This window comes from Dipodomys merriami, unplaced genomic scaffold, assembly GCF_024711535.1.
Source record: "Dipodomys merriami isolate MVZ:Mamm:240054 unplaced genomic scaffold, mDipMer1.0.p SCAF_55, whole genome shotgun sequence".
Classification (NCBI taxonomy): Eukaryota; Metazoa; Chordata; class Mammalia; order Rodentia; family Heteromyidae; genus Dipodomys; species Dipodomys merriami.
The window spans coordinates 6,216,528-6,329,186 of record NW_027206124.1 but is presented as its reverse complement, the minus strand read 5'-3'; the positions used below and the strand labels follow the sequence as shown (position 1 = coordinate 6,329,186).

At 52.1% G+C, this 112,659-nt stretch overlaps 9 protein-coding genes, 1 long non-coding RNA gene and 2 pseudogenes across 21 annotated transcripts; 3 read left to right on the top strand and 9 right to left on the bottom strand.

The window, feature by feature from the left end:
• Positions 1–251: 251 nt before the first annotated feature.
• Positions 252–5,395, bottom strand: Lmf2 (lipase maturation factor 2). 3 transcript variants are annotated; one of them, XM_069999751.1, is made up of 15 exons: positions 5,251–5,394; positions 4,645–4,898; positions 4,542–4,570; positions 4,223–4,422; positions 3,914–4,092; positions 3,538–3,679; positions 3,247–3,381; positions 3,072–3,177; positions 2,904–3,000; positions 2,643–2,825; positions 2,401–2,569; positions 2,212–2,323; positions 2,042–2,138; positions 1,648–1,949; positions 252–452 (listed from the first exon to the last, which is right to left on the bottom strand). In XM_069999751.1, exons 1-14 carry the CDS (start codon positions 5,342–5,344, stop codon positions 1,650–1,652), a joined length of 2,097 nt encoding a protein of 698 aa, XP_069855852.1. In that variant the 5' UTR covers positions 5,345–5,394; the 3' UTR covers positions 252–452; positions 1,648–1,649. The 3 variants fall into 3 exon arrangements, with proteins under 3 accessions (XP_069855852.1, XP_069855851.1, XP_069855853.1); XM_069999750.1 differs by lacking the exon at positions 252–452 and having other exon boundaries at positions 1,167–1,949; positions 5,251–5,393; XM_069999752.1 differs by lacking the exons at positions 252–452; positions 3,247–3,381 and having other exon boundaries at positions 1,167–1,949; positions 5,251–5,395.
• A 321-nt stretch (positions 5,396–5,716) lies between these two features.
• Ncaph2 (non-SMC condensin II complex subunit H2) lies at positions 5,717–16,725 on the top strand. 3 transcript variants are annotated; one of them, XM_069999755.1, is made up of 20 exons: positions 5,717–5,937; positions 9,041–9,142; positions 10,875–10,930; positions 11,036–11,120; positions 11,197–11,265; positions 11,378–11,457; positions 11,534–11,679; positions 11,987–12,070; positions 12,888–13,012; positions 14,432–14,503; positions 14,819–14,885; positions 14,997–15,104; positions 15,224–15,277; positions 15,404–15,474; positions 15,570–15,663; positions 15,735–15,803; positions 15,904–15,959; positions 16,046–16,147; positions 16,302–16,388; positions 16,456–16,725. In XM_069999755.1, the coding sequence occupies exons 1-20, from the start codon at positions 5,830–5,832 to the stop codon at positions 16,594–16,596; spliced, it is 1,776 nt and encodes a 591-aa protein (XP_069855856.1). In that variant the 5' UTR covers positions 5,717–5,829; the 3' UTR covers positions 16,597–16,725. The 3 variants fall into 3 exon arrangements, with proteins under 3 accessions (XP_069855856.1, XP_069855857.1, XP_069855855.1); XM_069999754.1 differs by having other exon boundaries at positions 5,718–5,937; positions 16,239–16,388; XM_069999756.1 differs by lacking the exon at positions 11,987–12,070 and having other exon boundaries at positions 16,239–16,388.
• A 152-nt stretch (positions 16,726–16,877) lies between these two features.
• Positions 16,878–17,303, bottom strand: Sco2 (synthesis of cytochrome C oxidase 2). The gene has a single exon (XM_069999862.1). The coding sequence runs from the start codon at positions 17,301–17,303 to the stop codon at positions 16,878–16,880; it is 426 nt and encodes a 141-aa protein (XP_069855963.1).
• A 178-nt stretch (positions 17,304–17,481) lies between these two features.
• Tymp (thymidine phosphorylase) lies at positions 17,482–22,160 on the bottom strand. 4 transcript variants are annotated; one of them, XM_069999758.1, is made up of 11 exons: positions 21,831–22,160; positions 21,494–21,703; positions 20,982–21,184; positions 19,986–20,084; positions 19,506–19,635; positions 19,265–19,383; positions 18,882–19,044; positions 18,576–18,806; positions 18,327–18,467; positions 18,069–18,232; positions 17,482–17,667 (listed from the first exon to the last, which is right to left on the bottom strand). In XM_069999758.1, exons 2-11 carry the CDS (start codon positions 21,693–21,695, stop codon positions 17,584–17,586), a joined length of 1,536 nt encoding a protein of 511 aa, XP_069855859.1. In that variant the 5' UTR covers positions 21,696–21,703; positions 21,831–22,160; the 3' UTR covers positions 17,482–17,583. The 4 variants fall into 4 exon arrangements, with proteins under 4 accessions (XP_069855859.1, XP_069855858.1, XP_069855860.1 ...); XM_069999757.1 differs by lacking the exons at positions 21,494–21,703; positions 21,831–22,160 and having other exon boundaries at positions 20,982–21,475; XM_069999759.1 differs by lacking the exons at positions 21,494–21,703; positions 21,831–22,160 and having other exon boundaries at positions 18,924–19,044; positions 20,982–21,475.
• Positions 22,161–22,295: 135 nt separating this feature from the next.
• Positions 22,296–24,733, bottom strand: Cimap1b (ciliary microtubule associated protein 1B). Its single transcript, XM_069999749.1, has 6 exons — positions 24,371–24,733; positions 24,085–24,288; positions 23,057–23,161; positions 22,843–22,964; positions 22,629–22,769; positions 22,296–22,443 (listed from the first exon to the last, which is right to left on the bottom strand). Exons 1-6 carry the CDS (start codon positions 24,477–24,479, stop codon positions 22,366–22,368), a joined length of 759 nt encoding a protein of 252 aa, XP_069855850.1. The 5' UTR covers positions 24,480–24,733; the 3' UTR covers positions 22,296–22,365.
• Positions 24,734–35,686: 10,953 nt separating this feature from the next.
• Syce3 (synaptonemal complex central element protein 3) lies at positions 35,687–70,496 on the bottom strand. 2 transcript variants are annotated; one of them, XM_069999900.1, is made up of 3 exons: positions 70,413–70,496; positions 57,816–57,924; positions 35,687–35,959 (listed from the first exon to the last, which is right to left on the bottom strand). In XM_069999900.1, exons 2-3 carry the CDS (start codon positions 57,922–57,924, stop codon positions 35,802–35,804), a joined length of 267 nt encoding a protein of 88 aa, XP_069856001.1. In that variant the 5' UTR covers positions 70,413–70,496; the 3' UTR covers positions 35,687–35,801. The 2 variants fall into 2 exon arrangements, with proteins under 2 accessions (XP_069856001.1, XP_069856002.1); XM_069999901.1 differs by lacking the exon at positions 70,413–70,496 and adding an exon at positions 70,284–70,385.
• LOC138811931 (small nuclear ribonucleoprotein G pseudogene) lies at positions 56,909–57,201 on the bottom strand (annotated as a pseudogene).
• Positions 70,497–77,029: 6,533 nt separating the features above from the next.
• Cpt1b (carnitine palmitoyltransferase 1B) lies at positions 77,030–86,808 on the bottom strand. Its single transcript, XM_069999744.1, has 19 exons — positions 86,589–86,808; positions 86,151–86,310; positions 85,702–85,841; positions 85,239–85,416; positions 84,926–85,027; positions 84,377–84,514; positions 84,217–84,294; positions 82,761–82,868; positions 82,603–82,687; positions 81,537–81,732; positions 81,061–81,246; positions 80,389–80,494; positions 80,193–80,309; positions 79,388–79,552; positions 79,174–79,308; positions 78,940–79,092; positions 78,381–78,494; positions 77,705–77,797; positions 77,030–77,580 (listed from the first exon to the last, which is right to left on the bottom strand). The coding sequence occupies exons 2-19, from the start codon at positions 86,289–86,291 to the stop codon at positions 77,497–77,499; spliced, it is 2,319 nt and encodes a 772-aa protein (XP_069855845.1). The 5' UTR covers positions 86,292–86,310; positions 86,589–86,808; the 3' UTR covers positions 77,030–77,496.
• On the top strand, positions 86,279–87,876 carry LOC138811846 (uncharacterized). The gene is made up of 3 exons (XR_011367504.1): positions 86,279–86,579; positions 87,494–87,646; positions 87,788–87,876. It is a non-coding gene; the product is annotated as an uncharacterized lncRNA (long non-coding RNA).
• Chkb (choline kinase beta) lies at positions 87,337–90,377 on the bottom strand. 4 transcript variants are annotated; one of them, XM_069999745.1, is made up of 11 exons: positions 90,073–90,377; positions 89,824–89,932; positions 89,524–89,637; positions 89,208–89,341; positions 88,949–89,044; positions 88,765–88,823; positions 88,592–88,673; positions 88,356–88,464; positions 88,139–88,242; positions 87,768–87,849; positions 87,337–87,670 (listed from the first exon to the last, which is right to left on the bottom strand). In XM_069999745.1, exons 1-11 carry the CDS (start codon positions 90,273–90,275, stop codon positions 87,425–87,427), a joined length of 1,338 nt encoding a protein of 445 aa, XP_069855846.1. In that variant the 5' UTR covers positions 90,276–90,377; the 3' UTR covers positions 87,337–87,424. The 4 variants fall into 4 exon arrangements, with proteins under 4 accessions (XP_069855846.1, XP_069855847.1, XP_069855849.1 ...); XM_069999746.1 differs by having other exon boundaries at positions 87,337–87,618; XM_069999747.1 differs by having other exon boundaries at positions 87,567–87,646; positions 87,788–87,849.
• A 3,068-nt stretch (positions 90,378–93,445) lies between these two features.
• LOC138811930 (large ribosomal subunit protein uL30-like) lies at positions 93,446–94,473 on the bottom strand (annotated as a pseudogene).
• A 6,918-nt stretch (positions 94,474–101,391) lies between these two features.
• Positions 101,392–111,005, top strand: Mapk8ip2 (mitogen-activated protein kinase 8 interacting protein 2). The gene is made up of 12 exons (XM_069999743.1): positions 101,392–101,607; positions 102,350–102,455; positions 103,467–103,745; positions 103,885–103,978; positions 104,082–105,311; positions 105,685–105,760; positions 105,861–106,033; positions 106,118–106,227; positions 106,947–107,054; positions 107,195–107,265; positions 109,976–110,074; positions 110,243–111,005. Exons 1-12 carry the CDS (start codon positions 101,543–101,545, stop codon positions 110,313–110,315), a joined length of 2,484 nt encoding a protein of 827 aa, XP_069855844.1. The 5' UTR covers positions 101,392–101,542; the 3' UTR covers positions 110,316–111,005.
• Positions 111,006–112,659: the final 1,654 nt, after the last annotated feature.

The window sequence follows — 112,659 nt, the reverse complement described above, 5'->3', positions numbered from 1 at the left end:
CCACCACCACCAAAATTATGCTGAGTAAGAGAAACCAGACACAAAAAGTTTAGTGTTTTTTTTTTTTCTTTTTGTAGGTGATAAGGCTGGAACCTAGGTTTCACGCATGCTAGGCTGAATACTCTAAGCCTGAATATGATTCCGTGAACTGGAAATGTCCAGACTGGTGCTGGCATAAGGCTCAGAAGGGGAGGAGTTAATACCTGCTGAGGATTTTTAGGGTGATGCCCTATTCTGTAAATACACTGAATGCCACTGAGTTGTGTGCTTTGTTTTTTCTAGCATTTATTAATTATACAAAAGGACTTCATTATATTTCCACACATGCTTACAATGCACCTTGGTCCAAACACATTCTTCAGTGGACTGTACTTTAAATGAGTAGACTAGAAACTTACCAAGGAAGCAGATACAGAAAACGCAGGAGAGATTTATAAACTGGGCCTAAAAGCCTAAGAGAAACAACAAAATTTTTTTTTAAATTTTTTTTTTTGGTTGTGAGACCAGGACTCAAACTTGGTACCTGATAGTTTGCTCACGGGCTGGTGCTCTATCAACTGAGCCACACATCCAGCCCCAAGAACAAGTTTTTCAATTTTAAAGATTATTGTTTGAAGCCAAAGCCAGCTTCTGGCTCACTGGCTGCCTGCGTAAGAGCCCCTTGACAGCAACTGGATCCTAGGGGAAGTGGGGGCCTCCCAGGGGTCTGCTGAGGAAGGGAACAGGCTTGACCGGAAGCAGACGTGCTGCAAGGTTCTAGGAGGGCAGTGATGACTGACAACCTGACCCCAAGACCCCAGCCAAGACCCACATGGGGGGTTTTCACTCAGGGTTTCTTTCCTGGACAGAGTTGGATGGGCCTGACACACCTTTCTTCTACCCAGGATCCAGGGTTCCTTCTGACCCACTCATTGTCACCCTCCGGCCTATTCTGGGCAGGCTTTCGGCCTTGGGAGGTTCTGGCTCCATCTTTTGGCAGTGGCCTCACAGCCTGATGAGTCCAATCTATCCCTGTGTGGCCCTGGGGCATTTTGTGGTCAGGTCCTCTTGTCCATTTTACAGAGAAGACTGAGGGACAAGGAAGAGGCCCCTTGAGAAGTGAGGTCAGTGGTGAACAGCTGGGCTGTGCCATGCCCGCTGTTCTTAGGAAGGAAGCACAGCACAGGGCCACACAAAGGAAGCCTTTATTGGTATGGGTCTGAAGAACAAGCTTCAAGGACAGGTCTGAAGAAGGGGCAGGTGCATATGGATCCACCATTGCTCATGTCTGCCTTTCCTGCTCCCTTCCCTGGTGAGTTCCACTCCCCCATACTGGGGCTGAGGTGGGGGCTCCAGACTCAGACCTCTACAGTCAGGGGAAGGGCAGGGCTCCCCAGGCAGATTATATCCCAGGAAGGGCCTGAGTTAGGCTGCTGCAGGCCCACCACCTGCGGTGAGGGTGCATGTGTGAGTGGGAGGGAGTCAATGGACAGGGTTCTGATTGGCAGGAGAGGACTGGTGGGTCCTCAAGGTAGCACCCCGTAGTCCCCCGACTCGGACCTGAGTGTGAACCCGTAGGCCTGGCTAAGGCACAGTGGCCGACCTACATCCCTGCTGCAGGGCAGAGGTCTGGGAGCCCTACCCTCTGGCGACCGGTGGTGAAAGCACCTCTATTTTTTCCGCCGGGGGGGCCGGGAACCATTGCCCGGGTTGGAGCTTGGGGCAGCTGGCTCGGAAGCCGCTCTGGAGTCCTTCTTGGAGGCTGGCTTTTGCTTCTCCCCTCTGGCCAGAGGTGAGGACTGGAAGGGCCCAGGGGCCAGCAACGCTTGCACCATTTTGATAGCTCCGACAGCTGCCAGGAGACTCCAGAGCAGTGTGGGAGGCTCCAGCGGAGACAGCTGCGTCCTCACCCAGTGCAAGGCCCGGGCCAGGACTCTGCTGGGGCTGTGTGCCCGAGGTGGGTTCTTGTCCTGTGGGACAGGATTGAGGAAGGCCCACGGGTTTTTCCCCTGTGCCAAGGATTACCCTGCTACCTCCCTGAGCCTGGCTGACATCCTCTAACCTGAAGCCCGAACTGTTTGAGCAGCATCTCCAGCGTTGGGTCCCCCAGGGACACAGAGGGAAAGAATTCCTCCACCCACTGCCGTCGCCACCACCGGCTGCAACACAACTGGATATGAGTGCATGGCTGGATCCTAGGCCCCAGATCTTTCCCTAGTACCTTGGCCTTACCCTTGCTCTCCAGGCCGTGAGAACCAATACTTGTAGCGCTGGGCCCGGATGTAGGTAGGTGGCTGCTTGTGAAAGGGGTAACTGGTGACGTGGCTCTGGATCAGGCGGATTACTGCGGCAGGTGATGAGGCTCAGTATGGTCCTATCCCCCGGGCGGCCCTCCCCAGCCCCCTCTGGCCTACCCCTCACCTGGCTCCTTGCCCTGCAGCAGGCGGAGCACGAGGCTGGTGAACCAGGGACTATGTGTGTGTGGGCCAAGGGCTGCAAACCACATCTGCCAGTCAAGGCGTGGCTGGTGGGGCACCAGGATAGGGGGCTGTCGGCTCACATTCCCAGGCTTGTACATGAACTCGATCTCCTGCCAGATGAATTCACGCTCAGCTAGGGCAGGGAGGCCGAGCCCTTGCGCCCCACCCATTGGGAGGACTCACTGTCCAGTGGTGCCTGTCGAAGCTGCCTTCCAGCACCACCTCAGGCCGCCCACCCAGCCCCGTCATCCGGCGGAAGAGGCCGTATGAATTGGCCAGCTGCAAGTGCTCCACAGCACCAAACAGGTGGTGGGCCCCATTCCAGAGATGTCCGTGGGTCCCAGGCTCCACATAGGAATAGGGTACCTGCAGGACAGGTGGGCAGAGGATTAGTGCTGTCTCCCAGACCCCTTCCCAGACCCCATTTCCTGCACTGCAACCTACCAGGCTGATCAAGAACAAGGCAACTGTGGCAGCGCCCACCACAGAGAGCTGGACCCCCGCACAGAGCTTCCGCAGCCACCCCTGTACCTGGGTCCACCTGGGAAAGAGATGCTGAGCATGAGGTCTGCCCTGGCCTGGAAGCTGTCCCCCCCACACTTGAGCACACACCTCCAGAAGGTCATCAGCAGCTCCCAGGCCAGGGAGACCACCCCCAGCCACATGGTGGGCAGGGTCACTGTCTTCAGCCACTGGGAGAACTGGTGAAAGGTGAAGGCTGCGGAGGACGGGGATGTAAGGGGGTTGGTCCAGCCCTGCCCTTGGGCTCCCCCCAGTGGGCACTCACTGGTTCTGGAGTGGATGGTGCGCTGCTGCCAGTCAACTTCCAGGCCAAAATAGTGTACAGTGCCATAGGCCAGCAGCCCATAGATGGCTAGTTCCAGTAGCAGGGACAGTGTGGCCAAGAGGGCCTTGGGCCAGGCTATGGATAGGGTAGGACAATCACAGGTTGACTGAGGGTCCACAGCCAGGATGCCAGGATGAAGCTTGGTACCTTCAGGGGCTTTTGGTAGGAAGGAGACAGCCTGAGAAGGTAGGGAGCTGGGACAGCCAGCAGTCTTGATGGGCTAGTACTTACAGGTAGGCGTCCTCTTATGGCGGCTACAGCCAGGCTCAGCAGATAGGTGATGATCATCTAGGAGGGCAGTGGTGAGCACCAGCGTTAGCAGGTTGAAGAAGTTATAGTTGCCAGTGATGATAATCAAGACTTGCAGAAGCACCTAGGGTGAGGGTGGGTCTGCAGTCACAACTTGGAAGGGTCGTATCCATTCCGTGCTCCCCTGTTCCCCCAACTGCGGCCCCCACATCTGCAGTGTGGTTGCAGCGCCACTGTGGGACACACTCCAGCAACATATCACTGTGCCTGCCAGGCTTCTGACCCCAGCCACCAGTCCTCCAGGGCGACTCTGTCTCCAGCGGGACCCATTGAACAGCGGTGAAAACTACATCCTTACCTGAGCATAGAAGGCAACCAAACGCAGGCGGCGAATGGGGGCAAAGAACAGAGGGGGCACTGCAATCTCAATGAGGAAGGTGGCGACCACGCTGAGCTTGTGCAGCCAGACTGGCAGGTGGTGGGCGAACCAGGCGGCAGGTGTGGGCAGGCACTGTGTCTCATAGTGGTAGGTGAGGGCTATGAGCAATGAGTGATGGTCAACACGAGGCAGAGTCAAGACCACCCCAGATTCTGACTAGTGAGCCCCCACCACGCGGGGCAGCGGCCGGTCAGCCTGACCACCCCAGATTCTGACCTAGACGCTCACCAGTGAGTCCCCACCACGTGGGGCAGCGGCTGGTCAGCTTGACCACCCCAGAGGCGAACATGAGGCGGAACAGCAGCCAGCGCACAAGCCAGAAGGGGAGGCCTTCGTGGGGTGAGGCCCTGCCCTGCTTGTGACGGGGTGGCTGTGTCAGTGGTGCCACCAGCACAGCCAGGAAGCCAGTCTCCAGCAGCAAGGAATCCCTATGGGGAGAGGAAATAGGACAAAGGGTCCTCCCTACCAAGGGTGCTCCCCTCAGGTCTTCCCAGGAGAAGCAAACACCCTGCCCAGCCTCAGTAACCCTGGCTCAGGAGTCACTCACCACTGGAAATAGAGGAACACCTGGCCCACCTGCGGGAAGAACGGCTGTCAGGGAGCTGGTGTGTGCCCGGGATGGGGGCCGGAGGGACCCGGGTCCTACTTGCCTGGCAGGCTGACAGGTAGGCAGCCCAGAGCAGCAGGTAGACCAGGGGGTGGCGCAGAGGGCGTAGCAGTAGGGCACCCAGGGCCAGCACCGTGCCCGTCAGGGTCAGCAGCTCCAGGCCCTGGGCTGTGTCCAGCCCCAGCCTCGGTGCCTCCCACAGCAGCGTTGGCGTTTCCCACAGCTGCTGCCAGCGCCCCTTACCCTGCGGCCTCAGCGTCCTCCGCGCGGGGAGGATGCCATCGGGGCCGTAGAGGCCTGTGGGAAGGTGTGTCAGGGACGGGCCCGGGGCAGCCCCCCCCCCCCCCGCGAAGCCTGCAGTCACCGCGGACTTCTTGACAAGCACATGGGGTCCCGGAGGCCCCGGGCCTCTCCTTCCCCTACGTGCCCACCAGGTCTGGGAGGAAGTCCGGCTCCCGCTCCCCGCCCGCGTGGGAGCCCAGCCCCGCGGGACGGACCACCGCACGTTCCCTGCTGCTACACCCGTGAGGCCCACGCGTCGAGGCCGGGCCTCCCGCCCTCCCCACACCGCGCGGGCGCAGGCTGGAGGGGCGAGGCCACGCCGGGGCTCGTGTGCGGGCTGGGCGCTGCCCCACGCCGGCGCCCTCACCCGGGATCTGCGTGTAGAGAGAAGCGAAGGCGAACATGAACACCGCGGCCACACCCTGGAGGAAAAGCTGCCGCGGGAGCCGGGAGCCAGCCATGTCCGCTACGAAGCCGGATGGACCAGGGCCGGGAGCGCCCGCCACCACGCCCCGCCCCCTGCATTCCACCCGAGCGGCGGGCCTGCCCCGCCCACAACTGTAGCCGGGCCGTAGGCCCCGCCCCGCGGCGTGGCCCCGCCCCGCGTCCCGCTCCCCTGCCCCCGCCCAGACTCAGCTAGCCCCGCCCTCCTACCGCCCCTGCACTCTATACCATCCCATAACCGAATCCCCGCCCCTCCCCGGGAGGCCCCGCCCCCGGGAGGCCCCGCCCCCCGGCGGCCCCGCACTGCGGCCCGCGGCCGGCGGGCGGCGTGGTGTTCGCGCCTCGCGGCCTCAGTCCGCGTTACGCCGTCGAGCTGCGCGCGGCGCCCTGCGCACGCACTTCCTGGGCGGGAACGGCAAAATGGCGCCAGAACTAGAGTGGCGCTGAGCCCGCGGCCCGCTCCGAAGTTGGCCCCGCTGCCCCGGGCGGCGCGCCCGCGGCCATGGAGGACGCGGAGGCGCGCTTCGCCCACCTCCTGCAGCCCATTCGTGACCTCACCAAGAACTGGGAGGTGGACGTGGCGGCCCAGCTGGGCGAGTATCTGGAGGAGGTAAGGGCGGCGCGGGGCGCCCGGGGCCGGGGCCGGGGCCGGGGCCGGGGCGGCGCGGGCGCCCGGGCCGCCCACATCGGCTCTCGGCCGGGCTCGGCCTCTGGAGCCGGTCCTCCGCCTAGCCTGCCTCTGTCCGCGCCTCCGCCGTCAGGCGTGGCCCTGGCGCTCCCGGCCGGGGCTGGTGTCCACCGCCGCGGCAGGCCGCCCGCCCTGCGTGCTCTTAGCCTGTCATCCTCAGATCGCCGCCGCCTCCCCCCTCCCCCTCCCCCTCCCCTTCCTCCCCCTCCCCCTTTTCTTCCCCCTTCCCCTCCACTTTTTTTCCCCCTCAGTGCCACTTCCGGTTCTCTGGTTAGTTAATTGGAGATGGGTCTCACAGACTTTGCTGCCCGGGCTGGCTTTGAACCGCTATCCTCAGATCTCAGCCTCCTGACTAGGATGACAGGCGTGAGCTACTGACCCACGGCTCTATTTCTTTTAAACCTGTGGCGTCCCAAGCTTACCAAGCTCATTCTTGGTTGGCTCGGGGATTTTTTTTCCTTTATGTACTGGTAATAGGGCTCGAACTCAGGGCCACACTCTCCTGGGCTTTTTCACCCAACTGCTTGGCGCTATTCCACATGAGCCACACCTCAGGTGCCCTTCATTTGCTTTCTACACATTTGCCAGAATTCATTTCACCGCTCATTTACTCATTTGTTGAATGTTAGTTTTGTGCCAAAAGTCTATGTCAGGGCTGGGAAGGTGGCTCAGTGGTAGAGCGCTTGCCTTGCATGCATGAGGCCCTGGGTTCAATTTCTTAGCACCACATATGCAGAAAAAAAAAGCTGGAAGTGGCGCTGTAGCTCAAGTGGTAGAGCGCTAGCCGTGAGGTGAAGAGCTGAGGGACAGCGCCCAGGCCCAGAGTTCAGGCCCCACGACTGGACCCCCCCCCAAAAAAAAAAGTATGTCAACCTCTGAAGGAAATTAACATAGTAAACAGTAATCCATGCTTTGATAGGATTTGCACTTGTGGGAAGATCGGTTCTAAGGCAGTATGGCTACATAGAGTTGTATGTGTCATGTGTTTGGTGCTTATTTTGGCCAAACATTGTTTCGTGTGTGTGTATTTTGTGTTATGAATTAATGTAATTTAGAAAAATAATTTGTAGATACCAGAAAGATAATTGATATTCTTTTTTTTAAATTTACTTTATTTTATTTGTGAACATACGGTACAGAGGGGTTACAATTACATGGGCAGGATAATGCATACATTTCTTATCGAGCATTGCAGCCTCCTCCTTTGTTTATCCTTCACATCCCTGCCCAGCCTCCCCCCTAATTGATACTCTTAAAGTCCTATCTGCTTTCTGTCACTGTGTTTGCCATTGGTGATAGGGCTGGGAATGTGCCCCAGTGGTAGAGTGCTTGCCTAACATGCATGAAGCCCTGGGTTTGATAGCTCAGTACTGCATACACAGAAAAAGGCCAGAAGTGGTGCTGTGGCTAAGTGATAAATGCTAGCCTTGAGCAAAAGAAGCTCAGGGACAGTGTCCAGGTCCTGAGTTCAAGCCCCAGGACTTGCAGAAGAGAAGGACCTCCTGCACATTCCCTTCTTTTAGTCCTGGTCCTCTGGAGCCTTGCTCTTCTATAGACTGTAGTGCTCCTGTCCCCTCTTGTCACTTCCCCCTGATCTGCAGAACCCCTCTGCTCTTCATGAATGAGGGGAAGCAGCTCTCCCTTCTGGCCCCCTCCCCGACGGTTCCCTGACTGGGACTATCACAGTGCCCAGTATCTTCTCCTCCCCCACACTTCAGCCACATTGGTGTAATGCTCATTTTCCTAAATAGTGTTATTGTCTCTGCTGACTGCCTTTTCATGGGGGATTTCTCTTCCCAGAATGCCTTTCTTTTTTTTACTTGCCTAGGGAGTTGCCCATTTTTTAAGCTTAGCTCTGACATCACCACCTCATCAGATATTTATCTGACACTAGCGTCTCACACTGAACTATAGGCTAGAATTACCTTCGTGCATCTCACAGGCCCCTAAGGAAGCAGAGGCTCGGAAGTAGTGCAACTAGAACACACTCATGGGGCAACAAAGAGGTCTAGGTGCTGAGGGAGAGCCTGCGGGTTTGCACTGGAGACAGGGTGGGGGCATCCCAGGCAGAGGGAAAAGCAGAGCCACAGCACTCAGAAAAACGTGTGGGGCTTCAAAGTACTGCTCATGAGAGGAGGACAGAAGGGGGGTCCGGTCTTGGAGGAGATGGTGGATTGTAAGAAGGAAAATGTTTGTGAGCTGGGAGTGTTACTTAGGGGTAAGAGTCTAGCATAGGATTGGGAAGGTGGCTCAGTGGTAGAGCGCTTGCCTTGCATGCAAGAGGCCCTGGGTTCGATTCCTCAGCACCACATAAGAAGAAAAAGCTGGAAGTGTTGCTGTGGCTCCAGTGGTAGAGCGCTAGCCTTGAGCTGAAGAGCTGAGGGACAGCGCCCAGGCCCAGAGTTCAGGCCCCACAAACGACAAAAAAAGAAAAGGCTAGCATATGTGAGGCCTTCGGTTCAATTTCCATTACCTTGAAAAACATTCTTTTTGAGATATGTGAAAATTCTTAGTGGGGAATTATAAATGCAGAGCCTTAGGGTTTATGAGTCGCTCAAACACACCAATACACAGGATGGACCCTGTAGAAGATACACCCTGAGAAGGAGCAGGCTGAGCATAGACTCCCGGGACCACGCTCTAAGGAGTGACATAGAACTGAGGCTCAGAGAGGCTCAAGGAAGATCCCTCAGGACTCTTTCCTGAGTTCTCCCCTCAAGGGTTTAGACCTCAGCATTTTTCTGCCTCCATTCTCTCGGGTTGGGTTCTTCCTGCTGGAGTTTGTCCCAGTTGGCCTCAAGCTGGATGCAGTGGGAAACATCTTCAGCCAGGATCCTTGGGGGGACCTTCCTCCCCCAGTTCACTAGGTTTCAGAGGACCTAAGACATCACAAAGATCTGCCCCTCTCTGGAGACAACCCAGGCAGACTCCAGAGCAAAGCTGGAGTGGTCCGTGCAGCACTACCCAGGAGGAGTTAAGCACAGATGGTTTTTGGCTTCTCCTGCACCGGTGTTCTTTCTTGCAGCTGGACCAGATCTGCATTTCTTTTGATGAAGGCAAAACCACAATGAACTTCATTGAGGCTGCACTGCTTATCCAAGGTTCAGCCTGTGTCTACAGTAAAAAGGTAAGAGCCAGGGGCTGCAGGTCTCAGTACTTCAGGTCAGGGTGACCATGGTTTGCTCTCCTATCGTATGTGCAATACTCATCCACATGACTTATCTTGACAGCATTGAAAGCTGTACCCCTGGTTTCCTTCACATCTCATAAAGCCAGTGGTAAACTTGGACTTAAAGTGATAGGGCTGTTGGGTGCCGGTGGCTCACGCCTGTCATCCCAACTAGGAGACTGTGATCTGAGGATTGTGATTTGAATCCAGCACAGGCAGCAAAGTCCACGAGACTCCTATCTACAATAAACTACTCCGAAAAAGCCACAAGTGGTGCTGTGGCTTAAGTGGTAGAGCACCAACCTTGAGCAAAAGAAGCTCAGGGACAGCACCTAGGCCCTGATTTCAAGCCCTAGCACTAGCAAAAACAAATAAAATGTCCATGCCAAGTGCCAATGGCTCACACTTAAAATCCCAGCTACTTACAAGGTTTAGGTCTGAGGATTGTGGTTCAAAGCCAGTCCCAACCAAGCCAGTCCTGGGGCTTGCACTCTGGGCCTGGGCATGTCCCTGAGCTTCTTTTGCTCAAGGCTAGCACTCTACCACTTGAGCCACAGCACCATTTCTGGCTTTTTCTGTATATGTGGTACTGAGGAATCGAACCCAGGGCTTCATGCATGCGAGGCAAGCACTCTACCACTGAGCCACATTTGTAGTCCTCCAAGAGACTTATCTCCAGTTAATTGGCAGAAAAACAGAAATGGAGGAATGGCTCAAGTAAAAAGCATGAGACACTAAGTTTTGTGTTTTGGTTCACAAAGAAGAAATATAATTAAAGTAAAAGTGAGTTGGAATACATAGTTCAAATGGTAAAGTGTCTGCAAGTGTTAGACCCTGAGTTCCAGTATGGGGTGGGGGTGGGGGCGGGGAGTTGGGCACAGAACCTGAGGGAAAAAGGGTAAAATAGCGCAGCATTGGAGCTCAGTGGATACTGATGAAAATGAACTGTGCATTTGTGGGTGGACATGGGAGGGAGGGACTGGGAGAGGATGCAAGACACTGAAAGGAAATGTAGCCGGGTGCCGGTGGCTCACGCCTGTCATCCTAGCTACTGAGGAGGCTGAGATCTGAGCATCATGGGCAGGAAAGTCCATGAAACTCTTATCTTCAGTAAACCACCAGAAAACCGGAAGTGGTGCTGTGGCTCAAGCGGTAGAGCGCTCGCCTTGAGCTGAAGAGCACAAGGACAGAGCCCAAGCCCAGAGTTCAAGCCCTGTGACTGACAAAAAAGAAAAAAAGAAAGGAAATGTACTCATTATCTGACTCATAATTGTAATCCCTTTGTACATCACCTTTATAATAACAAAGAAAAGCAAACCTCCAGTACTGCTCATGCCTGTAATCCTAGCTATTCAGGAAGCTGATATGAGAAGATCAAGGTTGGAAGCCAGCTGGGGTTTCCAACCAAGAAGTCAGAAAAGGAACTGGCTTAAGTAGCAGGGAAGTAGCCTTGAACACAAAAGCTCAGGTTGTGCCCAGGCCTTGAGTTCAGGCCCCAGGCCCAGCCCAAAAATAACAAATGCAGTACTGATTTAAAAAAAAAAAAAAGCGTTTTTTTTTTTTTTGGTGGCAAAATCATCAGAGTTGATGGAGGTTTGAAAGTCCTGCCAGACTCGGTCCTACCAGCTTCGCGTTGGGCAGGCCTCACCACGGGCCGCCCTGTGTGCTCACACCTGCCTCTGGTTGCCAGGTGGAGTACCTCTACTCGCTGGTCTACCAGGCTCTGGATTTCATCTCTGGGAAGAGGTGAGTGGGGCGGGAGTGAGCCTGCATCTTTGCAGCTGCTTCCCGCTTGGAGCGTGGGAGTGCCTGAAGCTCTCCTCCACGTCCAAGGATGCTTTTCTCTCTCAGGCGAGCCAAGCAGCTCTCCTCAGTACGGGAAGACGGGACCAACAGAGCTGCCAGCTTGGGGACCCCTCAAGAAGCAGACGATGAGGTCAGTTGGGATGTATGCCCTCCGCCTCACATTTTCCTCCTGCTCTGCCTCCATGAGTTCTTGCTGTCTCTTTTAGTTCCTGTCCCTTGATGACTTCCCTGACTGTCAGGCTAATGTGGATCTGAAGAATGGCCAGGTGCCCAGTGTGAGTATCTTGGCATTCAGGGGGCTAGATCATTCCTTGGGGAGAGGAGGGTGCTGCTCTGTGGGTGTCTCTACCCGGAGCTTGCCCAGTTCAACTCCCCACCCATATGCAGGAGCTGCTCATCATCCCGCTCCTGCCCATGGCCCTGCTTGCCCCTGACAAAGTGGAGAAAAATAACAGCCCCCTGTACAGGTATAGGCCCCAGCCCAGCGTGGGGAGGGGAGAGCCTGCCTGGGAGGGGCCTCCACAACAGCCGTGTCTGCCCCAGCCGTCAGGGTGAAGTCCTGGCCAGCCGGAAGGACTTCCGGATGAATACATGCACCCCTAACCCCAGAGGGGCATTCATGCTGGAGCCAGTGGGAATGTATCCTGTGGAGCCTGTGGATGTATGCCCCGTGCCAAGAAACCAGAAAGGTGAGAGGCTGGGTCTGGGGAGGGGCATCTGGCAGGAAAGAAGTAGATCTTTCTGTGGACTACTTTTGGGTACCTCGTGCCTGCTAGCTCTAGTCCTGGGACCTGCCTCTCCCCAGTTGCCCACTTCTCTCTGGAGAGTTAGCTGGAGTTCATCCCTCCTTGCTGACAGTCACAGCTGCTCTTAGTACTGAGTTTTGACACTCTCCCTGGCCCTGGAATTGGGGCCTGCTCTGCTTTGGCTTCCACTGGCCCCCTGGAGAGCTTTGTTGGCGGCCAGGTAGGAACCTTCTTGGAACCTCTCTCCCAGATGCCAGGGGTACTGAAGATCAGCCAGTGGACGTCTCTGGGTATCTGAGTCCTGTGCCTGAACTTGGCTCGTCCCAGGAGCCAGGTGAGAGGATTCCCTGGAGCCTTGCAGGGTTGAGGAGGGGCCCAGGAAGGTAGAGCCAGTGGACATGCTATAAGTGAGGCTGCTCTCAGCGTCCCTGTCCTGCTGTTTGCTGTACAGCTTGTTTGGGCAAGGCACAGTGGGAGCAAATACAGCTTTGGAGCTGGGCCCCCATGCCCGGGCCCTGGCCCTCCTGAGCCTCAGGAGCTGCCCTCTGCCCTCTGGCCTCCCCTGGCGGAAATCAGTGGCAACATGGAAAGAACATTTGGGTTGTGTGTGGCTCAAGTGGTGGACTACTTGCCTAGTAAGTCTGAGGGCCTGACTTTAAACCCTGGTTTAGAAAAAAAAAAAAAAAAAAAGTAAGAAAAGAACATTTGCTAAGAAATAAGATGAATTAAGGGGCTGGGAAGGTGGCTCAGTGGTAGAGCGCTTGCCTTGCATGCATGAGGCCCTGGGTTCAATTCCTCAGCACCACATAAGCAGAAAAATCTGGAAGTGGTGCTATGGCTCAATGGTAGAGCGCTAGCCTTGAGCTGAAGAGCTGAGGGACAGCGCCCAGGCCCAGAGTTCAGGCCTCATGACTGACAAATAAAAAGAAAAAAAAAAAAAGAAATAAGATGAATTAAACAAAGTGTGCTGGTGTGAGGAAGCGAGTGGAGTCTGAGGCCCCAGTAGATCTCCACACACCACAAGTGAAGCTTCCAAGAGTGCTGGCCTGCCAGCTTCCCGGGCCGGGGTTGGACTCCACCTCCCGGACCAGCCTCCAGCTCTCGTCTGGTCCCAGCTCCTCAGGCTGACTGCTCTTTTGGTTCCTGCCCAGCCGCCTTTCCAGAGGGCCCGCCACCCAGCAGCGGGGATGAGGACACAGAGGATGCCGTGGAGCTCCCAGAGGCCGCAGCCCCCACGGCTGCTCTGGAGCCTGCTGACCCAAGGACCCTGCAGCAGGTGGGACGCAGGGGCCTCAACCCAGGCTGTGAGCCAAGAAGCCCTGCCCTGGACAGAGCTGCCCGCCGTGCTGCGCACGTTGGCCTCTGGTCTTTTTACATCGGGCCGTGTGTTCTTCAGGTGCCTGGCTGCCCTCCAGCCAGCCAGTCCTTCGGGGTTCCCTGCTTCTAGTGTCCCCCCTCTGCGCTGAGCAGCTGCTGCTCCTCAGGGGAGTGGGTTCGTGGTTAGGGGTCTGAGCTCTATGGGGCTTGAGGTTCCTGAGTTGCCAGCTTTTCTTCAAGGCTCACTCCTGTCTGAATAGGCTGTCAGGAGAAGTCTGTACTGCTTTTCTTCATGCCCAAAGGTAGAGTCTATGTAGTGTACCACTAAGAAATTCTTAGCTTTTTCAAAAAGAAAACCCTGGGCTGAGGGCATAGCTTAGTGGTAACATGGTTACTTAGTGGGAGAGAGGCCCTGGGTTTAACCCCAGAACTGCCCACACCAGACAGACTTGAGATCCTAATGTTTCTCATGCTCTGTCCCATTTTTTGTATTTAAAATAAGTTTTCTATGGTGGGTATTTTTGTATAAATGTTCCAAAGTTATTGTTATTTTGTTTTGCTTTTTAGTCCCTTTAAATATTTCATCCCTTCTAGGTTTTTATTGTTGTTAATTTTTTTCTTTTTTTTTTTTTTTCGTGTCGGTCATGGGGCTTGAACTCTGGGCCTGGGCACTGCCTGACTCCATTTTTTTTTATTCTTACTATAAAGGTAACATAGAGTGATTAAAGTTACATAGGTCAGGTAAAAAGTACATATCTGCCAAGTGCTGGTGGCTCACGCCTATAATCCTAGCTACTCAAGAGGCTAAGATCTAAGGAATACAGTTCAAAGCCAACCCCAGGCAGGAAAGTCCATGAGACTCTTCAATTAAACACCAGAAAACTGGAAATTGAGCTATAGCTCAAGTGGTAGCGTGCTAGCCTTGTGCTGAAGAGCTCAGAGACAGTGCCCATGCCCAAAGTTCAAGCCCCATGACCAACAACAACAACAAAAAGTATATTTCCTAGCTGGGCTTTGGTGGCTCATGCCTGTAATTCTCAGGAGGCTAAGATCTGAGGATCACAGTTCAAAGCCACCCGGGCAGAAAAGTCCCTGTGAGAATCATCTCCAATTAACTGCTCAAAAACCAGAAGTGGTGCTGTGTCTCCTTGAGCAAAAACATCTCAGGGACAGTACCCAGGCCTGAGTTCAAGCTGACAAAAAAAAAATGAATTTCCCTTTAGACAGTGCCATCCCTTTCCTTGTTCTTTCCCAGTTTTGCCCTCCTATTCCTACCCTTCCAGGGTTTTTGACATGGGTCAAAGTACAGGGATGCTGGGCTACTCAGGGACTAGGTGGACAGAGGCAGGAGAGGGACCTGTGGGCTATTCCCTTGTAGACTGCCACCGGGCCTAGGACCTGTATGCTGCGGGATCAAGGAAGGCCCCCAGACCCCGTGTCCCGGCTGAAGGTGAGAGTGCTCTCAAGCCCTTGAACTTGCATCTGTCATGGCTTTGCTCCTGCCAGACTTTAATACCTAGGTGTCCCATGCTTAGCCTGTGCCCCTTGACATACTTTCTCAAGGATTCTTATTCCTTCCAGAAACTAGAGGACCCTCCCTGCAGCTCCATGCTACCTCTCCCTCTGGTGCCACCCTCTGACCTTGGGTTAAGTGTGGCCAGCAGCTCCCTGGGCTCTCACTGCACTGGGTATCTGCCTTAAGGAATGGCTGTACATGTGTGCAGCCCTTCTCTCCCCTCAGGATCTGCTTATGCTCTGTACTTAGGAGACCCCAGATCCCTGGCAGAGCCTGGACCCCTTTGATTCCCTGGACTCTAAGCCCTTCAAGAAAGGTAACTACTGGGGGGGGGGGGGCTCTGCTGCTTAAGTTTCCTGGGATCGGAGGGAGTAGAGTGGGGTGGGCTCTATATCCTGACCCTGAGACGGTTTGTGGCTGTTCCCAGGTAGGCCCTATTCTGTGCCTCCTTGTGTAGAAGAGGCTCCAGGACAGAAGCGCAAGAGGAAGGGTGCCACCAAACTTCAGGACTTCCACCAGTGGTACCTGGCTGCCTGTGAGTGGTGGTGCTGGGCAGAGGCGGTGCACCCTTTTCCTCCAGTGCTGTGAGTAGCCCCCGACCCTTGCGGAGTCAAGGCCTTGGCATGCTCTCTGCCTGACCCAGTTTCTTCACAGATGCTGACCATGCTGACAGCAGAAGGCGCAGGCGAAAGGGCCCAACCTTTGCAGGTAAGGGGCAGGGTTCCTGTGTACTTGCTAGGGAGTCTCTTCTCTACTTCCCCTGCCGGGGTTACCTGAGGTCATTGGGTGGACCAGGCGGGATGAGGGAACTCCTCACAAGGCCTCTGTCTATAGACATGGAGGTCTTATACTGGAAGCATGTGAACAGTCAGCTGGAAACCCTCCGGAAGCTGCAGAGGAATGAGGCAAGTGCAAGTACCTTTGAGGCCAGAGTCTGGGCAACAATGGGGCCCTGATGGAATGTGACAGTGTCCTCACAGAGGACACTCTTTCTGGACAGATGGCTGAGCGGTGGCTCCCCCGGGCTGAGGAGAGGTTGTGGCCTGCAGAAGGGGATGCCTTGGAGGAGTCCCTGGAGGACCTCGATGTGGCAGGTGGGTAATGGGGGTGGGGGCACCTGAGCACCTGCAGCCAGCTGACTAGCTTCCTTGTCCTGTACCTGTAGATGACTTCCTAGAGCCTGAGGGGTATGCAGAGCCTGAAGGGGCAAAGCCTGGGGAAGCCGCCAACCTGGGTAGGTCTTAGCAGGTGGGGGGAGGGAGGGGGAGAAGGCAGGGGTGCTGAGGGAAGGGCTCTGTGTGGTGCCAGTTCAGAAGCTCAGCTTGCCCTTCCAGATGCAGAGGTCATGCCCAAATCCCCAAGCTACGAGGAACTGGTTCGAAAGAATGTGGTAGGCCTGGGTCAGAGAGGGTGGGAGCTGAGAGAAACATGCTAAGCCCTCATGTGCAAAGTAGAGAGCCCAGTGACCCTCTGCAGGAGCTCTTCATTGCCACCTCCCAGAAGTTTGTCCAGGAGACAGAGCTGAGCCAGCGCATCAGAGACTGGGAAGACACCATCCAGCCTCTGCTCCAGGAGCAGGTAGAGCGGCACTCCTCAGGAATCGCACAGTGGCCTCTTGGGTTTGTCCAGGGCCCCAGCCTTTGCTAATAAGTCAGTGTCCCCTGTTCAGGAGCAGCATGTGCCCTTTGATATCCATACCTATGGGGACCAGGTGGTCTCACGATTTCCCCAGCTCAATGAATGGTGTCCCTTTGCGGAGCTGGTGGCCGGGCAGCCTGCCTTTGAGGTCTGTCGCTCCATGCTGGCCTCCCTGCAACTGGTGAGTGGCCCAGGTCAGGTGGGAGGGGTAGGCAGCCCTGGACTCTGCTGATGCTTTGCTCCCGCAGGCCAATGACTACACGGTGGAGATCTCCCAGAAGCCAGGCCTGGAAGAGGCCATGGATACCATGTCTCTGAGACTGCTCACACACCAGCGGGCCCACATGCGCTTCCAGACCTATGTGGCCCCTTCCATGGCCCAGCCTTGAACAGGAAGCACTGCGGCAGGGCGGTGGGAGGTGTGGGCTTGGAGTCCTGTCTCTGTACTGAGGGCCGCCTGTTCCAGTCCTGCCTCCTAGCCCACCCAGTCTAATAAAGTGGTGTTGCCACCTAACCAACCTACCCTCCCCCAAATCTTTAAAAGTGCCTGCTCTGTGTAGAAAGAAGAGCTGTCCTGCCCATGCACCCCCACCTCCACGGGGTGCTGACAGATCACACAAGCACACCATTAATGTACCGATTTAATAATAGCAGCCCAGGCTTTGGTGGTTCAGGACAGGATGCTGTGGAAGGTACCCATGTGTTGCTTCACGCTGTCAGCAATCTGCTCAGCTGTTCTGCCCCGACCATAGTAGTCAGTGAAGAGGCCATCGGGGTTGAGCAGGTAGATGGCAATGGAATGGTCCACGATGTAGTCCTGGTCTTCATCTTTGGGGCCAGCGCTGTAGTACACACGGTAGCTGCGGCTAACCTGGGCCACCTGTTCGGCAGAGCCAGTCAGGCCCAGCAGCCTCGGGTGGAAGTCCTGCACGTATCTGGCCATGGCTGCCACATCGTCCCGTTCCGGGTCCACGGAGATGAAGATGGGCTGCACCAGGGGCAGCCCAGGCTCTGCCTCCAGGCGCTGCACCACCCGCACGAGCTTCTCCAGTTCGTCGGGGCAGATGTCCGGGCAGTGGGTGAAGCCGAAGTACATGAGCACCCACTGGCCTCTGAAGTCGGCCTTGCACCGAGGCTGGCCTCTGTGGTCCAGCAGGCTGAAGTCGCCCTGGCCCACAGCAGCCTGGCGCAGGGCCTCGGTCCGCTGCCGCCGCCGCCGCTGCTCCTTCTCTGTCTTGGCAGCCAGCCAGGCCCCGCCCAGCCCAGCCCCAAACAGAGCCGTGACCAGCAGCCTGGTGTGCAGCCTCGGGCCTCGGGGGGAGCCCTGCCCGGACGAGGCTCTGGACCGCGTACCCAGGGCCTCGCCTCCCAAGGCCCTAGGAGGAGCCCGGGGTCTGAGCGGCGAGAGCCGGGGCCAAATCTTGGAACCCTGAGCCAGCAGCAACATGGACGTGATGTTCCTGGAGAGGAGGAGAGACATCAACGGAGGTCCCGCGGCGAAGGCGGCGCTGGACTGGCGCGGGCCCGCACCCTGTCGAGCTGCGACAGCGGGCTTGCCACCCCCGGCCCCTCCCGGCCTCCCCGGGGCGCCGCGGCCCTGCGGCCCCCGTCCCGCGGCGGCGGCGGGCGGCGTCCGGGACGCACGGGGCTCCCGGGGCCTGGCCGTCCTCGGGTCGGCTCCCGTCCACACTGACCCCGGTGTCCGCACCTCGGGCCGGGCGCCCAGCGCCCGAGAGGCGCGCGCTCCGTTCGGCTCCGCGCGTCGTCACGCGCACGCGGCAGCCTAGCGCATCGCTTCCGGCCCGTCCCGGAAACGCCTTCCCGCGGCGCGAGCGCCCCGCCCCCGGGGGTCCCGCCTTGCCTGGGCGGCTTCCGGGGCAGGGCCGGGCGGCAAGATGAGCTCGGCGAGGGGCGAGGGCGCCGCGAAGGGCGCGCGGTCGGATAGCACCAGCGCCCCCTGCAGGGCGCGGCGCTGCGAGCCGCTGAGCGCGGCGCCGTCCCGATGCACCCGGAGCCAGGGCGTCCCTGCGGGGCGGGGCACGGCGGCCGTCAGGGCGGCCGGGGGCGGGCAGGGGCGGGGCCGGGGCGTTGGTTCCCCCCCCCCCCCCGCGGCGCTCACCGCGGCGCAGCCTCTGGCCCACGGCCACCAGCAGCTCGGCGCCCACCCCGAGCCGGAGCGGCTCCCCGGCGCGGCTGCGCCCGGCCCCCAGCTCGTGCAGCACCAGCGCCAGCGGCAGCGCCCGGATGCGCTCCACCGTACCTGCGGGTAGAGGCGGGCTAGGGGCGGCGTAGGCAGGACGGGGGGGCAAGGCCGGGAACGGCGAGGGCCGCGGGGGGTGGGGGGGAGGGCCCAGGCTCCCGACCTCACCGTCCGCGGGCGCGCGCAGCTCCTCCTGGTCCCGGGCGCCCGGGAGCAGCTGGCGGCGCCGCGCGGGGCTCCCGGAGCACAGCGCCCGCGCCAGCGCCGGCTCCACGCCCTGCGCCGCCAGCATCTGCTGGAAACGGCCTCGCGCCGAGCCGTCGTCCAGCGCCGCGGCCACTCGAGCGGCGCCCCGGGCCTGGGCCTCCGCCTGCCCGCTGAGCCAGAGCAGGGCGCCGCCTGCGGGAGGGCGAGGCTCAGGTGCGCTGAGGCCGAGGGCGCCCCAGCCCTGAACCCCAGCCCGACCCCCCTCACCGAGCCCGGTGACCAGCTCCCGCAGATCCGGCGGCCCCGCACCATCCAAGCAAAGCAGCGCCTCCTCCACCTCCAAGGAGTGGCCCACGCTCCGGCCCAGGGGGCTGTCCATGGCGGTCAGGGCGGCGGCCACCCGGAGCCCCAGTGACGCTCCGACGCCAACCTGCGGACCGACGGCTCAGCCTGCGGACCCGGGGCCTCACGTCCGCCAACTTCCCCCCTCCCCCCAGCAAGCAGGCGCTGGGCCAGGCGGAGAGGGCTGGAGAGAGGCCCTGAGGCGTCCCCTGGTCCAGCGGTGCGGGGTAAAGGATGGAGGGACCGCCCGGGGAATGCTAGATGAACCAAGGCAGGGACGCCAGGCAGGCCCAGCTGCAGGAGCTCACCAGCGTCCTTGCCAGCTCCCTGGCCTGCTCTTGATCTGGGAAGAGTGCGGCCTCACCAAACTTAACGTCCACGATCAGAGCAGACAGCCCCTCCACGACCTTCTTGCTGAGGATGGAGGCTGGTGGGGGGGCAGAGACATTATCGCAAGGGTGACACCCGGGTGAGGAGGGGTGGCCCTTGTGGTGGAGATGGCCGTTCCCAGAGGCAGGGGTACCCCCGGGTCAGTCGGTGGCTGGACACCTGTGACGAGTGGAAGGCTGTCCACAGTGGCTGTCACATCTCGAGCAGCATAGAGGACTCCATCGGCAGGAACCAGCTTCTCACTCTGACCCACAATGCAACAGCCTACTTGCTCCAGCAGCAGCTTCATCTGGCCAGAGATTTCCCAGTGACTTAAAAATGCCCCAAATCTATTACTGACCAGTGGATGATTTGGGTCTGTACTCAACAACTCTGACCTCTGACCTGTCAGGAACCCTGATCAGTGTTATGTGGCCTGTTAATGATTAGCAGCCCACTGGTGATGTTGACCCAGTCCCTAATAATGATCTGATCACAGTTCTGTTGATTCTAGTTCGGACCCAAGTCTATCTACATCAGTGATCTTTGGATAGTCACTCTTCTCAATGAGTCCAATAACCCATCAGCAGCCCCCCAATGATTCTGGCCAGCACTTCCCTCTCCCTCTAGATCAATGACCAATCAGTGGCCCATCTGTACCTGCTCTGGGCTCTGGACGACATTGAACCCAGGAATAGACTCCAGTTTATCCAAAGTTCCCCCTGTGTGCCCTAGACCACGTCCGCTGATCATTGGCACCTAGTGGGCAGGAGTACTGAGTGCCCCCACATTCTCCCCCTCATACCCCCCCCCCCCCCCCCCCCCCCGCTCTCCGCTTAGTTAGGACTTAAGCTGGAATTAAAAAGTATTTGTAGCTGGGTGCTGGTGGCTCACTCCAGTAATCCTAGCTACTCGGGAGGTTGAGATCTGAGGATTGTGGTTCAAAGCCAGCCTGGGCAGGAAAGTCAGTGAGACTCTTATTTCCAATAAACCACTCGAAAACCGGAAGTGACACTGTGGGTCAAGTGGTCAAGTGGTAGAGCACTCGCCTTGAGCTGAAGAGCTGAGGGACAGTGCCAGGCCCAGAGTTCAAGCCCCATGACCGACCAAAAAAAAAAGTATTTGTAATATTTTACAATTTTAAGATTTTTTGGGGGGGGGGTTGAGTTGTGGGACTTGAACTCAGGCTCTTTTGCTCAAGGCAAGCACTCTACCACTTTGAGCAACAGCACCACTTGCGACTTTTGAGTGGTTAATTGGAGATGAGTCTCATGGGTTTCTGTCCAGACTGGCTTCAAACCATGACCCTCAGATCTCAGCCTCCGAGGATTACAGGCGGGAGGCAGCGCCTGGTGAAGCCATTTTAAGCAAAGTGGGGACCCAGCTGGTAGAAAGGAATAGGAAGGGAGCTAGCACTCTCACTGACAACACAAATCTGGAGAGGACCCAATTCTCGGGATCTTGTCTGGGATGCAGAAGGGCAAGGGAGGCCTGCGGTCCATCAGTGGAACATGTCCTGTTACCAGGGGCCTCACCTAGGGCTGAAGTTTGTACGGGTTTGGTAGGACTGGGTCCTGTCCTGCTGCGCTCTGAGCCAGAGGAGGTTCGGGGCCACCTGTGAGCAGCTCAGGGCTTCTGGAGAAATGGTGGGCTCACCTTGCAGCCACAAGCAGCCAGGGCCGGAGCCAGGACTAGGCTGACCTTGTCGCCCACGCCTCCTGTGGAATGTTTATCCACAAGATGCGGATGCCAGGCCTCTGGCCACTCCAGCTTCTGGCCAGACCTGGCCAGAGCCTGGGTCAGCAGAGCGGTCTCCTCCGGATCCATGCCTCGCAGCCGGATGGCCATCAGCATGGCCCCTAATGGACACATTAGAGGGTTGTCCAGTAGCACAGGCGTCCAGACCTGAGCGCTCATGGCGGAGTGCCCTGAGGCAAGGGTCTTCGGGACAGTCCGGGTCGGAGTCTGGTTAGGAGCGCCCAGCCTCCCCAAGCACTGATCTTTGCACCCTGCGCGCACCCATCCACCACCGCGCGTGTCCGTCCGCCACGGCGTGCGCCCATCCACCCGTGCGCACCCATCCATCCCGCGATGCTGTCCCACCCCGCGCTCCTGTCTTCCGGCGCGCACCCGTCCGCCATGCGTGCGCCGTCAGCTACCACACGCACCGATCTGCGCGCCCTGCGCGCTCCCGTCCACCACCGTGCGCACAAAGCCCCTGATGTCCGCCTCACTCAGGTGGCCTCCGTCCCGCTTCTTGCGGATCAGCTCCGGCAGCTGCCTGGACGGTGGCAGGGGCTCCGGAGGCCGCAGGCCCCTTGGCCCCGAGAGGTTACCAGGCACCACGGGGATGGCAGGTGGAGACGCCATGGCTGCGCCTGCGGAAGAGCCGCACACACCTGGAATCCGCCTCAGAACCGGAGCCGGGCCTCCGCGCGCGTCGGCGCCCTGCTCCCACGCGGGTCTGCCTAGCTCCGGGCCGGCCGGCATCCCCGCCCCCCATACCTGTTAGCTTCAGCCCTGCCGCCTGCGGCCGCGGATTCTGGTCCGGCTCTGTCCCCGGACTACGGGGTGGAGACGACCCGGGCAGCGCGGGCCGGCCGGGGGAGCCCTGCCGGGTCCCGTGGGTGTCGCCAGCCCTCGACGGACCGCGCGAGCAGGGCCACCGGAGCTCCTCCGCCCGGTCGGTCCCCGCGCGGACTGGCGTTTGCGGACCTGCGGGGCCCGCGTGCCCAGGACGCGCACGCGCACGTACCGCCAACGCCCCCGGGGCGGTGGACAAGCAACTTCGTCCAGGTCCGGTCCGGTCCGGTCCGGTCCGGTCCGGTCCGCTGGCCCGCCCTCCCGCCCCGCGCGCCCGCCCCGCCCTCCAGGCCCGAGCCCCGCCTCCCGTCCCGGCCCCCGCCCGCCCGCCCCGCCCTCCAGGCCCGAGCCCCGCCCGGCCTCGCGCGGAAGGAAGGAGGCGGACGCTGTCGGCTCCGAAGCTTTAAGCAAACGACTGTGGGGGCCTCCCCGGCTCCCCCGCCCGCCCCGCGGGTTTTCAGTCCACGTCGGTCACCAAAGGGGCCAGGTAATCCGAGTGCCGAATCCCAAAGCTCCAGCCGTGAGTCCTCCGGTGCTGCGGACCGGGAGACGCGGGTCATCTCGGAGGGACCCGGCCCGCCCCGGCCTCTGACCCCGCCCGGTCCCCCGGCCCCGTCCGGTCCTCACCTCCGACTCCAGACCCCGCCCCGGCCCCGCCCCGCCCGGTCCCCACCTCCGACTCCAGACTCCGTCTCCCCGGCCCCCCCCCTTCTCCCCTACCTGGTCCACGTTGTAGGCGGCGGGCCCCGGCTTCATGGAGCTGTCCCGGGGCAGCGAGGTGCGCGCCAGCATGGAGAACTGGGGGGCGCGGGCCTTGTAGACGGCGGGGCTCACCACGTGGTAGGCGCACGGGCCCGGGGTCTACGGGCGAACGAGGGGCGGTCCAGCCTCCGCTCCGCCGCCCTCCGGCCCCCGCCCCCGGCGCCCGCCCCACCTTGCTGAGGTCCTCGAAGCAGCTGCCCACCGCGCTGCGGCCGTACAGGGAATAGGTGGGCGCCGAGGTCTTGCCGACGACGCGCGCGCCCAGCAGCGGCGGCACGCTGTAGGTCCCGGGGCCTGCGGAGGAGCCGGCGCACGCTCGGTCCCGCGACCGGGCCGGGCGCCCGCCTCGGGGTCCCCGCGGGGTGGGCCGGGACCCCCGCTCTCACCTGGGGTCTGCTGCTTCGTGTGGGCGACCCAGTTCCGGGAAGCGATGGTGTGCCGTGGTGCGCTGGGGTACGTCGCGTTTCCCGCTCGTTCGGGGAAGTACCTGCCTGGAGGAGGGACCAAGAGTGGGGGGGGAGAGTGCTGGGGGGAGGGCAGGGCTGGGGGGGCCCACCTAGCCCTGGACCTGGAGTGGGAAGGGGGACAGGGCTGGGGGAGGGCAGGGCTGGGGGGGCGCAGCTAGCCCAGGACCTGGAGTGGGAAGGGGGGCAGGGCTGGGGGAGGGCAGGGCTGGGGGGGCGCAGCTAGCCCAGGACCTGGAGTGAGAGGGGGCAGGGCTGGGGGAGGGCAGGACTGGGGGGGCGCAGCTAGCCCAGGACCTGGAGTGAGAGGGGGCAGGGCTGGGGGAGGGCAGGGCTGGGGGGGGCGCAGCTAGCCCAGGACCTGGAGTGAGAGGGGGGCAGGGCTGGGGGAGGGCAGGGCTGGGGGGGCGCAGCTAGCCCAGGACCTGGAGTGGGAAGGGGGGCAGGGCTGGGGGGGCACAGCTAACCCTGGACCTGGAGTGGGGGGACAGCTTGGGGGAGGGCAGGGCTGGGGGGGGTGCAGCTAGCCCAGGACCTGGAGTGGGAAGGGGGGCAGGGCTGGGAGAGGGCAAGGCTGGGGAGGCGCAGCTAGCCCAGGACCTGGAGTGAGAGGGGGGCAGGGCTGGGGGAGGGCAGGGCTGGGGGGGTGCAGCTAGCCCAGGACCTGGAGTGGGAAGGGGGGCAGGGCTGGGGGAGGGCAGGGCTGGGGGGGCGCAGCTAGCCCAGGACCTGGAGTGAGAGGGGGGCAGGGCTGGGGGGGCGCAGCTAACCCTGGACCTGGAGTGGGGAGACAGAGCTGGGGGGAGGGCAGGGCTGGGAGGGGGCTCAGCCTGGGCCGGTCGCGGGACTCGGGTCCCGGCCTTTAGACCCCGGCACGGGCATCCCAGGGCGCCGGGCCCCGTGCGTCCCCCGGGGCCTGCTTGGCCCTGGGTCAGGGCCCAGGTGCTGACCCGGTCCCGGAGTGCGGAAGGGCGCCGAGTGCCGCAGGCGGCCGTAGATGGAGTAGGCGGGGGTGCCGTCGGGCCCGCGCACGGTCATGCGCGACGGCACCAGGTGACTGGGGCCGGGGCTGCACGAGGTCGTCTGCGCCGGGAGGCGCGCGCCGAAGGTGAAGGCGGGCGCGCGCCGGCGCGACGGGTCATGCAGGACGTAGCCTGCGGGGGATCCCCGCGTCAGGGCACTGGCCGCGCCCCCTCCCCAGGCCCCGCCGCGCCCCCTCCCCAGGCCCCGCTGTACCGGTGTTGGGCGGCAGCTGGTACTTGGGCCCCGGGCCTCTGTAGAGCGCGGCGATGGGGCCTCGGGGCCGGTGTGGCCGCCACGGGCCCACCCAGGCGTCGGAGCCCATGGCGCGCTCGCGGCCCGTCCGCCTGGGCCCCGCGGGGTCCGCGCCTCCCCGAGCGGCCGAGCGGAGGGGCGGGGCCCATCCGGTATCCCGGGAGCTGCGGAAACAAACAGCGGGTCCTGGGCTGCGGCCGCGCGGCGCCCCCGCCCGCCTCCTCCCGGGCCGCGGGGGCTCAGGGGGCCCTCGTGGGGGCCGGCGGCGAGCGGCCTGGGGAGAGGCCGGGCGGGCGCGCGCCCTCGGAGGGAGGCGGGGGCTGCGCCGACCTGCGGTGCCGCTCCCCGGCTAGCCAGGCCCCGCCGCGCGCGCGCCCGGCGCCCCGGCCCCATTGTGCCTCGGTCTGCTGCCAGGCAACGGAGCCGCCCCGCGACGGGACCCGCCCCGACCCCTGTGACCGGACCCGCACCCCGGGACCCGCGGACCCACCCCGCGACCTGTGACCCGACCTGCACCTCGTGACCTGTGACCCGTCCCGCACCCCGTTACCTGACCGGCAACCCAACCAGTACCCCGTGACTTGACCACACCCCCCACCTGTTCCGCGACCTGTGACCCAACCTGTACCCCGTGACCTGACCCCCGCCCCCCCCCCCCCCCCCCCCGTGACCCGACCAGATCCACCCGGCCCTGGGACCGGGGTCATCCCCACTCCCCGCGACACCACCCAAACCTGCCCCTCCCCAGTGTCATGCCATCTCCCCGAGACCCCTCCCCCACAACCCGACCCGCGACTGCCCCCCCATGCATGCGTGCATGCGTGAGGCCCTGGCTTCGATTCCTCAGCACCCCATAAGCAGAAAAGGCCGGAAGTGGCGCTGTGGCTCAAGTGGTAGAGCGCCAGCCTTGAGCTGAAGAGCTGAGGGACAGTGCCCAGGCCCAGAGTTCAAACCCACAATCGACAACAAGAAATTAAAATTACAAAGCCCTGCAAAAGTAGACCTTATTGAGATCCTACCTGTAGGATGCAGCTAAAGCTGCGTTAAGAGGAAGAGTAACCCCTGATGGAACGGGAAACAGTTCACCTTACAGAAAATGTACAACTACCGAGAGATGCGGCTGGGGATAGACTGCCCAGCAAGTCCCAGGCCTCGGGGTCCACAGAGACAGAGGGAGCGCTGCACCAGACCACCTCATTCCCAGGACGGCAAGGTCGCCGCCAACCGTGGCTACACAGGAACTTGAAGGCCAGCTTGGTCAAAACAAAATAAAACAACAAACAAAAAAGTAGAAAGTGTGGCGCACACCTGTAATCCTAGCTACTCAGGAGGCTGAGATCTGAGGACTGTGGTTCAAAGCCAGCCCTAGTAGAAAGAATAAATAGCTATTTCAGAAAAAGAAGACAAATACTCCAGAGAACTTGATTAAGGAGAAAAAACAGTAAGTGGCTCAAGTGGTAGAGTGCTAGCCTTGAGCTGAGGAGCTCAGGGAGCCCCCAGGTCCAGAGTTCAAGCTCCACAATTGACAAAAAGAAAAAGAAAAACTGAGATACCAATATAGAAGAGAGTGAAATAAAGAATTCTCAAAAACCTACCATTTGGCCAGGTGCTGGTGGCTCACGCCTGTAATCCTAGCTACTCAGCCTACTCAGGAGGCTGAGATCTGAGGATCACAGTTCAAAGCCAGCCCGGGCAAGAAAGTCCATGAGACTCTTATCTCCAATAAACCACCAGAAAACCGTAAATGGCGCTGTGGCTCAAGTGGTAGAGTGCTAGCCTGGAGCAAAAGAAGCTCAGTGACAGTGCCCAGGCCCTGAGTTCAAGCCCCAGGACTGGCAAAAAAAAAAAAAAAAAGACTAATGAGGCCAAAGAAGATTGAATACTGCTAAAAGACTCTTGGTAACTATGAAAATGGAATGAGCATGCTGTTGGGGATGCTGTTTCTTAGACGAAAGGGTGCAGGGAGTGGGACGCAGGGTCAAGTTGATCACACACAGTATGAACATATTTGTGACAGTGGAATCTTGCCACGCCGACTCCAGTGGAGTCTGCTTAGCATGGGAAACCATCTATCAGACCAAGACAGGGGCTTCAGAGACCTATCTGAGTTTTGGGACTTCACCGAAGTCTACCTCAGAGAATGGGGCTTTACAGAAACCTATCTCCCAAGTTTTGGGACTTCACCGAAGTCTACCTTGGAGAATAGGGCTTCTAAGAGGCCTACTCCTGGAAAAAGGCTGGCAAACCCCTGGGAAAGATGTGTTTCTGTCTTTTCTTTTCCTCATAAGAGTGCCTATTAATCTTTTACTGTTTCTGCTGTTCATCGTACTTACTCATTGTCAACGTTCCCTTATTCAAAGCTCTTTCTTAAGAGTGTTGACGACTCCAATATCTGATGAGTGTCTTAAAAATATGACTAACTCACCAGAGTTAAGTGCTACCCTGAAACCCCTCTTATGGAGGCTAGTAGACAAGCCATAAGCAAATATAAAAGTATTGGGGGTTTCACGAAGTCACTCCAGCAGAAGGAATTATTTGTAAGAGAGTTGCAAGAAGCTATAGGCGCAGCTAGAACAGAAGGAATGTATGGCAATTGCGGAGATAACTACTTAGGAGAAAGAACTTCCTGTTACTCTCTTTCACTTACTGAGAGACTTGCTAGATCTAGGCCTCCATGACCTTACTATTAAAGAAGGAACAGGAAAGATCTTATGGGACAATTAAGGCCTCTATAGAAATAAGGTAATGGTTAGATGGTAACAAACGTCGAAACCCATTATATTTCTTAGAGATAAGCCGAAAACAAGTGCCTTTCAGGCGACCAGCTGGTGACCACCCAAGAATGAAGCCCTGCAGCAAGGTTGTGTAAACTTTTGCCCTTTCAGGCGACCAGCTGGTGACCATCCAAGAATGAAGCCCTGTAGCAAGATTGTGTAACCTTTTGCCCTTTTCTTATGAAGACTTCTGTTATAAAAGTTTGTTATCCTCTGCATTAAATCGCACTCAGCACTCAGCATCCACTCCTAATGTGTGTGAGTTGTCTGTTTGCCATCTCCCCATCCTATTCCAGGTTCCTCCCTTAGGTGTCCTCCATCGTCCCGACAGAACCCTGTCCGCGGCAGAATCTACCCCATAGCTGATAGAAGACAATTTTTAAAAACCCAGTTTTTCTCTGTTATTAACAATTTCCATACACATTTGGAAAGAAATTTCACCAAAAACTATGAAACACAAATATATATTTTTTTATTTTTTTATTTTTTTTTTATTTTTATTTTTTTTTTTTGTCGGTCGTGGGGCTTGAACTCTGGGCCTGGGCGCTGTCCCGGGCTGGCTTTGAACCGCGATCCTCAGATCTCAGCCTCCTGAGTAGCTAGGATTACAGGCGTGAGCCACCAGCGCCCGGCTATATTTTTTTATTATATAGTTAAGTAGTATAAAGGTTTCAGTTCAGGGTGTCAATTTATGAGTACATCTTTATTAGTGTCATCAACGTGACCAAAAACACACATTCCGTCACTCTCCCCTCCCATACAAAACCTTTTCTCTCGGTCATGGGGCTTGAATTCAGAACCTACATTCTATCCCTGAGCCTTTTTTGCTCAAGGCACTAGTGCTCTAGGACTTTGAGCCACAGCTCCACTTCTGGTTTTCTTGTGGTTAATTGTAGATAAGAGTCTCACAGACTTTCCTGCCTGGGCTGACTTTGAACCTCAGTCCTCAGATCTCAGCCTCCAGAGTAGCTAGGATTACAGGTGTAAGACACCAGCACCAGGCACAAATGTATTTTCTTAATGTATAGAATATAGCTACTCAGGAGGCTGAGCTCTGAGAATTGCAATTTGAAGCTATCCTGAGTAGGAAAACCGATGAGATTCCTATTTGAAGCTATCCTGAGTAGGAAAACCGATGAGATTCCTATCTCGTTACCCAGCAAAAATCTGAAAATGGAGCTGTGATTCATGTAGTAGCATACTAGCACTGAACAAAAAAGCTCAAGGACAGAGCCCAGGGCAAACACTCTACCACTGAGCCACCTTCCCAGCCCCTCTTTCTTATTATTTTTCTTATGTTTATGTAGTGCTGAGAATCAAACCCAGGGCCTCATGCATGTGAGGTAAACACTACCACTGAGCCACCTTCCCAGCCCCTCATTTACTATTTTCTGTGCCTGCTCTCCTGGCTAGTGCTCTACCACTTGAGCCACAGTGCCACTTCCAACTTTTTCTGTTTATGTGGTGTTGAGGAATTGAACCCAGGGCCTCAATCATGCTAGGCAAGCACTCTACCACTAAGCCACATAACATTGGTTATCTTTCTCAGTAGCAATTCTGAACATTTCAGTAGATTCATGAAATTGGCCTGACTCATTTTCTCAAAAATAAGAAACAGTTAACCAGACAGCCTTCCCCAAACACTGCCCAGCTCACCTTTCTGTGCCATGTCTTCTTGGTTTTCCTTCCACTGCAGTGTTTGTGTCACCAGAGATGGGTTGACAAGATTTTCAATAAAGGGGAAATCTCAACTCATTATCTGTTTCCCATGGTTCTTGAAGAATAAGTTGTAGAAATAATTTTAAGACAACTCAGAGTAGAAGAGGAGCAAAGATTTTTTTTTATTAAGCTAGTAAAACAAAGCAGCAAGCAGTAAGGAAATACAAGCAGGTAGAGTACAGGGGTCAGAGGTGTCTGTGGCTCTTCCATTGGGCTACTTATATTTGTTAAGGTAGGTTTCTCCAGATAAACAACACCTTTATGGTAAGCCCCTAGTAGCTTTTAACCATTTTGCTGTTGCAGTAGGGTTTGTTATTGTTTGCCAGTCCTGGGCCTTGAACTCAGGGCTTGGGAACTCCTTTTGCTCAAAGCTAGTGCTCTACCACTTGGGCCACAGCTCTATAGCTTTTTTGTAGTTTATTGAAGAGTCTCACAGACTTTTCTGCCTGGGCTATCTTTGAACCTTGATCTTCAGAGCTCAGCTTCCTGATTAGCTAGGGTTACAGATGTGAGCCACCAGTGTCCAGTGGTTAAAAAAATTTTTTTTGCCAGTCCTGGGGCTTGAACTCAGAGCCTGGATTACCAGTATGAGCACCTGGCTTATTTTGTATTACAAAGACTTTCTTTAAAAAAAAAATCCAAGCCAGGCACTGGTGGCTCATGCCTGTAATCCTAGCTACTCAGGAGACTGAGATCTGAGGATAACTGTTCAAAGCCAGCCTGGGCAGGAAAGTCTGTGAGACTCTTATCTCCAATTAACCACCAGAAAACTGAAAGTGGTTCTGTGGCTCAAGTGACAGAGTGCTTGCCTTGAGGCAAAGAGCTGAGGGATGGGCTGGGAAGGTGGCTCAGTGGTAGAGTGCTTGCCTTGCATGCCTGAGGCCCTGGGTTCGATTCCTTGGCAAAAAGAAAAAAGCTGGAAGTGGTGCTGTGGCTCAAGTGGTAGAGTGCTAGCCTTGAGCTGAAGAGCTTAGGGACAGCGCCCAGGCCCAGAGTTCAAGCCCATGACCAATGACAAAAATAAATAAATAAAAAGACCCAATAATAAGGAAATCTTGGGTTTTTCTGCCTATTTCTGTGTATAGTGGTGCATCCTTGAATTTGGTTCTCCAGCTGGCGCTGTCAGAGGCCTGCTGTGTGGTGGGGTTGTCTGGAATTCTCCCCACTACGGGTACCCTGTAGCCCTCCCTTGGTGGCACGGACTGAGGAGTACTGTGGGGGGATGGTTAGCCCTGTCCTCTCAAGGTCTAAGGCCCCAAACTTGAGTTTCAAGAGGCACACGGCCTGGACCTGAGTCAGAGAATTAGGGCAAGAAAACGTGTGTAACAGTCCACCTTAAGGAAAGGGCCCATCCCACTCTCCCTGTTATCTAATCACCCTGGGGGAAGGGGGGCGTGGGGGGGGACCAGGCCAGCTGAGAGCTTGAGGCTCAGCAGAACCCCGGCTGGCAGCCAGGGAGGCTTGGCATCTCCTATTGCCTGGCCCAGGTGTGCGGTGGCAGGTGGATTTGGCCTGGCTGCTGCTTCAAGCCTGAACTCACCTGACACCTGTCCGGGGACTCACTTTGGTGATGAGACCATACTGACTAAAGCCTAGTGAAGCGTCCGTGTGTTGGTCTGAGGTCTGAGCCAGCCAGGCAGCTGGGCTGGAGCCAGGTCCCCAGAAGAGGGGAGGCTGGGAGAGGGGCTGGGGTGGGAGGGCCCCTGTGGGGGCCCCGTGCCCGCTGTACCCCCATGTCCCTGTGCCTCCTGTGACCCCCATGCCCTTTGTACCCGTGTCCTCCCTACCCCTGTGCCCTCATGCCCCTGTGACCGCTGTGCCCCCCATGCCCATGCCCCCCACCCCCTGCGCAGCGACCCGCGCCTAGGGACTATTTAACTCGCGTCCTAGGACGGGTTCGCGGAGACCTCAGCGGAGGGCTCCCTCGAGGCCCGGGCCGCGCCGGCACTCTCGTGTTTTCACCCCGCGTTTGGGGTGCTGGCGTCTGGCCCGGGCTCTGCCACCAGCTCCGGACCTCAGCCTTCAGTGGCGGGGAGCGAGGGGTGCGGGGTAGGGAGGAGGAGGGGAGCCCCTAACTGCTGTGCGCCTCCAACCGGCTCGGGCCCCACCCGGGAGCCCCCGGGCTCGTCCTGGTCACCACCCCCGCTCCGGCCCGGTCCCCCTCCCTTCCCCCCCATCCCTCCCCGTCCCGGTCCCCCGCCCTCCCCCCTCGCCCCCCGGCCCCCCTGCCCCCCCCCGCCCGGTGGAAGCGGCCTCTCGGGTTTCTGGAAACTCCATCGGGCTGCTTCGTGTTGCCGAGGCTGCGATAACGTCTCCCCGCGGGTTAGCTGCCCGGCCCGGCCGAGCTCTGAAGAGGGACGAGCGGTGGGTGGGCGCGGACCGGGACCGGGAGACCAGGAGGCCGCGGGCATCGGGAGGCGCGAACCGGGAGAGAGGGAGGCCGTGGGCATCGGGAGGCGCGGACCCGGAGGCCGAGAGCCGCGGGCATCGGGAGGCGCGCGAGCAGGCCTCCTCCCGGTCCCGGCTAGCCCTCGACCCTCCTCCCCGGTCCCGGCTAGCCGGCGGCCCGCCAGGGAACTGACCCCGCCGGCCGCGCGGATCCGGATCAGGGGCAGGAGCGCACGGCCCGGCGCCATGACCCCGGGCGCCCTGGACGGCGCGGACGGCGGGGACCCGGCGGCGCTGGCCCTGCTGGCCCTGGCCGTGGTGGCCGCCACGGCGCTCGCCCTGCGCTGGCTGGGCGCCGCCCCGGGCCGCGAGGGCCCTCCGCAGGCGGGAGCCCAGCCGGGGCGCCCAGGGTCCGGCGGCCCGGGGCGGCGGGGCCCGGGACGAGGGACGCCCGAGGAGGCTGCGGGGAGAGGCCTGCGGGGTCCCGAGCCCCCTCCGGGCCGGGGGGCGGCCCGCACGGCGGGGCCTACGCTCCGGAGCCCGGCCGGGGTGATCCGCGGGGGGCCGGGGCGGCCCGGGGCGGCCCAGGGTTCCGGCCGGGCCGGGCTCGACCCAGAGCTCCCGGCCCCGCTCCTGATCCGCTTCGCCGAGGAGCCCGCCCGGGAGGCCCGGGCGGGGGAGGCCGGGAACGGGGAGGCCCGGGCCTGGAACCCTATCGCCCGCACCTTCGGGGCCCCGCAGCCGCCCTTGGAGCCCTACGGGGCGGGGCGGGGCGGGACCGGAAGGCGGGCCGGCCGCCCAGACCCGGGAACCCCGGACCGAAGGAGCTGCGAGCGGGCGGCCGACGGCGCCGCTGCGGGCCCGAGGCCCGCGGGACCCCCAGAAGCTCCCCTCCGGCCCGCGCCGCCCTCCCCGCCGAGCCCTCCTCCCGCGGACCCGGGCGGACGGCTCCCAGCCCCTCCGGTCCCCCGCGCTGCCCAGGGTTCGGCCCCGGCTGCCCTCGCAGTCCCAGCCTCCCCCCCGGCCTCCCCGCCACCCTCATCCCCAGCCCCAGGTGCTGGTCTCACCGCAGCCTCAACGCCGGCCTCATCCTCGGCCCTGCCGTCGCCTCCTACCGCAGCCTCTTCGGAGCCCGCGGAGCCCCGTCCTCAGCCCGCGGAGCCCCCGGAGCCCCGTCCTCAGCCCCCGGAGCCCGCGGAGCCCCGTCCTCAGCCCGCGGAGCCCGCGGAGCCCCGTCCTCGTCTCTCCAGGAGCTCTGCGAGCTGGGGCAGCCTGGTCGCCATGGTTCTCCGGAGTCACCCCCTTCCCAGGCACGAGCGGCCCCAGGGCCCGGCCCCCCACAGCCCGACCCCCCACAGCCCGGCCCCCCACAGCCCGGCTCCCCACAGCCCGACTCCCCATAGCCCGACCCCCCACAGCCCGGCCCCCCACAGCCCGACCCCCCACAGCCCGGCCCCCCACAGCCCGGCCCCCCACAGCCCGACCCCCCACAGCCCGGCCCCCCACAGCCCGGCCCCCCACGCGGCCCCGGGGCTGAAGAGGAGCAGCGCTGGGGAGCAGTCTGGCTCCCGCCCCGAGGGCGCCACGCTGAGCCCCCGGGACCCGCACAGCCCTTCCCCGGGCGCGGGAGCGAAGGCTGAGGTGGGGTGCCTTGAGACCGACGGGGTTCCCACTTCCGGCTCGCTCCCGGGTGGGAGAGGGGACGGAACCGAGGAGAAAACGCCGGGCCCCGCGGGCGGCGGCGGCGGTGGGGTCGGCGGAGAGCTGCGGGCCGAGGCCGCGGGGCCCCCGCCGGCGGAGCTGAGCGGCTGCGTGGAGGCCGAGGCCGCGGGGCCCCCGCCGGCGGAGCTGAGCGGCTGCGTGGAGGCCCTGGCGGCGGCGCGGCGCGGCGCGGAGCCGGGCGCGGCGCGGGAGCCCCTGGCGCTGCTGAGCGCGCACCTGCTGCGCGTGCTGCGGGAGCCGAGCCTCTACCGGCGGCTGCGCGCGGCCGAGCGCGAGCGCCTCGTGCGCCTGCGGACCTGCCGGGGCCGGGCGGTGCTGGGCGTGCTGGTGCTGCCCGGGCTCTTCCCGCGGGGCCCGGGGCCGGCCGAGCCCGCGCACCTCCACGTGTTCACCCCACAGGAGAACGCCTGGCGACCCCTGACCCCGGTGCCCGCGGAGGTCCCGCTGCGGGGCTGCGGCCTCTGCACCATGCACAACTACCTGTTCCTGGCGGGCGGCGTGCGCGGCTCGGGCCCCGCGGCCGTCTGCTCCGACCGCGTGTTCTGCTACAACCCGCTGACCGACGCCTGGAGCCAGGTGCGGCCCATGCGGCAGGCCCGGGCGCAGCTGCAGCTGGTGGCCCTGGACGGGCTGCTCTACGCCATCGGCGGCGAGTGCCTGTACAGCGTGGAGCGCTACGACCCGCGCGCCGACGCCTGGAGCCCGCGCGCGCCGCTGCCCGAGGGCAGCTTCCCGGTGGCGCACGGCGCCGTGGCCTGCCGCGGGGACATCTACGTCACCGGGGGCCGCCTCCTCCACCGCCTGCTCCGCTACAGCCCCGGCCGGGACCTGTGGGCCGAGTGTCCCCCCGGCGCCGGCCACCGGCGCCCCAGCGACCTGGTGGCCCTGGGCGGGTTCCTGTACCGCTTCGACGCGCTGCGGGGCGTGGGCGCCGCGGTGTCGCGCTTCAACACGGTGACCGGGGCCTGGAGCCGCGCGGCGGCGCTGCCCCTGCCCGACCCCGCCCCGCTGCGCTGCGCCGCGCTCGGCGACACCATCTACTGCCTCAGCCGCCGCGTCACCGCCACGCTCGCCGTCTCCGGGCGCGCCGCCCAGTTCCAGGCCCGCGAGCTGCGGCCCTTCCCCGCGGACGGCGACGGCGTCCTCCGGCCGTTCGCCCTGACTCTGCCCGCCGACGCCGGGCCGCACGCGGCGCCCTGAGCGGGCGGGGCGGCTCTGCGGAGACCCCGCGCCCGGCGGGCCAGCACCCCCGCCTGGCCCCGGGAGCCTGCGATCGCCTTGGGTGGGACCCGGCAGGCCCGCCGCACCCCGGACCTCTCCACACGCCGCTCCCTCTGCCTGCTAGGACGTCCCGGCTGCGTGGTAACCAGCGCGGGGCTCTGTCCCGGAACCCGGGGAGCGAGGACCGGGCCCCCGGCTTACTCCCTATGCTTGGTCCGAAGGAAAACCAAGGATTTTTCCAGAAATAGCCTTACCTCACACTTGTCCCTTCCTGTGGCCTTTGTTTCTTGGGTCTGACCGGTACCGAGAACCCTGGCCCGTGAAGGTGGGGCTAAGAAGGACCGGGACCTGCGGGCGCCGACGCAGCTGCTCTGGATTTGTACCGCACCCAGCGTCGCTCTAGACGAGCCTCACTGGACGCCAGTCATTATTATTCGAGTGTGCTCAGACAGGCGCCTTTGTCTTGTGCCAGTCCTAGGGCTTGAACTCAAGGCCAAGTGCTCGCCCTGAGCTGCTTTGGTTCAAGGTTAGCACTCTCCCACTTGAGCCTCAGCTCTACTTCTGGCTTTTTAGTGGTTAATTCTCCAATAACAAGTCTTGAGGACTTTCCTGCCCAAGCTGGCTTCAAATCTTTTTTTTTTTTTTTTTTTTGGGTCCAGTCGTGGGGCCTGAACTCTGGGCCTGGGCGCTGTCCCTCAGCTCTTCAGCTCAAGGCGAGCGCTCTACCACTTGAGCCACAGCGCCACTTCAAGCTTTTTTCTTTTTGCTTATGTGGTGCTGAGAAATCAAACCCAGGGCCTCAGGCATGCAAGGCAAATTGCTCTACCACTGAGCCACCTTCCCAGCCCCTGGCTTCAAATCTTGACCTTCGGATTTCAGCTTCCTGAGCAGCTGGGATTTCAGGACTGAGCTGTCACCTCCCAGCCCTCACCCACTATGAAACCCACTTTAGATAGATAGATAAAGCTGACTAACTGCTGCGACAGCCCCCAACCTCGTTTATCTAGGCTGCTTTGCTCTTTAATCAATGATTAGCATGATGGGCACAACATAAGTGACGGATGGTTGTTGTTGCTGTTTTTGGTCAGTTGTGGGGCTTGAACTTGGGGCTTGAGCTCTGTCCCTGAATTCTTTTGCTCAGAGCAGTGCTCTATCACCTGAGCTACAGTGCCACTTTTAGTTTTCTGGTGGTTAATTGGAGAGAAGAGTCTCACAGACTTCCTTGTCTGGGCTGACTTCTAACCATGATGCTCAGATCTCAGCCTCCTGAGTAGCTAGGATACAGGCATGAGCTTCGGGCACCTGGATACAGGTGTGAGCCACCGGTGCCTGCCATAATCAGTGTTTGAGGCATTGAAAGCATCTGCATCACATACCTGTCATACATTGTTCACCAAGTTCAGTCTGCAGTTAAGTCCATCAGTGTGAGACAGAAAGGAGGTACTTAGCTTGCTTGAAAATAAGTTTATTGAGAAACAAATACTGTGTGTATGCTATCTATCTGGACTGCTGATTCCACTCCTGCACACAGGCAGGGAGCAGGGAGCAGCTGTGGCATGTGGTGGGGCCTACTGTTTGCGCTTGGTCTCACTGAGTAGCTCTTGCCAGTTCTTCTCCATTTCCTCCTTGCAGTTGAGAAAGGCATCCTCCAGTCGGCGCATGGACTCTGCCAGTGTGGGGTTGGTACGCATGACCACCATGTCATAGGCCATCCAGGTCGCCTGTACTGCAACAGACAGACAGGCATAGTCAGGCCACAGGTGCGGAAGCTCTAGGGCCCCACCTGGGCTGAAGAACCAGGGGGAGGCAACTGGGGAGCATCAGTTACTCCAAAGAGAGAAAGCCAGTGGGATGCACAATGCAGGCTATAAGACCTCTTATTTCCAGCAGTGGCTTATGCCTATACTTCTGGCTCCTAAAGCCAAGATCTTGGGGAGACCTCAGTTCAAAGTCACCTTAGGCAGAAAAGTCTGTGAAACCATCTCACAACCAGCAAAAAATCAGGCTGGAGTTAAGGATACACTGGTTGTGTCCAAGCAAGCAAGTGCAAGGCCCTTGAGTTCAAGCCTGAGCACCAGAGACAAAACAACACAACACCCCCACAGGCTCCTCTCCACAGGCAGCAAAAAATGACACTTCCTAATCTGCAAACCTTAACTTCTGAATATATCAGTCCATGACAGTAAAAAGCTGGGGCCAGTCAGATATGAAGTGGGAGGAAAATTAGAGTAAATCACAGGTCTGGACACTGGGCAGGATAGCCCCCAGTGAGTCATAACGTCTAGCCAAGCTACGTAATCAGATAGGCTGATCATTTCCAGACATCTCACATTTCCTTATGCTCAGTGGGTGGGATTTCTGACTACCAGAATCTGGGCAATTCTATGCTTTAAGTGAGGCTCACATCAGAACTTCTTCTGGGAAGGTTCTGCTGTCTCCCCATCCAGAACCTTTGCACACTCACTACTGCACTGATAGCTTTTCTTCCTCTTTCCCTCTGAGACTAACTTGAGTGAGCACCTTCTGAGCCTCTAGGTGAATATGCTTCTTCTTGCAGAATGGGTGCAGTGTGTGCAGAGCTCTCTTGAGAGTGCCCACCTCCATTACAGCTTTTGACAGAATACTTGTGCCATCTGAGCACAGTAGCTATGGCTCCTGAAAACTCCTTTTTTACCTAAAAAGTGCCAGATACCAGGCTGGGGTGGGTAGCAATGCTCAGGTGGTAGAATGCCTGCCTAGAGAGAGACTGAGTTTAAACCTTCCCCAAAAACAAAACAAAAAACCCAAACCGGACACTTTAGGAAAGTGATACTGTAGGTAGAATGATCAATAACAAATGCACATGAACCGGCAGCATGACAGGCTTGAAGTTTTACGGAGAATAGTATCTGTTTGGTATGGAAACATTGCTAGAAAAGGGCCAGTGGCCAGTGGTTCTATACTTCTACTATAGGTTCAGGAGACTGAAATCTGAGGATAACAGTTCAGAAGAAGCCCAAGCAGACAAATCTGAAAGACTCTTACCACCAATTAACCAGCAGGAGCCAGAAGTGAGATGTGGCTCAAGTGCCAGCCTTGCATGAAAGCTCAAAGAGACCATTAGAGCTCCAGGCCCTAAGTTCAAGCCCTTAAAATGGGCACAAAAAACAAAACAAAAAACTGCCAGAGGGGCTGGGAAGGTGGCTCAGTGGTAGAGCACTTGCCTTGCATGTTCGAGGCCCTGGGTTCGATTCCTCAGCACCACATAAGAAAAAAGCCGGAAGTGGTGCTGTGGCTCAAGTGGTAGAGCGCTAGCCTTGAGCTGAAGAGCTGAGGGACAGTGCCCAGGCCCAGAGTTCAGGCCCCACAACCGGACCCCCCCAAAAAAAAACTGCCAGAGAATGTAGGGTACATGTAGTGTCTGAATAGCATCATAACTCTACTTCTAGTAGGGCCCCTGGGATGCTTCTTGCCATGAGACCACTGACTGCCCTAGCAATACATAGAAGTTTTTTCTATCAGGCTGGGGATTGTGCCTGGGATCTGCATCTTTTTTTCTTTTCTTTTCTTTTCTTTTTTTTTTTTTTTGGTCAGTCATGGGGGTTTGAACTCTGAGCCTGGGCGCTGTCCCTGTACTCTTCAGCTCAAGGTGAGTGCTCTACCACTTGAGCCACAACACCTCTTCCAGTTTTCTGGTGGTTCATTGGAGATAAGAGTTTCTTGGACTTTCCTGCCTGGGCTCGCTTTGAACCACGATCCTCAGATCTCAGCCTTCTGAGTAGCTAGGATGACAGGAATGAGCCACTGGTGCCTGGTGGGATCTGCATTTAATAGAACCAGAATCATTCTAATACAAAAGGTCTCAGACACTCTTTACAGACCCCTGGGTAACAGATGAAGAGCGAACCTGGGCTCCAGAGCAGAGTGCACTTCCTGGTTCTTCACTTGCTAGCTATGTGACCTTCAACAGGGACTGAAATTGGTTGACTCAGGCTTCTCACCTAAAAAATAGAGACTGTACTCATCTTAAAACTTGCTGTGAGGCCTGAATGTAAGCAAACTGCCTAGGACACATTTGGATTGAATGTTTATGTCCTCCTGCTCAAATCTAACCCCAAGGTGGTGATATTAGGAGGTGGAGCCTGAGGGAGATGAGCAGCTATCAGTATACTGTCCTCAAGATTGGAAATGGTGCCTTTATAAGAGACATGAGAGCTTGCTCTTGGCCACATGAGGGTACAGCTGAGAAGGTGGCTATCTGCAGACTAGGAAGATACTTCTGACTGGACATCAGATCTGCTGGTGCCTTGATCTTAGACTTCCTAGATTCTAGGACAGCGAAATAAATGTTTGTTTTTAATCCATCTTGTCTATATACAATTTTTTAATTTATTGTTGTAAAACAATTAAGACAGAAATTGGTCACAGAAGGAGGCATTGCTGTAACAAACACCTGAGAGTGTGGAAAGTTTTGGAGTTGAGTAAAGGGCAGAAGTGCTAGAGTTTTGAAGTGCATGAAAGAAGCTAATACATCATTGCCATGAATGAAGCTTTAAAGGAATTCTGGGACCAGAGGCAGTGACTCATGCTTGTAATATCAGCTTGTAATATTCAGAAGATAGAGATTAGGAAGATCTTAGTTTGAGGCCAGCCTGGGCAAAGAGTGATCAAGACCCTCATTCCAATGATTAAGCTGAGCATGTTGATATACACCTATGATACCAGCGATGTGGAAGTCCATAAGTAGGAGGATTTCTCTATGAGCCTGGCCCCAGACAAACTTTTTGTGGCAAAACTGTATTTGAAAAATAACTGAAGTGGGGCTAGGAAGGTGGCTCAGTGGTAGAGCGCTTGCCTTGCATGCATGAGGCCCTGGGTTCGATTCCTCAGCACCACATAAGAAAAAAGCCGAAAGTGGTGCTGTGGCGCAAGTGGTAGAGTGCTAGCCTTGAGCTGAAGAGCTGAGGGACAGCGCCCAAGCCCAGAGTTCAGGCCCATGAACGGACCCAAAAAACAAAACAAAACAAAACAAAAAACTGAAGCAGGGCTAGGAAGGTGGCTCAGTGGTAGAGTGCTTACCTTGCACACATGAGGCCCTGGGTTCAATTCCAGCACCACATAAGCAGAAAAAGCTGGAAGTGGTGCTTTGGCTCAAGTGGTAGGGCGCTAGCCTTGAGCAGAAGAGCTAAAGGACAGTGCTCAGGCCCAGAGTTCAGGCACCATGACAGACCAAAAAAAAAAAAAGCTGAAGCTAAAAGGACTGGGAGCATAGCACAAGTAGTAGAGTACCTATCTAGCAAACATAAGACCCTGATTTCAAATACTAATATTGTCACAAAATAAAATAAAAGGTAATTCTGTTATTTCTGACGCTGAGAGAAAAGAATTTAGAGAGAAAGCCTCTATCTTCTTAGAGAAAATAGAAATACAAATGATATACCATTCTAGGGCTGGGAAGGTGGCTCAGTGGTAGATCACTTTGCCTTGCATGCATGAGGCCCTGGGTTCGATTCCTCAGCACCACATAAGCAAAAAGAAAAAATCCAGAAGTGGCGCTGTGGCTCAAGTGGTAGAGTGCTAGCCTTGAGCTGAAGAGCTGAGGGACAGTGCCCAGGCCCAGAGTTCAGGCCCCATGACCGGACAAAAAAACAAAATAAACAAAAAAACCCATTCTAATGAACTATCAGATAGAAATGAGGAAATAAGAGGAGAGATGATCCTTATAAAAATGTCAAAAAAAACTTAGTTGAATTGTGTTCATAATCTAGTGTTTTATGGAAGGTAGAACTTGTAAGTAATTAACTTGGACATTTAGTTAGGAAATTTCTCAAAAAAGAAGAAACTTCTTTAAAAGAAATAAAGTACTTAAGACAAAGTTAAAGTAAGAAAAATTAAAATTGGGTTGGGCGCTGGTGGCTCATGCTTGTAATATCCTAGCTACTCAGGAGGCTGAGATCTGAGGATCGCGGTTCAAAGCCAGCCCAGGCAGGAAAGACATGAGACTCTTATCTCCAATAAATCACTCAGGAAACTGGAAGTGGTACTGTGGCTCAAGTGGTACAGTGCTAGCCTTGAGCTGAAGAGCTGAGGGACAGCACCCAGGCCCAGAGTTCAAGCCCCACAACCGGAAAAAAAGAAAAGAAAAGAGAAAATTGGGGGAAAAATCTCAAGAAATGAATCTTTTTTTGTTATCTTTAAGTAGTTGCACAAAGGAGTTGCCATTTAATAAAGCAGTTTATGGATACAATGTATCTTGATCAATGTCACCCTTGCAAAAGAAATGAGTCACTATCCTTCATAGGATACATGTATTATTCATCATGGAATTTTAACTCAGATGAGTTAAAAGGAAACATAATATATTATAGAATAGAATTATCAGAAAAAGAAACAAATCTATTGTTGGAACTAGGGCTGTAGCCCTGTGGTAGAGTGCCTGGCTAATAAAATATGTTCAAAGCCTTGCGTTTAATGAGAAAGAGAGAGTGAGAGCGAGCGAGAGTGTGAGAGCGAGAGATAGAGTAAGAGCAAGGCAGAGTGAGAGAGAGGACAAGATAGAGATGGAGAAGGAGAGAGAGAAGAAAGGAAGAAAGAAAAAGGAAAGAAAAAAGGAAGGAAGGAAAGAAAGAAGAGAAAAAGAAAGAGGGAAAAAAAGAAAGGGAGAAAGAAAGGAAAGGAAAAGGAAGGAAGGAAGGAAAGAAGAAAGGAAGGAAGGAAAGGCTAGGAATGTGGCTCAGTGCTTGCCTAGCATGCATGAAGCCCTGGGTTCAATTCCACAGTACCACATATACAGAAAAAGCCAGAAGTGGTGCTGTGGCAGAGAGCTAGCCTTGAGCCAAAAGAAGCTCAGGAACAGTGCCCAGGCCCTGAGTTGAAGCCCCAGGACTGGCAAGAGAAAGAAGAAAGAAAGAAAGAAAGAAAGAAAGAAAGAAAGAAAGAAAGAAAGAAAGAAAGAAAGAAAGAAAGAAAGAAAGAAAGAAAGAAAGAAAGAAAGAAAGAGAGAGAAAGAAAGAAAGAAAGAAAGAAAGAAAGGAGGGAGGGAGGGAGGGAGGGAGGGAGGGAGGGAAGGAAGGAAGGAGGGAGGGAAGGAAGGAAGGAAAGAAAGAGAAAGAAAGAAAAAGAAAGGGAAGGAAGAAAGAAAGAAAAGAAGGAAGGATTAATTTCTGTTAATAAGTAATATGGTGGCTCCCATTTGTAATCATTCAGGAGGCTGAAACCCAAGGATTGCAGGAAAGACTCTTACCTACAATTAACCACAAAAAATCTGGAGCTGCTGGGTGCTGGTGGCTTATATGTCTATAATCCTAGCTACTCAGGAGGTTGAGATCTGAGAATTATGGTTCAAAGCCAGCCTGGACAAGAAAGTCTATGAGACTCTTATCTTGAATTAACCCCTAGAAAACCGGAAGTGGTGCTGTGGCTCAAAGTGGTAGAGTGCTGGTATTGAGCAAGAAGAGCTCAGAGACAGTGCCCAGACCCTGAGTTCAAGCCCTATGTCTGACAAGTGGATCAAGTGGTAGAATGCCAATTTTGAGTAAAATGAAAAAAACAAGTTTAGGGAGAGCACTGAGGCCCTGAGTTCAAGCCCCAGGACTGGCGCACGCGCGCGCGCGCGCGCACACACACACACACACACACACGAAAAGAAAAAAAAATATCCAAGGAGTCTTCACACACACACACACACACACACACACACACACACACACACACACACACACACACACACACACATGAAAAGAAAAAAAAATCTATCCAAGGAGTCTTCATGTTTGAAAATGATCTGACTACATCCTTACTTTAGATAGAAGAGGATCTTACACATCTGTAGTTAGGACTGTTGCTCAAAGATAACTGGCAGCCTGGCTCTACAGCATGATTCATAAAGGTAGTTCAGTCAGACATCAAAGCTCTCTATTGAATGCATGACCTCCAGTTATCTGATGTGAGGAAAATATTTTAAAACACACAGAATAGGAAAGACTCATCAGAAAACCCTCTAGAAAGTTGGGTGCTCACACCTGTAATCCTAGCTACTCAGGAGGCTGAGATATGAGGATCAAGGTTCAAAGCCAATCCAGAAAGACAAATTTAAATCTAGTATTTTTTTTTTCTGTGGGGGGATTTGACTTTAAATTTTTTATAGTTTTTTTTTTTTTGGGTCCAGTCATGGGGCCTGAACTCTGGGTCTGGGTGCTGTCCCTCAACTCTTCAGCTCAAGGCTAGCACTCTACCACTTGAGCCACAGCGCCACTTCCAGCTTTTTATTTTTCTGCTTATGTGGTGCTGAGGAATCGAACCCAGGGCCTCATGCATGAAAGGCAAGTGCTCTACCACTGAGCTACCTTCCCAGCCCTTTATTGTTATTATAAAGATGATATACAAAGGTTTTTTATTTGTTTGTTTGCCAGTCTTGGGGCTTGAACTAAGGGCCTGGGCACTGTCCCTGAGCTCAAGGATAGCACTCTACCACTTGAGTCAGTGCTACTTCTGGTTTTTTCTATGTATGTGGTACTAAGGAATCGAACCCAGGACTTCATGCATGGTAGGCAAGCACTCTACCACTAAGCCACATTCCTAGCCAAGAGGGGTTTCTAACAGACTCTTTTTTTTTTTTTGTCAGTCATGAGGGCTTGAACTCAGGGCCTGAGTGCTATCCCTGGGCTTTTTTGCTCAAGGCTTACTTTGAACCACAGCTCTACTTCTGGATTCTCAGATCCTCACTATGATCCTCAGATCTCAATCTCCTGAGTAGCTAAGATTACAGATATGAGTCACTGGTGCCCAAGAGACTCTTTCCTTCAACATATAAGCAAAAAGCTGGAAGTAAAGGTGATAGAGCTCCAGCCTTGACAGCTATGCAGGAGTGAAAAAGCTAGCTGGGTGCTGGTAGCTCATGCCTATAATCTTAGCTTTTCAGGAGTCTGAGATCTGAGGACTAAGGTTCAGAGCCAGCCCAGACAGACAAATCTGAGACTATTTCCACTTAACCAGCAAAAATCTTGAAGTGGAAGTGTGGCTCAAGTGGTAAAGTATCAGCCGTGAGTAGAAAAAGCTAAGCTTATGAGGCCCCGAGTTCAATCCCTAGTACTTGTACTCACCCCCACACACAAGAGAGTAAAACAGCTAAGCAAAGGCATGAGGTCCTGAGTTCAAGCCCCAGTACTGGCATAAAAGGAAGGAAGCAAGGAAGGGGGGGGGGTAGGGGGAAGGAGGGAGGAAGGGAAGGAAGGAAGGAAGGAAGGAAGGAAGGAAGGAAGGAAGGAAGGGATTCTCTAGATGTTTTCATTCATTCAGTTAATATTTACTAAATGTCATTCTGTGCTATTTGCTAAGCAATATATACAGGTAAACACAGTTGTGATCCTAAAGTATTCTTGCTTGCTACAAGTGGGAGGAAACAGATAACCAGCATACAAAACAGATGGTGGAAGGTGCTGTAAAGGAAATAACCACTGCATATTGTGGCAAATGAAGTTATAGCCAGTCCTTTGGAGAGGTCACATAAAATCTCCTGCCAACAACTACAAGAATTTGGAAGCAGAATTTTCTGGATCCCACTCAAGCATTCAGAGATAGTATTTTGACATAAATCTGAACAGCCAGGCACCGGTGGCTCACACCTCTAATCCTTGCTACTCAGGAGGCTGAGATCTGAAGATTGCAGCTCAAAGCCAGCCCAGGCAGAAATGTCCAATCTCCAATTAACTACTCAAAAACCTCCAATTAACTCAAAAATCTCCAGTTAACTACTCAAAAACCATAGTGGAGCTGTTTCTTAAAGTGGTAGACCACTAGCCTTGGGTAAAAGAGCTCAGAGACAGCACCCAGGCCCTGAGTGCAAGCCCCACCATCACAAAACAGACAAACAAAAACCAACTATATATCCTAAGAACCATAACCCAAACCATCCAGCTATGTTACTTACAAATTCTGACTTTCAGAAACTGTATCACAATAAATGTTTTTAAAGCCAGGTGCTGATGGCTTACACTTATGATCTAAGCTACCCAAAGGCTGAGATCTGAGAATCACGATTTGAAGCCAGCCAGGGCAGGAAAGTCTGTGAGATTTTTTTTTTTGGGGGGGGGGTCCGGTCATGGGGCCTGAACTCTGGGCCTAGGCTCTGTCCCTCAGCTCTTCAGCTCAAGGATAGCGCTCTACCACTGGAGCCACAGCGCCACTTCTGGCTTTTTTCTTTTTGCTTATGTGGTGCTGAGGAATCGAACCCAGGGCCTCATGCATGCAAGGCAAGCGCTCTACCACTGAGCCACCTTCCCAGCCCCAGTCTGTGAGATTTTTATCTCCAATAAATTACCAAGAAAGCCAGAAGTGGAGCTGTAGCTCAACTGGTAGAGCTCTATCTTTGAGCAAAAGAAGCTCACGATATGTGCCCAGGTCCTGAGTTCAAACCCCAAGATCCGAAAAAAAAAATTTGGGGTTAACTTGCAATAGGTAGAAGATATTGAGTATGGGAATATGATATTGCTGCAGCAAAAATCTAAAATAACAAGCAGCTTTAGAATGGGACAGATGAGAAGAAGCTTAGCAAAGTTGTAAGGATTCTGAAGAGAGAAGTAGCAAAATTTTAAGTGTCTTGATGCACTGTTGAATGAGTTTTGGACTTAAAGGTAACTGCTGATAAACGCTAAAAGAGAAGTAAAATTTTATTGGAAGATGAAGGGGGAGGAGACATGCTAAGTAGAGGCAAAGATTTAGCAACACAGTCACAAGAGGTAATTTGAAAAGATTGAACAACAAGGTCAAAAGAGGTAATTTGAAAAGATTTAGCAACAAGGTCATAAGAGGTAATTTGAAAAGATTTAGCAACAAGGTCACAAGAGGTAATCTGGAAGCTTAAAATGCAACTACTGAGCTATTAAATTTTAATTACTTTTTTCTTATTTTATGTGTTTATTTTGGGAGTGGTTGGTGCTGGTGACTGAAGGTAGGGTCTTGCAAGTGTGCTAAGCATACATTGTATCACCGAACTACATTTCTAGTCCCAATCTGAATTTTTTTTTTTTTTTTTTGGTTGGTCATGGGGCTTGACCTTTGGGTCTGGGCGCTGTCCCTCAGCTCTTCAGCTCAAGGCTAGCACTCTACCACTTGAGCCACAGTGCCACTTCCGGCTTTTTTCTTTTTGCTTATGTGGTGCTGAGGAATGCAGGGCCTCATGCATGTGAGGCAAGCACTCTACCACTGAACTACCTTCCCAGCCCCTCTAATACTTTTTTTCTTCTGAAATCTCCATTAGCTACAAGTTAGTCTTTTAAAAAATCTATATTACAATTTTTTGTTTTTATTTTTTGGGCTTGTGGGGTAGCTCAAGTAGTAGAGTGCTTGCCTAGCAGGCATAAGGCTTTAGGTTCAATCCCCAACACCACAAAAACAAAACAAAACTTTTTAAAAAATTGCTTTATTTTTAGTATATTCTTATCCAGTTGATCTCTTCCAACTGTTGTTAATTCTGTTTTAGTTTACAATTACATTTTTTATTTTAGAAGATCCATTTTCACTGGGTGCTGGTGGCTCATGCCTGTAATCCTAGCTGCTCATGAGGCTGAGGTCTGAGATCCTGGTTCAAAGCCAGCCTGGGCAGCAAAGTCCATGAGACTCTTTTTTTTTTTTTTTTTGGGGGGGGGGGTTCCGGTCATGGGGCCTGAATTCTGGGCCTGGGCGCTGTCTCTCAGCTCTTCAGCTCAAGGCTAGTGTTCTACCACTTGAGCCACAGCGCCACTTCCGGCTTTTTTCTTTTTGCTTATGTGGTGCTGGGGAATTGAACCCAGGGCCTCAGGCATGCAGTGCTCTACCACTGAGCCACCTTCCCAGCCCCGAAGTTTTTGTTTTTTTTAATTGATTCTGTCTATTCATTCTTGAATTTCTTCTTATGTTCATCTTTGTTATTGCATCTATTATTTAGCCATTTTATATGTCCCTATTTGTCTTATGCATCTGACATTATCTTAAGTTCTTGGAAATTTAAACATGCTGATTCTTGTTTCTTTTACTCAAAACTGCTTATGGCATGTATTTGGTAATCTTTATTTGTGAGGTGATTGCTGAGGTAACCCCACGCCAAGATGGCTTCAATAGTCTCCAGGGTTTTGGTTTACAGTCATACAATCCACTTTGCCATTTCTACAATGTTCCAAGATTTAATATCTGCTACAGGCTGTTTTGTTTCTTCTAATGCCTAGAATTGACTGTACTTAGAAACAGAATTTATAGAGAGGTGATTAAGTTAAAATGGGGTCATAACTGGTGTCCATATAAGAAGTTTCAATACAGAAAGCAAGAAGTGTCTGACCATGTGGAGAAACAGGAAGAGAGAAGTCAGGAGAAATCAACCCTGCCAACATTACCTCAGATTGCTAGTCTCTAGTGCTGTAGATAGCATGCTTCTGTTGTTTGAGTTGCCCATTCTGTAGTCTTTTGTACAGGAAACTCTAATAGAATCCAACTACAGAACCATGTATACACTTTGCTCCTCTGACTCTTGGCACCTCGCTGGGTGGTGAGGGCTTTCCACCCAGCTTGGAAAGGCCTAGAGGTGAGATAGGCCATTCTTTGAATTACAGACCTCATGCTCTTTAGCCCCAGGAGAGCAAATCAAACCCCTAAAGGTTTGATTTGCTCAAACCTTACTGATTCCTATATGGAAAGTTTAGCTGGCCCTGAGTACTTCCCTGGATGGTCTACTTTGGTTGGACTTGGGTCTTCACCCCAAACATATGGTTTTTTGTCTTTAAAAGCTTTGTGCAAACTCCATGGGTCCACCTGCATTGCCAGCTTGCTAATAAAGATTCCCAATTTGACCTCTCAAAATGTGGCTTCTCTGTTTCTCGCTGATCAGGCTCCCATACAGCACTATCTTCCTTCCTTCCTTCCTTCCTTCCTTCCTTCCTTCCTTCCTTCCTTCCTTCCTTCCTTCCCTCCCTCCCTCCCTCCCTCCTTCCCTCCCTTCCTTATTTTTTCTATCCTGTGCTGGTACTGGGGTTTAAACTCAGAGCCTTAAGTTTTCACTTGTGTGTGCCTGTCCATACTGGAACTTGAACTCAGGGCCTGAGTGTTGTCCCTGAGTGTTCTACCAGTTGAACCACAGCTCCACTTCTGCCTGGGCTGGCTTCAAACAATGATCCTTACTCAGATCTCAGACTTCTGACTAGCTAGGATTACAGGCATGAGCCACTGGCACTATATTCATTGTCTTTGTTTTACTCACATCAGGTACTCTACCACTGCAGCCTCACCTTCAGTTTGGCATTTTGCTTGTTATTTGGAGATAGAGTCTTCTCCAACTTTTCTGCCCAGGTTGGCTTCAAACTCCAATCCCCAGATTTCAGCCTCCTGAGTAGTAAGGATTACAAGTGTGAGCCACCAGTACCTAGTGATTTTTATGTTTCTAAAAACAAATCAGTCCTCACTTCTTTCTGAAACCTTCTCTTGACTTGGATGATATGACTACTCTTCCTGTTTCTGCCTGTGTTTCCATAACTCTCTTTTTCTTCATGTCCAAACATTTTGGCTGGCTCTGAAAGTAAATGATATGCCTCAGGGTCTTTTCACTATAATCTGATGTCATAGTCAGTATTACACATCAGAAAAAAAGGAAAAAGTAGACCTTCTGAGGATTAATAATGGATACTAGCCCTAAATTGGCAATAATTTCTGGAGACCTCCTAAAACATCTCTGTAGTCCAGCATTCTGAGCAGGGGCCAGAGGTCAAGATGACCAATGGAGCTCTGTCTCAGGTCCATCTCATAGTGAGCTAATGGGTCCCTGAACACACCATTTGTGGGATAAGTACTGTCCTTCTGGGGAAGGCCAAATGAGGTCAGTGAGACACTGCTTTTACTTATGATAGCAGTAAATCAAAAACAGTGCATTCGGGGCTGGGAAGGTAGCTCAGTAGTAGAGCGCTTGCCTTACATGCATGAGGTCCTGGGTTTGATTCCTCAGCACCACATAAGCAAAAAGAAAAAAGCGGGAAGTGGTGCTATGGCTCAAGTGGTAGAGCGCTAGCCTTGGGCTGAAGAGCTGAGGGACAGCACCCAGGCCCAGAGTTCAGGCCCCACGACCGGACCCTCCCCTCCAAAAAAAAAAGAAAGAAACATGGAGGCCATGTTTAAAAACAAAACAAAACAGTGCATTCCTGGAGAAACTGAAGAGATTAGTACCACTATCAACTCTGAAGGATGTGATTCTCACCACAATCTTTCTCAAGTTGTCTATTTGGTCTGTGCAGAAGATAGATCTTGAAGAATGATACCAGGTTATCATAAACTATATCAGAAAGGTGTCTCTGTTTGTGGGAAGTGCTCTAGATATGTTTTTTTTTTTTTGCTTGAACAAAATGAATATATCCCCAGGTGCTTGATTTGTAGTTGTTGTCTTTTTTCTCTATATCTGTGACTTAAGGCCACCAGAAGCAGTTTGCTTTCAGCTAACAAGCCAATAACACATCATCACTATGTAAACTCAGATACATCGGTTCTCCTGCTGTCATAATTTGGATCTGAAATGCTTCCCAGATTGTGTCACTATTAAAAGTGGAGGAAGTTTAAGGATGTGGGGTCTGGTAGAAAAGTGAGGTCACTGGAGAGGTGTGTCCTTAAAGAGGATTTGGGGATTTGGGGATCCTGGGCCTTTCCTCTCTTTCTGTCTGCTTCACAGCTACCATAACATGAACAGCTTTGCTCCCCAATGTGCTCCCTTCCATGATGTTCTGCCTTGTCTCAGACTCAAAATGATAGAACCAACTGACTAGAGATTGAGACCTCTGAAACTATTAGCCCAAATAACCTTTCCTCCTTGCAAGTTTATTTTCCAAGGTATTTTGTCATAATGTCCGAAAGATGACTAACACAACAGCTATTAGATGTATACATAGCATCTTGGAAGAAATTGCACATGTGGTTTTGAATGGAAAAATTAAACAGAATGAGACATATGAATAATACTATTCATAGGAATTTAAAATACATGTTCACAGCCCAGTGCTGATGGCTCATGCCTGTAGTCCTAGCTACTCAGGAGGCTGAGATCTGAGGATTGCAGTTCAAAGCCAGCCCAGGCAGGAAAGTCTGTGAAACTCTTATCTCTAAGTAACCACGAGAAAACTAGAAGTCTGGCACAAAAAGCCCAGGGATAGAACCCAGGCCCTGAGTTCAAGACTCCAGAATGACAAAAGGAAGGAAGGAAGGAAGGAAGGAAGGAAGGAAGGAAGGAAGGAAGGAAGGAAGGAAGGAAGGAAGGAAGGAAGAGATAAAATACATGTACATAAAAGAGCCATATATATTTTACACACAACAGTCTACATTAAGAATATTAGAATTGTTTTCCTTTTTTTTTTGGTCCGGTTGTGGGGCCTGAACTCTGGGCCTGGGCGCTGTCCCTCAGCAATTCAGCTCAAGGCTAGCACTCTACCACTGGAACCACAGTGCCACTTTTGGTTTTCTAGGGGTTTATTGGAGATAATAGTCTCACGGACTTTCCTGCCCGTGCTGGGTTTGAGCCGTGATCCTCAGATCTCAGCCTTCTGAGTAGCTAGTATTACAGGTGTGAGCCACGGGTGCCCAGCTTTTCTTTTTTGGGGGGGAGGGGATGGAGTCTGGTCGTCAGGCCTGAACTCTGGGCCTGGGCGCTGACCCTCAGCTCTTCAGCTCAAGGTTAGCACGCTACCACTTGAGCCACAGCATCACTTTGGCTTTTTTATTTTTTTTTTCTGCTTATGTGGTGCTGAGGAATTGAACCCAAGTCCTCATGCATGCAAGGCAAGCGCTCTATCACTGAGCCACCTTCCCAGCTCCTTAGAATTGTTTTCTATAGGGGAAGTCAAAGGACTACAGAGACTTGAGATGACAAAAAAATAAGCTGATCTTATCATCTTAAAAAGTTAACAAAGGTGGGGAGATGGGAAGGGATGGGAAGGGGAAACAAAGGAGGAGGCAACAATGCTTGATAAGAAATGTACTCATTACCTTGCCCATGTAATTGTAACCCCTCTGTACAGTATTTTCACACATACACAAAAAGTTAACAAAAACCTATACACTACTGGCCAGGCCTCCAGAGACAATGACTGAACTAACGGTCAACTAGGCCTTATCTGTGACTTGGGAGTTTTAACTATGCATTACCTTTTTTACCCTCGGTCCCTAATTTTACCTATTTATCTTTTTTTGGGGGGGGGGTCAGTCATGGGCTTGAACTCTGGGCCTGGGCACTGTCCCTGGGCTCTTCAGGTCAAGGTGAGCGCTTTACAACTTGGGCCACAGAGCCACTTATGGTTTTCTGGTGATTAATTGAAGATAAGAGTCTCAGGGGGGCTGGGAAGGTGGCTCAGTGGTAGAGCGCTTGCCTTGCATGCATGAGGCCCTGGGTCCGATTCATCAGCACCACATAAGCAAAAAGAAAAAAGTCGGAAGTGGTGCTGTGGCTCAAGGGGTAGAGCGCTAGCCTTGAGCTGAAGAGCTGAGGGACAGTGCCCAGGCCCAGAGTTCAGGCCCTACAACTGGACCCCCCCCAAAAAAAAAAAAAAGTGTCTCAGGGACTTTTCTGTATGGGCTGGCTTTGAACTGTGATCCTCAAATTTCAGCCTCCTGAGTGGTTAGGATTACAGGCAGAGCTACCAGCGCCCGCTTCCCTATTTATCTTGAGGCCAGTATTTGTACCTCTGGCTAAAGATATACTGAAGTGCTCTCTTCCCATGGCTACTGTGTAATAAATTTCCCTTTCTCTGTTTTTCATCATGTCTTTTTCATTTGGCATATGGGGAAGGGTGGCTAAACCTAACGTGGGACTTTTGGAGTTAGGGCCTAGGGTCTAAAACTGGTTTCAACATTGTTTCAGAAATTACAAAAGATGGAGCTGGGCCTGGTGGCTCCTGCCTATAATCCTAGCTACTCAGGAGGCTGAGATCTGAGACTCACGGTTCAAAGCCAGCCTGGGCAGGAAAGTCCCTGAGACTCTTATCTCCAATAAATCACTAGAAAACTGGAAATGGTGCTGAGGCTCAAGCAGTAGCAGGCATGCCTTGAGATGAAGAGCGCAGGGACAGCGCCCAAGCCCAGAGTTCAAGCTGCAGGACCAACACACAAAAAGCAAAACAACAAAATAAAAATTTGTGGGGTTTTTTTTGTTTTTTTTAAAGAAAGGAGGGCTGGGGCTGGGAAGGTGGCTCAGTGGTAGAGTGCTTGCCTTGCACGCATGAGGCCCTCGGTTCGATTCCTCAGCACCACATAAGCAGAAAAAGCAGGAAGTAGGGCTGAGGCTCAGGTGGTAGAGCGCTGTTCTACAGCTGAAGAGCTGGGGGACAGCGCCCAGGCCCAGAGTTCAAGCCCTACAACCAACAAAAAAAAAATAATAATAAATAAATAAAAATAAAAAAAGGATGGCTGGGGAGGTGGCTCAGTGGTAGATCGCTTGCCTTGCATGCATGAGGCCCTAGATTTAATTCCTCAGCACCACATAAGCAGAAAAAGCCAGAAGTGGTGCTGTGGCTCAAGTAGAGTGCACGCCTTGAGCTGAAGAGCTGAGGGACAGCGCCCAGGTTCAGAGTTCAGGCCCCACAACTGACAAAAATAAAATAAAACAAAATAGAAAAAGAAATTACAAAAGGTGAGAAAGATAAGGAAGGGGTAACAAGTTTGACAAGAAATGTACTTATTATTTTACTTATGTAACTGAAACCCCTCTGTATATCACCTTGACAATAAAAAAATGAGACAAAAATAAATACTAATAACACTGATAAAAATGGAAAATAAAAATAGTATTAATAACATAGAAAGGTAAGAAAGGGTGTGTGAATTCAATCATAATATTCAATGTACATATGTGAAACTGGAACCAGGGAACTTGAGGGGATGGGTAGAATTGGGGTACCATTGGTTAAATGCATTGAATTTATAAACTGGCATGTTGAATTAAAACACCTATGTACAACTATTTAAAGGTAATTTTACTTTATTTATTTATTTTTATTTTATTTTTTGCTGGTTGTGAGGCTTGACCTCTGAGCCTGTGCTATTCCTCAGCTCTTCAGCTCAAGGCTAGTGCTCTACCACTTGAGCCATAACACCACTTGTGGCTTTTTCTGCTTATGTGGTGCTGAGGAATTGAACCCAGGGCCTCATGTATGCAAGGCAAGCACTCTACCACTGAGCCACCTTCCCAGCCCCTTAAAGGTAACTTAATCTTTTTTTTTTTTTTTTTAAGCCTGGGCACTGTCCCTCAGCTCTTCAGCTCAAGGCTAGCACTCTACCACTTGAGCCACAGTGCCACTTCCGGCTTTTTTCTTATGTGGTGCTGAGGAATCGAACCCAGGGCCTCGAGCATGCAAGGCAAGTGCTCTACCACTGAGCCACCTTCCCAGCCCAAAGGTAATTTAAAAAAAAATCAAAAAGGTAATTATACAAACTTTTAAACTATTATTTGACCTGTAGGTTTTTTGTTTGTTTAGTTTTGGTAGGTCATGGGGCTTGAACGCAATATGTGAAACTGAAACTAAGCATAGAATCTTCCTAAAAGGGAAACAAAGAACATCACAGTACTTCAATAAGTGTAACCTGGCACTGGTGGCTCATGCCTATAATCCTAGCTATTCAGGAGGCTGAGGTCTGGGGATAAGGGTTCTAAGCTAGCCCCGGGCAGAAAAGAGAAAAGTTCGATGAGACTTTTTTTTTTTTGGTCAGTCATGGGGCTTGAACTCTGTGCCTGAGCACTGTCCTTCAGTTCTTCAGCTCAAGGATAGTACTCTACCACTTGAGTTACAGCGCCACTTCCGGTTTTCTTATGATTTATTGGAGATAAGAGTTTCACAGAGTTTTTTGCTCTGGCTGGCTTTGAACCATGATCCTCAGATCTCCGCCTCCTGAGTAACTAGGATTACAGGTGTGAGCCACTGGCACCTGGCCCGATGAGACTCTTGTCTCCAACAAACCACTCAAAAAACTGGAAGTGGGGCAGTAGAGCAAATGGGAGAGCACTAGTATTATACACAAAGAGGTTTGGGAGCCCGGTGCTGGTGGCTCACGCCTGTATTCCTAGCTACTCAGGAGGCTGAGATCTGAGGATCACATTTCAAAGCCAGCCTGGGCAGGAAAGTCTGTGAGACTCTGATCTTCAATAAACCACTAGAAAACCGGAAATGGCGCTGTGGCTCAAGTGGTAGAGGGCTGGCCTTGAGCTGAAGAGCACACGGACAACGACTAAGCCGAGAGTGCAAGCCCCACAGCTGACCAAAAAAAAAAAAAAAAAAAAAGAGGCTTGGGGTCAGAGCCCAGGCCCTGAGTTCAAACCCCACAACCACCACCACCCACAAAACTCCCATAAGACAAGCCTCACTACATAGCCCAGACTGTCCTGAAACTGGCCTAAAACTGGTCATCCTGCATCAGCCTCCTTGTGCTGCTTGTGCATGACCACAGCAAATTTAAGAAGCAAATTAAAAAACAAAACTGTCAAGACTGTGTATGTCACTTGCTTACTATAAACACCTGACACTCTTCTCTGAACTACAAAGGTTTGGCTTTGGAATTAAATTCAGGTTCTTAACAGTTGCCAGGCAAGTGCAGAAGCCATATTGACAGTCTTGAGAAAACATTTGCTATAACATCATTACTTTTCTTTCTTTCTTTCTTTCTTTCTTTCTTTCTTTCTTTCTTTCTTTCTTTCTTTCTTTCTTTCTTTCTTTCTTTCTTTTTCTTTCTTTGTCATGGGGCCTAAACTCTGGGCCTGGGCGCTATCCCTCAGCTCTTCAGCTAAAGACTAGCGCTCTACCACTTGAGCCATAGTGCCACTTCCAGCTTTTTCTGCTTATATAGTGCCAAGGAATCAAATCTAGGGCCTCATGCATGCAAGGCAAGCACTGTACCTCTGAGCCACCTTCCCAGCTGCTCAACATCATTACTTTCATAATATTAGCTTAATAACTCCGTAACAAACTGATAGCCAACAAGTACCATAAGGGAAAGTTGAAAAGAACTTTGAAGAGAAAGTTCAAGAGGGCCAAATCACAGTGTGAGGCAGGTAGTGGCTCCTGGGGCACTGGGTGGTTGCTTGGGAAGGCAGCCCAAAGTGGGCAGTAAACCCTATCTAAGGCTAAAAACAGACAGGAGACTGACAGCCAACAAGTACCGTAAGAGAAAGGTGAAAAAAACTACTTAACAATTACCTAATAACTACTTAGTAACTTACTTAACTATTAATTATTGTTTGAATATTTGCCAAAAGAAATCTTTTTTTTCTTTTCTTTTTTTTTTGCCAGTCCTGGGGCTTGAACTCAGGGCCTGGGCACTGTCCCTCAGCTTCTTTTTGCTCACAGCTAGCGCTCTACCACTTGAGCCACAGTGCCACTTCCAGCTTTTTCAGTGTATGCAGTACGGAGGAATCAAACCCAGGGCTTCATGCATGCTAGGCAAGCACTCTACCACTAGGCCACATTCCCAGCCCAAAATAAGAAATCTACAGTGGGTTTGAAAGGTTAGAGTATTTGAGACAGTGACCATTTGTTGCTTGTTTCAGAGCAGAGCAACACGTCGTACTAAACCACCTGGTTGTGTGCCCTTATAAGACCTGCAAATCCTTAGCTCAGGGCTCTCCTCCTGGGCTCCACTGTGTCAGAGTGTAGGATGAGGCCCGAGCTGCAGCCTGTTTAAATAAAACAGCTGTAGAGTCTGACTCTCGGTGGTCTTGGTGGGGGTCCTGCGACCTTGGCATAACAGGTTTATAGGGAAATTCTGTATATAACCTGGGTCCTTTGGCATATAAGATAGATTAGAATCAAATGGTCAAAAACCTCTTTACCACTGTCTCATAAACAAACAGAAAAACAATAATCTGGAAAAATACTACAAATTTGAATAGTTTATAATTTTTTGTCTATTTGTTTTGGAGATAGAATTTCATTTTATACTTCAGGCTAGCCTTGAATTATCAATTTTTTCCTGCCTCAGCCTCCTAAGAGCTGGAATTATAGTGGTATGCCACCATACCAAGGTTATAAAGAGTTCATACAAATCTGTAAGAGTGTATCACAAAAGTCTGGCCTGGCCTTCTTTATTGTCAGTGTTAGGCCTGAGTCAAGGCTTGCTTTTTCTTAGCCTTTAGTTCTATACCAGCTTCCTAAATCTTCCTTACTCTATTTTTTTCACTGTTCAAACCATCCCTTGCTCTGTCTCCAAAGATGTTTTTCTAAAGGACTAGTGTCTCATTTGAAACCTTGGATAGCTGCCTGTCAACTAAATGCCTCTTCAGGCCCTTCCCATGATTCCTGTCTTGCCTTTCTCTGGCTTGCCACCTTAGAAACCTCATGAGTTAGTGTGGCTCTTTATAATCCCTCACTCTCCCCAGCCACTAGGCTCTCCTTGTCTGTCTCTTCTGCTGGAGAGCCTTTCCTCTCCTCCATAGTAACCTACTGCCATTTTCCAGCACCCACTCATCTACTAAAGCCTTTACTCAAAGCCTTACTGGCTGTGGGGAACAACAGCTCCTTCTTCTCTGCACCCCTTCCCAGCCACTCACCACATACCACTATTAGCATTTTCCGTTCTATACTTTTAATATATAAAAATGTTTTAACTTATAAATTTAAATTATAAATAGTCATCTTGATGTCTGTTTCTGGCCCTTACCCATTTCTAAGGAAGGAACCTCTAATCAACTTTATATTCCTAGAATGAACATGGTAGATACTCAATAAGTGCCATTAAAGAAGAAGCATATAATTAGACTGAAGGAATTATATAGCTTATAGGAGAAAATTAATTATAGAACTTCTAGAGAGAGATGGTTAAAAATATATTTAGGGGGGCTAAGAGGTGGCTCAGTGGTAGAGCGCTTGCCTTGCATGCATGAGGCCCTGGGTTCGATTCCTCAGCACCACATAAGCAAGAAAAAAAGCTGGAAGTGGTGCTGTGGCTCAAGTGGTAGAGCTGAAGAGCTGAGGGACAACACCCAGGTCCAGAGTTCAGGCCCCACGACCGGACCCCCCCAAAAAATAATAATAAAAATATATTTAGGGCTGGGAAGGTAGCTCACTAGTAGAGTACTTGCCTTGCATGCATGAGGCCCTGGGTTCAATTCCTCAGCACCACATAAGCAGAAAAATCCATAAGTGTTGCTGTGGCTCACGTGGTAGAGTGCTAGCCTTGAGCTGAAAGAGCTGAGGGACAGCACCCAGGCCCAGAGTTCAGGCCCCATGACTGCCCAGCATCAGTGTACTCTGGAGGATGAAATCTGAGGATCACAGTTCAAAGCCAGCCAGGGCAGGAAGTCTATGAGACTCTTATATCCAATTAACCATCAAAAAGCCAGAAGTGAAGCTGTGACTCAAGTGGTAGAATGCTAGCCTGAGCTAAAAAGCTTAGGGACAGTGCCCAGGTCTCAGGACTGGCACACACACAAAATACATGTATATATGTATGTGTGCATACACACACAGATACATACATACACACACAAAATAAGCCAAAAAAACTAATTATTTCCAAAAGTAGAGTATTATGAACAATCCTAATGATGCTTTATGACACTGTGTAATATCTCTCATTTCAACCTTTCATTCTTTTTTTTATTATTGTAAAAGTTTATTGAAAAAAAGTAACTATAAAAAGGTATATGACCAAATTTTATACAATAAAGAAGTTCCTTTGGAGAAGAGATGCAGATTTCTCTGATGAGCCATCATTATTAAACTCGTTCCAAGGCTTCTAACATGATACTATTTCCTCATATAACCACCATTCCAATATTGTTCTGTTGCCCACAAGTAGCCATCTCCACACATTCATCTATCACCAGATTCATAAATGGATCAAATCCCCACAATATTCCTTGGACATGTCTGCTACCATTTAATTTCAATGATAGCTTCTTGTCCATAAATTTTTTTAGCTCAGGAGGGTGAGCTTTGCTCATGGTTTCTAATTGGCGGGCTCAGAGATGCTTTGGAACCGAACTTGCTGCCTCCTTCACGCGCCTATGGCACAACACTGTTTCATTCTTATCAATATTAGTCAATCTTTTTTAAAAAAATGATTCACAGAAAGAATGCCAATTGTGTTCACAGGTAATACCTGTTTGTCATTAGCTGAGCATATGAGCTGGTATCTGATGTAACAATTACAAGTCACTATTTTCTTTCCTTATTTTTTTTTTCCTGGTACTGGGGCTTGAACTCAGGGCCTACGTGCTGGCCCTTAGTTATTTTGCTCAAGGTACTCTACCACTTAAGCCTCACAGCTCCACTTCTGGCTTTTTGATGGTTCATTGGAGATGAGTCTTATGGACTTTTCTGCCCAGGCTGGCTTTGAATTATGACCCTCAGATATTAGCCTATTGAGTAACTAGGAATATGGGTCACTATTTCTGACCTCAAGGAGATGATAGTCCAGTGGCAGAAATCAGATGTAAATACAAGTAAAATAATCAGAAACAATTCAAGGTAATTTGGTGTGTCAAATTTTGTGATTTAGTAGTAAAATGCAATAAATATTAAAAGATGTGCAGTTAGAGAAGGCACTAGATACATGCTCACAAGCTTAGGGAAGACTGTAACTATCAGAAAGAATGGGGAGGGACCCTGGGAAAACCCTACCTGAGATTTTTTCCATCTCTTCCAATAGTTTTTCCAGATCCTTATTCAGGTCGGACAGCATTTTCAGCATGTTATCGTAGTTTCTTTCCCCAGGGTCAGAATCAGCCATCTAGGCAGTGCATAGAAAAAAGCTGTCATGAGACAGACTGGCGTTTCATTTCCAGCTCCACAGCTGAGCAGAATGCTTTCCTCATCTCAGATTCAGACAATACTGACACCACAGAGCTGTTGTAAAGATTAGATCACAATATGTATAAAGGGCTTAGTGTTCGGCACATATTTAGCTTTTCCTCCCCTGCCTTTGATTATTACTCTGCAAACACTCTTCAAACACAGCTGAGGGGCTCGGAAGGTGGCTCAGTGGTAGAGCGCTTGCCTTGTATGCATGAGGCCCTGGGTTGGATTCCTCAACACCACATAAGCAAAAAGAAAAAAAGCCGTATGTGGCTCTGTGGCTCAAGTGGTAGAGCACTAGCCTTGAGCTAAAGAGCTGAGGGACAGCGCCCAGGCTCAGAGTTCAGGCCCCATGACCAGATTCCCCCCCCCAAAGAAAAACACAGCTGAGGACTGGGGAGATTAAAGTAGAAGACATTTTTACCAATTACAAAGTTAAAAAAAAGAAAACTTTGCTATGATGGTAACATAGTAGTGAGCTTATTTTGGCAAAACTATATTAATGCACTAAAATGTAAGCTTTGTATAAATATGCTATGAAGGTATAATCCTACCCCCCAAGAGATCTCCAATGTGTGATATTAGAATAAGAAAAAGGCCATATGACTAGAAGGTGACAGATGGCAGAGGAGATACAGAAGCAGTACTAACACAATATAGATATGAAGCTATAGAATTGGAGTGGAGTTAGTTTTATTTTAAAATATGAAATGATTAGCACATTTTCAGATTTAAAAATTACTAAGTTAATTTTCCATGACTATGCTGGACTACCCATAAAGAATTATTTCTTTTTCTTTTTTTTCTTTTGGTCAGTTGTGGGGCTTGAACTCTGGGCCTGGGCACTGTCCCTCAGCTCTTCAGCTCAAGGCGAGCGCTCTACCACTTGAGCCACAGCGCCACTTCTGGTTCTCTAGAGGTTTATTGGAGAGAAGAGTCTCACAGACTTTCCTGCCCAGGCTGGCTTTGAACTGTGATCCTCAGATCTCAGACTCCTAAGTAGCTAGGACTACAGGTGTGAGCCACTAGCACCCAGCTACCAAGTATAATTTCTGAATTTGGTCTTCTTTGGTTCAAATCTTGGCTCCCCCACATATTTAGCTACACTAACTTGGACAACACACACACACACACACACACACACACACACACACACACACACACACACACATTTCTAACATTTTTTTTTGTAGGTCCTCAGGCTTGAGCTCTGGGCTCAGGTGCTGTCCTTAAGCTTTTGTGCTCCAGACTAACAAACTACCACTTGAGCTACAGTTCCACTTCTGGCTTTTTTTTGTGTGGTTAATTGGTGATAAGAGTCTCGTGGACTTTCCTGCCTGAGCTGGCTTTGAACCATGATCCTCAGCCTCTTGAGTAGCCACCAGCACTTGGCTCACTTAACAAAACAAGACAGTTTTGTGACTTGTAAAAGGCAATTGTCAATAGTAATTGTATTTTATGGGCTAGAATTTTGGTGAGGATTAAATGATTTAAATTATGTATGAGTCAGCACATAAACTATCCTAATAAGCACATAATAAATCATATCTACTGCTACTTAAAGTATTGAACTCTAAATACTTTAGATCCTTTCCTGACCTTTATCAATAATATAGATTACTTCATTGCACATATTTGATTCTCTTCTATTTGTCTACAAGGCCTTGAGCTAGGTAAGATGAGAAAAAAGAGAGACTAACAAGGCTGTCAGGAAATTTCATGAAGATGAAGAAATGAGCCAGATGTCCTTAAAATAGGAAAAGAAGGGTCTCAGGTATGGTGTGTTCATATCGTTGTCCATGTAGAGACATGAGGAGAGACTTCTTGGACCTCTCTGTAGAGTTAGTGACCTCTACAATATTCTCCTGTGATTTCAGGGTCTCTCTTACCATGCATTCCTCAGCTGGTGTGATGACTGTGGACACTTCTACCTTCTTAATAAGACTATGAAGCCCTGGATGGTACTTTCTAATGAACTAGTCCTAGAAAAAATACTGAGCATTCAAAAAATATTGGCTGAATAAAGGAAAGGAATGTACAACTAGGATAAATCTCTAAATATGAAAGACAATTCTGGATTCTCCCCTTCTGCCATCATCTTTGCTAATTGGAAGTTGAGGAACAGAGGGCCCTCTAGAGACCTGAGGCAGATCTGCTGGCTCTGAAGTAGTCAATGAATACCTTCTTAGCATTTTCCCTCTGCCTCTCAGTGATAACGCCCCTCTCTGCCCACAGCCTCACTGTCCTGATTGTGCTAAGGATTCACACCTTGCTCTTAAACCCCAGGTCTGTATATACACCTGCCTTCTAAACTTCATAGGGATGTTTCCTAAGAATTTAAAACTCAACAACCTAAGATAACTTATTATTTTTATTTCCTTCCCCAAATATTTCTTCTTTGGGAGAAGTACTTGTGTCTAATCTTCCATGCTATAGCCCAATGGATGGCACCACTGTTTGCCTAGTAGCCTGAGACAGAAACATGAGTAATATTTAGGTCCTTCATCTCTTATCTTCCTGATCTAATTGATTACTGAAATGCCATTTTTTGTGTTTGTTTGTTTGTTTTTTTTGGTTGGTCATGAGGCCTGAACTCTGGGCCTGGGCACTATCTCTCAGCTCTTCAGCTCAAGATTAGCACTCTACCACTTGGGCCACAGCACCACTTCCAGCTTTTTCTGCTTATGTGGTACTGAGGAATCGAACCCATGACTCATGAAAGGCATGAAAGGCAAGCACTCTACCACTTAGCTACCTTCTCAACCCTGGAATGCCATTGTTATCTGTTCTTGAAATAACTTTTTTTAAGTCTATGAATCAGGAAGGCTCAATGCTTAGGAGCTACTAAGAAATGAAACCTTGCACTTGTGGAGTTCACATCCTGTTCTTTAAAGTCTCTCATATCTGTCTTCCTCCATTCCCTCAGGGATATTGTTTTAAAGGAGGTATATTTCATTATCTACATTGATTACACACTTTCTGAGAATTTACTATGTGTCAGACACCTGCTATGTCTCTGTAGACACTTCAGAATATCTGTGGGTCTAGACAGACAAAATTCATACTGTTGCCCGTGTAATTGTAACCCCTCTGTACAGTATTTTCACAATTAAAAAAATAAATTAAAAAAATTCATGCTGTCATAGAGCTTCTATACCAGGAAAAGTAAGCAATTCATAAAATATATTCACTTTGTGGTAATTGCTGCAAGGAAAAGAAGGAGCACTTTTTTCTTTCTTTTTTTTTTTATTGGTCGTGGGGCCTGAACTCTGGGCCTGAGCACTGTCCCTCAGCTCTTCCGCTCGAGGTAAGGGCTCTACCACTTGAGCCACAGCACCACTTCCAGTTTTCTAGTGGTTTATTGGAGATAAGAGTCTCACAGAGTTTCCTGCCTGGGCTAGCTTTGAACCGTGATCTTCAGATCTCAGCCTCCTGAGTAGCTAAGATTACAGGTGTGAGCCACTGGCGCCTGGTTTGGGGGCACTTTTTTCTTTGCCAGTCATGGAGCTTGAACTCAGGGATTGGCAGCTGTCCCTGAGGTCTTTTGCTCAAGGCTAGCACTGTATTACTTTGAGCCACAGTGCCATTTCTGGTTTTCTAGCGGTTAATTTGAGGTAAGAATCTCACAGAATTTCCTGCCTGGGGTGGCTTTGAACTGTAATCCTCAGATCTCAGCCCCCTGAAATAGCTAGGATTATAGGCTTGAGCCACTAGCACCCAGCTGGAAGGGGCACTTTCACTGGAAAAGTAAGAATATATTTGCTGATGAAGTGACCTTTTGGTATTGAAGATTGTACCCAGGGCTTTGTGCATTCTAGGCAAGTGTTGTACATCTGAACCAATCCTTGAACTGATACTTGGGTGACAAAAGTGTTGGCTGGGTTATGATGTGGGTGAGAGAGTTCTAGACAGAAGGAAAGATTCCAGAAAAGTAGGGGCTGGCCGGGCACTGGTGGCTCACGCCTGTAATCCTAGCTACTCAGGAGGCTGAGATCTGAGGATCGCGGTTCAAAGCCAGCCTGGGCAGGAGAGACCGTGAGACTCCTATCTCCAATAAACCACCAGAAAACCGGAAGTGGCGCTGTAGCTCAAGTGGTAGAGCGCTCGCCTTGAGCTGAAGAGCTGAGGGACAGCGTCCAGGCCCAGAGTTCAAGCCCCACGACCGACCAAAAAAAAAAAAGAAAAGAAAAGAAAAGTAGGGGCTGGGAAGGTGGCTCAGTGGTAGAGTGCTCGCCTTGCATGCATGAGGCCCTGAGTTCGATTCCTCAGCACCACATAAGCAGGAAAAAAAAAAAAAGCCGAAGCGATGCTGTGGCTCAAGTGGTAGTGCGCTAACCTTGAGCTGAAGAGCTGAGGGACAGCGCCCAGGCCCAGAGTTCAGGCCCCACGACTGGATCCTCCCCCCCCCCCCAAAAAAAAAAAAAAAGAAAAGAAAAGCTGGGCATGGTGGCTCACGCCTGTAATCCTAGCTACTTAGGAGGCTGAGATCTGAGACTCATGGTTCAAAGCCAGCCCAGGCAAGAAAGTCCATGAGACTATTATCTCCAATAAACCACTAGAAAACCGGAAGTGGTGCTGTGGCTCAAGTGGTAGAAGAGTGCAGAGACAGCACCCAAGCCCAGAGTTCAAGCCCCATGACCGACAAAAAAAAAAAAAAGAAAGGTTCAAGGAAAGGTGAGGGTGGCCCTGATTGTTTTGAGGAATAGAAAAAAGTATAGAGACAGGCACCAGTGGCTCATGCCTGTAACTCTAGCTACTCAGGAGGCTGAAATCTAAGGATTGTGGTTCAAAGCCAGCCCAGGCAGGAAAGTCCTTAAGACTCTTATCTCCAATTAACCAACAGAAAACTGGAGGTGGCACTGTGGCTTAAGTATAGAGCACTTGCCTTGAGCTAGAGAGCTGAGGGACAGTACTTAGGCCCTGAGTTCAAGCCCCATGACCGACAAGAAAGAAAGAAAGAAGTATAGAAAGGTGCTTATGAGATGAATGGAATAAAATGAGAACAGCTAAGTAGGCAAGAATTTAACCTCTTTTGAAAGTGAGTTAAGCCTATAGAGGTTGAGATCAGGGGTTATATAATTATGTCTTTGGCTGGTGTTTGGCGGATAGACTGTTGTAGAAGGTTAAGAGGAGGCAAGAGCAGTAGACCAGTTCAGTTAGGAAAGTATTACGATGCCTTAAAGATACCTGGTCTGTTTTTTTTTTTTGTTTTAGTTTTTGTTTTTTTTTAGGGTGGGAAGGGCTATGGGGAGAGAAACACTAGGACATTGCTAAAGATAATAGTAACTTGGACTAGGGTATTATGATATCAATAAGAAGTAGAAGGGGCCAGCTCACAACTGTAATTCTAACTACTAAGGAAGCTGAGATCTTGAGGATCATGGTTCAAAGCCAGCTCTGGAAGGAAAAGCTGTGAGACTCTTTTTGTTGTTGGTGGTGGTGGTTGTGGGGCTTAAACTCTGGGCCTGGGCGCTATCCCTCAGCTCTTCAGCTCAAGGCTAGCATTCTACCACTTGAGCGACAGTGCCACTTCTGGTTTCTGAGTGGTTTATTGGAGATAAGAGTCTAATGGACTTTACTTGCCCAGGCTGGCTTTGACGCAATCCTCAGATATCAGCCTCCTGAGTAGGCTAGGGTTACAGGAATGAGCTACCATCACCTGGCTGTTACATACTTTTAAACTTTAGAGTCTAGGTATTCTGCAGGTGGGCCTTTTTTGTCGGTTGTAGGGCTTGAACTCTTGGCCTGGGCACCGTCCCTGAGCTCTTGAGCTCAAGGTGAATGCTCTACCCACTTGAACCACAGTGCCACTTCTAGTTTTCTGGTGGTTAATTGGAGACAAGAGTCTCATGGACTTTCCTGCCCAGGCTGGCTTTGAGATCCTCAAATCCCTAGCCTCCTGGCTAGGTGGGCCTTTAAATGGAGATTCAAACAGGCAGCTGAATTTATGGACTTGAAGCTGAGGAAAGCAGTTAGTCTGAAGATCAAGTCTGAAACTAATGGTGCAGGCTGTCTTCACTGTCACCTGAACTGAGTCCATCCTTCTAATCACCCTTTCACTTAGCTTTGGCTTGTCCAGCTCTGCTCTATGGTGACCTTGTGACATGCAGGTCTGTCTGTTTGAAACCCTTCAATAGATGTTTGTTTTAGGATAAAATACAATCTTCCTGGGATGGGGAATATGCCTCAGTGGCAGAGCACTTGTCTTGTATACTTGAGGCCCTAGGTTTGGTTCCTATCACCACATTCTTTCTAGATGAAAAGACCCTCACAGTCACGCTTCTAACAACTCCCCCTGCCTCATCAGGGGAAGGTGGCTCAGAGGTAGAGTGCTTGCCTAGCAGGCATGAAGAAGCCTTGGATTTGATTCCTCATTACCAATAAATAGAAAACACTGAAAGTGGCGCTGTGGCTCAAGTGGTAGAGTGCTAGCCTTGAACAAAAGAAGCTCAGGGACAGTGCCCAGGCCCTGAGTTGAAGCCTCAGGACTGGCAAAACAAAAAACAAAAAACAAAACAAAACCTATGAGTTGCCAGACAAGGTGGCTCACACTTGTAATCCTAGCCACCTAGGAGCCTGAGATCTGAGAAGCACAGTTTGAAGCCAGCCTGGACAGGAAAGCCCGTGAGACTCTTATCTCCAATTAACTACCAAAAAAGCTGGAAGTAGATATGTAGTTCAAGTGGTAGGGTGCTAGATTTGAGCACAAAAGTTCAGGGACAGTGCCCATGCCTTGAATTCAAGCCCCAGGACTGGTGTGTGCACATGTGCACGCACCTGCGTGCACACACACAAACACAACTATGACTTATATTTTCAACATGATGAAAATAGAACCATGAAAAGAACTCAAAACTACAAAAGTTACAAGAATACCTACAGTTTCCTTGCAAGAGCCAAACAAATGGAATAAAATAGTGTTTCCTGCCTATAATCCTAACTACACTGTAGGCTACGATCTGAGGATTGTGGATCAAAGTCAGCCTGGGCAAGAAAGTTTGTGAGATTTATCTCCAATTAACCAGCAAAAAGTTGGAACTGAAAGTGTTGCTAAAGTGGTAGAGAACCAGTCTTGAGCAGTAAACCAGGCCTGGAGCTCAAATTCCAGAACTGACATGCATACACACACACACACACACACACACACACACACACACACACACACGTGCACACACGCACACACGCAAGCATGCACACAGAGGAATGGAATAATTCTGTCATGTGGGTGGAGTTGAAAATCTGTATGATGGTAGAAGAATTAGGTTATGATGCAATATTTAAGTAGTGTGGATTATTTGCTCATCTCACTAATACAAAATTCCAGTTATATTTCTGTATGTGTATTGCTAGGGACTGAACCCATGCTAGGCAAGTGTTTTACCACTGACTCATTGACTACATCTCCAGCTTCAAATTACAACTACATTCTTTTTTTTTTTTTTTTTTGGTTGTGGGCCTTGAACCCTACATTCTTTTTAAAATCAAAATTTACTAAACCGGGAGAGACTGAAGGAAGGGGTAACACTGTCTAAAAAGAAATGTATTCATTACCTGACTTAGGTAACCATAACCCCTTTGTACATCACCTTTATAATAACAATTAAAAGATTTAAAATTTGGGATGGGAAGGTGGCTCAGTGGTAGAGCACTTGCCTTGCATGCTCAAGGCCCTGGGTTCGATTCCTCAGCACCACATAAGAAAAAAGCCGAAAGTCATTAATAGGACATCAAAGATTATCCAGGATTGGCACCCATGACATTTGAAGAAAAACTAGAGGCTGGGAAGGTGGCTCGGTGGTAGAGCACTTGCCTTGCATGCATGAGGCCATGGATTCAATATCTCAGCACCACATAAGCAGAAAAAAAAAAGCCTGAAGTGGCGCTGTGGCTCAAGTGGTAGAGTGCTAGCCTTGAGCTGAAGAGCTGAGGGACAGCGCCCAGGCCCAGAGTTCAGGCCCCACGACCGGACCCAAAAAAAAAAAACCAAAAACCAAAAAAAAAAAAAAGAATACTTGCCTTCTATGCATGAGGCCCAGGGTTCGATTCCTCAGCACCACATAAGCAGAAAAAGCCGGAAGTGGCGCTATGGCTCAAGTGGTAGAATGTTAGCCTTGAGCTGAAGAGCTGAGGACAGTGCCCTGGCCCAGAGTTCAGGCCCCACGATCAACAACAACAAAAAATAATAAATAAATAAAATAAAATTTACTGTTATGAGGAGTCTGTCAGATAAGCTGGAAGAAGACCAGTGTGTCAGTATAGTTGGTATAGACATTAAAGTGGAGAATAGATGAGACAAAAAAAGCTGGAGGTAGTGGCTGGTGGCTCATGCATGTAACCCTAACAACTCAGAGAACTAAGATCTGAGAATCATAATTAATTTGAAGCCAGAATGGGCAGGAAAGTCTATCTCCAATTAATCTCCAATTAATCTCCAATTAATTTCCAATTAACCTCCAAAAGTGGGAAGCTCAGCTGTGGTTCAGATGCACTAACCTTGAGCAAAAAAGCTCAGGGACAGTACCCAGGCCCTGAGTTCAAGCCCAAGACTGGCCTAAAAAAATAAAAGTGGAAGATAAAATTATAGCAGCCCTTGCAGGTCACAGAGAAGACTTCTGCTTTTGCCTTAAGTGAAATGGGATCATAGAGGGTGGTAACAGGACTTACGTGTTAAGGAATCATTGGAATAATACAGGTGAAAGACATAATAGGACCAGCATAGACATGGTGAAAGTAGAATGAAGTAGGCTGATTCAAAATACATTTTTTTTGTTTTTTTTTTTTTGGGGGGGGTCTGGTCGTGGGGCCTGAACTCTGGGCCTGGGCACTGTCCCTCAGCTCTTCAGCTCAAGGCTAGCACTCTACCACTTGAGCCACAGCACCACTTCCGGCTTTTTTTCTTTTTGCTCATGTGGTGCTGAGGAATCAAACCCAGGGCCTCATGCATGCAAGGCAAGCACTCTACCACTTGAGCCACCTTCCCAGCCCTCAGAATACATTTTGAAGGCATGGCTGATAAAATTTGCTAATGAGTCAATATAGAACATGAGAGAAAGAAAGGATTTAAAGAGAATGTTATAGCTTTTCACTAGTCAATCAAAAATACAAATACACTTGACTGAGATTGAGCATGACCAGACAAAGCAGCTTTATGTGAGAAAGGAAGAGCTCAATTTTTCACTTAAATTTAAATGACTACTAGACATCCAAGTAGTATTGCTGAGTAAGCAGGTGGATAAATAAATGTAGAAGCCAGGCACCCGTGGCTTACACCTGTGATCCTAGCTACTCAGGAGCTGAGATCTGATGAGCACAGTTCAAAGCCACTCAGGCAGGAAAATCTATTAGTCTTATCTACAACTAACCAACAGAAAACCAGAAGTGGCACTGTGCTTCAAAGTGGTAGAGCACTAACCCTGAGCAAAAAGGTCAAGGATAGCACCTAAGTTCAAGCCCAAGGACAAAAAAAAAAAAGAAAAAGTCTTAGGACTCTGCCATACCCCTAATTGGACATAAATCCAAAAGACAGTAAAGCAATATTCCAGACACCTGCATATCTATGTTTATTGTATCACTGTTTACAAGAGTCAAATAATGGAATCAGCTGAGATGCTCAGGAATAAGTAAAGGTGAAGAAAATGTGATATAGATTATATAAATATGAAATATTATACAGCTATAAAGAAAAATTAAATCATATCGTTTTCAGGAAAATGAATGCCTTGGAAGCCAAAAGAAGAAAAGTAAACAAAGAATGTCCCATATCAAATGGCATAAGTAATAAGTATCAGATAAATAATAGGATTTGACAATCTGGCGATCACTAACAATCTTGACAGTTATTATAAACAGCAGTAATAAAAGCCGAATGAAATGTTTTTAAAGAGAAAGGAGAAGTAGAAACTGGCTTCCAAGAGAAGCTGAGAAATATTCTAGTACTTGAATATACTGTGGAGTTAAGTTGGGAGATACTGTGCCAGTGTTAAATATTACAAAGGGCTCAGTACATTCCAAACATTTAATTTGGGTGTCAGAGGTCATCTCAGTGAAATCTTTTTCAGGGGAATCAGCAAAACTATCAATAAGGGCTGGGAAGGTGGCTCAGTAGAGTGCTTGCCTAAGAAGCCCTTGGTTCAATTCCTCAGTACCACATACATAGAAAAAGCCAGAAGTGGTGCTGTGGCCTTGAGCAAAAGAAGCTCAGGGACAGTTCTCAGGCCCTGAGTTGAAGCCCCAGGACTGGCAAAAAACAAAAACAAAAAAAAAAAAAAACTATCAATATTTCTATGAACTGAAGAATTAATGAATCATTATAGGAGTTGGAGGTATGAGGATTGAGGTTCAAGGCTGGGCAAATGTAAGAGACCCTATGCAAAAAACAAACCAAAAACAAAAGGATTGAGCCCAATCTCCAGCACCATTTTTAAAGGAATTACACAAAGCAGATAGTGTGGAAATAGATAAGGGAAACTAAGGTGTAGAGTGAAGTGTGTGTGTGTGTGTGTGTGTGTGTTTTGAATTCTTCATGTTTCTAGGTTATGTGAAAAAAGTCTGGTTGTACAGAAAGGTTGACCCGTCAGGAGAAAGAGTAAGAGATAATGAAGAGTTTGGCCTCAGGCAGGTAAAGGGATATCTTATTCTATGAAAGTAGGACAAAATAGGGAACAGAAGGAGAGTTGGGGTCATGGCTCACTGGTAGAGTGCTTGCCTCAAAGTTCAAGCCCCAGTACCAGAAGATGGCCAGAGCAGGGGAATTCAGCATTGATGATATCTAAATGCCCTGAGGCATAAGGCTTCCCTCCTCCCCTTTTTTTCCTTCTAAGAATGTTCTTTCTTGTTTTGGGAACAACTGTCTGTACTTCCCTTCAGTGCTTCAGCGTGTGTTAGAGAAGCAGTGGTAGTGTGGATAAGGCTGAATAGCTGCAGGGTCCTCACATACGCTGGGCACCAGTGGCTCATGTCTGTTATCCTAGCTACTCAGGAGGCTGAGTTCTGATGATCTTAGTTCAAACCCAGCCCAGGCAGGAAAGTCCTTGAGACTCTTATCTCCCTAAACCACCAGAAAACCAGAAGTGGTGCTGTGGCTCAAGTGGTAGAATCCTCTCCTTGAACTAAAGACCTCTAAAACAGCTTCCAGATCCAGAGTTCGAGACCTACTACTGACAAAACAAAAAACAAAAAAAAAAAACAAAAAAAACCAGACAGGCATGCTTCTATGACCCTAGAGACACATACAGGGTATGTAAAATTCAGGACATGGAATGTATGGGATGAGGAGGCTGAGGTGATTGGCCTTAGGGTGTGAGGTGAGGAAGCTGAGGTAGAGGTCTTAGGGTGTGAGGTGAGAGGTTGAGGAGAGGAGTATTAGGGGATGAGGTGAGAGGCTGAGGTGAGGTATCTTAGGGTGTGAGGTGAGAGGCTGAGGTGAAGGGTGTTAGGGTGTGAGGTGAGAGGCTGAGGTGAGGGTTAGGGTGTGAGGTGAGGGGCGTTAGGGTGTGAGGTGGGAGGCAGAGGTGAGGGTTAGGGTGTGAGGTGAGAGGCTGAGGTGAGGGTTAGGGTGTGAGGTGGGAGGCAGAGGTGAGGGTTAGGGTGTGAGGTGGGAGGCAGAGGTGAGGGGTGCTAGGGTGTGAGGTGAGAGGCTGAGGTGAGGTATCTTAGGGTGTGAGGTGAGAGGCCGAGGTGAGGGGTGCTAGGGTGTGAGGTGAGAGGCTGAGGTGAGGTATCTTAGGGTGTGAGGTGAGAGGCCGAGGTGAGGGGTGCTAGGGTGTGAGGTGAGAGGCTGAGGTGAGGGGTGCTAGGGTGTGAGGTGAGAGGCTGAGGTGAGGGTTAGGGTGTGAGGTGAGGGTTAGGGTGGGAGGTGGGAGGCTGAGGTGAGGGGCGTTAGGGTGTGAGGTGAGAAGCTGAGGTGAGGGTTAGGGTGTGAGGTGAGGGTTAGGGTGGGAGGTGAGAAGCTGAGGTGAGGGTTAGGGTGTGAGGTGAGGGTTAGGGTGTGCGGTGAGGGTTAGGGTGTGAGGTGAGAAGCTGAGGTGAGGGTTAGGGTGTGAGGTGAGGGTTAGGGTGGGAGGTGAGAAGCTGAGGTGAGGGTTAGGGTGTGAGGTGAGGGTTAGGGTGGGAGGTGAGAAGCTGAGGTGAGGGTTAGGGTGTGAGGTGAGGGTTAGGGTGGGAGGTGGGAGGCTGAGGTGAGGGTTAGGGTGTGCGGTGAGCGGCTGAGGTGAGCGGCGTTAGGGTGTGAGGTGAGAGGCCTAGGTGGGTCGTCCCGGGTGTCGGGTGACAGGTCTGGGCTGTGGGGAGGCATACGTGAGCGGTCTAGAAGGTGGTGTGGGGTGGTGGGCCCCGTGAGGACGTCGCCTCGGGGTCCAGGTGGAACTCGGGGTGGGACGCGCTGGCAGGCCCGTGCCCTCGGGCGGGCGCTCCGGCCTCGCTCACCTCAAGCAGCGCCCGCGCTCTGGTCGGCTCTGCGCACCCGGCGGCGGGAGGCAGGAGGCGGCTCCCGGCAACGACGCTCCGCCCCTTTCCGTTACTAGACCCGCCCTTAGAACCGGCTTCTCGCCTTCATTGGCTGACCTCCCTGGCGAAGGGGCGGGGCCTAAGCAGACAGGGCCTGTTCTATGGCTTCCATTGGCGCATCCTGGATTAAAAAAGGCCTCAAGGTGAGGGGGGGATTGAGGTGAAATCCCGGACAGCAGTGGAGTGGTGGTGGACGTTCCTCGGTGGCCTGAACGTTGGTTCATCACTGCCCTGTCTCTAGGCCAGGCCACATATGAAGGGCCCTGACTGGCCACTGAGTCGCTGGTGTTGAGGACACACCCGGCACAGAAGATGCTCGTAACCATCCGTTGACTGTCCATGGTTTCCAGTTCCACCACCGCTGTGGACGGTCGACTCTGTCATGCTGGCCTTCGCAACCTGAGGCCGGATCTCGGGCGTGAGACAGGGCGAGGAAGCGCAGGGGTGGCGCAGGCACGCAGGGGCATACAGAGCCCTGCCAGCTCAGGGCTCCTAGCTTCGCGCCGGCAGCTGCACAGAGCTGGCAAGGGCAGGCAGGAGAGCAGTGAGGCTGGCAGGAGCCACGAAGCAAAGCTCTGGTTGGGAGGGGGCTGTACAAGGCCAGCCCAAGAGTAGGAGTGAAAGTTAAAAAGCATCCTGGCCGGTTCAAAGCCAGCCCGAAGCCAGACACCGGTGGCTCACGCCTGTCATCTTAGCTACTCAGGAGGCTGAGATCTGAGGATCACGGTTCAAAGCTAGCCCAGAAAACCGGAAGTGGCGCTGTGGCTCAGGCAGTAGAGAGCCAGCCTTGAGCTGAAGAGCTGAGGGACAGCGCCCAGGCCCAGAGTTCAAGACCCACGATCGACCCCACCCCCACAAAAAAAAAGCATTCTGGCTTCTGGAGACAGGATGGAGATGCTGCTGTTCGGTACATGGATGTGTGGACATGGGAAGGCATGGTCACAGAGGAGGGAAATACGCTGCACCATAAGGTATTCCAAAGGCAGGTTTGAGAGGAAGGGATTTATCTGAGTGAAGCCTGGCAAGTGCAAGGCCCTGAGTTCAGCCCTCAGCCTGGAGTGGGAAAAATGCTAAATGGCAGATTTGACAGGGCTTAGTAAGTAATGTGAGAGGTGAGGAGAAATGGCTTAGTAGCTGAAAGATAATACCATGGGCTGAGACAGGAAAGAGTAGAAGAGAGGCCAGTTTGTAATTATGAACTTTGGCTTTGAACACATGTGTTTGGGTTGTTCTAAAAACTTTCTGGTTTCCACTAAAACTGGTACCTGCTAATTTTTCTCTTAAAGGTTCTCATCCTCAGCAGACTAATTTCAGAGAGGAAAATAGCTGAAGTTAAGCCATACACTTATGGGTACAAAATCTATTTACTGGGGAGACTGCTGCTTGGGCCATACTTATTTCATAAGCTGGTAAGCTCTTACCCCTTAGGAACTGGTTTTCTGACTGCTCATAGGTTTTCCCACCTATGAGCTGCCTTCATACTTTGGATTATTCTTCCTTTTGTGTTGACAGACCAGTATTTTTTAAAAAATAACACTCCAGGAAAACTTGAATTAGGATTAATTCTGATGGGTAATACAGTAAGCCCTAAGGAAGAGTAGTTTACCTGTCTGAGAAAGGGAACAGAATTCCAGGAAAAATGTCTACTGAGAGTAAAGGCAAAGCTTTGGATGTGCCTGCCTTCTTTGAGGAACTGAAGAGGAGACTCTGGGAAAATAGGTTTGGCTGGAATGTGGGTGGCCTTGAGTTAAGTATTCTGCCTAGCAGATGGAGCTGTGCTCCCTACATTGTACAGTCTTTAGGCTATGAAGGTTTGGGCTTTCAGGAAGCCCAGGAGATGTCAGGCTGATAATGTCCATGCCCTTTTGTATCTGAGATCAGCTAACTTTTCACCAAAGGTTTCCAATACATCCTGGGAATACAGCCAGACTATATGATTCTTTTGGAATATGAGTTCTGGCCCATAGGATGGAGATAGTGTACTACATCACTTCCAGGTAAGGTCTCTCTTCCTCTATATACTTTCTCTGTATACCTGATTCTGAAGTCAGGGCTTCTGTCAAACAAAATCCTCAAATAATGGCACAGAGGAGAATGATCTCAGTCAGTTGGATTTGATCTGAGCAAGAATTAAACCAATTTTTTTTTTGCCAGTCCTGGAAACTCAGTGCCTAGATACTGTCCCTGACCTTCTGACCAGCAACCAGCAAGCTAATTAAATTGTAAGATTTATCTATTAAGATTGCTAATCTCTTGCTGACCTCAACGGTTCATGCCTGTAATCCTAGCTACTCAGGAAACTGAGATCCGAGGATCACAATTCAAAGCCAGCCTTGGCAGGAAAGTCTGTGAGACTTAACTCCAATAAACTACCCCCAAAAAGTCAGAAGTGGTGCTGTGGCTCAAATGGTAGAATGCTAGAGTTGAGCATAAAGAGGCTCCAGGTCAGGACCGAGGCCCTGAGTTCAACTCCACAACCAACAACAACAAAAATTGCTAATCTCAACTGATGCTGATTTCCAAAACCACACAGGTCATAAAGGAGCTTTATTTGAGTCTGATGGATGATCACTATAGTATGCTTTATATACAGTTTTAGCACTATAGGTTCTACTCTTACTTATTTTAACCAGGTCTGAACTTTATGAAAGATGATGAAAGAATTTCAAACTATTAACTGACAGCTTGTTGGAACTTTCCATTAACTATACTTCTGGAGATTGGATGATATTCCAAAACTACTAAAACCCAGACATTTTTATAGGGGAAGTTATACAAGCCCTCACAAGAGTTAGAAATCCATAAAAAAAATTGAAAGCTTAAGAAAGGTTTGATATGGAATGGAATGTAAACTTTTGTGAGCATAGTTATACTTGTTTTTTTTTTCTTTTTGGTTCTAGAGATCAAATACAGTGCCTTACACATACTAGGTAAGTACTCTACCACTACAGCCCAGCCCACAGGTTTACCTTTTCTTTTTCTTTTTTCTTTTTTTTATGTTATTGGAGTTTTGAATTCAGGGCCTGGCACTGGCTCAAGTGTTCTACCACTCAAGTCAAGCTTTCATTTGCCTCATAGTTAGTACTATGTGTTAGTGTAGCTACTGCAGTTAGTGTAGTTAGTGTTAGTGTAACCCTGTAATTCTAGTTAATACGGAAGCAGAGACAGTAGGATCCCAAGTTCAAGGGCAGCTTGGGCAAGGTTAGCAAGACCCAGTATCTAAAACAAAAACAACAAGGCTAGTTGCATATTTAAAGTAGTTAGAAGGTTTGTCTAGTAAGATTAAGGCTTTGAGTTCAATCTCTCCTACTGAAAAGAAAAAAGGAGTCTCCAAAAGGTTAGGAACCTCTGCCTAGAAAAAGGAGTCTCCAAAAGGTTAGGAGCCTAGAAAATCCCCTCATCTGCTCTCAAGGGCATAACAACTTTCAAAGTTGTTATAAGAAGCCCAGATCTCTATTTAGCTTTTAATTAATATTTTCTTTTTTCTTTCTTTTTTTTTTTTTTTTTTGGGTCCGGTCATGGGGCCTGAACTCTGGGCCTGGGTGCTGTCCCTCAGCTCTTCAGCTCAAGGCTAGCACTCTACCACTTGAGCCACAGTGCCACTTTTCTTATGTGGTGCTGAGGAATTGAACCCAGCGCCTTGAGCATGCAAGGCAAGTGCTCTACCACTGAGCCATCTTCCCAGCCCTTAATTAATATTTTCAAGAGAGTGTGTTTAGCTGGGTGCTGGTAGCCTATGTCTGTAATCCTAGCTATTCAAGAGGCTGAGATTTGAAAGTCACAGTTCTAAGTCAGCTCAGGCAAAGTTTCAAAACTTTGTTTTGTTTCGTTTTGTTTTATTCGGTCGTGGAGCCTGAACTCTGGGTCTGGGCACTGTCCCTCAGCTCTTCAGCTCAAGGCTAGCACTCTATCACTTGAGCTGCAACACCACTTCCAGCTTTTTCTGCTTATATGGTGCTGAGAAATCAAACCCAGGGCCTCGTGCATGCAAGGCAAGCACTCTACCACTGAGCCACCTTCCCAGCCCAAGTTGTGAAACTTTTATCTCCAATAAACCACCAAAACGCCAGAAGTGGAGCTATGGCTCAAATGGTAGAGAGCTGGCTTTGAGCACAAAAGCCCCAGGACAGCACTTGGGCCCCAGCCCCTGAGCTGAAGCCCTAAGACCAGCACAAAAACAAAAACAAGGTCGTTTCATAGATGTTTCTTATAGGTAAGTAAAATTTAACGCTTAAAAATCTCATTTAGCTGGGTGCCGGTGGCTCATGCCTGTAATCCTAGCTATTCAGGAGGCTGAGATCTGAGGATCATGGTTCAAAGCCAGCCCAAGCAAGGAAAGTCCATGAGATTCTTATCTCCAATAAACCACTAGAAAACCAGAAGTGGCGCTGTGGCTCAAGTGGTAGAGCGCTCGCCTTGAGCAGAAGAGCTGAGGGATAGCGTCCAAGCCCAGAGTTCAAGCCCCATGACTGACCAAAAAGAAAAAAAAAAGAAAAAGAAAATCTCATTTAGCTTATGTATCTGTAACCTCTTTGTACATCACTTCTTTTTTTCCAATCCTGGGGCTTGAACTCAGGGCCTGGGTGCTGTCCCTGCACTTCTTTTGCTCAAGGCTAGCACTCTACCACTTGAGCCACAGCACCACTTCTGGATTTTTCTGCTTATGTGGTACTGAGGAATTGAACCCAGGGCCTCATGCGTGCGAGGCAAGCACTCTACCACTGAGCCACCTTCCCAGCCCTACATCACTTTTATAATAACAATAAATTTTTTTAAATATCATTTAGTCAGAAAGTGTAATTCCCCTGAGGAACTAAAGTACTATTTATCAAAATGAACACCAGAAAGTGGAAACATGTTTGGGGGGGGACAGACTAAGGGAGGGGGGAGGATAAGAATATAAACACTGAACTATGTAATTTGAGGGTAGAAACAGGATTGGGAAAATGGGGGGGAACAAAAGAAGGGTGACATTGACCAAAAAGCAAAAAGCATTGCACTTCTAATCTGAATTATGGAACTGCAGCTCCTTTTTAGAACCACTTAATAATAAGAGATTTTTTTAAAGCTCATTGAATGACCCAATATAAGAAATGTGTTATCTTTGATGTCTCCTCATCAGGCTTGTCAGTCTTTTTTTTTAATGTTTTTTTTTTTTTGTATTTGTTTTTCTGCTTATGTGGTGCTGAGGAATCAAACCCAGGGCCTCATGCATGCAAGGCAAGTACTCTACCACTGAGCCACCCTCCCAGCCCCCAGGTTTGTCAGTCTTAACCTGTGAGTCTCAACTCCCTGTCTCAATCCTACATATGGTGCTGCCTATTTAAGCTAGCTTTTCTTCCACCTCTGCCACTATCATACCCATGAAGGGCTCCTTATTCTTCCCTGAGTACACCTCACCTTGTCTGTCATCCCAGTTGGCAAGAAGAATCCTTGAAGTTAGGACAGATTATGAATCCCTTTGTTCAAACCCCAGAAGCTTTCCCCATCACATGAAGTAGTCTTGTCTTCAAACCCATTCCACCTGCCCCTTCTGCTCTCCTCACTAACGTTAGTAATAGGCCCTCCCCTTCACCGTGGTAGGTGCCTCCCATCTCAGATTTGGCTCTTGCTGTCCTCCTGGAATGCTCTTCCCTCAAGTATGGGACACGAGGGACAAGGGAGACAGGGCTTGCTCCTTCTTCTTCAGATCTGTAGTCACTAGTTACACTCAGGAAAGCCTGAATTTGCCACCCACTCCTCTACTTACCCCTTTTCTTTCTCCTGAGCACTTCTGTCTGACTTACTATGTAATATACAATTCTTCCTGGCTATTGTCTGAGTCCCTCCTGTACTTTAAGTTCCAGAGGAAGGAATTGTTTGCCAGTTGTGTCCCTTACTACACCAGTGTTGTTTACTGAAGGCACTAAATATTTGGTAAAAGGTTCTGGGTTTCCACAGCTACTCTGTCCCTTGCCCATACCTGCCTTACCTAGTGGCTTCTACATGCTAAGATAGATTAATGAACTTCACGTCATTTAATTTCCAGCCCAGAACCATGTTTATGCTAACAAAGAAATACCCCCAAATCCCATGATTTTTTTTTTTTTTGGTCAGTCATGGGGCCTGAACTCTGTGCCTGGGTGCTGTCCCTCAGCTCTTCAGTTCAAGGCTACCACTCTACCACTTGAGCCACAGAGCTACTTGTGGCTTTTTCTGCTTATGTGGTGCTGAGGAATCGAATCCAGGGCCTCGTGCATGCAAGGCAAGCACTCTACCACTGAGCCACCTTCCCAGCCCATAAAAATCACTTTTGATTTACTCCTAATGTTAGTTTAACAGAAAAGCCTACTTGAGAGGAGCGAGTTGTCCCAGGGGACCCTTTATGCCCTCACGGACATGATAACCTGGCAGCCAGACCTCAAGCCTGGGGGATAACAAGGAACCCTCTAGGGATGTACTCTTGCTTAGAGGGATACAGAGGCACGTTCATGCATGGAGAATACAGGTGCATCCCACCCTCAGGCAGACAAACACAAGAAGTCCCACAGAAGAAGTGAAGGTTCTGAAGCAAGAGTTTATTCCAAGTGCACATGAGTGTGTGGACAAGTTCAGAGTCTGTGTTATTTAGCAGACAGAGACACACATTCCATAGCATGTCACAAAGTCCCCATGAACAGTCTCTAAGCGCCAACCCTTCCTCTGTCACCTTTCCGGCCTAAGCTAGGGAAAAGGGAGGGACTTCTAGTTCCCAAACAAAACACAGGCACCTAAGGGCTGAGTGACTTACACAGCCTTATATTTATTAATATCTACCAAGAAAAAAAATCAAAATTCCCTCCTTATTCCAACCCACCTCCATCTGGGCCCTCAGGGAGCAGCATTTGCCTAGGGGCACCTGCTGACAGAACAGTCCTTGGAGCTGGGCACCCATGCATGGCCACGCATTATGCTTGCACACAGACCACAGGCCCCTTCCTCCACCGTGTGAGGGATGAAAGGGCAGCTGGCATTTTTCCATCCCTCAGCTGTCAGTCTTGGGAACTTGAAAAAGATCAGCGATGTCCAGCAGGGCTTGTCGGATGTGGTTCCCAAAGCGCTGGGCATTCTGTAGGAACTGGGAGCTCAGACACACTTTCAGGTCAAATCCCACCCATTCCCACGAACAGAGTAGGCTTTTGGGTTGCCCCATGTGGCACCTCTCCTCAGGCCACGTAGCAGGGAAGACTCACCGTCTCTGAACTTGAGAACTTGCTAGAGACATGGAAAAACATAGTGCTTTCTCCTGCAATCATGTAGGAGACACCATAGCCATCATCTGCCACCTGAAAACAAAAGGTGAGTGAGAGGACATGAAAGCTGATGTGCCTGGTCTTCCCTAAGATTTGCAGGAGATGGCCTCAACCCTGGAGACTGCATTCTTGATGTCAGGACCTTACCTCCCACCCCAGGAAACAGGGCTCCTTGTGCTAAGATCTAGGGGGCTCATACTCTTATACTGCCCCCTTGTTCCAGGAAGATCTCTAGTCTTCTGACAAACCAAACTATCTGAATGTCTAGGTGAGCTGGATTCCTCAACTGGACATATTTCAGAAGGACCCAATATAGAGTGCTGTCCTCTGCAGAGAAGACAGAGCCACATGACATTGGTGGGCCCTACAACCTATCTACCTGTGCTGACAGCTACCACTCTGTTTTCATGCAGGGTTCCTCCCACACAAGGTGCTCCTGTCCCGTCTGGTCTGGTCATGGTACACACATATGCCCATACATACACGTGTGTACACACACACACACACACACACACACACACACACACACACACACACACACACACACACATACACACGCTGCACTGAATCTCTAGGGCCCAAGTATTTCCTACCATCACCCTTCAGGGATACTCACAGGGCCAAAGCCACCTCCGGCACCCACGTGATTGGGGTACTGGTCTGGATCAAACATACGAATCTGGGACTGAGGGATCTGGCTGGTGGAGAGGCGCCAGGGTTCTGAAAGCACCTGTAACAGGGAGTCCAAAGTCTGTCAGACATTAGGCACTCAGCATGCACCTGTTTAAATGGTACTAAAGACCTGCTCTGAGAAAGACACTGTCCTGGTGAGGATATAGGGATAGACGTGCATGAGGAGCTGCCTGGGCTACTGTTCCCTGCACCCCACAGCCTGTGAAGGAAACCTTCCCCGGCCCATTAGGGCCCATCAGATCTCCCATGCAACCCTCTGCACTGCCTTGCCCCCACCCTTCTCACCAGCACCAGGACCACCTGACAGCATGAAAGCAGTGACTTCATGAAGAGAACCTGCAGGAACTGCAGGCCTGGTGGGCTGTGAGGTGAGAAGGCTTCCACTGACTTCCAGGGCTACAGTAGGAACTGGCCACACAAAGCACTATCTCAAGAAGGCTGAGGTCCCGGGTCTAAAGGCCATAGCCAGCAACAACACTGACCTCAGCCAGGAAAGGAGAGCTGACGCCCAGGTACTTGGAGACTACGTAAAGGCAGAAGAGGTGCCTGTCTATCCCAGCCCCCGTCATAGCCAAGCGGTACATGTTCTGGTGCTTCTCAGAAGCTTTCCGGAAGAGATCTCGGAGATCTTCTTTCTGGGGTATAAATGCAGAAGAATGAAGAATGGCCGGTGTCTCAATGCATAGGAAAGTGAAGAGCAGTGGGTCAGAGCTCACCATGTGGGAGCCATTCACCATGGCCTGCACAAAGGCTGTGGACTCACTGGTACAGGAACGCACAGTTTCTGTCCGTCCCTCGCGGAACATTCTGGTCATTGAGGCCTCATAGGTCAAGCAGAATTTGCCCTTGTCCTGGGGTACAGAGAAGGGTGAATCTGGCAGGTGGACCCCGAGCTGCCCTGCCCACTCAGCAGCCCAAAAGGGCTCCTACCCGGAAGTGAGCCAGCTGTAAGGCAATTTGCACAAAGGCATCAGGGCTGGTACGACACTTCTTGATGAGGCCTTTGCCAAAAGGCAAGAACTGGAAGCAGTACAACTCCACATCGTCTGCCAGAGCCTTAGCCACCTGGTAGGAACTCTCGATGGCAGCTTGGCACTGCGGAGATATGGAAAGGGTCAAGTTGGGACAATGCTCTCCAAGCAGGCCTCTAGGTTGCATTGAGGAGGTGTGAAGTAAAAGGCAGAACCTAATATCTTCAGAAGAGGACCTGAGAGGACTCATCATGAAGTCTAGGTAAAGTGGATGCATTGCTGGGTATTACAAGAGCCATGGATTTTGAGCTATGCACCTCAGCCTTTCTCCAAGTACAGATAGCCCTGAACTTTCTGCTTTCTTTGTGAAAAGTTTGGACCCCACATTTCTTTTTTTTTTGTTATTGTTGGTCCTAGGGCTTGAACTCTGGGCTTGGACACTGTCCCTCAGCAATTCAGCTCAAGGCAAGTGCTCTACCACTTGAGCCACAGCGCCACTTTTAGTTTGCTAGTGGTTTACTGGAGATAGAGTCTCACAGACTTTCCTTCCTGGGCTGGCTTTGAACCGTGATCCTCAGATCTCAACCTCCTGAGTAGCTAGGATTACAGGCATGGGCCACCGGCACCCGCACCCGGCAGACCCCACATCTCTTTAAGCTTCTGTCCCATCCCTGGAGGAGGGGGGTCCAAGTGGTGAGGACAGGAGTGTATGTGGGTAACTCGAACTGATCACTCTTGCCCCTGCCCCTGCCTGGCTTGCACACCTGTTCAGGAAGGTCCCACTGCAGCCGCTGAGGAAGAATAAGCTGAGGGTTCGGGTTGCCAAGGCAGTGTCCAGTCTCTGTGTAGCCCAGGTGAAAGGTGTCAGTGCCTAGGACAAACTGAAGGGAGAAAGCTAAGGTAGGAAACAAAGCTCATCACTAATGTCTGTCCTGCTGGCCCCCTCTCCAGGCCTGTTACCTCCCAAAGGTGCCCAATGATGGGGGCATCTGCCCACGCGTGTTCTGTGTTGAGCCCCAACAGACCATTCTTGAAGGAAATAAGAGTGAAAGACTTGTCGAACCATCTGCAGGAGGAGTAGATGCATGGATGACCCAGGTGAGGCATACACAGGACCCTTAACCTACAATCCTAATGTTAAGAAGTAATACCACTTTGCTCTCAATTCTAACCATCATCCTAACTCCAAACTTAACTGAAACAACCTTGATTTCTTTTTTTTTTGGGGGGGGGTCCTGTTGTGGGGCCTGAACTCTGGGCCTGGGCGCTGTCCCTCAGCTCTTCAGCTCAGGGCTAGCGCTCTACCACTTGAGCCACAGCGCCACTTCCGGCTTTTTTCTTTTTTCTTATGTGGTGCTGAGGAATCGAACCCAGGGCCTCAGGCATGCAAGGCAAGCGCTCTACCACTGAGCCACCTTCCCAGCCCCAACAACCTTGATTTCTAACTTTCAGCTCTAACCCTGACTATAATCACTAACTTAACCATGCCACTACCTAGCCGCTAGCGACGTTCCTTTTCTGTTGATCCTCTTAAGCCTAGTCATAATTCTAGTGTTAACCCCACCTCCCAGCCCACCCCCACCCTCCAGTCAACCCCTGCTCCCTGCCCTCTGCCCAGAGCCTCGCACATGCCTGTTGTAGCAGTTGCCATGCAGCAGCGCCTTGCCATAGAGGCTGAGGCTGGCCTCATCATCAGGGTTGTAGCAGTGGGACTCTTCATCCAGAGACACAAAGAAAGCAGCACGCTCGATGGTTTCCAGAGCAGCCTTGTTCTTGCCAGAGCTGAAGAAGGTCTGGCGTGCCTGTGCCCACTCCACCCTGGGAGCACAAGGGCAGGTGAGCAGTGGAGCCAGTGTGCACTTTGGTTCAGGGCACTTCCCAGGACCTGGTGGGGCCTGGAAATGGGGTGAGGTCGGGGTGCCTAGGTATCCTGGAACATGTCCCACCTTCCATGCAACATATATTAAGGGTGGCTATGCCAGCTATCTGCTATTTTACCACCAATGCCCTTCATTATTTAGGTCCTATATGCCCCCATTCCTTGGCTGTACCTCTGGCCCCAATTCTACCATGACAGAAAGGGCAAGCCTCCCCATAAGTCCAGATACCTTCCTCCTGCAGTGAGGGCTGCCAGCCTCTCTTCCCCAGGCTGAGGTGGGGAGGGGTCATCTAGGATCCTTTGGAACTGCATCTCCAGGTCCCGAGGCTTGAGCAGGCGGGATCCCTCATAGAGCCAGACCTTGAAGAAGCGGCCCTTGTGGTAGACAGCCACATGCCTGCTCTCTGAGAGGTGCTGCAGCACATCTGTGACAGAGGCCAGTGGACAGGCTGAGGCCCGGCCTCAGAGAGAAGAGCACCTCCCTCCCCGAGCCAGCCCTGGAAAGGGGCCACCTCCTTCACACTGCGTAGTAATTGGCAGGTCAGATGATACTTGACCTGCCGCTGCCCTGGGCCTTCTATCCCTCAGGAGCAGATCTCTGTGTGCTAAGCAGGGCTTGTGTTATGTCCTTCCACTACCTCTTACAACAATCAAAGTGCTAGTAATTCCTATAAACTGCCTGAGGCAGCAGTTCCAGAAACAGAGAAAGTTGCTGACTCCATAACCCCCAGGCAAACCCCTTTTCCCTTCTGCAAGCTCTGTTTAAGGTGACTGTGCGTCCTCTGAGCAGGGCTCCTCTCACTGTGTGCTTGTGTGCGCATGTGCCAATACTGGAGCTTGAATTCAAGGCCTTAAGCTCTCACTTGGTTTTTATGTTCACAGCTGGCATTCAATCACTTGCCTCTACTTCTGGCTTTTTGCTGGCTAGAGATAAGAGTCTCTTGAATTTTACTGTCTGAGCTGTTCTGATCCATAGTCCTAGTCTGAGTAGCTAGGATTCTAGGTGTGAGCCATTAATACCCAGACTCTCATTACTCTTTATTTACACAACTATCTTCCCATGTTTAGGGAGGCTCTGGAGGGGAGAGGCTCTGTTCTGGGCACCCTGGGATCTAGTACCATGCCTGTAAAAAATGCCTAGTATCTGTCACAAACTGACTACTTCTTACATATCCATGACCCCAAGACACAGGAATGCTTAGTAATAAGTAGGTAGTTGGGCACCTAGTCATGGCAGGACCACAGCTGGGAGGGTAGGACTTGTTCCTGCCGGGTGCCTGGCTGTGGCCTGGTACCTGTCTCATTGCCGGGGATGCGCGTAGTGTTGAACATCCTCTCCATCTGATAGGAGCACATGGGCACAATACCCAATGCCATCACCTGGGAGAAAGGTCCATCATGGCTCACTCAGGCCTCCCCTCACCATCCCACCTTCAACCCTGATGCAACTCACAGGCTTGATCTCTTCACGGTCCAGTTTGCGACGATACATGATCATGGCATGGACGACATTTCCTAGGCGGGCTGCCTGCACATCTGTGTTCTTGACAAGCACAAGGTCCTATAGACAAAGCAGATCCTGCAGGGCTCACACCTCTGTCTGCATGTCACGTAGGTCTCACTGACAAGAGGACCAACTTATTCAAGGGTGTAAGGTATCACTTCCTCTTTCCAGCCCATTCCATATGCTGTCAGGGCAACTTCCAGAAATGTATAACTAACATTCTACAAGTCTGCTCCAACTTAGACCAGAGTTGCTTTCTTTCTTTATACTTATTTTATTTGTACATGTTTTTCTTATTTTGATCCAAAGAAAGTTCTGGCACTAATAAACAGCTTGAAACCTTTGGAAGGCTGTGTACATACTTCTAGAAGGAATCCTCATAGGCTAGTAGTGGGGTTGTTGTTGTTGTTTGTCAGTCGTGGGGCTTGAACTCTGGGCCTGGACACTATCCCTCGGTTCTTCAGCTCAAGGCTAGCGCTCTACCACTTGAGCCATAGTGCCACTTCTGGTTTTCTGAGTGGTGTATTGGAGATAAGAGTCTCATGGGAGATGACCTCCCCAAGTGAGGTGAGCGAGGTAACGCCATGGGGGACCAACCCTCCCCTGGAGCCTGCTCGGGCAAGGCAGCCGCTTCTCCCTCAGGAACTCAGAGCGGCCCAGAGGACACCCTTGGCGGACTCCCCTTGACCTCCAGACCAAGTGACATGACGTGTGAGCTCCCCTGGGTGTGGGGCACGCTTAGTAGAATTAGGCCTAGGAGTTAGTTATTGGTATGGATGGCATTTGAAGTGCTTAAATAAACTAAGTGAAACTTAAAAAAAAAAAAAGAGTCTCACGACCTTCCTGCCCAGGCTGGCTCAGATCTCAGCCTCCTGAGTAGCTAGGATTCTAGGTGAGAGCCACCAGCGCCCAGCTAGTAGTGTGTTTTTGACAGTGGTAAAGACTGGGTGTAGGGCAGCAGAGAGACCAGCAGGTGGTGTACAGTCAGAAGGGCCAGTGGCATGGGGCAGGCACACAGTGACTTCATGAGCGCTAAGAGAAGCATGGTATTCATCTGAAGCATAGTATTCATCTTGTGGTCTGGCCCCACACAGGGACAAAAGCAAGACATATTTGAAGAAATTCCCTAGAAATGGTGTCAAAACAGCTGGGGACTTGTGACTGGGAAGCCAAGGAGGTGGGAATGAAGGCAGGAAATGGTGGAGTCTGACAAGCAAGCCTGAGAGAGATTCAGCCATTCTCTAATACTCCCTGATGAGGATCCCCCAAGCCTCACTCCATAACCCCTTCTTCCCCATGGAAGCATCCACAAGACCTCTGGACTGTCCTCCACATCCTTGCCTCAGAGCCAGGGAAAGAGCCAAGCACACACCGGAAGCCTGTGTAAGCTGGCTTTGGTTCTTACCATGACATAATAGTTGCTGTTCACCATGAGGGGGCTCCTGCCTCGGAGGTAGATATACTCTTCCCACCAGTCACTCACCTGTGGGTGGGCAGGAGATTAAAGCTGGGGAGGTGGCAGTCAGGACATGTGAGTAAGGACAAGGCCAGGAGGGCAAACTTACATAGTTAGTTGCCCACCATGACTTGAATACTAAGTATTTCTGCAGCCTGGGGGCGGTCTTTTCCTGGAATTCTTTGGCCAGTGTCTCCATACGGTAATATTCCTCATCCTCCAATAAGGGCCGCACAGACTCCAAGTACTGTCATTACCACAAGATCAAATATCAATGGCTATCTTAACCCTCTTCCCATCTCTGTCTCCTCACTCAGGCCCCATTACTCTCAAGCCAACTATTTACAGGAAACAGTCTTTTATGGGCTGGGAAGGTGGCTCAGTGGTAGAGCGCTTGCCTTGCATGCCTGAGGCCCTGGGTTCAATTCCTCAGCACCACATAAGCAAAAAGAAAAAAGCTGGAAGTGGTGCTGTGGCTCAAGTGGTAGAGCGCTAGCCTTGAGCTGAAGAGCTGAGGGACAGCGCCCAGGCCCAGAGTTCAGGCCCCACGACCGGATAAAAAAAAAATTTAAAAAAAAACAACAAAAAAAACAGTCTTTTATGTTTGAACTAGCCTCTGAACGCAGGCTCCCATGCCCACTAGTACCCAGGCCCTTACCCGCTGAACTGTGGCTGACACACAGGGCACAGGAAGTTTTGGCAGAGATGTCTGGAAGCTGTAGAGCATGGGCCGACGGCTGGACAGAAGGCGGACACAGATCTAGAAGTACAGGGCACAGCATTGGAGTGGGAGGCAGGAGGCACAAATCAGCAAATGACTGACACCTTTAGAACCACCCCATTCCCCTTCAGGATAAACCCACACATGAGGCACCAGTGCCCAGTCTGTCTCTCCCCTCCTGTTTAGAACCCCAAATGAGATTCTTGGGGTATCAAACCACACTCCTGCACCCTCCAATGTTTCTGCTCACAGCCCAGATCTTGGTGGCATGACTGGTCTTGCCGTGCATCTCAAACATCCACCCGTGGTAAGAAAGCAGCAGCTTCAGAGTTTGTCGGAATAGGAAGATGCCTGTTACCCAGACCCCCGTGGAGAAGATGGCCATGCTGAGAAGTGCCCGAGACTGTGGGGTCTCATAATGGCTACACCTATGAGAGAAGGGGAGAGGACTGCCGGGGATCCACTCACAGCAATATTAGGAGAATTCTAAATCATCGGCTATGAACAGTCTTGTGAGAGACACAAAGGGGCAAGAACCTCTCTGGGCACACTCAGGTCTGAATGTATCAAATACCAGCTGATATGGTGGTCCTGGGGGAAGGTTGCCCCTGGGGCCATTATGAACTGCTGTCTTGAATTTGACTAGCTCAGGAATGGTCTTGGGAACTAGCCTAGCCCTCTTTCCTGCCACTTGTGCCCTCCTGGCTTTTTACCTCTCAGGGAGGTATCTCTGGATACAATAGACCAGCCCCATGGAGATGTCCACCTTGCAGTAGGAGGAACCCACTGTTGCCATGACGATGACCAGCCAGCTGGTAGGGCTTCCAGGGTACACACCTCTAAGGATGCCATTCTGTGGAGCAGAAACAGGCATCCTTGTTGAGCAGAAGGCTAAGGGAATCGGGCTCCGGTGAGGTCCTAGGGAGGGCTTCCCAGTCTGCCGCAGCGGCCTGCTGTGCTGTTCTCATTCCTTCCACACACCCACACCTGCAGCACCCCTAGTGTCCCATCACACCTTGATCCCCTCAAACTTCTGCTCTAGTGAAGTCTGTTCCCAGCAGCGCTGTTGGCCACAGTGGTGGCGGACACCGACCACGGGGCGACCGCAGACATCCAGCCCCGCCGTGCACCTGCTGGAGAATCCAGAACCACCTATGCCCACCTTGATGCGAATCAGGCGTTTCTTCCAGGAGTTGATCCCAGACAGGTAGATGTGTTTCAGGGCTTCCCGACTGAGCCGGAAGTCGACCCCTTCTGGGGTCACAGTGAACTGAAAGGCCACGGCCTGGTGTGCTTCCGCCATCCTGGGGGTTGGTCGGCACCTGGAAGCCGGGAAGGGGGGTGGGCGGGAGGGTGTGCGGCGCGCTCAGGCCGGCCCCGCCCGGGCCTCCCAGCGCCGAGGCCCCGCCCCCGGGCCCACCGCCCCTTCCCCGGCCCCAGCTTCCCTAGCGGCGCTCCGGGCTCCGGGCTCCGGCGCGGGCCGCGCCTCCGCCCTTCTGCCCGGCCTACAAGCCCGGCCAACCGCCGTCGCCGAACCCTCGCGGCGGCGTTCCGGACAGCTCTAGCCACAATGGAGCGGGACTGGAAAGGGGTAGGGAACCTTCAGAGCCGGGCGTCGACACGGGCAGCGAAGGGCGGCCTCGAGGGGGGCAGCGCCCCGGAAGCAGCGGCCTCCTGGGCGGGGAGGGCCGGGCGTGGTGCGGGGCTCTGGGCACCGCGGGGTCCCGGTCCCACCGCTAGGCTCAGCTTGCTCCCGCCGGCGTCCGAGCTGGCTACTCGGCCTGTGTCCCCGCGTCCTTCAGGCCTGGCCGGCCTGGCCCCACCCTGGCTGAGAACCTGACACCCACTCCTAAATTGGGGTGGAGAAAACAAGACCGAGGCCCGGCGGGGCGCACGCCAGACCGCCGCCCCCTGCGGTGGGAATGGGGAAAGGGGCAGGGTTTCCACAAGCAAGCTGAAGGTTGCTCGAAGGTCCGGGGCCGGGGTGACGGTGGGGCAAAGGGGCTCACGTGAGGATGGTGGCATTATAGCTAAAAATAGCCAAATGTAGGGAAAAGGTCATGGTGGAGTCAGCCATGCAGCCTAGTCTGCTCCTGGATACTGGTGGCTGGGAGGGCAGCCGCATCCCAGGGCCCTCCGTAGGTCTCTAGGCCGCCCTCTGTCGATCTCTAGGCCACCCTCCAAGTCTTCCTAGTACTTGTTACTTGGAGCCAGGGGAGACCCGAGGGACAGAGATCCCCAATGGGCAGAATGGGCCCACAACCATTTTTAAGCCCAGAACACTGAACATCCATTCATCTGTGTGTTCCTGTCGGGTATTTCTGTTTCCAAAGCACAAACAAGACAGCTGTGAAGGAACAGCTCATTTATTAAGGTACACAGTCCAAAGGCGCCCACTTTGGGCAACTATACAATCTGGGGGAGAGGTCAGCCTTCTCAATCAGTCTCATTTGAGGACACAAGTCCAGTCCCCAGGGACTCCTGCCCTTTGTCTTTCCTTCCAAGGTCCTGCCCTGGAGGCTCCAAGAAGAAAGTTGAGGAATGAAGTTGGATGGTCAGGACGATGAGTGGAAGCTGGTCAGCTGCCCTTTCTGCTGGAAGTAGAACTGGAACCGAGACTGGGCGTACTCCTAGGGAAGGAGGCCGGGCCCCGCCAGGGTGAGAAGGCTTGGAACCTGCATGCTACACACATGCCTTGGTTTGCCCAGTTTCCTGGATAACATATAGCTATTGTTGCTCCCCAGCTCTCAATTAACATGCCCACTCCCTTGATGCTTACCAAGTATCCAAATTCTATAGTGGACATGGATGCCTGGAGGATGGACCACAGACCCCAGAAGAAATGAGAAGCCAAAGCATACCTGGGCAAGGGAGGGGCATGGAAGGTACCTGTGTTCAAGATCACTTAGGCTCTGCCTCATCCCTTCCCCTGGGCCAGCCAGTCCTCAAAGCTCTAATTTCTCCCCTATTTTCCTAATACCTATGCAGTTCTAACTCCCCACTTTGAAACTGTCCCTTCCCACCAGCTAAGGCTGGTTGCCTAGCTCAGATTTCATAATCATAAGCCCACTCTGTACTAGCCTTTTGCGTCCCCCTCCCCCACCTTTCCTCTGCCCCTTCCAGACTCCCAACCTGCCTCTCTTTCCTTACCGGTTGACCTCTATCAGCAAATCTTCTTCTAGTTTTTTCTGCTCCACTGGAGAAAGAGTCTCACCTTTCATTACCTCGGACAGGTAATGGCGAATAAAATGAAGCTGGGAACAATGGACAGGAGTCAGGAACTAGGGAGTCCACTGGAAGTACTTCCCTCCCAGTCAACACCCTTTCTGGGATGCTGGAGCCATTTCCCAGCCTTTGGTCCACATACCTGCTGTTCTCGAGTTGGGTAGTCTGTGAGCTGTGCTTTGTAGAAAGGCCATTCCTCATGAGTATAATCATAAACCCACTCACAAAAATGGTTCCCAATGTCAAAGCCCCTGGGGAAAAAAGGTGGAAGTTCAATTCCCAGATGCCCCAGTGCAGCTGGAATGGAGATAAAGTCCAGCTTGTTTTTCCATCGTCTTGTTGGAACAGATCTGTAAGAGGCTGCCCTCTCAGCCTTACCTGTAGTTATAACTGCTGTACTCAAAATCAACCAGCATGAGGCTATCAACATTTTTTGGCTCTGAGAGCAATAAGATGTTTCCTGGGGAAATAGAGTGGGGTTCGGGTCACTATGGGGCCCTCTGGCCTCTCCAGCTTGGATTAGAATTCTCAAATCAAAAGCCTTTTCTTACCTTCCTGGATGTCATTGTGACAGAAGACCACTGGTGATGGGGTAGAATCTAGCAACTTCCTGCAGAGGTAGACGGACATGGGTCTAGAGTAATTGAAGTTACTCTCATAGGCCAGGCTCAGATTCCTGCCACCAGTAAATCCTAGGTGCATGGTGAGATGCTCAACCACCAAGCCAGCCTTTACCTGAGGTTGCCCATCTCATCCTTCAGGCTGTACATTTCCAGTAGATTCATATGAGGGAGGTCAGTGGAAGGTAGGTCTTGGATCTGCTTTAAGTACCTGAAATTCAAACAAATAGGTAAGTCACTGCCCACTATCCTATTTATTCTGGAGCTAGCAAACTTAAGAGCCCATGCTAGACAAAGGGACACTTAATCAACTCAACTGGAGGGCTGGACACACCCATGGGGGTTCAGGTGTTTGGGTTACAAACCTGACTCACCGTTCCATAGTCCCAAACAACCAATGAGGTTCCTTGGTGAAAGGCATCTCCATACCATGGAATTGGGCCATCTTCATGGCAATGGCTGCTGACAACAGCGGCTCTCGAAGTTCATGGGTTTTCAATGGCCGGCTCTGCACCCAGGAACCTATCAGGATGGTGAAGGGGCTGGGGCAGGAGGGGAAAGGGATTGGGGGACCTGGGGGAGGCCAAGGCCTTGGGGAGATTTTCCGACCTGGGATGTTAAGGCAGACACTGGGGAGGAGGACAGGGGACAGGGAAAGAAGGCGATGTGGGGAGAGGGCTGAGCTCGTACTGGGAGATACTGTTCCAGGCGGCCCTCTGGGAAGACTCCATAGAGCTGCGGCCCCAGCGACCGCTCTGCAAGGATGGCGAACATCACGCTTTCTAGGACCAAGGAATCCACGCCCTGAAGGAAAATGGCACAGCAAAGGGACCCAAATCAGTGGAGACGGGAGGTAAGCGGCCCTGGACCTGTAGGAGGGCCTGATTTCTCCATAGCAGCTGGAACTTCCGGTCTCACCACCCGAGGCCCCGCCGCACAGGCCCTCCGTGAGGTGTGCCGTTCGCCTGCGCCCCTGCGCTTCCCCCTCACCTGCAGGATGGCCCCGTACAACCGCAGCAGCACCTCGCGCGGCTCCTCGCCGACGCTCGGCAGGTGGTCCGGCAGCGAACAGCGGAAGAGCAGGTTGCTGAGTCCTCCGCTGCAGACGCGCACACAGCGCCTTCAGTCGGCGTCCGCCCCGCCCGGGGGCCCGGGCCGGGCCCCAGCCCGCCGCGGCCCGCCCCGCCCCCGGGCCTCCCGCAGGGCCCCCGAGCCCACCCTCGACCCCGGGCCTCCCACCTCACGGGGCAGACCCGCAGCTCGTCGGGCTGCACTCGGCGCCAGGCCCCGCCCAGGTACTCCCGGCACCAGCGATAGGCTCGGCGCTCGGCGTCACGAGACAGCGACGAGGCTCGCCGCCGGCTGGCGGCCGCGTCCGGGCGCTCGGCCGGGTGGCCGCTGACAGCCCCGCCTTCGCTCGCAGCGGAAGCCTCCGCCGCCATAACTCCACAGGCCCAACGCCCTGCTGCAAGCCGCTCTCTTTGGGAGGGCTCGGCTCCTTCCGGCCCCGCTCGACCCCACTTCCGGCCGCTCTAGCCTCCCCAGCCGCACTCGGCTCTTTCCGTACGGTGGTCCGGGCCCATCCTGCAGGTGAGGGGAGCCGCGCGTCCCCGCGGTCCCCGCGGTCCCCGCCTCCGATCAAGGGCCAATGGCGGCGTCTCCTGGGTGGGGCACGCCCGGTCACGCCCTCGAGACGGGCGGGGCCTCCGAAGCCTGGCCGTTGTTTGGACGGTGGCCCGGAACCTAGAGGCGTCTGGAGCCAATCAGAAGCGTCGTGGGCGGGCGCATCCTCCGCCTCCCGGCGGTGGCGGAAGACGAGCTGAGCGTCGGCGAGCGCTGGCGCGAAGCGTATTCAGCACCAGTCGCGTGATCGTAAGCGTCTGTACCTCACTTTCCAGCAAAAATTAAAACGGGCTGGGAAGGTGGCTCAGGGTGGCTGGGAGGACAGGCGTGGCCCCGAGACTCGACATTCACACACCGACTGGAGGAGGTGCCCTTAGCTTAGCGCAGGAACACTGTTTATTGAAACAAATCCAGAAGATAGAAACACGGCGGAGGGGGGGGGTGCTGTTAGTGTTTGTTTTTGCTTTGGGTTTTTTTCTCTTATGGAGGGAGTAAGGGAGGCAGAAAAAGTAAACAAATGCAACCATTCTATTCAGTATACACCGTGGAAAATGACCTCTGCAGCTTGTGTGCAGGGAGGCAGGGGAAACTGGAGGAAAGTAGAGGAAGTAGAGAAATGCATTCATTACCTGATTTATGAAATGGTAGCTCTTCTGTGCAAATATAACAAAATTATTATTTTTTGGTCGGTCGTGGGGCCCGAACTCTGGGCCTGGGTGCTGTCCCTCAGCTCTTCAGCTCAAGGCTAGCACTCCACCACTTGAGCCACAGCACCACTTCCGGCTTTTTCTGCTTATGTAGTGCTGAGAAATCGAACCCAGGGCCTTATGCATGCAAGGCAAGCGCTCTACCACTGAGCCACCTTCCCAGCCCCAAAATAAAAAAAATACAAAAAAAAAAAACAACAAAAACTCACTTTTCTGTATACCAACAGCAAACAGGCTAAGAAAGAAATCAGAAAATTCCATTTACAATAGCCACAAAAGCACAGACTACATGGGCATAAACAACCATTATGCAGCTAAAGGACTTCATAATAAAAAATATAAAACTTTAAAGAAATTGAACACAGCCAGGCATCGGTGACTCACCCCTGTAATTCTAGCTACTCAGGAGGCTGAGATCTGAGGATCGCAGTGCAAAGCCAGCATGGGCAGGGAAGTCTGTGAGACTCTTATCTCCAATAAACCACCAGAAAACTGGAAGTACCATCGTGGCTCAAGTGGTAGAGCTGAAGAGCTGAGGGACAGTGCTTAGGCCCTGAGTTCAATCCCCATGACCATCAACAACAACAAAAAAACACAGTTACAGTTATCTGCTGTGTGTGTACACCAGTACTAAGAAATGAACTAAGGGCCTAGGTGCTGTCCCTTAGCTTTTTTGCTTAAGTTTAGTGCTCTACCACTTGAACCACAGGTCCACTTCCAATGTTTTGGTGGTAATTGCAGATAAGAATCTTAGGTAGCCAGGCACTGGTGGATCACGCCTCGGGAGGCTGAGTAAGATCTGAGGATCAGGATTCAAAGTCAGCCTGGACAGTGTAAGGTCTGCCCCTGGATGGCTAGCAGACTCCACCCTCCTTGCAGCAAAGTCTCCACCCAGTACCTGCGTTACCTAGGCAACTGGCACACCTGCAAGAGGTCACATCTGCATCTGCTGAGGTCACATCTGAATTTGATGTGGCCACACCTTTCTCCGCCCAGATAAGGCCTAGCCCAGGCCCAGACACCCTCTTTCCCAGGTCTCTTTCCCAGACTTGTGGAGGGCCAACATGGCCTGATGCCAACCAGAACGATGAATAAACCTACCCCTTACCTGAATACCACATGGGTGGTGTGGTTCTTACTCGGCAACCTCTTTTTAAAAACCTAACAGGCAGCAAAGTCTGTGAGACTCTTATTTCCAGTAAACCACTAGAAAACTGGAAGCAGTGCTGTGGCTCAAGTGGTAGAGCAATTGCCTTGAGCTGAAGAGCACAGGGACAGTGGCCAAGCCCAGAGTTCAAGCCCCACAACAAAAAATTTCAAGTATACTGGGTGTCAGTGCCACCCAGCTATTTCCTTATCTGTAACTTTGTACAAAAATCAACTCCAAATGTATCAAAGGTTTTCCTTCCTTCTTTCTTTCCTTCCTTCTTTTTCTTTCTTTCCTTCCTTCTTTTTCTTTCCTTCCTTCCTTCCCTTCCTTCCTTCCTTCCTTCCTTCCTTCCTTCCTTCCTTCCTTCCTTCCTTCCTTCCTTCCTTCCTTCCTTCCTTCCTTTCTTTCTTTCTTTCTTTCTTTCTTTCTTTCTTTCTTTCTTTTCTGTTGAACTTGGCCTGGGCGCTGCCCCTCAGTTCTTCAACTCAAGGCTAGTACTCTCCCACTTGAGCCACAGCGCCAGAATTTCTTTTTTTTTTTGGGGTCCAGTCATGGGGCCTGAACTCTGGGCCTGGGCGCTGTCCCTCAGCTCTTCAGCTCAAGGCTAGCACTCTACCACTTGAGCCACAGCACCACTTCCGGCTTTTTTCTTTTTGCTTATGTGGTGCTGAGGAATCGAACGCAGGGCCTCTGGCATGCAAGGCAAGCGCTCTACCACTGAGCCACCTTCCTAGCCCCACAGCGCCAGAATTTCTGGTGGTTTACTGGAGATCAGAGTCTCACGGATTTTCCTGTCCAGGCTGTTTTTTTCATTTTCTTTTTAATTTGCCAGCATCACTGTTTATTAATAGACCCAGTTACAAAAATAGCATGGCAAGCTGGGCACCAGTGGCTCACACCTTTAATCCTAGCTATTCAGAAGGCTGAGATCTGAGGATCATGGTTCAAAGCCAGCCTGGGCAGGAAAGTCCATGAGACTCTTATCGCCAATAAACCACCAGAAAACCGGAAATGATGCTATGGCTCAAGTGGTAGAGCACTCGCCTTGAGCTGAAGAGCTCAGAGACAGCGCCCAGGCCCAGAGTTCAAGCCCCATGCTGACAAAAAAACTAAAAATAACGTGGCAGACACCTCAGTTAATCCTTCTAATAAGCCTGTTGATCTGGTCCTCCCTTTTGCCAGCATGTCCATCTTCTACAAAGTGAGTGATCTTCATGCCACCTCGTGGAGAAGATAACTTGAAGGGCCACAGGAAGTTATTTGCTTCTTGATGCATTTTACAACAGTATGGATCTCATGAATCAGATCATCCATGCAGATGATACCATATTTACCAAGAGATTGAGCAACCAAAGTGTTATCTGTTAAGGCAATTTGCTTCTTATTAATTTTGCCATAACCAGGCTTGTAGATGAGCTCATTTACTGACTTTGGGTTTGGGTACCCCATGTAGTATATGGTTCCATAGCCCTCAGCAACTTAATTGAAGCCTTGTTGAGCTTAACAAAGGTACCACTGAAGATCTGGCAAAGGCAAAGAAGGTGCAACACATTATGGACTTTTGGATTCACACCATCTCTGATATCTCTGATTCTGATGACAAATGCCAATTTAGTCTCTGCAGGTACATAGAAGTTGCTCGCTTCTCTGGCCACTGTAGCCTTTCGGATCTCAGCTCTGTATGTTTGCCTGTATTCTTTGTGATAATGCTTAGCAGTCTCAGAGATGAGCTTCTCCTTGCCTTTCTCAGAGCTGAGCTTCTTCCTTTCTTTCTTTTTTTTTTTTTTTTTGTCGGTCGTGGGGCTTGAACTCTGGGCCTGGGCACTGTCCCTCAGCTCTTCAGCTCAAGGCAAGCGCTTTACCACTTGAGCTACAGCGCCACTTCCGCTTTCCTGGTGGTTTATTGGAGATAGGAGTCTCACGGTCTTTCCTGCCCGGGCTGGCTTTGAACCGCGATCCTCAGATCTCAGCCTCCTGAGTAGCTAGGATTACAGGCGTGAGCCACCAGCGCCCGGCTCTTCTTCCTTTCTTTCGAAGCATCTTCTGAGCACATTTCTTTCTCAGGCACTTTGTTTTCAGCTCAGCAAAATTCCTTTGCTTTTTCTTAAGTGTCCCTGGCATAGCAGGAACCTTCTTTTTCTTCTCTTTGGCACCCTCCATTGCTCCAGGTGAAAAAGAGCCCAGCTGGCTTTGAACTGCAATCCTCAGACCTCAGTCTCCTGAGTAGCTAGGATTATAGGCTTATAGGCATGAGCCACTGGTGCCCAGAAAGGTCTATTTTTTTTTTTTTGTCTGAGGCTGGGACTTGAACTCACTACCTGTCATTTTCACTCATTGGCTAGTGACTACCAACTGAACTACACTTCCAACCTCTCAAAGATCTAAATGTAATATCTGAAACTACTAGAGAAAAACATAGGGAAAACTCTGGAACATATAGGCACAGGTAATTATTTATGAATGTGACTCCAATTGTTCAGAAAGTAAGAGCAAGAAGGAACAAACAGAACTGCATCAAAGTAAAAATGTGTGTACAAAAACATTGCAAAAGAAACAGGGCTGGGAAGGTGGCTTAGTGGTAGAGTGCTTGCCTTGCATGCATGAGGCCTTGGGTTCAATTCCTCAGCACCACATAAACAAAAAGAAAAAAGCTGGAAGTGGTACTGTGGCTCAAGTGGTAGAGCGCTAGCCTTGAGCTGAAGAGCTGAGGGACAGCGCCCAGGCCCAGAGTTCAGGCCCCATGACCAGATCCCTCCCCCCCAAAAAAAAGAAAAGAAATATCAGAACCAAAACAATCCACAAAATGGAGAAAATCCTCACCAGCTATTCAACAGATGAAGAATTAATAACAAGAATATATAAAGAACATAAATAATTAAACAGAACTGGTTGCCAGTGACTCATGCCTGTAATCCTAGCTACTTGGGAGACTGAGATCTGAGGATCCCTATTCCAAGTCAGGAGAGAGGGGCTGGGAAGGTGGCTCAGTGGTAGAGTTCTTGCCTTGCATGCATGAGGCCCTGGGTTCGATTCCTCAGTACCACATAAGCAGAAAAAGCCGGAAGTGGCGTTGTGACTCAAGTGGTAGAATGCTAGCCTGGAGCTGAAGAGCTGAGGGACAGCACCCAGGTCAGGCCACATGACCAGCAAAAACAACAACAAACCAAGTCAGAGAAAAAAGAAAGATTCTTTTTTTTTTTTTGGGGGGGGGGGGTCCGGTCGTGGGGCCTGAACTCTGGACCTGGGCGCTGTCCCTCAGCTCTTCAGCTCAAGGCTAGCACTCCACCACTTGAGCCACAACACCACTTCCGGCTTTTTTCCTTTTGCTTATGTGGTGTTGAGGAATCGAACCCAGGGCCTCAGGCATGCAAGGCAAGCGCTCTACCACTGAGCCAACTTCCCAGCCCAAAAGAAAGATTCTTACCTCCAATTAAAACCACTATAAAGTCAGAAATGGAGCTCAAGTGGGAGAGTGCCAGCCCTCAGCAAAAAAGCTAAGGGACAATGCTAAGCCCTGAGTTCAAGCCCCAGTACTTCCACAGAACAAAAATTAAACTAGTAGGGGCTGGAAAGGTGGCTCAATGGTAGAGTGCTTGCTTAGTATGCATGATGCCCTGGGTTTGATTCCTCAATACCACATAAACAGAAAAGACTGGAAGCGGTACTGTGGCTCAAGTGGTAGAGTGCTAGCCTTGAGCTGAAGAGCTGAGGGACAGTGCCCAGGCCCAGAGTTCAGGCCCCACGACCGGACCCAAAAAAAAAAAAAATACATTGTGTGAGCTGGGAATGTGACTTAGTGGTAGAGTGCTTGTCTAGCACTCAAGAAGTCCTGGGTTGTATTCCTCAGTACAACAAAAACAGAAAAAGCTACAAGTGGCACTGTGGCTCAAGTGGTAGGGTTGCTAGCCTTGAGCAAAAGAAGCTCAAGGACAGTGTCCAGTCCCTGAGTTCAATCTCTAGGACCAGCAGCGCACACACACACACACACACACACACACACACACACACACACACGACTTATGTGGATGGTCTAAGAAATTGTACTGAAAGTCGTTGAACAAGGGGGTAGGGAACAAATACATAGGAAACAATAGAAGATATTATTCTGATTAAAAGGTAATATATGCACTGCAAAATACCATGATGCAACTCCTTGGTACAGTTAATATCACAAAAAGAAATTTGAGTTTGTTGTTTTTGGTGGGAAGGTGTGTGTGTGTGTGTGTGTGTGTGTGTGTGTGTGTATGTGTGTGTGTGTGTGTGTGTGTGTGTGTATGTGTGTGTGTGTGTGTGTGTGTGTGTTGGTACTAGGGTTTGAATGAGCCCACGGCTGGTAGATGCTCCATCTCCAGTTCTATGTGGAAATTGGGAATTCACTTTCTTTTATTAATTTTTATTTATTTTTTTTTTGCCAGTGCTGGGGCTTGAACTCAGGGCCTGGGCACTCTCCTTGAGCTGCTTTTGCTCAAGGCTAGCACTGTACCACTTGAGCCACAGTGCCACTTCAGGCCTTTTTTGTTTATGTGGTACTGAGGAATCGAACCCAGGGCCTCATGCATGCTAGGCAAGCACTCTACTGCTGAGCCACCTTCCCAGCCCAAATTCACTTTCTTGAAGAGCTGTTTTCTGGTGGATAATTGGAAGTCCAAGAGACTTTTTTTTTCTTTGTTGGTCATGGGGCTTGAACTCTGGGCTTGGGTGCTGTCCCTCAGCTCTTCAGCTCAAGGCTAGTGCTCTACCACTTGAGCCACAGTGCCACGTTTAGTTTTCTGGTGGTTTATTGGATAAGTGTCTCATGGACTTTCCTGCCTAGGCTGGCTTTTGAACCATGATCCTTAGATCTCAGCCTCCTGAATAGCTAAGATTACAGGTGTGAGCCACAGGCACCGGCCTCTTTCCTCTTAAAAACAAAAACAAAGGGCTGGGAAGTGGCTCAGCGGCAGAGTGCTTGCCTTGCATGCATGAGGCCCTGGGTTCAATTCCTCAGCACCACATAAGCAGAAAAAACGAGGAAACAGCACTGTGATTGAAGTGGTGGAGCGTTAGCCATGAGCTAGCTGAAGGGCAGCGCCCAGGCACAGAGTTCAGGCCCCATGACCGACAAAAAACAAAAACAAAAACAAAAAAAACAAAGCACAAAAACTTAGGTTTAAACTGGGTGTCTGTGGCTCGTGCCTATAAACATAGCTACTGAGGAGGATAATATCTGAGGGTCACGGTTCAAAGATAGCCTAGGTATAAAAGTCTGTGAGACACTTATCTCCAATTAACTACTAAAGAGCTGAAAGTGGAGCTGTGGCACCAATGGTAGAAAGCTCAGGATTAGTGCCCAGCCCCTGAGTTAAAGCCCCAAGACCTGTACCCCCCCCAAAAATGGGGTAAAAATGAAAAAGTATAAAGAATAATTAAGCAGATTGAAAATAATCAAGCTGAAGTTCAAAAAGGAAGTTTTAGTGCATGATCTTTTTGTTTTCTTTTTTCTTTTTTTTTAGTCGGTCATGGGGCTTGAACTCTGGGCACGGGCACTGTCCCTCAGCTCTTCAGCGCAAGGCTAGTACTCCATCACTTGAACTACAGCGCCACTTCTGGTTTCTGAGTGGTTTATTGGAGAAAAGTCTCAGGGGGACTTTCCTGCCCAGGCTGGCTTTGAACCGAGTTCCTCAGATCTCATCCTCCTGAGTAGCTAGGATTAAGGCGTGAGCATGCAAAAGAGCATGCTCTTTTGCAGTACTTGGGAGGCTGAGGCAGAAGTTTGAGAGTTCAGTATAATCAGCCTGGGATACATAGCAAGATCGACTCAAAAAATAGGTTAGTAAATAGAGACCTGTTTATAACGTCTTTAATGGCCAAGAAATTTCCATACTGATAAGAGATTCATATAGTTAAGATCTGTGATCCTTAGGGAGAAAAAAAGTGTGAAATGAATCCATACCAAAATTCAGCTGGTGTACTGTTATTTAAGTCTTATCTCTAGACCAGTTTTTGCTAGTTAATTGGAGATGGAATCTCCATGGAGTCTCTGCCTGGGCTGACTTCAAACTGAGATCCTTTGGCTCTTAGCCTCAATCCTGTAGCTAGGATTAAAGACGTGAGCCACCAACACCAGGTTTTAAGTTTTGGTTTTTGTACTGAGACTTGAACTTAGGGCCTTGCACTCTCATTTTTTTTTTTTTTTTAATCACTCAGGGCTGACTCTCTACCGCTTTAGCCACAGCTCCATTTTCAGCATTTTTACTGGTTAATTGGAGGAAATAAGAGTCTCTAGGATATATCTTCCTAGGCTGTTTTTAAACCTTTATCCTAAGATCTCAGCCTTCTGAGTAGCTAGGACTACAGGTGGGAACCACTGGCTTAGTTTTTTTGGGCCTGTCTTGGGGCTTGAACCCTGAGCTGCTTTTGCTTAAATCTAGCACTCTACCACTTGAGCCACAATGCCACTTCTGTGCTTTTTCTGTTTATGTGGTACTGAGGAATCAAATCCAGAACTTCATGCATGCTAGGCAAGCACTCTACCACTAAGCCACATTATCAGCCCCTTATTTGAAGTTTTGATGTGGTTTTTTGTTTTTGTTTTTGTTTTTTTGGGTCCGGTCGTGGGGCCTGAACTCTGGGCCTGGGCACTGTCCCTCAGCTCTTCAGCTCAAGGCTAGCACTCTACCACTTGAGCCACAGCGCCACTTCTGGCTTTTTTCTTATGTGGTGCTGAGGAATCGAACCCAGGGCCTCGAGCATGCAAGGCAAGTGCTCTACCACTGATCCACCTTCCCAGCCCCATTGATGTGTTATTTTTTTTTTCTGGTAGTACTAGGCTTTAAACTCAGTCTCATATTGCCAGGCAAACACTCTACCACTTGAGCTACACCCCAACATGTACTTTAAAATTTTTAATTAAAAGGCCAATTTGAACCAGGTGTGGTGGCATACCCCAGTAATCTCAGCACTCTGGTGGTGGAGGCAGGAGGATCACAGGTTCAAGGTCAATCTGGACTGTAAGATGTTGTCAAAGTATTTTAAACTGGGGACTAATACTGCCAAAGGATCAACATGCACACACGTGCATGTGCGCACACATACACACACTATAATTTGTTGGAAGGTGCAGGAAAGTGGTGGATGGTAGGAAAGTAAGGATAGCATTCTGACCGCTACCTTATTATTATCTACACTGTGGTCTGTGCAGCAAAATTGTACCAAGAACCTTGATATTAGCCCAGGAAGCATAGCTCAATTAAAGTAGAGTGTTTTTTTGTGCTTGTACTGGGGCTTGAACCCAGTGCCAGAGCTTTCCCTGAGCTTTTTTTTGCTCAAGGCCAGTGCTCTACCGCTTGAGCCACAGCCCCATTTCTGGCTTTCTGGTTGCAAATTGGAGGTAAGACTCACACTCTCCTGACTGGGTTGGCTTCGAGCTTGGTTCCTCAGATCTCAGCCTCTTGATTAGCGAGGATTACAGGCATGAGTCAGCAGCATCTAGCTCTTTTCTTAGTTTGAGAGATTCTGAAACACTCTGAAGGGAATTCTTATCTCTCTTAAGATTGTCATATATTCAGGAGTGAGATAGGCTGGGTATCTCAGATGGCCAGTGATACTTAAGTGTCCTCAGCACCTCCAATGTTTTCTAAGTATGATGGTCTCAAGAGCCAAGTGGAGCTGCATAGCCTTTTCTGACCCAGCCTTCTAAGCCTATGAGGTCACCTTTGTCAAATATTCTCTTTCTCACTAGGAACAGAAGACCATGGTACTGTGCCACACAAACCAAGTCCATCAGTCCCTCTCTGTTTTTCGTTGTGCCTTCAACGGCTTTCTTGAACTTAGTCCTACTTTTGCGTTGTTAACTTCTTTACTGGGTCCTCATCAGCAAAGAGGCAGAACAGAGTAGAAAAGCATATAGAGGCTGGGAAGGTGGCTCAGTGGTAGAGTGCTTGCCTCCTATGCATTAGGTCCTCAGTTCGATTCCTCAGCACCACATATGCAGAAAAAAGCCGGGGGCTGGGAAGGTGGCTCAGTGGTAGAGCGTTTGCCTTGCATGCCTGAGGCCCTGGGTTCGATTCCTCGGCACCACATTAAAAAAAAAAAAAACAGAAAAAAAAAAGTCGGAAGTGGCGCTGTGGCTCAAATGGTAGAGCGCTCACCTAGGGACAGCACCCAGGCCCAGAGTTGGCCCCACGACTGATGAAAAAAAAAGAGTAGAAAGCACACATACTTCAACGTAGCTAACTGTGTCATCTCGACCTGTGCACACGGCACCCGAGTTACAGGTCACAGCGCTGTTACCCTGACAGAAAGGAGGCAGGGCCCGGTGCCTGTGGATCCGAGCGTCTCCTTTGGAAGCCAGCCGGGGCAGGAAGGCCTGCAAGACACGCTCTCCACTTGACTAGAAATCACCCCCCCCCACCAGCCACCCGCACCCCCACCCCCCCCCCCGGCCTGGGCGGCCGGCCCAGAGCTGAGCCCGGGAGCGCGGCGAGCCGGGCGTCGCGTGCGCCGCTCACGCGAGCCCTTCGTGGGGAGCTCGGGCCCGGCTCCCGTAGCCCCCTCCGCTTCCCGCGGCTCCCCTCGCCGCGCTCCCGCCGCGCCGTGCCTGCGGGGCTCACGGGCCGGCGGCGCCTCAGCCCGGGTCCAACAGCGCGAACGGGGCGCGGCCGCGAGCCCGGGCCTCGCCCCGACCGCCGCGCAGGCGCGCCCGGCCCAGCGCCGGCCCCGGCCGCCCGTGCTCCGTGGACAGCACTGCCGGGGGCGGCGGCGGCGGCCCGGCTCCGCGCGCGGGGGCTCGGCTCAGTCAGCACCCGCGGGGGGACAGCGCCGCCGTCCCGGTCAGCACCCGGGCGCGGACAGCTCCCGGGCCCCGCCCAGCCGGCCGCCCCGAGGCGCGCGGACCCCGGCCGCCGCCGCCCCCGGTCCCCCGGCCTGCGGGCCGCCGCCGCCGCCGCCCCCGGTCCCCCGGCCTGCGGGCCGCCGCCGCCCCCGGGCCCAGACCCCGCCGCGGGCCCGCGCCGCGCCCCGCCCCCACCGCGCAGGCTCCGCCCCGCGCCGCTCCCGCCCGCGCCCGCGCCCTGCGGGAGTTCGCTGCGGCGGTGTCGGCTGGCGGCGAGGGGCGTCGCGGCGGGCGAGCGGGCGGGCGAGCGGGCGGGCGTCGCCGGCGGGTCACGAGGCGAGCGCGGGCCGAGCCGCGGACGGACGCCGAGCGCGGGCTCGCTCTCCCCTCCCCCGCCGTCCGGCCTTTCCCGGGAAGATGGCGGATCGCGCAGAGATGTTTTCCCTCTCCACCTTCCACTCGCTGTCGCCGCCGGGCTGCAGGTACGCGCGGCGCGGGCGGGCCCGGCGCCTCCGCCCCGGCCCCCGGCCCCCCGCCGCCCCTCCGCCCCGGCCCCCGGCTTCTCCGCCCCGGCCCCCCCCCGCCCCTCCGCCCGGGTCCCCGGCCTCTCCGCCCCGGCCCCCGGCCTCTCCGCCCGGGACTCCGGCCCCTCCGCCCGGGCACCCGGCGCCTCCGCCCCAGACCCTTGGGCCTCGGTCCCGGGCCCTCCGCCCTCGCGGACCCCGGGCTCCGCTCCGGGCCTCCGCCCGCTGCCGCCCAGCCCTCTCCCCTCCCCCCGGGCGCGGGCCCCGCGTTCTCGTTCCCCGCCGTCCCGACCCGGGGCCCCCAGCCCCGTCGCATTTCCAGCCAGGGTTGTGAGCCCAGCCCGGGCGGCCGGGTCCCGGGCGGGGGTCCCGGGCGAGAGCTCGGCGTGCGGCTGCGCGGAGGGCCGGAGGGCGGCGGCGAGATCACGCCTGGGGCTGGGGGCCTGCCCGGAGGGGGCCTCTGCCTCCCCTCGGGGCCGGGCGGGTCCCCAGCCGCCGGTCTCCCCCGGTGACGGCGCGGCACGTTGGGGGAAGGGCGGGTCCCCCGGGCCGCCCCGCAAGGCTCCCTTGGGTAGCGGGCCAGGGTCGAGGTGGAGTCGGCCTGTGGGCCGGAGCGCCGGCCACCCCCTTCGGGTGTTCTTCGGACCCGCCCCGGGTGGGGGTCCGGGGTTGGCCGCTCTGACCCCGGCCCCCTCTCCAGGCCCCCCCAGGATATAAGCCTGGAAGAATTTGATGATGAGGACCTGTCGGAGATCACTGACGACTGCGGCTTGGGCCTCAGCTACGACTCAGACCACTGTGAGAAGGTAGGGAAAGGCCGGGTCCAGACCCCATCAGAGAAGAGGCCGCTCAGGCCCTTTGTCTGATGTTCACTTGGGTGCCTCGCCGGTGTGCGGGGAAAGCCCCGATCGCCCTTGCTGTGAGCCCGTGGCCTTGAGGCTTCCTGGGCCTCCGTCCTCTGCCAGCACCGCAGGCCCCCTAGAGGGCCTTCTCCAGTACGTCTTCCCGGTCCAGGCCCTCCTGGGGAGGGATGCCTTGGCTCCAGGGCCCTCTGTCCTCAGATTCCTCCCATAAAGACTTAACCCTTACATCTACATCTGAACCTCTGCCTCCTTTCCGTTCCTCACAACATCTTTCCTCTCCTGCGCCAGTGTCGTCCCCCCTTTCTGTTTCATGCGTTCTATTTCCAGCCACTGCCAGGTTAAGTGCTGGGGATGGAGAGCTGCCAGCAGATCTTGCAGCTTAGGGGAGAAACACATGTCAGGGAGAGTGGCTACTTAAATTTCATGGGCTGGTGTAAGGGGAAAGAGAACTGGATCCAGACTGAGGGAGTCAGGAGACTTCACAGAGAAAATGTCAGCCATGTCCTGAGGTTAGCAGGAGCTAAGCAGATGGGGTAGATAGGAGAGGAATTGCTGGCAGAAGGAATGATTGACTGTGCCAAGGGCCCTGGGTTGGTACAAACTTGGTGAATCCTCTCATGCATTCATTTGTTACTTACTGAACATCCACCAAGCTGCAAATGCTGTTCCCAGGGATGTGTACAACAGGGACATGACTCTTCCTTGGTGGAGAAGACAGACCAAAAGTCCTGAGCAGTGTGAATTATGTGTTTATGTGATGGGGTTTAGGAGTGAGATGAGGCCGCTCTGAGGATCAGCCATTCCTTTTCAGGAGTCTGGCTTCTCCACAGGAAATGCAGTGATCCTCAGGAGTCTTAAGCAGATTTTTAAAAACACTGCTCGGTTGCTGGAAGCCGAGTGGGACCCAGATTACTATTGCTCTCTGGCCCAGCCCTGCCATCTCCCTCCTTGCAGGACAGCCTCTCCTTGGGGCGCTCGGAGCAGGCGCATCCCATCTGCTCCTTCCAGGATGACTTCCAGGAGTTTGAGATGATAGATGACAATGAAGAAGAGGAAGAGGAGGAAGATGAGGAGGAGGAAGATGAAGAGGAGGAAGGAGATGGGGAGGGGAAAGAGGTAGGAGGAGCTCATACAGAGGCCCCTGACAAAGGGCCCCTTATTCCTTCCCCTGCTCTGGAGGAGCCCCACAAGCACCGGCCCACCACCCTCCACCTGACAACACTGGGCGCCCAGGTGAGCCTCCTGATTCTCAGAATTTTAGAGTTGATCCTTGCTTAACAGCACCTAGACTCCGCACCCCATGGCTTCAGGCTCCTCCCACTCTTGTTTGCTGAAACCCTCTTCAGCATTGCTGTTTTGTGCCTCATCCTAGGACTCTCTGAACAACAATGGAGGCTTTGCTCCGGAGGCCCCAGCCTCCTGGAAGGAGACTGTACTGTGCTCGCCAGTTCAGGAACCCCTCAGAGGTGAGGGGTGGGGCTGGCAGGGGCACTGGTAGGAGGGAGGGTGGCTGGCTACTGGAGAGAGGACAGGATGGAGGTGAAGGTAACTGGAACCCCTGCCCTGCAGAGCTCCCTCGCCCCCTCCTGCCCACAGAAGAGGAACCCTGTGGGGTGCAGCCTGTGGCGTGCCCAGGTTGCGACTGGGAAGGGAACCCGCCCCCGGGCCCCCCAGCACCAGCTGGGGCTTCACCCTCTTCTGATCCTGGCATTGAGGCCGACCTGAGAAGCCCCTCAAGTGGGGACCACGGCGGACGGCGGAGCAGCCAGGAGCTCTCATCCCCTGGCTCAGACTCAGAGGACACCGGTGGCGGGCGCCTGGGGCGAATGATTTCATCTATCTCGGAAACTGAGCTGGAGTTAAGTAGCGATGGTGGTAGCAGCAGCAGCAGTGGACGCTCCTCGCACCTCACCAACTCCATTGAGGAGGCTTCATCGCCAGCCTCAGAGCCAGAGCCTGAGCCCCTGCAAGAACCTCCTCGCCGTCCCGCCTTCCTGCCTGTGGGCCCTGAAGACACAAACAGCGAGTATGAGTCCGGCTCCGAGTCTGAGCCAGACCTCAGCGAGGATGCCGACTCACCCTGGCTGCTCAGCAACCTGGTGAGCCGCATGATCTCTGAGGGTTCCTCCCCCATTCTCTGTCCTGGCCAGTGCCTGTCTCCCGCGCAGCGCCTGCCTGGGGAGCCTCTGTCCCTGGCCAGCAAAGCCACAGAGGACTCCCAAGCCCCCGAAGCGGCAACAGGCCCTGGTGTGGAGTTGGTGGACATGGAGACGCTGTGCGGGCCGCCACCGCCGGCCCCCACAACGCCTCGGCCAGGCTCAGCACAGCCTGGGCCCTGCCTCTTCCTCAGCAACCCAACGCGAGACACCATCACGCCCCTGTGGACCACGCCTGGCCGAGCTGCTCGCCCAGGCCGTGCCTGTTCTGCTGCCTACTCTGAGGAGGAAGAGGAGGAGGAGGAGGAGGACGAAGACGGTCCCGAGGACAGTGTGGGGCTCCCCCAGGGCAGGGGTGCAGGCTCTGGTGCGCCACTGGATGCATCACTGGTGTATGATGCAGTCAAGTACACACTGGTGGTAGATGAGCACACACAGCTAGAGCTGGTGAGCCTGCGGCGCTGTGCAGGCCTGGGTGATGACAGCGAGGAGGACAGTGGTGGTGAGGCCGCTGAGGAGGAGGGGGGCACTGCACTTCTAGGTGGCGATCAGATCCCTGAAGATGTGTCTCCCGACAGCCCAGACATCACCTTCTCTAAGAAGTTCCTCAACGTCTTTGTCAACAGTACATCTCGATCTTCTAGTGAGTGGGAGTTGGGGAAAGCTGGGTGGCCCCAAAGGAAAAAGTACTGCTCCAGTCTCAGGTCCCACTGGTCCCCAAAATGCCCAGGAGCCCTGAGGGCCTGGGAGTAGTCACAGCTTAACCTTGACTTTTTTCCTAAGAAAAAAGAAGAAAGAGGAGCATCGGTCCTCCCCAGGCACCTCTTTGGGCAGAGACTTGGGGGATGCTCCTCTGTCCCAGTCCCTAGTGGCTGGCCCTCCTTCCCTTCCTGACTTAGAATACCCTGCACCAGCCTGTTGGGGAGGAGGGGGCTTGGCTGCAGCCAAAGTTAGGACTTCAAGTACTTTGCTTTCCCCTTGAGTCTCCATCTTTGCTGTTTCTGTTGGTCTCTTAGGCACTGAGTCCTTTGGCCTTTTTTCCTGTCTGGTCAATGGGGAGGAAAGAGAGCAGACTCACCGGGCTGTTTTCAGGTATAGCTGCTCCCTTGACCCTGGTGGTCCTCAGCCTTAGTTCACAATATCACAGGACACTGGGACACAACCCAGCCAGTCTTACTCTGCCTCACCTCAGGTTTATCCCTCGTCATCCGGATGAGCTGGAGCTAGATGTGGATGACCCAGTGTTGGTAGAGGCTGAAGAGGATGACTTCTGGTTCCGTGGCTTCAACATGCGCACAGGAGAGCGTGGTGTGTTCCCTGCCTTCTATGCCCATGCAGTGCCTGGCCCTGCCAAGGACTTGCTAGGTGAGACCCCCCGTCCCTGAGGCATGGTTTGTCACTCAGACTTTCCACCCATCACCCCTGATCTGGGCCCCTGTGACCTCCTAGGGAGCAAACGGAGCCCCTGTTGGGTAGAGCGCTTCGATGTACAGTTCTTGGGCTCTGTGGAGGTGCCGTGTCACCAGGGTAATGGCATCCTGTGTGCAGCCATGCAGAAGGTGAGTGTAGCGGTGTGGGGCAGGCCTAGCCTAAGGCCTGCACAAAGGCCTCCAGGTTAGCACAGCTTCTTGGTGGCCCAGCCTCCAACTCTTCAGGGAGGATGCCGGTGGTGCTGTAGGGATGGGTCATAGGTGGACACCCTAATTCAAAGGTCTGAGCAGACAGACTGGCCAGGCCTCCTGACCAGGCCAGTAGGGTCTTCACCTTTCTGTTGGTCTTCTCCCGTTTGTTTAAAGTTTGAGAGCAGCTGTCAGCCCTTTTCCTGGGAGTTATTTTCCCGCGCATTCATCCACACAGTGAACATTTATGAGCACTTGTAGTAGTCTGGGTAGTCTGGGACTGAGGCTAGAGGGATAAGGAAACAGGACCAGCTCACCCTGCATCCTAGAGCCCCCATTAGTTTGTGAGGAACAGGCAGTGAGAGGGATGGAGGTAGGATTGGGGTGGGTTCTTGGCACCTGAGCCAAGAGGAGCCTCTTGGCTGGAGGGACACAGTGCGAGGAAGCAGGCTGAGTGCAGAGTGGCGTGACTGGCTTGTTCCTATTGCAGGGCTGGCCAAGGTCACCCTGTCATCTTCCAGAATTGTCTTTTAGGGATCTTGGGTGCCAGACATATTCAAATAGTCTGAAGTGAACAGAGGTGTAGTTCTTCCGAGGAGAGAGGGTGGCAGGGGCTATGGCAGGCTCTTGAGGACTTTCTCTCCCAATTTCTTCCTCAGATTGCCACTGCCCGGAAACTGACTGTTCATCTGCGCCCTCCTGCCTCCTGTGACCTTGAGATCTCTCTGCGGGGGGTCAAGCTGAGTCTGAGTGGAGGAGGGCCTGAGGTGGGGGTGTGGGGAACTGGGGGCATGGGGTAAGGCAAGGCAAGAGGGTTTGGCTGCGGGACAGGCTGGCAGGCAGGCATCAAGAAAGGCCACAGGCTTCCTCAGTCCGACCACGATGTCTCTGTCCACCTCTGCCCTAGTTCCAGCGCTGCAGCCACTTCTTTCAGATGAAGAACATCTCGTTCTGCGGTTGTCACCCTCGTAACAGCTGGTAAGAACCTTACTTGCCTCCCTCCCCCAGGTCCTCAAACCCTAAGGGCTGCCTGCATTCCAATTCCCACCCATCATCCAGGACTCCATCTGCACCTAACATAGTGCTTATTCTATGCTGGGTTTGGGCGACATGAATCAAACTGGCTCCCATCCGGCCTGGTTAGGGAGACAGACACACAGTCAAGAAAGTTTAAGAAGCATCTATAAAGCCGGGCGCCAGTGGCTCACGCCTGTAATCCTAGCTACTCAAGAGGCTGAGATCTGAGGATCTCGGTTCAAAGCCAGCCCGGACAGGAAAGTTCGTGAGACTCTTATCTTCAATAAACCACTAGAAAACTGGAAGTGGTGCTGTGGCTCAAGCCGTAGAGTGCTCGCCTTGAGCTGAAGAGCACAAGGACAGTGCCCAAGCTCAGAGTTCAAGCCCCACGACCGACAAAAAAAAAAAAAAAAAAGAAGAAGAAGAAGCATCTACAGGTGGTCAGACATCTTCTGAATGATCCTGAGCAGACCCGCAAAATAAGAGAAGGTTACAAAATGATAAAGATGGTAATAGAGATGGAAGAAGTGAATCATCTTGTTGTAGACAGGCATGGAAGCCAAGGCTGTGGGATACACTGGCATAAGGGAAGAAGCCGGGACAATGGAGAACAAAAGTGTCAGTAGAGGGCTGGGCCTTTTGAGTGCCAAACGGCTTGTGCATCGTTCCATTGGCTGTGGAGCCACAGAAAGGTTCTGGTGGAAGGAAATGATCTGGGCAGGCTGCTAGCTAGCCCTGGCTGCTGTGTATAGTGCATTGATCAGCTGCTGCCAAAGGAGACTAGGTGGCTGATGAGAAATCTAGGTGTGGTTTCATGATGGGAAGTGTATTGATGGTAGGTATTTAAGAGGTGGGACAGAAAAGATTAGGTTGATGGGTTGCTGAGGCTGACCTGGAAGGAATCAGTGGAAATACTCAATTGGGTGATAGGCAGACAGGAGCAGAAGAGATACAAGCCCAGTCATACAGTCATCTGAAGTTCAGAGGGGAGAACTACAAGGTTTTTTTCTTTTTTTTTTTTTGCTGGTCCAAGGGCTTGAACTTGGAACCTGGGCACTGTCCTGAGCCTCTCTGTGCTCAAGGCTAGAGCCTTGAGCCACACTTGAGCCACAGCATCGCTTCTGGCTTTTTCTGTGTATATGGTACTGAGGAATCAAACCCAGGGCTTCAAGCATGCTAGGCAGGCACTCTACCACTAAGCCATATTCCCAGTCCCTGGAAGGTTTTATTTTGGACCAGATAACTGAGATCATGAGGTAGAAAAAATAGCCAGGCAGTGTGAGATGAAGAGTGGGAGTAGGTGGTAGGGGGCCGCCATCTTCCCTAGGCACAGATTCTTGCCCACTGGGTCCTAGCATCCTAGGTAAAGGAGAGAGGAGAACCAGAGACAGGGCCAAGCAGAAGTTACAAATGATCTTCAGGAGCTAGAGAGACTCAGCAGGTAGGGTGCAGGGTAGTTAGGGTATTTCCAGGGCTGAGAGTTGGAACAGGTATTAAAGGTGTCACAGGAGTGGTTTGGACTCAAGCATGAACAGTGGCATGGCGACCTGCTGTCTAGGAAATGGTTATGTGCAGTTTGGCCTTTTTCCATTGAGGAGGGAGCTGCTCTGAGGGGTAGAAGCCAGGTCAGTGCCAGGGCTCGGGCCAGACTGTGGGAGCATCCACTGAAGCCACAAGGACAGTCAGGAAAGACACTGTCAGGAAATAAAATTAAATCATGGTGCCACACTCAGCGCTCAGTGGTTACTGACCCATCTGCAAATCCATGGGAGAAAGATGATCCAGGCAAGTAGTTTAGGGTCAAGATGTGCTTCAGAACCCAGCCTGTTTCCTCTGTGAGGAGACTAAGGAATCAGTGCTAAGTGTCTGGTTAACTCACTTTCTTGTGAAATAGATGACGACTCAGTCATGTCCGGATGTGCTGTGTTTGGAAGATCCAAGAGCCACTTACTCCATTGCTGCCACAGACTGGCTGTGTGTCCTTGGGTAGAATATTGTCCCTCTGTGCTTAGCCCTCTATCAAAAGACACCTATTCCACGAGGTGGTTGTGAGTTTTTGTGCTTTAGTAACTATCGTTATTCAGGATGGGGAGAGAGGTGGAATCTCAGGTTGTGGACCGACTACCTCTAGTTGCTCAGTGTCTTGGAAGGAATGGAGACACATGTGGGAACATGGGAAGGGATGAGTTGCAGGAGTGCTAGGCAGGGTGCTTCTCCAGTTGGAGAGAGAGAATCCAAAGGGTTTTTACAGATGCATTGGTACCCAGTGCACTATCCAGTGCACTGACCAGAGGCAGAGATGGATGGGCTCACAGAAGCCTTAAGCAAGGCAGAGCCAGGGGAGCTGTTCAGAACAATGTCCAGTGCTCTTGGGAGAGGCTCTGAGAGTCTTGGGGTGGGGAAGGGAAGACGATGCCTCCGACTCCAGTATGAGGTAGAGGCCCCTGTTTGAGGAATTGACAAAGAACTCTAGTGCTCCTTTGGGGTGCCCACCCCCCTGCTTGGGCTGCAACCCCAAAAGACAATTTAAGATTTTGAAATTGGCCCTCATACTCTTGTCTCCTGCCTTCTTCACAACCTCTTTGTTCCTGCCTCTGCTCTCCAGGTCTTTAAGGGGGCCCCCAGGGCTGGGTCAGTGTTCTTGACGTTCTCTCCACCAACTTTCCCACAGCTATTTCGGGTTCATCACCAAACACCCGCTGCTGAGCCGCTTTGCTTGCCATGTCTTTGTGTCTCAGGAGTCCATGAGACCAGTAGCGCAGAGTGTCGGGTAAGTGGGGAGGTGGGGGAGGATCCCGGGGGCAACAGTTGACAGTTCGGGCACTGTTGTGGAGTGCAAAAGATGCTGTGGTGTCGACTAGGTCTTTGGGCAGAGGGGTGTTACCTGGCTGGGTAGAGGCAGAAGGGAGCACTGGACTGATTCCACCCCTCTCCACAGCCGCGCCTTCCTGGAGTACTACCAGGAGCACCTGGCGTTTGCTTGCCCCACAGAAGACATCTACCTGGAGTAGTGGGAGGAAGCTCTGGCCACTGTGGGCTGGGCAAGGACTGGATTGGGGACACACAGTACCTTATGTCATAGGAGAGCTCCAAGCCTGGAGCTTTCCCCCTCCATTCCCAGGGCACGGCTGTGAGGCTGCTGGGGAGCGGGTCTCCAGTGCCCCAGCTTTCCCTCTGATGCATCCTTTCCATTGTCCTCAGTCACCTTGTTCCCCAGCCTCCCTCTCCTCCCCTCTGTCTCTTGCCCCTTTCCGTGCCTGCAGACCTTACCCTTTGCACTCTCCTTTAGGGTCAGAACTTGGGGCGTGTGGAAAACTTGAGGTGACTGGTAGTCAGGTTCTCCAGTGATCCTTTCCTGCCCTCCTCTGTAATTTATAAGGGAATTTGAATTTTTATAGTGAATCTCAAGGGGTCACCCCAACTTTGAACACAGGGACAGAGAGGGACCCCATCTCTGCCACACAGGGAGCACAGGGGAAGCAGGGAGAGGTGCCCAAGGAAGCTCTGGGACCACTGGAAGTGGTTCTTAATGCTCACTCAAACCCCTCATGCTGCTAGGAGGAGGACGCCCACTGGGCGCCCCCTACACATTGTCTGCTTTGCTGCAAACGCCCCTGCAGCCCAGTGCATATCCTCCCTGTGTGCGCTGCCCGCCATGTATGTGGGCCAGGCCTGGCCTCAATAAACTCTGCTTGGTGTGACCCTGGCTCTTTGTAAGGGGTGTCCAGCGCTGCCAGTGGTGAGGGACGTGGGGGCCCCAGGGTTCTTGGGACTTGGGAGAGGCTTTGGTGGTTTCTGCAGTCATGCTGGGGGTCCGTCACTGCTCACCACGTGGAGGCCTCAGTGGCCACAGTATCCTGTGTCCTTCCTGCGTGAGCCCAAGAGTGGGCCAGCTCACCTAGGATGGCCACAGTATCCTGTGTCCTTCCTGCGTGAGCCCAAGAGTGGGCCAGCTCACCTAGGGTGCTGCACACACCTTGATAAATGACCTACTTGGAGCTTGGAAGTATTGTTTAAAAGCTGCCCATGGTTCACACCTGTAATCCTAGCTGCTTGGGAAGGTGAGATCTGAGGCTTGCGGTTTGTAGCCAGCTTAGGCAGGAAAGTCCATTTTGTGAAACTTACCTCCAATTAATCAGCAAAAAACTGAAGTGTAGGTGTGGCTCAAGGTGTAGAGCATCAGACTTGAGAAAAAGAGTGTGTGAGGCCCCCAAAAGAGCCAGGTGCTGATAGCTTTTTTAATTTTAGCTACTCAGGAGGTAGAAATCAGGAGGTCATGGTTCAAAGTCAGCCTGAGCAAGAAGTTCAAGACTTCAGATCAACAGAAGGTGGACGTAGTGGGATATATCTATCCTTGCTCCAGATAGGGCAAAGAGATCTTGTCTAAAAAATAACAAAAGCAAAAAGGTACTAGAGCTATTTCTCAAATGGTAAAGCATCTGTAACCACAAAGCCCTGAGGTCAAGCCCCAGTATTTCCACATACACACACACAAAAAAAAAGTTCACAAAAGAGGCAAACTTAAACATTGCTCCCCCTTTTGGTCATTTCAGGAACAGGAGTGGGAAGGGGTGGTAGGGCTAGGAAGGGGTAGCCTCCCTTCCTTTGGATGGTTGGGCTCTGCATAGCTCCTTCTCCTAACATACCTGAGGGAAAGTCAGGTACAAGGTTTTTGTTTTGTTTGTTTGATTTTTTTCCCCCGGTCATGGGGTCTGAATTCTGGGTCTAGGCGCTGTCCCTCAGCTCTTCAGATCAAGGATAGCGCTCTATCACTTGAGCCACAGCGCCACTTCTGGCTTTTTCCGCTTATGTAGTGCTTAGGAATTGAACCCAGGGCCTCGTGCATGTAGGCAAGCACTGTACCACTGAGCCACCTTCGCAGCCCCAGGCACAACGTATTTTTGTTCCGCCCATTCTAAAACACCCTTAACCCCATCCAGATAGACACTGGGCTCCCTGAGAAAGCTGGTCTGTCAGAACAGATAGCAGCTAGCCTGGTAAATGGATTGGTCTCCCAGGGAAAACACTGGACATGGCCTTTGGGGCTGTGATAACATGTTACTGATTGCATGTATAATGCATGTGTGTATACAAATGCATGTGTGTACATGAGCCTGTCAGAAAAGTGGGAGGGTGGAAAGATTCAACTGTGGGTGTGAGGGCAGTTTGAATCCCTCAGACACTAGCTGACAGGGAAGTATTCCTGGCCACTCATCTGTTGCTCCACCTCCACCACATAACTCTTAACTCTTCCTTTCCAACTTTAAAAACTTAAGTTGTTTTGTGCCAGTCCTCAAGCTTGGACCTGGGCCTGGGTGCTGTCCCTGAGCTTCTTTGTGCAGGCTAGTGCTCTAC

Bases quoted from the DNA above. Each gene is read 5' to 3' on its own strand.
- Syce3 (XM_069999900.1), bottom strand. From the start codon at position 57,924: ATGGCTGATTCTGACCCTGGGGAAAGAAACTACGATAACATGCTGAAA. The intron at 35,960-57,815 runs GTAGGGTTTTCC...TGTCTGTTGCAG, and splicing joins AGAGATGGAAAAAATCTCAG to TACAGGCGACCTGGATGGCC.
- Cimap1b (XM_069999749.1), bottom strand. From the start codon at position 24,479: ATGGGCTCCGACGCCTGGGTGGGCCCGTGGCGGCCACACCGGCCCCGA. The intron at 22,965-23,056 runs GTGAGAGCGGGG...GCTCCTCCGCAG, and splicing joins CACGAAGCAGCAGACCCCAG to GCCCCGGGACCTACAGCGTG. The intron at 22,444-22,628 runs GTAGGGGAGAAG...CCCGGTCCGCAG, and splicing joins CCGCCTACAACGTGGACCAG to CACCGGAGGACTCACGGCTG.
- Sco2 (XM_069999862.1), bottom strand. From the start codon at position 17,303: ATGTACTTCGGCTTCACCCACTGCCCGGACATCTGCCCCGACGAACTG.
- Lmf2 (XM_069999751.1), bottom strand. From the start codon at position 5,344: ATGGCTGGCTCCCGGCTCCCGCGGCAGCTTTTCCTCCAGGGTGTGGCC. The intron at 2,324-2,400 runs GTGAGGGGTAGG...CACCTGCCGCAG, and splicing joins GCTGCAGGGCAAGGAGCCAG to TAATCCGCCTGATCCAGAGC. The intron at 2,139-2,211 runs GTAAGGCCAAGG...GTTGTGTTGCAG, and splicing joins TCACGGCCTGGAGAGCAAGG to CCGGTGGTGGCGACGGCAGT.
- Tymp (XM_069999757.1), bottom strand. From the start codon at position 21,410: ATGGATGGGTGCGCACGGGTGGATGGGCGCACGCCGTGGCGGACGGAC. The intron at 19,636-19,985 runs GTACAGATGGGC...ATCTCTGGCCAG, and splicing joins TCGTCCAGAGCCCAGAGCAG to ATGAAGCTGCTGCTGGAGCA. The intron at 17,668-18,068 runs GCAAGGCGGGAC...CCTCCTCTCCAG, and splicing joins CTGCCCCGGAAGCCGCCCAG to GAACATCACGTCCATGTTGC.
- Cpt1b (XM_069999744.1), bottom strand. From the start codon at position 86,291: ATGGCGGAAGCACACCAGGCCGTGGCCTTTCAGTTCACTGTGACCCCA. The intron at 81,733-82,602 runs GTACCAGGCCAC...CCTCTGTCACAG, and splicing joins CATCCCCGGCAATGAGACAG to ATGTGCTGCAGCACCTCTCA. The intron at 80,310-80,388 runs GTAACAGGCCTG...TTCTCCCTTCAG, and splicing joins TCATTGGGCACCTTTGGGAG to TTTGTCCTAGGCACTGACAC.
- Mapk8ip2 (XM_069999743.1), top strand. From the start codon at position 101,543: ATGGCGGATCGCGCAGAGATGTTTTCCCTCTCCACCTTCCACTCGCTG. The intron at 105,761-105,860 runs GTATAGCTGCTC...GCCTCACCTCAG, and splicing joins ACTCACCGGGCTGTTTTCAG to GTTTATCCCTCGTCATCCGG. The intron at 106,034-106,117 runs GTGAGACCCCCC...GTGACCTCCTAG, and splicing joins CCCTGCCAAGGACTTGCTAG to GGAGCAAACGGAGCCCCTGT.
- Chkb (XM_069999745.1), bottom strand. From the start codon at position 90,275: ATGGCGGCGGAGGCTTCCGCTGCGAGCGAAGGCGGGGCTGTCAGCGGC. The intron at 89,342-89,523 runs GTACGAGCTCAG...TCCTGGGTGCAG, and splicing joins GCCTGGAACAGTATCTCCCA to AGCCGGCCATTGAAAACCCA. The intron at 88,243-88,355 runs GTATGTGGACCA...CATTGTTCCCAG, and splicing joins ACCCAACTCGAGAACAGCAG to CTTCATTTTATTCGCCATTA.
- Ncaph2 (XM_069999754.1), top strand. From the start codon at position 5,830: ATGGAGGACGCGGAGGCGCGCTTCGCCCACCTCCTGCAGCCCATTCGT. The intron at 11,680-11,986 runs GTGAGAGGCTGG...CCTCTCTCCCAG, and splicing joins CGTGCCAAGAAACCAGAAAG to ATGCCAGGGGTACTGAAGAT. The intron at 16,389-16,455 runs GTGAGTGGCCCA...TTGCTCCCGCAG, and splicing joins TGCTGGCCTCCCTGCAACTG to GCCAATGACTACACGGTGGA.